The sequence below is a fragment of the Leucoraja erinacea genome, chromosome 11, assembly GCF_028641065.1.
Source record: "Leucoraja erinacea ecotype New England chromosome 11, Leri_hhj_1, whole genome shotgun sequence".
NCBI lineage: Eukaryota > Metazoa > Chordata > Chondrichthyes > Rajiformes > Rajidae > Leucoraja > Leucoraja erinaceus.
Genome location: NC_073387.1, coordinates 52,390,436 through 52,534,614, shown reverse-complemented (window position 1 = coordinate 52,534,614; position 144,179 = coordinate 52,390,436). Strand labels below are relative to the sequence as shown.

General features: G+C 45.7%; 2 protein-coding genes and 1 long non-coding RNA gene across 4 annotated transcripts in view; 2 read left to right on the top strand and 1 right to left on the bottom strand.

The window, feature by feature from the left end:
* The window catches only part of LOC129701818 (solute carrier family 22 member 4-like), a 49,131-nt gene extending 42,029 nt beyond the window's left edge, over positions 1-7,102 (top strand). The window contains exons 8-10 of the mRNA XM_055643282.1: positions 481-663; positions 3,718-3,853; positions 6,686-7,102. Coding sequence (XP_055499257.1) covers positions 481-663; positions 3,718-3,853; positions 6,686-6,761 — 395 coding nt within the window. The 3' untranslated portion in view covers positions 6,762-7,102. The remainder of the gene's footprint in view (positions 1-480; positions 664-3,717; positions 3,854-6,685) is intronic.
* A 12,598-nt stretch (positions 7,103-19,700) lies between these two features.
* On the bottom strand, positions 19,701-22,995 carry LOC129701816 (uncharacterized). The gene is made up of 3 exons (XR_008724271.1): positions 22,956-22,995; positions 22,473-22,622; positions 19,701-21,729 (listed from the first exon to the last, which is right to left on the bottom strand). It is a non-coding gene; the product is annotated as an uncharacterized LOC129701816 (long non-coding RNA).
* A 26,696-nt stretch (positions 22,996-49,691) lies between these two features.
* Positions 49,692-113,769, top strand: LOC129701814 (organic cation/carnitine transporter 2-like). 2 transcript variants are annotated; one of them, XM_055643279.1, is made up of 10 exons: positions 49,771-50,297; positions 68,873-68,976; positions 76,068-76,222; positions 76,804-76,975; positions 92,343-92,469; positions 94,658-94,758; positions 98,401-98,615; positions 99,746-99,925; positions 106,874-107,009; positions 113,472-113,769. In XM_055643279.1, exons 1-10 carry the CDS (start codon positions 49,911-49,913, stop codon positions 113,545-113,547), a joined length of 1,653 nt encoding a protein of 550 aa, XP_055499254.1. In that variant the 5' UTR covers positions 49,771-49,910; the 3' UTR covers positions 113,548-113,769. The 2 variants fall into 2 exon arrangements, with proteins under 2 accessions (XP_055499255.1, XP_055499254.1); XM_055643280.1 differs by lacking the exon at positions 99,746-99,925 and having other exon boundaries at positions 49,692-50,297.
* Positions 113,770-144,179: the final 30,410 nt, after the last annotated feature.

Below are 144,179 nucleotides of genomic sequence, written 5' to 3'. Positions count from 1 at the left end.
ACAAAGTGTCAAAAATCATATCATTTTAAACGCAGAGAAAAGACACAAAACTTTCCCATTGTTACTCTTTGGAGCTAACATGATTGGTGCTAAAATGTACATGTAACTGAAACAGACAAGATGGTGCCCATCCCAGGTGATTATTAGCGTGCTAGCCACAGAAACATCTACAATCACATATTATACTCGCTACTCTCACAAATCTCTACTCCTACAGCAACATTTCTTACATTAACTATGATCTCCTTAATCTCCTCTACATTATTCCCTTATCATGTAAAGGGAATTGTGTAAATGTAAAAAGGGAATAATACACGGTAAATGGCTCGATTGTAATCAAGTATTGTCTTTCCACTGACAGGCTAGCACACAACAAAATCTTTTCACTACACCTATTGCCAATAAACTGAACTGAACTGGGGAAAACTGAGCTCTGTGCAGACCGATCGCATTAATAGAACTCTTTCTGTTTTTTTCTAGATCTTTCAATACTTTCTACAGTGCTGGTGTTAATTGGAAAAATGGGAAACACATGGGCTTATTCTATGCTTTATGTCTACATCTCCGAACTGTATCCAACCCCATTGAGAAACACAGGTGTTGGAGTGTCTTCAATGGGTTCCAGAACTGGCAGCATTATTTCTCCTTACATTGTTTTACTTGGTAAGGCAACAATGACACTTCTTGATTTTTAATTTGTTTTAATATAGAGGTATTAGATATAATACATAAACAGGCCCTTCGTTCGATCGAGCCCGCACCGACCAGTGATCCCCATATGCTAACACGATCCTACACTCACTAAGGACAATTTACAATTTTACCTAAGCTAATTAATCCTCAAACTTTTACGTCTTTGAAGTGTGGGAGCAAATCAAAGATTTCAGAGAGCCCAAGCAGGTCACGGCGAGAATGTACCAACTCCATACAGATAGCACCCGTGGTCAGGATCAAACTTGGGTCTCTGGCCCTGTATGGCAGCAACTCTACCGCTGCACCACCATACTACCCTGTTCTTGTTGAATATGAGGATTTTTGACTCTCCTGACATAGGTCACAGGTAGATACAGTAGTAAAGAAAGCTGATTTCTGTAGCTTCAAGTAACCGTTGCTTTCCCTCTCTGTGTCCCTCCCCCACCCTAGATCTCTGACTAGTTTCACTGTCCTTCTCATTAATTTTATTGATTGTATGCCTCCTTGTCACCTTCCTCTCAGCTAGCAATGAACCATTCTACATTTCCTTATCATCGTTTGCTTTGATCTGTCGTTCTCACATTACCTTTCCTTATCTCTGTGTCTCCCTCTCCCCTGACTGTCTGAAGAAGGGTCTTGACCCGAAACATCACCCATTCCTTCTCTCCAGAGATACTGCCAATATTTTGTGTCTATCTTGGGTGTAAACCAGCATCTGCAGTTCCTTCCTACACATGAAGCTTTTGGTTCATTGGTCTTCTCATCAGTCACGGTACTGAGTATGGAAGCTGGGATGTTATGTTACAGTTGTAAAAACATTGCGAGGCTGTATTTGAAGTATTGTGTGCAGATTTGATCACCGTCTTATAGGAAGAATGTTAATAAGCTGGAAACAGTGCAGTGAAGATTTACGAACATGTTGTCAGAACATGAGGGCCTGAGCTATTAGAAAGGTTATGCAGGCTAGGACTTTATTCCTTGGAGCACAGGAGGCTGAAGGGTGATCTTATAGACATGTATAGTTATTTGTTTTGTATGCTATGCAATCAAATCAGATACATCATACATACATATTACATACAATCAGTTCAAACTCAAGTACAAGGACAAGGGGTCATCCAGGACAAGGGGTCACAGCTTAAGGATAAGGGGGAAATCCTTTAAAACCGAGATGAGGAGAACTTTTTTCACACAGAGAGTGGTGAATCTCTGGAACACTCTGCCACAGAGGGTAGTTGAGGCCAGTTCATTGGCTATATTTAAGAGGGAGTTAGATGTGGCCCTTGTGACCAAGGGGATCAGAGGGTATGGAGAGAAGGCAGGTACGGGATACTGAGTTGGATGATCAGCCATGATCATATTGAATGGCGGTGCAGGCTCGAAGGGCTGAATGGCCTACTCCTGCACCTAATTTCTATGTTTCTATCAATGTTTCTAAGTACAATAGATAGAGCAAAGGGAAAGATACAGTGTGCAAAATATAGTCCTCAGCCTTATAGCTTATCAGTTCCTAACACATAGTCCAATGTTTTAAATGGAAACAGGTGAATGGGACAGTACCCTAGCTTATGGAATATATAATTGTTAATGGCGATGTGAGCTGTTGAAACTATTTTAGAGTTGAAACATGCAAAGATATTTGGTCGTATCTCAGTACATCCTTATGTATTAAAGGAAAGGGTGACAGATTATGAATACATACTCCCACATTATTTGAAATTCAGAACAAGGTGGCATTTGATTAAGATAATAAAAACAAAACAACCCATATCAGTTTGTTAATCACACTGCAATAATAAAGTAAGAACGTTTTTGTTTTTAATTCCCAGTATAATTTTCCAGTTATTCAGTAACATTGGGTGGTGTTATATTGTGCTCATGGAAATTATTAAGTATCAAATAAATTCTAATAGTGTAGGAGCAAATGGAATGGCCAAGTGGAGTTGGTGTTCAAAGTAACAGGCGATTTATTAAAACTGGTGCGCACCAGGAGACGAGTCAAGGCTAAACTCCTGAGCACGACTTTGGAACAGCTTCTATATTCTCAGCTGACCAGCTTACACAGAAACTTGGTTAACAGCAAAACTAGGTCCTAATACAGAATGGAGGTTAAAGAAAGACAATGAGGTAACAAACTGGGTCTTGATTACAGAATAAAATGATTATCCGCAAGTCTAACTTGAGAGTAGATCCAATTGTCTGTTACAACGATGGGTGCATGCTATAACATTTAAGAATAAGGGCAAGCCATTTAGAACGAAGACGAGGAAACACTTTTTCTCACAGAGAGTTGTGAGTGTGTGGAATTCTCTGCCTCAGAGGGCAGTGGAGGTCGGTTCTCTGGATACATTCAAGAGAGAGCTAGATAGAGCTCTTAAAGATAGCGGAGTCAGGGGATATGGAGAGAAGGCTGGAACGGGGGTACTGATTGGGGATGATTAGCCATGATCACATTGAATGGCAGTGCTGGCCTATTCCTGCAACTATTGTCTATTGTATCAACAAAGTTCTGGAAACTTGGATTTCATCACTGCTGCATTCCATGTCTCTACTTTTAGGTTTTGTCTGCGGTTCCCTGTCACCACATTAGCACAATCCACATCCCTATTTACTAGTTATTAGCCCTCAATCTTTTCTCTGCAACATACAGTCTCAAGCAGGTGATCAATCGTATATTGTCTGAATCATTTATTGTCTTCATTATGTATTGTCTTAATCATGTATATAGTCTTTCCGCTGACGGGTTAGCACGCAACAAAAGCTTTTCACTTTACTTCGATACACATGACAGTAAACTAAACTCACTCAAAAAATGTTTCCCATCTCCTCGCCAAGAAGAGATATCACAGTAACCAGATCACGAACAGTGAAATTAACCCACACCTGAAATTGAAAATGACTTGAATGTACATTTTGTGAAATACATTTGATTTCACATTGGTGTCTGTTGGATGAAATATTTTGGCTTTTTATATCAATTTGTTGATTTTCACTTGTAGGTAAATGTATGCTTTCTTTTCGCAGGTAGTTATCAAGAGATCCTGCCGTTTATTGTGATGGGGGTCTTGATGGTGTTCGCAGGAATTGTGGTCTTGTTTCTGCCAGAAACGTTCAATATTCCTCTTCCAGATACAATTGACCAAATGCAAAAAGTTAAATGGTAAGTCACCGTAGTCTTTTTCATTCTCTCCCTTTCTTAAAAGAAAGTTCTGCCGTAAATGACAGTAGCTGCAGTGTAGCATATCAAGTTTGTTTATGGGAGGACTGAATTCCAAGTTGACACACTGGACTAGTTCCATTTGCCTGCATTTGCCTAATAGTCCTCAAACCCCTTCCTATCCCATCTGTAATGTATTTCAGTTTTCATCATGCTTTCATCAGTTTTAAATGTTACTAGACCAAGTGCGTTGGGTCTGTTTCTTCAACCGCGTGTGTGTGGGGGGGGGGGGGGCTGCGGCATCACACTCAAATTAACCACACCCCAAATTCACAGGTGGGGGGAGGGGGGGTGAGAAGAGGGGAGAGGAGGAGGAAACATGACAGATTTGGGGAGGGAAAGGAGAGCGGGGTAGGGGGTGAGAGAGTGGGATGGGGAGGGGAGATGTGGGGGGGGGGGGGATGGGGAGGAAGGGGGGAGGAGGAGAGGGGTGGGTGGAGAGAGGGGAAAGAGTGGGGAGGGAGAGTGGATGGGGAAGGGGGGGAGACGTGGAAGAGTGGGGAGGGAGGAGGAGAGGGGTAGGGGGAGTGATGGAAGAGGGAAAGAGGGGTAGGAGGAAGGGGGCGGGTGGAGAGAGGGAAGGGGGTGGGGCAGAGAGGGAAGGGGGTGAGGGCGAGAGGGAGGGGTGAGGAGAGGGAGAGGGGTGAGGAGAGGGAAACATAGAAATTAAGTGCAGTAGTAGGTCATTCGTCCCTTCGAGCCTGCACCACCATTCAATATGATCATGGCTGATCATCCAACTCAGTATCCTGTACCTGCCTTCTCTCCATACCCCCTGATCCCTTTAGCCACAAGGGCCACATCTAACTCCCTCTTAAATATAGCCAATGAACTGGCCTCAACTGCCTTCTGTGCCAGAGAATTCCAGAGATTCACCACTCTCTGTGTGAAAAATGGTTTTTCTCATCTCGGTCCTAAAGGATTTCCCCCTTATCTTTAAACTGTGACCCCTTGTTCTGGACTTCCCCAACATCTGGAACAATCTTCCTACATCTAGCCTGTCCAACCCCTTAAGAATTTTGTACGTTTCTATAAGATCTGCCCTCAATCTTCTAAATTCTAGCGAGTACAAGCCGAGTCTATCTAGTCTTTCTTCATATGAAAGTCCTGACATCCCAGGAATCAGTCTGGTGAACCTTCTCTGTACTCCCTCTATGGCAAGAATGTCTTTGAGCATTGGACATTGTGACATCACACGATGGAACGTTCACCAGGGGCTGGGGCTCCTGCAAAGGCATATGTAAATGAATCCATTCCGATTGGACATCTGTGAACATCGGGCATTGTGACATCACACGATGGAACGTTCACCAGGGGCTGGGGCTGATTCTATGGGTGAAATGCCAATTAGAAAAAAAAATTGGGGGGGGGGGGGGGGGGGAGGATTTGATTAAAAATGTGTACATAAACACGACAAAATGTAATCAGGAGTTTCTATAAGATCCTCCCTCAATCTTCTAAAATCTAGCGAGTACAAGCCGAGTATATCCAGTCTTTCTTCATATGAAAGTCCTGACATCCCAGGAATCAGTCTGGTGAACCTTCTCTGTACTCCCTCTATGGCAACAATGCCTTTGAGCATTGGACATTGTGACATCACACGATGGAACGTTCACCAAGTGCTTGTGCTCCTGCAAAGGCATATGTAAATGAATCCATTCCGATTGGACATCTGTGAGCATCAGGCATTGTGACATCACACGATGGAATGTTCATCAGGGGCTGGTGCCGGTGCTGCTTCTATGGGTGAGAAGCCAGTTCATTTTTGAAATATTGGGGGGGGGGGGGGGGGGGGAGAAGGATTTGATTAAAAACGTGTACTTAAACACGACGAAATGTAATGAGGAGCGGATACTTAGAAAGAAAAGTGAAATCTCTACCGAAATGGAAAAGATGTCGGCGATTCTGCGTCTGGTTTCGGTGTTGCAGGGAATCAAAGGAAGAAATGCGGCCAGAGGCCGTACATGTAAATGGATCCATTCCGATTGGACGTCTGTGAGCGTCGGGCATCGCGATTGGACGTCTGCGAGCATCGGGCATTGTGACATCGCATGGCGGGAACGAATCGAAAGGCAGGAAGGGCGCCGGACGGCAGTCGGTCGGATGGCACGAGAGTTTTATATATTAATAGATAGATAGATAACAGATGAGGCAGGTACTATCGCAATGTTTAAGAAACATTTGGACAGGTACATGGAAAGTGTGTAAACAGGCTCTACGGCTCAACTTGCCCACATTGACAAAAATGTCCTATCTACATGAGCCACATCAACCTGCATTTGGCCCATATCCCTCTAAATCTGTCCTATCCATGTTCCGAAGACACACAAAATCTGGAATAACTCAGTGGGTCAGGAAGCATCCCTGGAGAAAAGGAATAGGTGATGTTTCGGGTCAAACCTTTCTTCGGACTTCTTCAGACTGTATGACACAATGACTATCTATGATTAAAACTATACAACATAGAAAACATAGAAACCAGATTGTCTCAACATTTGCTTGTTTAACTTTTTTTAGCTTTTTGATTGTATAATTCTCTCAAGTAATGCACGGAATGGTTTGGCAAAAACCTGCGTGCAGGGACCCCACATGCTAGCAATCTGTGTCACAGCAATGCATTGTTGCAAACACACAGCCCATGATGATAAACTCTAGCACTGAACTTTGTTGAATTAAAAATAACTTGACTTGAAATAAATGATACATTTGTAGAGTGTTACAAGAAAATGATTCAGTATATGTCCATGGTTCATGACTTATTTTGTTCATATACAGGTGCAAATGTTCTCACTCTGATTCAACTCAAACCAGAGAAAACAATGTGGCGATTTTAAAAGAGGAAATGCTTTGAGCACAGATCTTCACCAGCAGCCAAGCGACTGAGGAATTCATTGCCGTTAGGTTCAGGCTCCAGCTCTTCAGGAGTGGCAACTCCAAAATTGGCAACTTCTTCTGTTGATACAGAAAGAAACTGATACCTGGAGATCACAGTGAAATGATCAGATCTCCTGCATGGAATAGGATTTGAAGTTTCTACCAAAGTTTCTCAAAACCAAATTACTGGACCTTTTCTCTAACATATTGTTTTAAAAAAAGACATGCACCTTTTTATGTCTTTCTTTCATCCAATTGCATTATATTCCTTGGATATTTTCCTCTTCGTAGAGCAATTTATTAAATGCTATTAACCAATCCTTGACCTACCCAGTGTGATTGTTTCCTAGTCAATGCTTTCTGCTTTCTTGTTTCTGTGCCATTCCTCCTGTTTTGGTTCAAACTCCTCTCCTGCTTTAAAGTTTGAAACTGGTCATTATATTAGGCGCCTTCTTTCAACTATCCTTTTATTGATTGTATTCAGCAGAAACACAATACATAGAAAATAGGTGCAGGAGTAGGCCATTCGGCCCTTCGAGCCTGTGAGCTGGCCTCAACTACCTTCTGTGACAGAGAATTCCACAGATTCACCACTCTCTGTGTGAAAAATGTTTTTCTCATCTCGGTCCTAAAAGATTTCCCCCTTATCCTTAAACTGTGACCTTGTTCTGGACTTTCCCAGCATCGGGATCAATCTTCCTGCATCTAGCCTGTCCAACCCCTTAAGAATTTTGTAAGTTTCTATAAGATCCCCCCCTCAATCTTCTAAATTCTAGTGAGTACAAGCCGAGTCTATCCAGTCTTTCTTCATATGAAAGTCCTGACATCCCAGGAATCAGTCTGGTGAACCTTCTCCGTACTCCCTCTATGGAAAGAATGTCTTTCCTCAGATTAGGAGACCAAAACTGTACGCAATACTCCAGGTGTGGTCTCACCAAAGACCCTATACAACTGCAGTAGAACCTCCCTGCTCCTATAACCATATAACAATTACAGCACGGAAACAGGCCATCTCGGCCCTACAAGTCCGTGCCGAACAACTTTTTTTCCCTTAGTCCCACCTGCCTGCACTCATACCATAACCCTCCATTCCCTTCTCATCCATATGCCTATCCAATTTATTTTTAAATGATACCAATGATACTCAAATCCTTTTGCTATGAATGTTAACGTACTATTCGCTTTCTCCACTGCCTGCTGCACCTGCATGCCTACTTTCAATGACTGGTGCACCATGACACCCAGGTGTCTTTGCATCTCCCCTTTTCCTAATCGGCCACCGGTAATCAGATAATGATTACAATCGAGCCATTTACAGGGTATAGGTACATGGTAAGGGAATAACGTTTCCTGCAAGGTAAAGCCAGCAAAGTCTGTTCAATGATAGTCCGAGGGTCTCCAAAGAGGTAGATAGTAGTTCAGCTCTTTGGTTGTGTTCAGACGATTCAGTTGCCTGATAACAGCTGGAATGAAACTGTCGCTGAATAAGAAAGCATGCGTTTTCCACACTTCTATCCCTTCTGTCTGATGGGAACGGAGAGAAGAAGGGCTGGGGGTATGACTAATCCTTGATTATGCTGCTGGCCTTGCCGTGGCAGTGTGAGGTATAGAGACAATGGAAGGGAGGTTGGTTTGGGTGATGGTCTGAGCTGCATCAGCAATTTGCTGCAATTTCTTGTGGTGTTGGATGGAGCTGTTTCCAGATCAAGTTGTGATGCATCCTGAGAAAGTGCTTTCCATGGTACATCTGTGGAACATTGTCAGAGTTGTCGAGCACATGCCAAACTTTCTAAGCTTTCTAAGGAAGTTGAGGCATTGGTATGCTTTCTTGGTCGTTACTTCAATATATGGGTGGACCAGGAGAAGTTTTGTTGGTGATATTGACTCCAAGGATACAGTTGCAGAGACGAGTGCTGACACCAAGTGCTGTGAGTCTGGTGATAAGCTTGGATGGTATAATGGTATTGAAGGCAGAGCTGTGGACTATGAATAGGAGTCCGACATAGGTGCCTTTCCTATCCAGGTGTTCTAGGGATGAGTGCAGGTCTAGGGCAATGGCATAATCCGTGGACCTGTTGTGGCAATAGGCGAACTGCAGTGGGTCAAGACCGCTGGGTAGACTGGATTTAATGTGTTCCATAGCCTCTCAAAACATTTCATGTTAGATGTCAAAGCCACTGGATGGTAGTCGTATAGGCATGAAGTTTTCTTCAGCACTGGAATGATGGTGGTCTTCTTGAAGCAGGTGGGTACCTCAGAATGTAATAGGAAGAGATTAACGATGTCAGCAAATACTCCCGCGAGCTGGCACGCAGCGACTAAGGACACGGCCAGGAACTCCATCTGGGCCAGTTGCTTTTTGTGGGTTTACCCTCAAAGAGGCCGATCTAACCTCTACTACTCACCCTAGGGAGACGCACACTGGAGTCTGAAGGGCCATGTGTCACCACACTGTTGGCCTTCTGCTTGAAGCGAGCATAGAAAGCATTCAGTTCAATGATGATGCCTGACCTTGCTTTGCAGCCAGTTATCTTATGCAGACCATGCCACATACTCTATGTGTCTGAGTGATAATACTGGGACTCAAGTTTGTCCTCATACGATACAATGTTACATTATTGTCAGAACAAAGTCTGAAATTTGTTTTGCATTGCAGCAGCTCCATTTACAGCATCACATAAAAGATAAGAGACTTGAAAAGTCATGCATTGAGACATCAAGACAGGACCCAAAAATACATACATTCAACACGACATTACAATAACAGAAGAAAACATTTGAGGCCCATCAGCATGCATTTGATCTGGGATTAAGTACAGTATTTTGTTTGAGGATTGACTCGTGCACAAAAGAGTCCTTATTAAATTTCGGTACCCAATATCTCCGGTTTGATGGTAACAAATTGTACTCTCTGTTCAGAACGTGGTTGGGTCAGAAGAAATATTGTTGACCATCCTTAGTATGTTTTTATGGTAGGATAAATCATTCAAATTCTGAAGTGGTTAACCTACAATCTTTGAGCAGATTTTTAATTGTTGGAGTTTTGATTTTGTAGTAGCAGACAAACTCTTGTACCATGTAACCTTACAGTATTGCAAAACATTCATTAATTATAACAGCAGAAAAAAATAACAAAAGGATTTGTCTTCTTGCTCCGAAAGATCTAAGTCGGCGGAGAAACCAGATTCTTTGCTTTGTCTTATTGCAAATCTTATCAATGTGGTCATTCCATAACTGATGATCTATCGTTACCCCCAAGTATTTAAATGGAATTACCTGCTTGATTTTTTCATAATGGATAACAAGAGACACTTTATGAGAGTCAGATGGTGAACCAAATACAATCTCTTCTGTTTTCTTTGTGTTAATCTCAAGAGCATTATTATCAGTCCACTCGACCAGTTTGTTCACGCCGAGTTGGTGCAGCCCAGGGTTGTCTGAGTTACTTAACAGAACTGTATTATCTGAGTACTTTGGAATATATTGATTTGGTGTATCTGTATGACAATCATCAATATAAAAGGTAAAAGACATAGCTGAACTCACACAACCCCGGCTGGGCCCCGACATTGGTTTTGATGGCAGATGAGTGTTTTATTCCCCTTTACAATCTGTACTCTGTTAGTGAGAAAGGAAGCATACCAATGATAGGGATTCAGTTGCTGCCGGACCATTTTTTACACCAAAATGTCTGCTTGTATTGTGTTGAAAGCTGACGCAAAATCTAGAAAGAGGGCTCTTGCAAAGGTGTTGAGTTTGTCTAAATGTTTGGAAATAATATGAACTAAGGAGGCAACAGCATCTTCTGTGCCACAGCCCTGCTCATATGCAAATTGATATGGATCGAGTTTATTGTTTGTTGTACTGATGAAATGTCAGAACAAAATTATTTCCAGAGATTCATAATCACCGAGGTAAGGGCTATGGGTCTGAAATCCTTGTTCTTTCAGACATGGAATCTTGGGAAAAGGTTTAATATGCAAGGTTTTCCATGACAGAGGGGCAGTGTGTGTGGCAACAGAGGCCTCAAAGATTTGTGCCACACTGGAGCCAGCTGTGTTGCAAAGTTCATCAAGAGAAAAGCGCTGTATCCATCCGGCCCAGCAGCATACTTTGAATTTGTACGCTGAAATGTTTTCCTGACATCTTCAACAGTGGTGACAATTCTGTCGGAGACAGCAGGTATAACAGGTTTAAGAATGTCGGTGCACCTGGTAGAATTATCTAGAGATTCAAATCTGGCAAAAAAAGGCTGTCATAATAGATTTAAATGGGGTTGACATTCCTGATACAGTAATGTATTCCACACCTTTTTAGAGTAATTGGTTCTAAAAGCATCTTCTAGATGCTGTCTGTGTGCCAATTTTGCTTCCCTCAATCTTATTTTCTGTTCTTTTTCTGTCTGTTTAAGTGCTCCAGAATCTTTGTTTTTGAAAGCCACTTTCCTTGTATTTATTACTTTTTTTTTATGTCCTTAGTTACATATGATTTATTGTTGGGACAGATTTTAATCTCCTCAGTGGGAACAACCACATGTACAAAAAAATCAATATATTCGTTTGTAGCTATAGTTATTTCATCTAGTGAACCCCCCTGAAACTTTTCCCAGTCTGTCAATTCAAGACAGGCTTTAGTTGCTCCCTATGTTCATTTGTCCATGTCCATATCACTTTTTCTGGTTTACTTCTCTTACGTTTGGCCCTATACACCGTTCAAACGACACTGATTCAAATTCCCAAGCACTATTGAGTTCCAAGATGGCGCCGGTGTGTGTGGCCTGCCGTCAGTTGCTCCCGGAATTGTGTGTGCTGTTTGTAATTGTTTCCATTCTTACCCTGGATGTCGACTCTCTGTTGGTCTATGATCGCCAAACTCTGCTTGATCTTTGTTCAGTGGACTTGCCTGGTGGTGGTCGCGGTACGTTACCCCCTCTTCTGGCAAGGGCCCCGACTCGCCTTTGCCTTGTCCTGGCTCCACTTCCTTGGCGTAAGCGTAAACGTCGCCGGGGTAAACGCGGCGGCCGGTTGGTGAGGCTGAAGGCTTGTCTGGTGAGTTTACCTGCGTCTTCCTGGACTGGGATTGGTCCCGTTCATTCACTTGTTCTTCCTCGACGCTCGTTGGACCCTGATGGCTGCTGCCTGCTGCCTGCTGCCTGCCGTTGGCCCGGAAGAACTGCTCCTCCCTTGTGGCCCCTCCTCTCCTCGACCCCGCAGGCGTGGTTTAAATCTCCTCAACTTGCGGCCCTTGTGCCGGGCTCCCCTGACATCGGATGCCGTGGACCAGCCTGTTCCTTTCAAGATTGCCCTGGTGAACGCTAGGTCGCTGGTGAACAAGACTTTTATTTTGAAAGATTTTTTTGAATCCAGAGGGTTAGATCTCCTCTGTGTGACTGAGACATGGCTGGTTGTTGGTGAGTCCAGCGCTTTCGCTGAGATGTTACCCCTTGATTGCTGCTATCTTAACTCCCCGGGGACGTCGGGCAGAGGTGGAGGACTAGCTACTGTCTTTAGGAGTCATTTTAAATGTAAACAGCTGTTGCTTTCATCCTCTTTAGCCAGTTTTGAATTAAGTTTGTTTGAGCTGGTTGGCTCTAACACAGTGTTGTGTGCTCTGGTCTATCGGCCTCCAAAGTATAATAAGGACTTTTTAAATGACTTTTCTATTTTCCTGGCTGAAATCATGCCTAGATATGACCGTGTACTTATTGTAGGGGATTTTAATGTTCACGTGTGTTGTCCTGAAAAGCCTATGGCAAAGGACTTTTTGAATCTCATTGATTCATTTAGTCTTGTACAATCTGTGTCAGGACCCACACAAGACCATGGTCACACGCTTGATCTTGTCCTATCATATGGTTTGCCCGTTTCTAATCTAGTGATTTGTGATGCCGTGTTTTCCGACCATATGCCTGTGTTATTTGAGGTTATTATTGCACCTACTGCAGTTCGACCTCGCGCTCCTGCTCGGCACTGTCGTGTTGTTAGCCCCTCCACTGCTGTTCAGTTCTCGGCTGCTTTCGCTCTGAACTCCATCGTTCCTGAGTCTGTGTGTGATACAGAGGAGCTTAGCTCATGGCTTCACTCCACCTGCCAGACTGTTTTGGACACTGTGGCTCCATTGAAGTTCAGGCAGCCTAAAACTAAATTTGAGCCCTGGATGAATGACACGACTCGTGCTGTCAGGCGCGAGTGTCGTAGAGCTGAGCGGAAGTGGAAGAAAGACAAACTGCAGGTGTCATTTCAAATGTTGAGGGAGAGTTGGTGCCATTATCAGAAAGTTGTGAAAGCTGCTAAGAGGAAACATTTCTCAGGTATTATCCTCTCTGACTGCCGCAGCCCTCGTGTTTTGTTTAACACCATTAACACAGTTCTTAATGCCCCCGCAGGCAGTCTGTATGGAGGCGTCCCCTGCTGTGTGTGAGAACTTCCTCCGCTTTTTCGTTGATAAGGTCGCTATGATTAGAGCTCTAATCCCACCATCTGCTTATGACCCCTCGGTATCTGTTCCATGCATGGCTGTATTTGATCATTTTAAGCCCGTGTCTCTCTCCTTTTTGCATGAGATTGTTGGTCGTTCAAAGCCCTCAGGTTCTCTGAATGATGCTGTTCCTCCTCGGCTGTTTAAAGGAGGTGTTGCCCACTGTAGGACCATTTGTTATCGCTGTCGTTAATAGCAGTTTTGTCCTCGGGTGTTGTTCCTGCGCTTTTTAAACATGCAGTAGTACAACCCCTGATTAAGAAACCTGCTCTTGACCCCTGCAGTTCTTGGGAATTTCAGGCCTATCTCCAAACTGCCTTTTTTATCAAAAGTCCTATAGAGGATCGTGCACAGGCAATTGTTGGCCTTTTTGGAGGAACATGACGTTTTGAAGGTTTTCCAGTCCGTTTTTAAGTCCCGGCACAGCACAGAATCGGCCCTTTTGAGGGTTTTTTAATGATATTTTTTTTGGCTACTGATCAAGGTGACTGTGTTGTCCTCGTGCTTTTAGATTTGTCAGCTGCCTTTGACACAGTGGATCATGAAATTTTGATCTCCCGTTTGGAGCAGTGGGTGGGTATCAGGGGCATAGCACTGGAGTGGTTCAGGTCGTACTTGGCTGATCGAACTTTTTGTGTCAGCCTTGGGGACTCTGTATCCTCCTCTGCTCCTCTCTCGTGTGGGGTCCCACAGGGCTCAGTTCTTGGCCCTCTCCTCTTTTCACTCTATTTGCTCCCACTCGGTTCCATCCTTAGGAAGCACGGGATTTCATTCCACTTTTATGCTGATGACAGTCAGCTTTATGTGCCTCTGGGAAAGGGGGGTGTACACTCTGTCGGGCTCTTGCTTGAGTGTCTTAGTGACATAAAGGCCTGGATGTCACTGAACTTTTTAAAATTTAATGATGACAAGACAGAGGTAATGATCTTTGGTGGCACCTCTGGGGCCCCCCCTGTTGATCTAGGCTCTTTGTCTGCATATCTCAAACCTAACATCACGAACCTGGGGATTAAAGTGGACCCTGAGCTTAGATTTGACTGTCAGGTGAGGGCTGTTGTTAAATCTGTTTTTTTCCATCTGAGGCAGCTGGCAAAAATAAAGCCAATTTTGTCAAGGCAGCACTTTGAGACGGTAATCCATGCCTTTGTTACCACCCGGCTGGATTACTGCAATGCACTGTATCTGGGGGTTAGTCGGTCCTCCATCGCCCGTCTCCAGATGGTACAGAATGCAGCTGTTCGTCTCTTGACTGGCACACGAAAGCATGATCATGTTTCACACCTTTTGGCCTCTCTTCACTGGCTGCCTATTCAGTATAGGATTAGTTTTAAAATTATTGTATTTACTTTTAAATCCCTAAGTGGTCTTGCCCCGTCCTACCTATCTGAGCTTCTTCACCCTTATTCGCCCTCCCGCTCTCTCAGGTCAGATGATTAACTGCTCCTGATTGAGCCAAAGACTAAGCGGAAGCTCAGAGGGGACCGTGCCTTTGCTGTGTCGGCTCCGAGATTGTGGAATGAATTGCCTCTGCACGTTAAACAGGCCCCTTCTCTAGCTGTTTTTAAGTCACTCCTGAAGACATATCTATTCTCCGTGGCCTTTGTAGACCAGTGAGGTGTTGAATTGTTTATTAACTTTATTTGCTTGGTTTTGCTGCGTTGTTCGTACTCGTGTTTTATGTTTTTTAATTTATTGTTTGGATTTTCGTATGTAATTTATGCGCCTCGTGTTAGTTGTATGTTCTGTTGTTCTGCCTGTTTTATGATGTCTTGCTTGTTTTCTTTTTTCTGTACAGCACTTTGGTCAGCTTTGGTTGTTTTTAAGGTGCTTAACAAATAAAGTTATTATTATTATTATTATTATTATTGCCAGTGCGTCGGGGTAGTTGAGTTGTAGTTCATGAACACAGTCCGCTATCGTCCGACCGCTAATGATGCTTTGCCACTGGGAGGCACGTATACAACAAACAGCAAAATGCACCCACATTCGAGGCAAATAGAAAGGTCTTAACATGCCGAGAATTTCTACATTGGGGTCACAGATCTTATATTTTACTGAGTGCGCACCAAAGATCGTTTGTTTACACAAATGCTGCCTGCGTCCCTGTCTGCATGCACTAAGGTGAATCCCAACACTTCAAAGAGAGAATTGGGCATCCTTGATGATTTTGCGGAGATCATAGCAGGCCTTGTTGCACCACTCGGGTTGTTTGACTTGTATGCAGTGGACCCGGGCTTAAGTTGTGAATGTACATCACGGTTCATCCATGGTTGGGGAACACTCGGATTGCCTTCGTCGGAAAAGTCTTTCACGCACTTGCTGATGAAATCAGTCATGGCAGTGGTGTACTCATTCAGGTTAGCTGCAGAATCGCTGAATATGGACCAGTCCCCGACTCAAAGCAGTCGCATAAGATGCCATCCATGTCCGTTGACCAGTATTTCACCAGATTCAATGGGCCAAATGTTCATCTTCTGAAAACACGAGAAACAGTGCCCAACATGTGCCGACACTTGGCTTAGTTTAGTTTAGTTTAGTGATATTTTATTTCTTTTACTTTGCGCATTCATACACAACTTTTTCTTCGGTATTCACATCCCCTCTCACACTGCTCACTATTGGCCCGGACCTTACTCTCTTATCCCTTCTCGAACTTTCCTTCCCATTAATTCGGGAAGGAACGTCTGCACCTTTTCATGTACTCACTTCCCCTTTAACTCCATCTTTATACTCCTAATTTGTCAATCCCTCCCCCTCCACTTCCGGGCGGGGGGGGGGGGGTAATTTGAAGAGCATGCTGGTGAGTTTGTCCGGGTTATATGGGACGCCAGACTTAGGGTTGCCAACTTTCTCACTCCCAAATCAGGGACAAAAGGTCAAAATAAGGGACAAATTCCGGACAGCAATTCATTGTCCGACTGAGCCGTGGCTGCGCGAATGAAGAGTTGGCCCGGGTGCTGGACTGCACACAAAGCCCAGTCCACGGGCCAGCTGAGGAGTTTTGGCCCGGGTGACGTAGCGCACAAAGTCCAGTCCCCCATCCAACTCATGAACCGATGATCGTCCATGAGAAGGAGGGGTGGTGGTATTGGTGGTAAGCGAAGGTCCGACAACTGGCCAGGATGCCGACCGACGGGGCCATGGACGAGGCACTGCTGCTGCACTTCAACGACATACAGGCTTATTGGTTAATTGTCTTCGGTAAAGATTGCAAATTGTCCCCAGTGAGTAGAATTGCGCCAGTGTACAGGGTGACCGCTGGTCGGCCTGGGCTCAGTGCGCTGAAGGGCCTGATTCCACACTGTATCTCTAAACTCAGAACACAAAAAATGCTATTGTCAACAGAGGTGAGGTTTATATTATCCACTGCTCTGTCTTCACATTATAGGATTAGAATTAGGCCATTCGGCCCATCGGGTCAACCCCGCCATTCAATCATGGCTGATCTCCGCCTCCTAATCCCATTTTCCTGCCTTCTCCCAATAACCCTTGACACCATTCTAATCAAGAATTTGTCTATCTCTGCCTTAAAAATATCCATTAGCTTGACCTCCAGAGCCCTCTGTGGTAATGAGTCACACAGATTCCTCTGATTAAACAAGTTTCTCCTCACCTTCTTCCTAACAGAGCGCACTTTAATTCTGAGGCTATGACCTCTAGTCCAAGACTCTCCCATCAATGGAAACATCCTTTGCAAATCCACTCAATCTATGCCTTTTGTTATTCTGTAAGTTTCAATGAGGAACAGATTGTGTTCATGATATTGAATGAAAATGTTTGTATTTTCACAGAAGTTCACCATGAGTTTTTACCTTTAACTCTAATTGGAATTCTGACAGCATTATCTGGAATTTCGGTTTTGTTTCTGAAACATTCAACACTCCTCTGGATCTCTCTGCCACAGAGGGTAGTTGAGGCCTGTTCATTTGGCTATATTTAAGAGGGAGTTAGATGTGGCCCTTGTGGCTAAAGGGATCAGGGGGTATGGAGAGAAGGCAGGTACGGGATACTGAGTTGGATGATCAGCCATGATCATATTGAACGGCGGTGCAGGCTCGAAGGGCCGAATGGCCTACTCCTGCACCTAATTTCTATGTTTCCTCCCCCAGACACAATTGATCAGATGCAAAAAATCAGGGGGCAAGTTGTAATGATGATCTCTACTTTTGCATCAGTTCTCAGCTTACATTAACACGGGAAACCCCCATTATAATGGACCTTAGGGAGGGGAACTGTATCCGTTATTGCCAATTGTCCACTATAACCGAGTAAGGGATTATTGTTATACAAGATGTAGACACAAACAACTGCAGTTGTTGGTTAGAGACGTAGAGTGTGAAATCAGGCCCTTTGGCGAGAACGGCCACCTCACCTGTACTAGACGCCACGTTTTGGGGGGGGGGGGGGGGGGGTGGGTCTTCTAGGGAGGATTGCAAATGCACTCTCATAATTTTGTTGTGCTGGACTGCTGCTGTTTCAACAGGACCACCATTTGCTGGAAAATCGGTGGTGGAATTGTATTGCAACAGAAGAGTTTTCTGTTAAGAGTTTCATTCTTAGCGTATCACCTGATATTCTTAGAATTAACACCAATGACAAATGTGACTGTACATGTCCGTGGAATGAGTTGTGGAGATGTCCACTAACATTTACTCTTGATAACATTCTTTATGGCCGGCATGGTGCCTTTTAGCATTAGAGACCCTAGTTCCCCCTGTGGAAACTGTAGTATCACAAAGGTTAAGATTGCTGTACAGCACAAGGTAAAGGTAGCTGTACAGCACAATGTGGAAGCTGCAGCGTGACAAAGGTTCAGATAGCTCTACAGCACAACAGCCTTTAGATATTCATTGACGCACATCGATGTTCCTGATAGGTATTCATTGAACTACCACACACAACTAGGTTCTTTATATCGAAAATTAAATAAAGGATTAAATAGCATGTAGTTTTAGGTGTATTTGTGTTGTTGCATTGGTATTAGTGTTTTGAAAACTTATTTTGTAATTAATGATAAGAAATTAGAAACAATACACAATCTCAAGGGTCAAAATCTGCATATAAATGTGACCGTTCCGTGTAGAATTTCATAGTATGGCAATTGGGCCTGTGCTGCTCTCATTGTGCACAAGTAAATAAAGCGTGTTTGGAAATCAAATGCAAGTTGTGAGAGTCCAGTTGATCGGCGCCGACGTGGCCTGTGTGGGTTTTGTCCGTGTACTCCGATTTCCCCCCACACTCTAAAGATGTACAGGTTTGTAAGTTGTCCCTGGTGTGTAGGAGTGTCAGTGTGCAGATCCGCGCACTCGGTGAGAAGTAGTGGATGATGTTTCGGGTCGAGACCCTTCTTCGTTGATGGGTCACCACCCGAAACAGAGTCTGAAGAAGGGACTCAACTCAACTCATCACCCATTCCTTCTCTCCAGAGATGCTTCCTGTCGCACTGAGTTACTCCCGTTTTTGGTGTCTATCTAGGGGTTGTGTGAAAGAGGATATGCAGGGGTTACTTGAAATTAGAGAAATATACGTTTATACTGCTGGGTTGTAAGCTGCCCAAGCGAAATACGAGGTATTGCCATCCTCATCAATGTCCTGATTGTCATCACACTGATTACCCACCAGGTCTGAGTCATTGGCTTCCTGATTATGCTTAGGCATAATCTCTTTCAAAATGTTCTGCTTCTCTCTCTTGCTCTCTCTCTCTCTCGTTCCTTGGTCATATGATAGAGCTCAAAATGCTTCAAGATTGTTGATCAAATGTGGCTTGTCTTTCCAAAATTGTGACCAAAGGCTTTCCACTTCCTCCTAATCTGTAAAGATATTCTTTCTTCTGTATGGATCAGCTTTACATGGCGCTGCTGGTAGCGATCACTCAGAAACACCTTTTAACTTCCTGGGTGGGGGCAAGGTCTTTCACGCACCTCTTCATGCTGCTCTTTTATGTGTTTCTTAAGTCAGTCAACTCAGCTGTAAACAGCACAGCAACCCTTATACCGACAACGATACACGGTGGGGAATTCTTCCCTTTCCAAGTTAGACTTTGGTTTCCGGCCACGTTTTTGTCCACATTGTTTCTCAACATCCTTAATAGTGCACTTCTTAACTGGTAACTTACTCTTCTTCTTCCAATATGGTTTAAAAGACTCATCTGGAGAGCCATTCTTAACTTTTGTTTCTCTTGTCATCTTCACTTGATAAATACCTTTCAGAAAGATCAGTGGACTCCAATCCACCCACAGCATCATTTCTTATAGACCAAAATGCTTCATTACTGTTAACTGTTTATTTTTTACATTAAATCGTTGAATTGCATCTTGTACCTGAACTTTTTCCCCAAGAGCATTCAGTATATTCAGGATCTGAGCACAAGAACATATCCTTCTTCAATTGGGATACCCAGTTGTCCACATCCACTGACCGCGAAGTGGCTCCACTGTATGTAGCAATGTTACAAAATTTTGAGATTTAAAAAATCAAGTCTGCAATTTATCCCATCAGATAAAGCATAACAATAAGTTTAATTTGACACCAAATTCACTTTCATATCTCAAGTATTAAAAAAGTTATGACCATTTTCATACTCGGAAATTAGCATCTTGTTCCCTATTGATTTTCAATGGACATTACAAAAAAGCTGTGATCTTGGATAATCAAAAGCCCATTTCTTAAGGAAAGATTAACATTTTAAATAGCCTAAGTGTCCAAAGATTATTCACAAATAATTCACAATATAACATGATTTTTATATCTAATTTACATTAATTTATAGGCCAAATGGAAGGAATTTAGTGTTCAATTGCTGTAAATAAATGCCCATTTAAATCGGCTTTCTAGTGGGTTCATGTGGAACGCGCTGGTTTAGAACGTTGACATAGCGCTGGATTAGTGCCCTCAAATGCCGAGAAAAATACTGCGGGATATAAAAAGCCCAAAATGAGCTACTCGCTATAGATAACTTGATATATAGGGTTATATATATGCCCCATTTCATGTAAAAATAAGGTACATACCTTTAATTGTTTGCTCTATAAAACCCTGGGGCTGCGAGAGGTTGCGGAATGAAACAGTAATTTAAAAACTATTAGAACTATATTATCGAGGCCTATAAAACTAATAATACCTTTTGCGACCGGGTCTTGCAGCGATTTTCCGTTAATGATTTACTAGGCTGAACATGTGCGATTAGTACAGCCTAGTAAAAATCGCGTTTTAAACCCGCCCCCTCCAAACAGCGCCAAAAGCGCGCCATGGCTGAGGGCAGATTCCCAATGACGATTCAGGTAGGTTTTGTAACATACCTACTGTATGTAAAAGACTGAAAGTCTGCCAACACTGAGACAGGTTGATGCTTCGCAACATTATCACCCTCACCATTTTCAGTCACTGTTCCATTCCAAGGTGAAAGGGTTATTGAACCATCCAGAACTTCCTCCATTGTGTCCTTATTTCTATTGGATGGGCACTGTACCTCATTCAAAAAAATGCTGCGATTGACTGCATGTCCAGGATGTAACTGTGGCCCTGTTATCAGAGTTCTGAACAGTCCTTCCAATTGCCAGGATTCTGCCTGATTCTCTACCCCATTGCAGACATTGGACTTTGTCTTTGGAACTGGTGTGCTATAATGCTCTGAACTATATTATCCACAATAACCTTTCCTTTGCTCTACCTATTTTAGGTGTGCCTGAATTGATTACATTTATTCATGTTAATCCTTTGCGTCTTGCTGACATTGAAAAAGGGTGCAAGATTCTTTAGACTAATCATTTAGCTGTTGAATAACTATTAACTGGGTTCCTGCTTAATTAATGTTTCTCTACTTAGCTGACTTGATTCAATTTTAATAGGTTTGTTTTTATCTGTATTCTGGGTCAAGGGATGAACCATGGACATATGAACATTCAAATTGTGAGCCTTCTCGAACCACTTCTCACATTGGTCACAAGCAAATTCTAGTTCAGCTTCTGTCTTGTGCTTGGTCAGTGTTATAAACGCAAGGACAGTTGTGAGCCTTATTCAGGTCGTCTTGTTGCAGGGGTGTTTCCCCCAGTCCAGCTCATCTTGGCCAGCCCAGGATAAAAAGTAGGGTCAATAGCCCCATTGTTCTTTCTTTGTTCTCCTCCATTTATAGTCAATCATATCAGATGTCTTCAATGGGAGTAATCTTCAAGGGAGTTGGTGTCGTCATAGTAGCACCTGGTGCAGTCCCCTCCAACATAGTCCCAATTTTGTCCGATCCCAGTAGTATGGACTGTGTCTGTGTTCAACTGGTAGTGGCTTCTGCATTTTCAACCCCTGTGAATGCAAGACTGACATGGCTGTGCTTAATTACTGTACATATGTAATTAATTAATTGCTGTGGACCTGTAGGTCATAACCAACCTCCACACTCTTTAGTGTCCTATACACCCGGAAGGGGCGCTACCTTCATCATGGTGACTGACAGGCGAGAAGACCAATCGGCTGACCTGGCGATTTAAAAAAAACATTCATAACTTTATTATTTCACCTATCAGAAAAAACCTTGGGGCGGTTGGAGAAGAGGAGCACGGTGAATAAAATGGCAAAGTATATCATAGCGATATAGGGCAGCATTTTTTCTAAAAATCTATTTACAACTTAGACAGGAAGTGGTCAAGATGAGACTTTTAGTAATAGATGACAATAACTTGAAAAGTATAAGATCAATGTGAACACATCCCACTCACCCTCTTCAGTCCCTTATTCCCCATCTCCATTATCCTCCCTCTCCCCACCCTCCACCAACCTTCCTCTGCCTCACCACCTCCCTCCCCTGTTACCTTTCCATCCCCATTCCTTCCACTATCCTCCTTCATTCCCCTGCATCCCCAGCACTACCTCCTTTTCACCCTCCATTTTCTATCCCCTCTTCACCCTCCCTGTCTTTCCCCTCTTCACCCTCCCTCGCCTTTTCCCCTCTTCACCCTCCCCTCCCCCCTACATTTTGAATTGGATCAAAATGGAGTTTTTATTTTTGAATAAAATTAATATCAATGAAAATCGCGATGTTTAAAAAAAAATGCAACTCTAAATGAAAATAGCATTTTTTCTTTAAGATAAGCTGAACACAATGTTCGTAGTTAATGAACACGGAAAATTTCGATTTTAAATTATTATTTTTTTTAATAATAAAAATATCAATAGCAATGAAAATCACGTTTTTTTTTAATGAAATAAATCTTATCTTTACCGATTTTGGCAGTTCGTCCCCTCAATCAATCAGCAGCAGCAATAGCTCGATGGAAAAAAAGACGTGGGGACAACCAGCGTGCTTTTATCCAAAACAGCGACCAATGGGGCGTCGAGCTGCGCTTCCCCACGTGGAACCGGACCAATCGGGCTTCAAGAAATTTGATTTTTTTTAAATAATAAAATTAAACTTTAAAATAACCTAAACACAATGTTAGTTTTCAAAGAACACGGAAGAATTGGATAAAAATGCATTTTTTTCTATTTGAATAAAATCAACCTCAATGAAAATCGAGATGTTTAAAAAAAAACAACTCTCAATGAAAATAGCGTTATAAAATGCTAAACACAATGTTAGCAGCTAAAGTACAGGGAAACATTTGATTAAAACTGATTTAAAATAAATGAATAAAATCAATCGCAATAAAATAGTGTATTTTTTTTAAATGAAATAAATCGCTTCAATGATTTGGCAGTTTATTACCTCAATCAATCAGCGGCAGCAACTCGACGGAAAGTAAGATGGGGGGGCCAACCAGCTTGCTTTTATCCTGAACAGCGACCAATGGGGCGTCGACCTGCGCTTCCCCCACGTGGGTCCTGGGCCAATCGGGCGTAAAGCGTGAGGTCGGAGCCAAGGGGGAGGGGAGGAAGAGCAAATCAAATGGACCCCACTTTGAGGGGCGGCGTCGGCTTGGAATCTGGACTAATCGGGCGTCAAACACCATGTCGGAGCCAAATAATCGGACCCACGTTGAGGGGGGTGCGCTCACCTCCCCAATACCCCCCACACTATGAAAGTCGCAATGTTTTGTTTTGTTAATGAAACCTCTCCCCTATCCCGCCCACCGCAAAGAAAATCGCAATGTTGCTTTGTAAATTAAACCTCCCCCCCAAGAATATGATTTTAAAGTTTTTTTGAAAATCCCGTTGTTTAATGTAAATTAGATTCGGGATCCTATGGTGACGTCGAACGCTGCTCTGCTATAGAAACGTATGAAAATGTTTTTGGTAAGTTTAAAATGTCATTAACGTGTAAAATATAACGTCATTCCGAACGGGGGGGGGGGGGTGGAAGAGGTGTGTGTGAGCGAGGGGTGTGTGTGTGGGGGAGGGGTGGTTGTGGGCAAGGGGGATGTGGGTAGGGGGGAGGGGTGCATGTGGTGGGGGGGAGGGTATGTGGGAAGGGGGGAGGTGCATGTGGTGGGGGGAGGGTGTGTGGTGGTGGAGGGTGCATGTGGTGGGGGGGGATGGGTGTGTGTGGTAGGGGGAGGGTGTGTGTGGTGGGGGAGGGGTGTGTGGGGGGTAGGGGGATGTGTGGGCTCAGTGGCTCCCGGCTCAAACAGCACTCGCCGGCACCAGGACCGGCTCCAGACGGAATATTGTGTTGGGGGAACAGTTTGCATTGGGGGAACGGGTGAGTGGTGGAATATTGCGTTAGGGAATATGTTGGGTTGGGTGACTAGTGTGACAAGGATCCAACGGGTCCCACTTAGTCCAGTTTAACTTTTAAATGTCTCTGTTTGATTATCACTCACTCCAGGTATGGATTATACAAACCTAGCTGACATAACCTGGCCTCATGGGTTTTTTCACTTTGTTATGGGTACTATGAATCAGTGCTACAGTTATTCTGAACAGAACAGCAGAGAGCAGATATTATTATTTTTACCTAATTATTTTTTTTACCTATATTATTTTACCTAATTGGTTCATTCTAGAATAACCTCTAAAATGGTCAAACAATCAATTCAGTTCAAGGGGGAAGTGAGGAGTGGTTTCAAAAACGAAATTTCGTTCAGACCAAATGGTCTGAATGACAATAAAGGCTACTTTACTTTAAGTTGTGGTGTTCAATAAGTACTAGTCTCACCACAGACAGTGAATATAAAAATAAAATAAATTAATAAAACAGTTAAAAAAACAAATTTGAATGCATATCATTATTCAAATATAATTCCATAACTTTATAATTTCCAAGCTGACAAATTCCACCATTGCTGCTACATTACTCACCCTCGTTAGTCTCCAAGAGTATGTTTACTAATTATGCTTTCAATAAAAAAAATAAAATGAAATTTATGTGTGTTGGTAAAATGTGCCATTTAACTGAACTGAACAAAATGAGTTCATTGCATTGATCACTTTCAATCAATGATTGCAACAAAAGCCACATCTTGTCCAAGAAGAGTTCAAATCAAAGTCAAATATTTCTTATAGCTGTATTCATTTCCACATTTGTCACCTTTATGAACTCTTACCATCAAAAGCTTTATACTTTACCATCTAAACACCAACTGATATCATCCACCCACCACCATTTGACAGCCAATCACCTACCTGCCCAATTTTATACCCACCAAACCGTGTGGCCACCACCCGTCCCAGAGTTTTCCTCTGGCTCCCCACACAACATATAGAACATTGTTGTGATATCTCTCTATGACTGCCACTGCATTTCCCCATTATAAATACACAAAGCTTTGTAAGTCCAAAAGCCCCATATCCTGCAGACCATGCATATCCTGAGTTTAGGAAACTGATCTTGAGTACAGTTTCTGATCATTGAAAGGCATCTAAGTGCTAGTTTGCAATTTACTCCATGTGTAAAATATCTCAATGCTTCTTCATCACCAAATATTTCTAGTCCAAACACTATTTCAATCAGAGGGTAACCACAAAATACTGGATGTCAGGCGGCATCTCTGGGGAAAATAAAGAGGTGGCGTTTCAGGTTGGAAATCTGAGAAGGGTTCCATCCCAAAACGTCACCAATTCCCTTTCTCCAGAGATGCTGCCTGACCTGCTGAGCTACTACAGTATTCTGTGTCTATCTTCTGAATAAACCAGCATCTGCAGTTCCTTCCTACATACTATTTCAATCAGGATTCCTTTACACTTTACTAACCATTACTCTTATTTTTTGGTAATGTGCTGCCATTTAAAGGATGTATCCTAATTTGCAATGCTTGTCTCGATATCTTTTCTCCATGTGTTTTGACCTAATTATCTATTTCCCATTTTAAGTCAGCAATAAAAATTGGGATGTCAGCATGCGCACGATCAATATCCATCATCATGTAGTAATTAATATCAATTGAAATTATTTGGTTCATTGCAACATTACTCTCATCGAAGAGTGACCAGAGAATATAATTTGAATGGGGCAATTTTCACTATTGCTGACAACCTTGCAACGGTAGATAGGTTCTCATATGGGGATTGTAAACCATACTGACCCATTAATATCGATGAAAAGCCTTGAAGGGTCAAATGGGCATACACTTAGGCCCTCACATCTCTCCCCAGTCTTCAACAAGTAGGTTGTTTTGGGAGCATAAGAATATGACTGCTTTTCTGGGTTGGAGTTGGTTAAACTAGATGTGGGACATTCACACGTGCGGTAAGAGCTGGGAGTTCCAGCCATGGCAACTTCCTCAGTGTTTTTCTGAGGGGGTCACAGCGGCATTTAAGGGTGTCAGGGGTTATGGGGTAAAGGCAGGAGAATGGGGTTGGGGGAAAGATAGATCAGCCATGATTGAAAGGTGGAGTAGACTTGATGGGCTGAATGGCTTTATTCTGCTCCTCGAACTTATGAACTTATGCCCCCACAGAATTAGTGAAAACGCTGATACCCTGGGACTCCAGACCTCAGTGGCCTTTTGTGCACCTACTTTACCGGTGATTGAGATCAACTGATGATTACTTTGTGTTTAGTTTAGAGATACAGTGTGGAAATTAGCCCTTTGGCCCATTGACTCCACGCCGACCAACATTCACCCGTACACTATTTTTTTGTCATCCTAGTTAGGCATCCTGCACACTAGGAGCAATTTACAGAAGCCAATTAACCTGCAAACCTGCACATTCTTGTAATATAGGAGGAAACCCGAGCACCCGGAGAAAACCCACGTATGTCATGGGGAGAGTGTACAAACTCCGTACAGACAGCACTTTTAGTCAAAGTCAGAACCCGTAGTAGAATGTCCCACATCTAGCTTAACCATCTCCAACTCGTGGTCAGGATCGAACCCAGGTCCTCTGGTGCTGCAAGGTAGCAACTCTACCGCTGTGCTACCATTCCGCCCGAATTTGGAAGCTTCATCCTATTAAGTCCTATGCCCCTGGGACCCTAAAGTGTGGCAGTTACCATCAAAATGTCCACCCTGTAAACTGTATGGTTGCTGAGCAGCTGGTATGCCCCATCGATTAGTTGTCTAAATATCAAAGCATACCTGACAAAGCCCTAAATCTGATCAAGTTTTCTTTTGTAAATCTGTGCAAATGTAAATGATGTCATATACTGTTAATCTGCGCAGTTCACAATGGTCCCCAAGTATTTTGGTTACACATTGTTACCGATATTTCAATAGATGATCATTTCATATTAAACCAGGAAATATAATAATAGTCCACTTCTGTATCGCTGGAATCAGTACTGAGCAGGTTAAATCTCTTCCACATTTTGAGCACGATGTGAAAGTTTTCCTTTCTTATTAAAATGGAAGTGATTTTTGTGCGTAGGCCTACATTTGAATTTGCAAACAAATCAAAAAACATTGTTCACTTTAGGTTAGTTTAGAGATAGAGTGTGGAAACAGTCCCTTCGACGCACCGAGCCCTGCTGGCCAGCGATCCCCGTACGCTAGCACAATCCTACACACACTAGGAACAATTTACATTGATACCAAGCTAATTAACCTATACATCTTTGGACTGTGGGAGGAAACCAGAGCACCCGGAGACAATCCATGCAGGTCACAGCGAGAAAGTATAAACTCCGTACAGACAGAACCCGTAGTCAGGATCGAACCCGGGTCTCTCGCGTTAAAAGTAGCAAGTCTACCGCTGCGCCACCGTGCCACCCATAAAGAATGTCATTAAGAATGAAGGTAGGCAAAAATGCTGGATAAACTCAGCGGGTGAGGCAGCATCTATGGAGCGAAGGAATAGGTGACGTTTCGGATCAAGACCCTTTTTCAGACTCATGTGGAGGTGGGAGAGGGCGGGAAGAAGAAAGGAAGAGGTGGAGACAGTAGGCAGTGTGAGAGCTGGGAGGGGAAGGAGGGAGAAAGCAAGGATTGCCTGAAATTGGAGGCGTCAATGTTCATACATTGCCCAAGCGAAATATGAGGTGCTGCTTCTCCAATTAGCGGTGGGACTCACTCTGGCCATGTGGGAGGCCCAGGACAGAAAGGTCGGATTCGGAATGGGAGGGGGAGTTGAAGTGCTGGGCCACAGGGAGATCAGGTTAGTTAGTGCGAACCGAGCGATTCAAGAATGATTGTTGGTGGCCATCTCAACCCATTCCACAGACGTGTACAGACACATTTGTCATTCTGTAATGGTGTTATTTCATAAGAATAGTGTCAGGTGATATGTTAACAATGAAACTCATTGCAGTTCCACCACAGATTTTCCAGCAAATGGTGGCCCAGTATCTGCTGTAATTCAAATAAAATTACGGGAGCGCATTTGTAATCCTCCCTGGAAGTCCCCCCGAAAATATGGCGCCTAGGCCTGGTGAGGCGGCCGATCTTGACCTCATCAAGGCTTCCGCGCCGATCAGTGAGTCTAATTCACCACCCGTGGCCGAGGCTCTGGAACGAGCTGCATTATCGAGGGTGCCAGGAATGATCCGCTGGAAGAGGTACTTGAGGCAGGTACTATCGTAATGTTTAAGGAACACTTAGACAGGTACATGGACAGGACAGGTTTTGAGGGATATGAGCCAAATGCAGGCAGGCGGGACTAGTATAGATGGAACATGTTGGCCGGTATGGGTAAGTTAGGCCAAAGAGCCTGTTTCCATGCTATAAGACTCTAACCAACAACCGCTGTATTTTGTGTCTACTACTTATACAACGATAATCCCTTACTCGGTTATAACGTACAATCGGCAATAACGGATACCGCTCCGCTCCCTACGGTCAATTATAACAAGGATTTGCTGTAAATGTAAACTGAGAACTGAGGCAAAAGTAGAGATCATTGCTACAACTTACCCCTCGATTTCTTGATCAACAGTGTCTGGGAGAGGAGCGTTGAATGTTTCAGGCAGAAACAAAACCAAAATTCCAGATAATGCTGACAGAATTCCAATTAGAGTAAAAGGTAAAAACTCCTGGTGAACTCCTGTGAAAATACAGACATTTTAATTTAAAATGAACACAGATCGACACAATGCAGTTGATAATCTAAACCTCACCTCCGTTGTCAATAACATTCTTATTGTTTAGAGTTTAGAGATACAGTGCGGAAACAGACTCTTTGGCCCACTGAGTCCATGCCGACCAGCGATCACCCCATACACAGACACTATCCTACACACTGCGAACAGTTTACAATCGTTACTGAGGCCAATTAACCTAAAAGCCTGGACGTCTTTAGAGTTTGCTGGAGGAAACCGGTGCACCAGGGGAAAACCCATGCAGGTCACGGGAAGAACGTACAAACTCTGTACAGACAGCACCTAAAGTCAAAATCATACCTGGGTCCCTGGCGCTGAAAGGCAGCAATGCTATCACTGCACCACTGTGCCAATCCACTCTGCAATGATATAGAATTCGACTGGTCCCAGTTTCCTGTTCCACTGTGGCAGTCTAATTAGACTGTTGAGATAACATGAACCCAGCATGAATAGAAAATAGGTGCAGTAGGATGCCATTCGGCCCTTCGAGTCAGCACCGCCATTCGTTGTGATCATGGCTGATCGTCCCCTATCAATAACCCGTGCCTGCCTTCTCCCCATATCCCTTGACTCCACTAGCCCCTAGAGCTCTATCTAACTCTCTTAAAGACATTCAGTGACTTGGCCTCCACTGCCCTCTGTGGCAGGGAATTCCATAAATTCACAACTCTCTGGATGAAAATGTTTTTTCTCACCTCAGTCTTAAATTACCTCCTCTTTATTCTAAGACTGTGGCCCCTGGTTCTGGACTCGCCCAACATTGGGAACATTTTTCCTGCATCTAGCTTGTCCAGACTTTTATAAGTCTCTATAAGATCCCCCTCATCCTTCTAAACTCCAGTGAATACTAGCCTAGTCTTTCCTCATATGACAGTCCCGCCATCCCAGTGATCAATCTCGTGAACCTATGCTGCACTGCCTCAATCGCAAGGATGCCTTTCCTCAAATTAGGAGACCAAAACTGTACACAATACTCCAGATGTGGTCTCACCAGAGCCCTATACAACTGCAGAAGGACCTCTTTACTCCTATACTGAAATCCTCTTGTTATAAAGGCCAACATTCCATTAGCTTTCTTCACTGCCTGCTGTACCTGTAAGCCAACTTTCATTGACTGGTATACAAGGACGCCCAGTTCTCGCTGCACCTCCCCCTTACCTAACCTAACCCCATTGAGATAATAATCTGCCCCTTGATTTTACCGCCAAAGTGGATAACCTCACATTTATCTATATTATACTTCATCTGCCACATATCTGCCCACTCACTCAACCTGTCCAGGTCACCCTGCAACCTCCTAACATCCTCTTCACAGCTCACACTGCCACCCAGCTTTGTGTCATCCACAAACTTGCTAGTGTTGCGCCTAATTCCCTCTTCCAAATTATCAATATGTATGGTAAAGCCCCAACACCAAGCCTTGCGGCACTCCACTCGCCACTGCCTGCAATTCTGAAAAGGACCCGTTCACTCCTACTCTTTGCTTCTGGTCTCCCACCCAATTTTCTATCTATGACAACACCTTACCCCCAATACCATGTGCTCTAATTTAAGTCACCAGTCTCCCGTGCGGGACCTTATCAAAGGCTTCTGAAAGCCTAGATACACTACATCCACTGGCACCCCTTCATCCACTTTACTTGTCACATCCTCAAAAAATTCCTGAAGATTAGTCAAGCATGATTTCCCTTTCATAAATCCACGTTGACTTGGACTAATCCTTTTACTGCTATCCAAATGCCCTATTTTTACCTCTTTAATAATTTACTCCAGCATCTTTTCCACCACCGAAGTCAGGCTAACTAGTCTGTAATTCCCCGTTTTCTCTCCAGAAACCAGTCCATTCGGCCCACAACTGTACTAGCCCAAGAAATGACTCTTCGGCTCACAACCTCTGTACTAGCCATCTGGAATCCAGTCCCTTTGGCCCATAACACCTGTACTAGTCCTCCAGAAAGCCCCCTTCCCAATCGGCCACCGCCCGAATCCCTCCACCTCCCCACTACAGGATGCTACCCCACCCCTGCCCCCCCAACGCAGTTTCCGTCCCCAGCTTCAAGACGCTCCCGCCGGACCTCGCCTGAAGTCGTCCCCCTCCCTCTCCCCCGGCTACAGGATGCTTCCCCCCCATCCCCCACATTGCTGAGTGTGACAGGCTCCGCGGACGGGAGTCACTACCACTCATCCATAGCCCTCAACTGTGCATGCACCCCCCCCATCCCCAGCACTCCCTCCCCCTCCTCTTCACCCACCCTCTTCTTTCCCCTCTCCTCCTCCCCTCCACAATCCCTCCCTCACTACTCCCTCCCTCTCCTTTCCCCTACCCTCAGTCACTCCCTTTCCCCTCCATAACTCCTCTTCCCTCCCTACCCCTCTCCTATCCCTCTATCCCCCACTCCTCACCTCCCTCTATCCCCCCCCACTATCCCTCCTCACCTCCCCCACTGACCTCTCCATCTAGTGTAGTTGGGGATGGCATCAAACAGGAAATTAGAAATGCGTGCAACAAAGGTAAAACAGTTATAATGGGTGACTTTAATCTACATATAGATTGGGTGAATCAAATTGGCAGGGGTGCTGAGGAAGAGGATTTCTTGGAATGTATGCGGGAAGTTTTCTAAACCAACATGTAGAGGAACCAACGAGAGAGCAGGCTATTTTAGACTGGGTATTGAGTAATGAGGCAGTCTTGTTGTGCGTGGCCCCTTGGGCAAGAGTGACCGTAATATGGTTGAGTTCATCATTAGGATGGAGAGTGACATAGTTACTGAACAAGGGTTCTGAACTTAAAGAAAGGTACCTTTGAGGGTATGAGAAGTGAATTGGCCAAGATAGACTGGCAATTAATTCTTAATGGGTTGACGGTGGATATGCAATGGAAGGCATTTAAAGACTGCATGGATGAACTACAACAATTGTTCATCCCAATTTGGCAAAAGAATAAATCAGGGAAGGTAATGCATCCGTGGATAAAAAGGGAAATCAGGGATAGTATCAAAACAAAAGATGAAGCATACAAATTAGCCAGAAAAAGCAGCCTACCAGACGACTGGGAGAAATTCAGTCCAGCAGAGGAGGACAAAGGGCTTAATTAGGAAAGGGAAAATAGATTATGAAAGAAAACTGTCAGGGAACATAAAAACTGACTGCAAAGGTTTTTATTGATATGTGAAGAGAAAAAGATTAGTTAAAACAAATGTAGGTCCCTTGCAGTCAGAAACAGGTGAATTGATCATAAAGAACAAGGACATGGCAGACCAATTGAATATCTACTTTGGTTCTGTCTTCACTAAGGAAGACATAAATAATCTGCTGGAAATAGCAGGGGACCGGGGGTCAAATGAGATGGAGAAACTGAGTGAAATCCAGGTTAGTTGGGAAGTGGTGTTAGGTAAATTGAATGGATTAAAGGCCGATAAATCCCCAGGGCCGGATAAGCTGCACCCCAGAGTATTAAGGATGTAGCCCCAGAAATAGTGGATGCATTAGTGATAATGTTTCAAAACTCTTTTGATTCTGGAGTAGTTCCCGAGGATTGGAGGGTAGCTAATGTAACCCCACTTTTTAAAAAAGGGAGGGAGAGAGAAAACGGGGAATTACAGACAAGTTAGTCTAACATCGGTAGTGGGAAAAATGCTAGTCACTTATTAAAGATGGGATAGCAGCACATTTGGAAAGTGGTGAAATCATTGGACAAAGTCAGCATGGATTTATGAAAGGTAAATCATGTCTGGCGAATCTTATAGAAATTTTTGAGGATGTAACTAGTAGAGTGGATAAGGGAGAACCAGTGGATGTGTTATATCTGGACTTTCAGAAGGCTTTCAACAAGGTCCCACATTAGAGATTAGTATGCAAAGTTAAAGCACACCGTATTGGTGGTTCAGTATTGATGTGGATAGAGAACTGGCTGGCAGACAGGTAGCAAAGAGTAGGAGTAATTGGGTCCTTTTCAGAATGGCAGGCAGTGACTAGTGGGGTACCGCAAGGCTCAGTGCTGGGACCCCAGTTATTTACAATATATCCTAGACCAAGTGCAGACCCGTTGGGTATGTTCCCCCAACGTGCGGTTGTGGGGGGGGGGGGGGGGAGGCGGCATGCAGCGTCACACACACTAACTTTCCCCCCCCCCCCCCCCCGCACTGACGCTAATTACTCCCCTTGATATTAATTTGCTCCTTTTACCCCATAACCACCCTATCTACTGACGCATAGCCCCCAACTTGCAGTCACATCTAGAGGGGGGGGGGGGGGTAGAGAGTTAGGGCAGAGAGAGAAGGGGCAGAGACAGAGACATAGACACGGAGAGAGGGGCAAGAGGGAGAGGGGGTGGGGGGGGGGGGAAGAGGGAGGGTGGGTGAGGGGGGAAAGGTGGGGGTCGAGGGGAGGAGAGAGAAGAGAGGTTGAGAGTGTGGGGGGAGAGAGGGGAGGGGGGAGAGAGGAGAGGGGGGGAGAGAGAGGAGAGGGGGGAGGAGAGGAGAGGGGGGAGAGGATAGGGGGGAGAGGAATTGAGGTGGGGAGGGTAGAGGAGAGGGGATGGTAAGCAGAGGGGGGTGTGCTGAGAGGGTGAGGGGAGGGGGGAAGGGGGAAGTGGGTAGGGGGTATGGAGGGGGGAGAGGAATTGAGAGGAGTGTGGGGGTGTGCTGAGAGGGAGGGTAGGGGTGAGGGGAGGGGGAGAGGGGGGAGGAAGGGGGTAGGGTGGTGGGAGGGGGAGAGGTGGGAGGGAGTGAGGGGTGTGCTGAGATGGGGGGGGAGGGGTGGGAGAGAGGGGGGGAGAGGAGAGGAGGGGGAGAGGGGAGGGGGAGGGGGGGGAGGGGAGGAGACAGGGAGGGGGGGGAGGGAGGGGGGGGGAGAGGAGGGGGGGGGGAGAGGAGGGGGGGGAGAGGAGGGAGGGGCCTTTTTAGAGAGTGCCTTTTTATTTCAACCCAAACCCCCCAAACAACCATTTGCAGGCAGTGCTTTTTGACTTTAACCATATTTTCATTTTCAAACCACATTAAGGGTGGACAAACCTCACAGTAGTGTGAACATGTGTTCAGTGTTATTCACAGCTCAGAGAAACGTGACCCTCTGCCTTCCTCGATCTTGAAGAGACTGAATGAGGCACACCACTTCCTGGTTTTATAGTCCCTTTCCCCTGCCGCCAGCTGGGGCAGCAGAGAGAATGGGGAATTTTGTAAAATCATTAATATCTCTCATTTTTCATCGACTGGAAAAATCCTCGTCACACTTGCGGCGGAGGGGGGCTCTGAGCGACGTGGCCAAAAATGACGGCTGAAGGTGGCGTCGTTCTCTCGGAAATCGCAGCACCGATCGCCAAAACCGGTCAAGAACAGACTTTTAGTAATATAGATTAATGATTTGGACGAGGGAATTGAATGCAACATCTCCAAGTTTGCGGATGACACAAAGCTGGGGGACAGTGTTAGCTGTGAGAAGGATGCTAGGAGGCTGCAAGATGACTTGGATAGGTTGGATGAGTGGGCAAATGCATGGCAGCTGCAGTATAATGTGGTGGATACATGTGGCAAGGACAGGAAAGTAGATTATTATCTGAATGGTGGCCGATTAGGTAAAGGGAAGATGGCAACGAGAGCTGGGTGTCATGGTACACCAGTCATTGAAAGTAGGTATGCAGGTGCAGCAAGTCAAGTCAAGTCAAGTTTATTTGTCACATACACATACGAGATGTGCAGTGAAATGAAAGTGGCAATGCTCGCGGACTTTTGTGCAAAAGACAAACAACAAAACAACCAAACAAATTATAAACACAATCATAACACACATATTCTTTTACATAATAAATAATGGAAGGAAAAAACGTTCAGTAGAGTTAGGCCCTGGTGAGATAGGCGTTTACAGTCCGAATTGCCTCTGGGAAGAAACTCCTTCTCAACCTCTCCGTTCTCACCGCATGGCAACGGAAGCGTTTGCCTGACCGTAGCAGCTGGAACAGTCCGTTGCAGGGGTGGAAGGGGTCTCCCATGATTTTATTTGCTCTGGAGTTGCACCTCCTGTTGTATAGTTCCTGCAGGGGGGTGAGTGAAGTTCCCATAGTGCGTTCGGCCGAACGCACTACTTTCTGCAGAGCCTTCTTGTCCTTGGCAGAGCAATTCCCAAACCAGATGGTAATGTTCCCGGACAAGATGCTTTTCACCGCCGCTGCGTAGAAGCACTGGAGGATCCTCGGAGATACACTGAATTTCCTCAATTGCCTGAGGTGGTAAAGGCGCTGCCTTGCCTTACTCATGAGTGCTGAGGCGTGTGATGCCCATGTCATATCCTCGGAGATGTGGACTCCCAGATATTTAAAACAGTTCACCCTATCCACAGGATCCTCATTTATCCTCAATGGAGTGTACGTCCTCGGATGATGTGCCCTCCTAAAGTCCATGATCAGCTCCTTCGTTTTTTTGATGTTCAAGAGGAGGCTGTTATCCTGGCACCAGAGTGCTAGATCAGCCACCTCCTCCCGGTAGGCCTTCTCATCGTTGTCTGAGATCAGGCCCACCACCACAGTGTCATCAGCAAACTTAATTATTGAATTGGAGCTGAGCCACACAGTCATGTGTGTACAGGGAGTACAATTGGGGGCTGAGGACCCAACCCTGGGGCGATCCTGTGCTCAGGGTGAGGGACTTCGATGTATTCCCTCCCATCTTGACTACCTGGGGCCTGGCGGTGAGTAAGTCCAGGACCCAGGCACACAGGGAGGTGTTGAGCCCCAATTCCAGTAGCTTCCCGGCCAGTCTGGTGGGGACTATCGTGTTGAAGGCTGAACTGTAATCTATGAACAGCATCCTCACGTAGCCCCCCTTCTGGCTGTCCAGATGGGAGAGAGTGGTGTGCAAGACCTGGGAGACCGCATCGTCCGTGGACCTGTTCGGACGATATGCGAACTGCAATGGGTCCATGTTCCGAGGGAGGAAGGCGCAGATGTGATTCTTCACCAGCCTCTCAAAGCATTTCATGACTACCGAGGTAAGGGCCACCGGACGGTAGTCATTCAGACAGGCTGGGGAGGCATTTTTTTGGTACCGGTACAATGATGGATTTTTTGAAGCAGGCAGGGACCACGAACTTGTCCAGGGAGAGGTTGAATAATGTAGTGAGCACTGGAGCTAGCTGCGTTGCACAGGACTTGAGTACTCGCCCCGAGATGCCATCAGGGCCTGCAGCTTTCCTCGTGTTCACCCGTGTCAGAGCCCTCCTCACGTCGTGCTCGGACAGCGAGAATGTGTGCACATTCCTCCCTTCAGCTTCGGTAGCCAGCCCGCTGGCGGTATTGTCGATAGTCGGCAGACCTGGAGTGGTGCTGCCCCTCTCGAAACGAGCGTAAAAGGAGTTCAGGTCGTCGGCTAGGGAGGTGCCGGCACATGCGGATGAGGAAGGGGTGCTCCGGTAGTTGGTTACAATCTGTAACCCCTGCCACAGGCTTCTGGTGTCCTGCTGCTCCATCTGTAACTCCATCTTGTCTCTGTACCTTCTCTTTGCGTCCTTCACCGCCCTTCGCAGTCGGTAGGACTCTGCCTTGTAGACGTCCATGTTTCCTGATGCCAGGCCCGAGTTGTAGGCAGCGGTGCGAGCATTCAGGGCCACACGAACAGACCTGTCTACCCAGGGTTTTTGGTTCGGAAAGGTGCTTACCCTTACCGTGGGGACGATGTTGTCGGTTACTGTTGCGATGAAGTCCGTGAAGAAAGCAAATGGTATGTTAGCATTCATAGCAAAAGGATTTGAGTGTAGGAACGGGGAGGTTCTGCAGTTATACAGGGCCTTGGTGAGACCACACCTGGAGTATTGTGTACAGTTTTGGTCTCCTAATCTGAGGAACGACATTCTTGCCATAGAGGGAGTACAGAGAAGGTTCACCAGACTGATTCCTGGGATGGCAGGGCTTTCATATGAAGAAAGACTAGATAGACTCGGCTTGTACTCGCTAGAATTTAGAAGATTGAGACTTCTTATAGAAACTTACAAAATTCTTAAGGGGTTGGACAGGCTAGATGTAGGAAGATTGTTCACGATGTTGGGGAAGTCCAGAACAAGGGGTCACAGTTTAAGGATAAGGGGGAAGTCTTTTAGGACCGAGATGAGAAAAACATTTTTCACACAGAGTGGTGAATCTGGAATTCTCTGCCACAGAAGGTAGTTGAGGCCAGTTCATTGGTTATATTTAAGAGGGAGTTAGATGTGGCCCTTGTGGCTAAAGGGATCAGGAGGTATGGTAAGAAGGCAGGTACAGGATACTGAGTTGGATGATCAGCCATGATCATATTGAATGGCGGTGCAGGCTCGAAGGGCCGAATGGCCTCCTCCTGCACCTATTTTTTATGTTTCTATGAAGCGACTTCAATATAGTTTCTTTCATTTATTTATTTATATTTAAATTTTATTTATTTTAATTAAATTTAGTTTATTGTCAAGTGTGCCAAGGTATAGTGAATAGCTTTTGTCACGTGCTAACCAGTCTGCAAAAAGACAATACATGATTGCAATCGAGTCATCCCCAGTGTACAGGCACATGATCGAAGGAATGAAATGAATAAGGTTAAGCGCAGTGAATTCTGATTAAAGATAGTCCTCGTCAGCCAATGCCAGGAAGAAACCTGTACCATCAGTGCCACCACTTGGGGCAAGGGTGACCTGCAGGAAAAAGCCAGAAATTATCATGACTCCGCCTTTGAAAACCAGGACTGAGCTACCAGGACAAGCTTGGAATTGCCAGAGACATTGCACATGCGCACTCATGTCGAGGGGCAGCGCCCCCATATGGACCTGGACTTTCATACCACTGTAAATGGAATAAATAGGCAGCTTGATGGCTCAGCATATAGAGCTGCTGCATTACAGCAATCACAGTGCCAGAGACGCGGGTTTGATCCCGACTACGGATGCTGCCTGTACGGAGGTTGCACGTTCATGTGACCGCGTATATTTCCGCCGGGATCTTCGTTCCTCCCACACTCCAAAGACGTACAGGTTTGTAGGTTCATTGGTTTGGTATAAATGTTAAATTATCCCTAACGTGTATAATATAGGATAGTGTTAGTGTGCGGGGATCGCTGGTCGGTGTGGACTTGATGGGACGATGGGCCTGTTTCCGCACTGTATCCTGAAACTAAACTAAAAATAAAATAATGTGTTCACCCTACCGCGAATGTTGGTGTAGTCACTACTGACCCTGGCATTGTCCCCGATGCCACAGTCCCAATATTCACTTCCATAATCGCCATATATTCAAGATCATTTGGTTATATTTGACTTGACGGAGGAATCAATAGTTTAGTGCACGATTTTTCAGCACACTCATCCATTTAATTTACAGATAACAGGCCCTTCGGCCCCTCGAGTCCATGCCAAACAGCGGTCACCCCATACACTTAACACTATCCTATACACGAGGGACAATTTACAATCTTTACAAAAGCCAATTAAACCCACACATCTTTGGAGTGTGGGAGGAAACCGTGCTCCTGGGGAAAACCCACATGGTCACGGGGATAATGTACAAACTCCGTGCAGACAGCACCCATAGTCAGGATTAAACCCGGCTCTCTGGCACTGTACGGCAGCAACTCTTTAATGCTGTACCGCCATGCCCGAGTCATTAACTCTGGATCATTTCAGCACTTGCACAAGCTGTCCAATGGACCTTGGTCCTCTCTTTATTCCAGCAATTAAGGGCCTGCCCCACTTGGTGTTTTTTTCAGCGACTGCTGGCGTCATATCTGTGTCGCCAAAAGATTTTGAACATTACAAAATCCATCGGTGACAAAAAAAATGTTGCGACACTTGAAAAAACACCGCACGTCATACATCATCACGTCATACATTATCACCAGCAATTTTCTCAGGACCAGCCATATCAAATCAATGGTCAAGAAAGCATGCAACACAAAGTTCTTCCCTGCACGTGACCATACAGGTCTACCACCGATTTTCTGGCAACGTGCATGTGCGTGTGTGTCACCTTTAATCCGGATAACCTCCTCCTTCTGAAAATGTGGCACCTAGGTGGTCGATCTCGACCACACCTGAATTTCCGCAGCCAATCAGCAGGTCGGATTTTTCGCCTGCGGCTGAGTTTTTGAAACTCCACAGCCGTTCCTATACCGGACTTCGGCGGCCGACTTTGCGGGCCAGTGTCTCAGCCCCCCTAAGACCATGACCTCTGCTGGTCCAGCAAAACAGAAAGGTTCTGGAACCAAGGGTGTAGGAAAAACAGTGGCAGACCTGTAATAAACTAACTCAAATATATTGGGCCAGGAATCTGGCATGAACCTACTTCTTCTCCATTGCTAGACTGCTCAGCCGGGAACCTGATGCCAGTATGCCAGATGATAAAACTGATGGCTTTATGGCCACTTTTGCAGATGATACGAAGATAGGTTGGAGGGGCAGGTAGTGCAGAGGCAGAAAGACCTGGATGGGTTGGAAGAGTGGGCAAAGAAGTGACAGATGGAATACAGCGTTACAGAATGAACCTCCTTATTCATTTCATGGGCAATGATTGCTGCTCTGACCCATGTTGCCAAATCTAATAAAATAAATTAACATAATGTTAAAAAATACAAGGGCAGATCCTGGTAAAGCTTTCATGTACCCATTACATGATGTGGACATACTTGCAAATGAATGATACTGGAACTAGACTGAAGTTGAAGTTTAACCAGTGATTTGTCAAGGCTCAGCATGTTTGTTTTTAATTTGGTAATTAATAATCCTATTTACAACGCAAATATGCTTTTGTTCCCAATACAACCGTTTACCTTGAAATTTTTAGTACCTTCAGCTCCCCTGTACTGGCCCCTGAGAGGGTCCACATCCAGGGCCAGCACAGAGGTTTACAAGAATGATCCCAGGAATGAGTGGGTTAACTTATGATGAGCGTTTGACGGCACAGGGCCTGGATTCACTGGAGTTTATATGAATGAAGAGGGACCTCATTGAAACTTACAGAATAGTGAAAAGCTTGGATAAAGTGGATGTGCAGAGGACGTTTCCACTGATGGGAGAGTCTGGGACTAGAGATCATAGCCTCAGAATTAAAGGACGTTCCTTTAGGAAGGAGATGAAAATAAATTTGTTTAGTCAGAGGGTGGTGAATCTGCGGAATTATTTGCCACAGAGGCTGTGGAGGCCAAGTTAATGGATATTTTTAAAGCAGAGATAGATAGATTATTCATTAGTACACATGTCAGGGGATATGCAGATAAGGCAGAAGAATGTGGTTAAGAGGGAGAGATAGATCAGCCATGATTGAATGGTGGAGTAGACTTAATGGGCCAAATTGCCTAATTCTGCTCCTATTAGTTATGACCTTATGAACTTACAGTGACCTTAAATATTGTGTTTCCTTCACATTTTATGTCTACCAGTATATCACTTCATGTAACCAAGATAAATTAAAGCAATTATTTGGTAGACACAAAATGCTGGAGTAACTCAGTGGGGCATGCAGCATCTCTGGAGAGAAAAAATGGGTGACGTTTGGGGTCGAGACATTTCTTCAGACTCAACCCGAAACGTCACTCATTCCTTCTCTACAGAGAGGCTGCCTGTCCCGATGAGTTACTCCAGCTTTTTGTGCCTACCTTTGATTTAAACCAGCATCAGCAGTCCTTTCCTAAAGCAATTATTTACTTTGTTGCTACATCCATTTCACAGGTTAGGCAGCATCTGTGGAGGGAATGGACAGGCAACATTCAGGTTGGGACCTTTCTCAGACTGACTGGAGTAGGGTGATGAAAGATGGAAAAGAGGGGTGGGATAAAGCCTGGCAAGTGATAGGTGGATAGAGGTGAGGGGGTTTGTTTGACAGGTGGGTGGAGTAAGTGACAAAGGCTGGAGATGGAGGAGAGAAGAGATTGGCAGATAAGGAGATGTTTCCCCAGCAACAGTTCTCTGGGTCTTCATCCTACTGTGAACAGCATTTGGTTTAATTGAGATATTCTGCCATTCTGATCTTTCTTCTTTCACTAGGAGGAGGAATTTCTTTAGTGAGAGGGTGGTGAATCTGTGGAATTCATTGCCACAGAAGGCTGTGAAGGCCAAGTCGATGGATATTTTTGAGGCAGAGAAAGATAGATTGATTTGTGATTGGTACAGGTGTTTGGGGTCATGGGGAGAAGGCAGGAGAATGTGGTTAGGAGGGAGAGATGGATCGACCATGATTGAATGGCAGAGTAGGCTTGAGGGCCTCATTCTGCTCCTATCACATATTTTCTGAAAACCCTTGGTAATGAGGTTACGTTTCTATCTGTGGATTCTGTTACGAACAGACTACATTTTGCCACCAATTTTAAGTCTGCTGCGCAAATGCAGAAGTAGTCACAAGGAACTGCAGATGTTGCAATCTTAAGCAAAGAACACAAGGTGCTGGTGTAACTCATTGGGTCAGGCAGCATCTCTGGAGAACACGGATAAGTGACATTTCCATTCAAGGCCCTTCTTCAGACTGAGTGTAGGGGGAGGGAGGAGGGGGAGGGTGAAAACTGGAGATTTTATATAAAAGGACAAAGTGCTGGAGTAACTCAGTAAGTCAGGCAGATGGGTAGGGAAGAACATTTAGTGATGCTTCCATCGCCACTTGGTCTGCAACACCCATTAGTAACTAATTGACACAGTCCAACAATCCTTGTTATTACAGTATACTCAAAATATCCTCATACCTGCACATACATTTATATATTTTTAAAAAATGGTTAAAAAAAAAAATTTGCATTATATAAATTTTCAAATGTCTCTGACTGTCATAAACCCTTTCACAAGCGAGTCAACGCAATTGAGTTATAAAACTCTTGTGAGATTCAAAAATCACAAATGCTCTTGAGACAAATTCAGACAAAGAAGTGTTTTTATTAATTTCATATTCTGCAGAATAGGTGTCTCTCCTCTGATGTCCCCTGGAGGCACAAAGAAAATGGAGATGCTTTCTATCTTTATACCCTTCTTCACTGTGGTCACTACCTCAGGTCTCCCCATCGAGTTTCGTCCAATCATAACATAAAGCCCACGTTCCCACGAGAAAGTCCAGGAATGTCTCGGACCATTTCCTGACGTCAAGACTCCCAAGGCCTTCTGCTGAAGTTGTTATCTGTTTGCTACTTTTTATCTAGAATTTCTCTCTGTTCTGTATATTGTTACTTTACCAGCAGTCTGGCTTCTGCGGATAAGCTCATTTCTTTCTAAGTTATATTTTTCAGAGTTCTAGTATAATTCAATCATCCCTATTAACCCTTCTCTCACAATCTTACGTGAATTGTCCATGCCAGGTTTGAGTGTGAGGGATATTTAGTTTCCTCTCCAACCCTTCCATTGACTCCATTTACACCTCACGCTGCCTCGGCAGAGCTACCCGCATAATTAAGGATGTTGCACCCTGGCCACTCCCTCTTCTCCCCTCTACCATCGGGCAAGAGGTATAAAAGTGTGAAAACGCACACATCAAGATTCAGGGACAGTTTCTTCCAAGCTGTTATCACGCAACTGAACCATCCCACCAACAACTGGAGAGCAGGCCTGAACTACTATCTAACTCATTGGAGAACCTCAGACTATCTTTGATCGGACTTTACTGGCTTTATCTTGCACGAAACATTATTCATGTTATTCCCTATATCATGTAATTGTACATTTTGGATGGCTCGATTTTAATCATGTATTGTCTTTTGGCTGACTGGTTAGCACGCAACAAAAGCATTTCACTGTACCTCGGTACACATGACAATAAACTAAACTCAAACTCAAAATTCCTGGATTTTTCAGTCGCTGAAGCTACATTTTGAGACAGAGAAATCTGCATTTCATTTTTGTTTGTCGGCAAGCGAACAGAGAACGAGGCTTTTCATAAATGCAACCAAAAAATGTTGCAAGGCAGTCTTCAGTCGGTATGCAGGTCCAGAGGGTTAACACGATGTTTTGAATGAAATGTTGTTGATACATGTAAAGCAGCTGCAGCAGTCTCTTTTAGACAAGGTGGAATGTATCACGCATGTTTAACAAAGTTTCTAAGACAGTATGTGGAGGCCCGACAAGGGAGAGGGCAAAGCTTGATCTACTCTTGGGAAATTGGGAAGGGCAAGTTACTGGTATTCATGGATGAGCCTCTTGGGACCAGTGAATGCTGTTCTATTAGCTTTAAAATAGTTATGGATAAAGACAGGGCAGGCACACCAGTTAAAATTCAGAATTGGGACAAGGCCAACTTTGATGGTATTAGATTGGAACCTGCTAAACCTGATTAGAGTAGGATGTTTACAGGCAAAGGAACTTTTGAAAAGTGTAAAGCTTTCAATGTGTTAGGACAAGATTTCAGGGCATGCTTGCTCCTGTTAGATTGAAGGGCAAGGCAGGTGGGCGGACGGAGGTTTTGATGACAAGATAAATTGAGGCTCTGGTAAGGAAAAAGGAGGCATGGGACAGGTATACTGGTATTAAATGTAACTTTAGAAGAGTTAGGGAACTGAGGAGCATATTTAAGAACGGAATGATACCATTTGGCGCCGCTCCAAAACGGAGGCGCCGATCTTTTGCCATTTTAATATATTTACTCCAAAAAGAACCGCATATTGCTCGAAACATGAAGCAAGGTAAACAGGTGTGTCTAAAAGCGATAGAAAGCTGTAACTCCCATTCTACAAACAAGCCTCCAGGCTCTAGCTCTGGGAAACCTGCAGAGACCGACAACTTTTACCAAACTGCAGGCTTCCCTCAAAACTCTTCGAAACTGACAGACCTCGCTCACCGCACCAAGCAAATGTCAGAAATGCAACAGTCGTTTTGGCACCGCTGTTTCGGTGATAAGCATTAACTATGTGCGGCGCCCAAACGGAGGCATCGGAACAGCGGTGCCGAAAAGTACCCGACCCATTTAAGAAAGAAATCAGGAGGGCATTACGAGACCAAGAGATAGCTCTGGCAGATAATATTAAGGAAAATTTGAAGAAATTTTATAGACATTAGCATAAGCATAAGAGAGTAACTTAAGAAAGAAAAGGGTCCCTCATAAATCAAAAGCAGTCATCTCTATGTGGAGCAAGGAACTGCAGATAGAAACATAGAAATTAGGTGCAGGAGTAGGCCATTCGGCCCTTCGAGCCTGCACCGCCATTCAATATGATCATGGCTGATCATCCAACTCAGTATCCCGTACCTGCCTTCTCTCCATACCCTCTGATCCCCTTAGCTACAAGGGCCACATCTAACTGCCTCTTAAATATAGCCAATGAACTGGCCTCGACTACCCTCTGCGGCAGAGAGTTCCAGAGATTCACCACTCTCTGTGTGAAAAAAGTTCTTCTCATCTCGGTTTTAAACGATTTCCCCCTTATCCTTAAGCTGTGACCCCTTGTCCTGGACTTCCCCAACACCGGGAGCAATCTTCCTGCATCTAGCCTGTCCAACTCCTTAAGAATTTTGTAAGTTTCTATAAGATGCTGGTTTACACTGATGAACGACACAAAATGCTGGAGTAACTCAACAGAACAGGCAGCATCTCTGGAGAGAAGGAATGGGTGATGTTTCAGATCAAGACCCCTCTTCAAACTTCTTCACCCTGTCCCGCTGAGTTACTCCAGTATTTTTGTTCAACTCTGTGTGGAGAGTTGCAGGAGATGGGCAAGGTCATCAATGAGTATTACTCCTCTGTATAAACTGTGGAGAAAGACATGAAGACTGAGGAACTTGGAACGGTGAGTGGAGATCCCTTGAGGACAGTCAGTATTACTGTCAAAGAGACGCTGAATGTTGTGAGGCATATGAAGATAGACAAATCTCCTGGGCTTGACCGAATATATCCAACCAAACTGTGGGAAGCTAGAGAAGAAATTGCAGGTGCCCGGGCTGAGATATGTAAACCATCATTAAATATAAGTGAGGTGCCGGAAGACTGGAGGGTGGCAAATGTTGTACTTCAGCTTAGCAAGGGCTGCAAGGAAAAGCATCGGAACTATAGACCAAAGAGCCTTACATCTGTGGTGGAAAAATCACTGGAGAGTTATCTGAGGGACAAAATATATCTGCATTTAGTTTAGTTCAGTTCAATTCAGTTTAATTTATTGTCACGTGTCCCGAAGTACTGCGAAAAGCTTTTATCGCGTGCTGACGAGTGAGCGGAAAGAAATACATGATTACAATCGAGCCATTCACATTGTACAGATACATGATGATGAAGTTGATGAAGTTGTTGTTGAGTCTAGCAGTACAGTCATGTGTAAGCAGACTAAACAGCAAGGGGCTTAGGACACAGCCTTGGGGCGAGCCAGTGCTCACAGCTATGGTTTTTGATGTCCTACTGCCCACCCCTGTCTGCTGCCATTGCGATAGAAAGTTCAGGACCCAGTTACATGTGCCAGCATCAACCCCCAATAGCTCCAACTTCTCCACCAGCTGTTGCGGAATGATTGTGTTAAAAGCAGAGCTGAAGTCTATTAACCTACATACCATTAGGTCTTTGGTGTGTGGGAGGAAACCGGAGCATCTGGAGAATACCCACGCGGTCACAGGAAGAATGTACAAACTCCATACAGACAGCACCCATAGTCAGGATCAAACCCGGGCCTCTGGTGCTGTAAGGCGGCATATCTACCGCTGTGCCACCGTGCCAGTTGCTGCAACGGGTCAGGTAGAAATAGGAACAGGTGGTGATTGGGGTCATCTGATGAAGGGACTCGACCCAAAACATCACCTTTTTCTGCTGAGATGCTGCCTGAGCTGCTGAGTTAATCCAGCACTTTGTGTCTATCTTGTTGGTAACCGTAGTAGGGTATCAAAGTATTACAATAAACAATAGACAATAGGTGCAGTAGTAGGCCATTTGGCCCTTCGAGCCAGCACCGCCATTCAATGTGATCATGGCTGATCATCCCCAATCAGTACCCCATTCATGCCTTCTCCCCATATCCCCTGACTCCGCTATTTTTAAGAGCCCTATCTAGCTCTCTCTTGAAAGCGTCCAGAGATGCTTTCCCGATCCCCCATTCGCTGTGATGGTATTTCAGTCTCAGTCACAGAGGCCGACGTCAGGAAATCCTTCAGAGGGGTGAACCCCCGAAAAGCACCTGGACCTGATGGTATACCCGGTCGTATTCTAAAAACCTGTGCGGACCAACTGGCTGGAGTTTTTACGGACATTTTCAACCTCTCACTTCTGAGGTCTGAGGTCCCCACCTGCTTTAAAAGGGCATCAATTATACCAGTGCCCAAGAAGAGTAAGGTGACGTGCCTCAATGACTATCGACCAGTGGCACTAACGCCGGTGGTGATGAAGTGCTTTGAGAGGTTCATCGTGGAGCAAATCAACTCCTACCTCGACAAAAACCTGGACCCACTGCAGTTCGCTTACCGCCACAACAGATCAACGGTGGATGCGATCTCGCTGGCCCTCCACTCCGCTCTGGACCACTTGGACAACAAAAACTCATATGTCAGGCTGTTATTCATCGATTACAGCTCGGCATTTAACACAATCATCCCCTCCAAGCTGGTTACAAAACTCGCAGAACTGGGTCTGCGCATCCCTCTGCAATTGGATCCTCGACTTCTTCATTCACAGACCCCAGTCTGTTCGTATTGGTGGAAATGTGTCAGCCTCGATAACAATCAGCACGGGAGCACCACAAGGCTGCGTGCTCAGCCCCTTGCTGTACACTATACTCATGACTGCGTAGCCAGTCACAGTGCGAACTCCATCATCAAGTTCGCTGACGACACCACTGTTGTGGGGCGTATCACTGATGGGGATGAGTCAGAGTATAGAAGAGAGTTCGAGCAACTGTCCATATGGTGCCAGCGCAATAACCTGGCCCTCAACACCAGCAAAACCAAGGAACTGATTGTGGACTTTGGAAGGAGTAGGAGGGTGACCCACAGCCCCATTTACTGTATATCAACGGGTCGATGGTTGAAAGGGTCAAGAGCTTCAAATTCCTGGGCGTGCACATCTCTGAAGATCTTTCCTGGTCCGAGAACACTAATCGAATTATCAAGAAAGCTCATCAGCGCCTCTACTTCCTGAGAAGATTATGGAGAGTCGGTTTGTCAAGGGAGACTCTCTCTAACTTCTACAGGTGCACAGTAGAGAGCATGCTGACCAGTTGCATCATGGCTTGGTTCGGCAATTTGAGCGCCCTGGAGAGGAAAAGACTATAAAAAGTAGTAAACACTGCCCAGTCCATCATTGGCTCTGACCTTCCTTCCATCGAGGGGATTTATCGAAGTCGCTGCCTCAAAAAGGCTGGTAGTATCATCAAAGACCCACACCATCCTGGCCACACACTCATCTCCCTGCTACCTTCAGGTAGAAGGTACAGGAGCCTGAAGACTGCAACAACCAGGTTCAGGAATAGCTACTTCCCCACAGCCATCAGGCTATTAAACCTGGCTCGGACAAAACTCTGATTATTAATAACCCATAAAAAGACAAAGGAGATCATCACTGATTTCAGGCGACATAGAGCGGAGCTCAGGCCACTGGAGATAGGGGGCGAGGAGGTGGAGAGGGTGCCTAGTTTTAAATTTCTGGGGATCAACATCAGTGAGGATCTTAAATGGTCTGTGAACACTGCTGTAGTTGTAAAAAAAGGCGCAACAGAGACTTTACTTCCTCAGAACACAGATCCATCTGTCTGCTAAACTGCTGGAATCTTTCTACCGCTGTTCGGTAGAAAGCATACTGACTTACTGCATAACTGCCTGGTTTGGGAACTGTTCAGCAGCTGACAGAGCAGCTCTCCAGAGGGTGATAAAAACTGCCCAGGGTATCATTGGACTCCCCCTGCCCCCTCTGGAGGACATTTACCACTCCAGATGCCGCAGCAGGACCTGTAATATCGTGAAAGACATCACACATCCTTGTCACCACCTTTTCACACTGCTGCCCTCAGGAAACAGGTACAGGTCGCTAAAGTCACGCACTGCCAGACGCAAGAACAGCTTTTACCCATCAGCAATCTTGGAACTGAACTCTGTCTCGGGAGCGGGTTATGGGGAAGGAGGGGGGGTGGGAGACAGTGTTAATTTATGTAAATGTGAATCCATGGGTGGGTTTGGGGAGGGAGGGAGTGTAAAAAGTATGTGTATGTGAATGTTTGAAATTCTTTTAAATGGAGAGACACAGTAATCTCGTTGTATGTGACAATAAAGCATTCTGATTCTGATTCTGATTTTCTGTTATTTGCACTTTATCAGTTTATTTATTCATGTGTGTATATATTTATATCATGGTATATGGACACACTTATCTGTTTTATAGTAAATGCCTACTATGTTCTGTGTGCTGAAGCAAAGCAAGAATTCACAACAGATCCGGTGGGCGGCGCGACTCTCGTCAGCAGCGGCCTCTGCAGTCTGTCTGTGTTTTAATGTAGTTTTTTTGTTTTTTTTGTTGGGGTGTGTGTGTGTGTGGGGGGGGGGGGTGGGGGGGGGGTGGGGTGGGAGGGAGGGGGGAAACTTTTAAAATCTCTCCCTGCACTGGAGACCCGACCTTTTTTCGTCGGGACTCCGTTGTCGTTGGGGCCGCAACGAGGAGCGGCCTCCAACAGGAAGAAGCCGGGGACTCTGGTGCTACGACTCGCCGTCGCGGGGCTGGCCGAGTCCGGAGCGGGTGGAGCGGTGGAGGAGCGCTGCTGCTGCTGCTGCTGCTACCGGAGAGTCGGAGGCTCCAACGGCAGGTCTGTGGACGGTGGCACCGGGAGCCCGCGGCTCCCTGGAGGGAGACCGCTTTTCAGGGCTCTCGCAACGGCGACTTCCCCCGTCCGAGTTGCGGGGTCGAAGAGCTCCTGGAGCGGGGCCTACAGCACCACCCCGCGAGGCTTGGAATGGCCTCGGGACTCTGCGAGCGCACGCCAGGGGCTCTAACACCAAGACCCGGTGTGCGACCTTGCACCACCCGGCGTGGCTTTAATGGCCGCGGGACAATCGCCATCGCCAGCCGGGGGCTTTGACTTTGACTCTGACATCGTGGGGGGGGGGGGGGAGAGTGCAGTGGAGAGATAAGTGTTTTTGGCCTTCCATCACAATGATGTGATGGATGTTTATGTAAATTATGTTGTGTTGTTGTGTCTTGGGTCTATTTGTTTGTAATGTATGGCTGCAGAAACGGCATTTCGTTTGGACCTCAAGGGGTCCAAATGACAATTAAATGTATCTTGTATCTTGTATCTTGTATCTTGAATTTCATTGTCCATACAGGGACACATGACAATAAACGCACTTGATCTTGATCTTGAACTTGAACCTGCCTCCACAGCCATTTGAGGCAGGGAATTCCACAGACTCACCACTTTCTATGAGAAAAAGTGTTTCCTCATCTCCATTCTAAATGGCTTACTCCTTATTCTTAAACTGTGGCCCCTGGTTCTGGACTCCCCCAACATCGGGAACATATTTCCTGCCTCTAGCGTGTCCAAGCCCTTAACAATCTTATATGTTTCAATGAGATGCCCTCTCATCCTTCTAAACTCCAGAGTGTACAAGCCCAGCTGCTCCATTCTCTCAGCATATGGCAGTCCCGCCATCCCGGGAATTAACCTTGTGTAAACCTACGCTGCACTCCCTCAATATCAAGAATGTCCTTCCTCAAATTAGGGGACCAAAACTGCACACAATACTCCAGGTGTGGTCTCACTAGGGTTCAGTACAACTGCAGAAGGACCTCTTTGTTCCTATATTCGATTCCTCTTGTTATGACTTGTTCAACTGGCAGATATTATAGGAGAAATTAAACATAGCAATCTTGTTTCAGAGATACATGGTTATTAAGATGTCACATGGTTAACCACAAACCCTGACCCAAATCATACATCTTAATTATTTCTTCATTTAATTTACTTCAGACTTTAGAGAAACAGGTTGATAACAGGTTTGTTGTCAGTAATAATTAAAAGGGATTTGGCCCGATGCCATTTAATCCACCCCATTTCTACTAGTCTGAAGAACTAGTCCACAGTCTGAAGAAGGGCCTCGACCTGAAACTCCGGAGATGCTGCCCGTCCCGCTGAGTTACTCCAGCATTTAGTGTCTATCTTCGGTGTAAACCAGCATCTGTAGTTCCTTCCCAGTTACTACCACCAGAAAGTGTTGCTGTTTAACACGGACGGTGTTTCCAGAACCTGTTGGATTATTCGTGCAATGCGAATACATTTTTTTTGGAACAAACCTGCTCAACAACTTCAGGTTCACCCACAAGATTGAAGCGTTCCAGGTTTCCGGAACCAAGGCGCAGTCGGCGCCGCGTCTGCAACTAACATGCGGGATTACGATGAAATTACAGCTTTCTTGGGGAAATGGGGACCGGCTCAGAAACTCATCTTCCTGCTCTTGACTGTCAGCGTTATTCCCAACGGTTTCTCCCCGTTTAGCATCATCTTCGTCGGGGATACCCCAGAGCATCGCTGCTCGATTCCCGGGAATCTCAACCTCAGCCAAGCCTGGATGAACAGAACCATCCCACTGGTGCCAGGAACCCAAGTCCAGTACAGTCAATGCAGTCGCTACCGCTTGGATGTGATCAGGAGCCTCTCGGAGGTGTTTCCAGACCCAGATCTCCTCAACGTGTCCGGGATCGAAGAGGAGCCGTGTTTGGATGGATGGGATTACAGTCAGGACCAGTACACCTCCACCATCATCTCCGAGGTTTGATTCAGACTTCCGACCTGAAACGTCCCCTGTCCGTTTTCTCCCGGGGAAGCTGCCTGTCCCCGAGTTACTCCAGCACTTTGTGTGCACTTTGTTTACTGAGTTACTCCTGCACTTGCTATTCTAGAAGATCTCAGCAGGCCGGGCAGCATCTGGGGAGGGGAATGGACAGGCGGCGTTTGGTGTGGGGACCTTGGCCAGAGAGAGCTGGCGGAAGGAGTTGAGGGGAAGGAGTGGGACAAGAATGGAGAGCACAAAGTGCAGGATTCAGGTGCGGAGACCGGTGAGGTCAAATGAACAGACTGGGATTAGTTGGGCGTTAGGGTTTATGGGGAGAAGGCTGGAGAATGGGGTTAAGAGAAGAAAATAGATCAGCCATTATTGAATGGTGGGGTGAACTTGATGGGCCGAATGGCCTAATTCTGCTCCAATCACTTCTGAACTTTTAACCAGGGGAACACCATCCTCGTTTGGTCTGGGGAGGGAAGGGTCGAGGGCTGAATTGCAGGAAATGGAGGAGACACAGGTAAGGGCATCTTCCACGCCTGCCGGGTAAGTGGGCGAGGGGGAAAGGGGAGAACTTTTCCTGAAGAAAGGGGACATCTCAGATGTCTTGGAATGTCGAGTCCCATCTCATGAGTAGATGCAGCAGAGATGGAGGAACCTCAGGATTCCTAGTAAGAGGCAGGTTGGGAAGAAGTGTAGATAAAAGGTAGATGTGGGTGGCAGTGGATGTGTAGCAGATGTGTTTGGATATTCTGTCACCTGAGATGGAGACAGAGATTAAAAAATGAGAGAGGTGTCACAGATAATGATTTCGAGGGCAGGGGGACATTGATGGTGATGTTGATGAAATGAACATCATGTCATTTGATGCATGGTCCTGCATGGATTCAGGAGACAAACCTAATGCACTTCTGCTACAGATCCACTGCCAGCCACATCTACCTAGACTGAACTTCTTCCCAACCTGTGTCTTACTAGGAATCCAGAGGGAAATGAGTTGGAGAATAATGCAAGTGTAGGAATATGTGTCTGAAGTAGTGTTTCTACCTGAAATGTCACCTATTCCTTTTCTCCAGAGATGCTCCCTGACCCGCTGAGTTACTCCTGCTTTTTGTGTCTTTCTGGGCAATAATCCAAGCCCAACACCGATTTTTCTGAGCGGACCTCCTCTCTATCTTTCTCTCTCTCGGTCTGTCATTCTCCGTGTCTCGGGTCTCTGCCCGCTCCTCGTCCGCCGGCACGGCCGTCTGCCTTACACATGCGCACAACTACAACCAGCACCAAAGATCCTATAGCGAGGATCTTTGGCCAGCACATCAAGAGTACTATGTTTACATATTCTGTTGTGCTGCTGCAAGTAAGGATTTCATTGATTTGGCCCTTCGAGCCTGCACCGCCATTCAATGTGATCATGGCTGATCATCCAACTCAGTATCCTGTGCCTGCCTTCTCTCCATACCCCCTGATCCCTTTAGCCATAAGGGCCACATCTAACTCCCTCTTAAATATAGCCAATGAACTGGCCTCAACTACCTTCTGTGGCAGAGAGTTCCTGAGATTCTCCACTCTCTTTGTGAAAAATGTTTTTCTCATCTCGGTCCTAAAGGATTTCCCCTTTATCCTTAACCTGTGACCCCCTTGTCCTGGACTTCCCCAACATTGGGAACAATCTTTCTGCATCTAACCTGTCCAACCCCTTAAGAATTTTGTAAGTTTCTATAAGATTCCCCCTCAATCTTCTAAATTCTAGCGAGTACAAGCCGAGTCTATCCAGTCTTTCTTCATATGAAAGTCCTGACATCCCAGGAATCAGTCTGGTGAACCTGCTCTGTACTCCCTCTATGGCAAGAATGTCCTTCCTCAGATTTGGAGTCCAAAACTGTACGCAATACTCCAGGTGTGGTCTCACCAATACCCTGTACAACTGCAGTAGAACCTCCCTGCTCCTATACTCAATTCCTTTTGCTATGAATGCTAACATACCATTCGCTTTCTTCACTGCCTGCTGCACCTGCATGCCTACTTTCAATGACTGGTGTACCATGACACCCAGGTCATATATAACTATACACACACATACACACAATTTCCCTCCTTGGATTAATAAAGTTCTATCGTATAGTATCGTGTGTGTAGGAAAGAACTGCAGATGCTGGTTCAAACTGAAGATAGACACAAAAACCCTGAGTAACTCAACAGGTTAGACAGAATCTCTGGACAAAAAGAAAATATTACGTTTTGGGTTGGGTCTGAAAAGGGTTCCTGCACACCTTTGGAATGTGGAAGGAAATAAGAGCGCCCGGAGAAAACTCATGCAATCAAAGGGAAAAGGAGCAAACTCCATACAGACAGCACCCATATTCAGGATCAATTCCGGGTCTCTTGCAATTTTATGCAGCATCTTTATGGCCAATGTAATGCCCCATAGTCTTGAACTGAATTAAAACCTATAGTAGCTGTAAAGTGGGACATAGCATCACTTATAGATTTAAGACTGAAAATGGATAGTTTCTTTTTTTAGTAACCAAAGTTATCAACGTATAATTTTTTGTGTGTTGTAGAATAAAATATAGTGGCACAGCTGGTGGATTTGCTGCCTCACATGCCAGAGATCTGTGTTCGATCCTGTCCTCGGGCACTGTCTGTTTGAATTTACACATTCTCCCTGCAAGCATGTAGGTTTCCTCCCACATCCCAAAGATGCATTGGCTTTGTAGGTTAACTTGTCTCTGCAAAATTGCCCCTAATGTGTAGGGAGTGGATGAGGAAAGTGGGATAACAGAACTTGTGTTAATGGGGAGACAAAAATGCTGGAGAAACTCAGCGGGTAAGGCAGCATCGACGGAGCGAAGGAAATAGGTGACGTTTTGGGTCGAGACTCTTCTTCAAACTGGTGTGAGGGTGCAGGGGGTGGGAAGAAGAAAGGAAGAGGCGGAGACAGTGGGCTGAGGGAGAGCTGGGAAGCGGAGGAGAAAGCAGGGACTACCTGAAATTGGAGGTCAATTTTCATACCGCAGGGGTGTAAACTGCCCAAGCAAAATATGAGGTGCTGCTCCTCCAATTTACGGTGGGCCTCACTTTGGCCATGGAGGAGGCCCAGGACAGAAAAGTCTGATTCGGAATGGGAGGAGGAGTTGAGGTGCTGAGCCACTGGGAGATCTGGTTGGTTAATTCGAATGAGTGAAGGTGTTGTGCGAAGCGATCGCCAAGCCTGCACTTGGTCTCACTGAGGTTGATCATACGCTGAATCATCCAACCAGAATTATGTTTGGAAGTGGAAAGAAATAGAAATTGCATTCTTTGCAACGTGTAAAAGGAGATGAGATACTGTATTGTAATTTTGCTGCATGTCATTGTGGTATATATCATGTCTTGAATATGTTTAGTTTGTGACTTTATTTGAAGCAGAAATAATATGTGAATGCTTCAATAACCATAATTCTGACTGGTAACTACGCACTTCGTCCGAGCACATTATCGCACGTGTCATGCAAGCCGTCTTAAATGACCACCTAAACTGTCATTTAGCAACCTAAAAAGCTGCCTAGGTTGCCCGGCTGGCAAAAGGGAAAAAAGTTTAGCGAGAGCCCTGGTCATGATAATGATATGCAAATATCTTGACCTTCGTATCAGCTGACTTGCAGGTCAGATCGCATGTGTGCTTGATGAAGCCGAATTTTAGTTAAAAATATGAAGATATTAAATTGGCTTCTGGGCTAGCTTACAGCTTATATTTAGTGTTAAATTAGGCTTGCCTCAGGTTGCAGTGTATTTTAAGGAAACAGTATCTTTGTGACAGGGCATTGTTATGTTGCAAATGCGGTGCCACACAAGAGAAGCATGAACCAGTTACACCAGCACATGGGGAATTCCAAATGAAACCGAATAAAGGCTGAGCAATTTTTATGATCCTTTTCCTGTCCTATGGTAGTATCTTAGTGTCACGTCCGGGGGAGGTTGGTGGCCATTTAAAATGTTTGGAGGGACTTGTGGAACGATTGTCCACTATGAATTGATTGTGTTACTAGTGTACTATTAATTTGTCTGATGAGATGCTTATGGTCTTTCGTATGTACTCAGCAAGGACTGTAGTTGTTATCAAAATTTTGATAAAAGGATGGAATGATGAAGCCGAATTTTAGTTAAAAATATAAGAAGATATTAAATTGGCTTCTGGGCTAGCTTACAGCTTATATTTAGTGTCAAATTAGGCTTGCCTCAGGTTGCAGTGTGTGGGATAATAAATACCATAACATTGCCTCCCAAGTGACAAGCAGAGAGGAGAAGCTAGAGAGATCTCTTTGATGTAAGATGTCATAAACCAAATGGCCAATGTTTATGAGGGGCGAAGTGATGAGACAGGAACCAGGGAAGTGGAAAGATAAGATGCCATAAACCAAATGGCCTATGTTTATGAGGGACCAAGTGACAGAGAGGAAGCAGCGGAAAGAGCTAGGGTGATCTCTTTGGAGATAAAATGACCTAAAACAAATGGCCAATGTTTTTAGTATATCTTGTACCATGTAAACAAAAGGCCTTTGATGTGATGCATTCTGTGGAAACCTTTTCCTGTACCTCTGACCATGACTAATGTCTGTGGAATGTGATAAGGGGACAAAAAACCCTATTTAAGGCAATGTAATTCTGTTGTTCAGAGAGGGGGACCGAGGACAGTCGAGTGTCTACATTGGTCACTTAGCTGGAATTCTCGCTCCCTTCCATCGGCCGATGTTAAGTAAAGTTTTGAACTGGTCTACCAAACAGTTTGTGTGGTGTCTGTTTATTAAGAAGCGAACCTGGTTTTGTTGTTAAGAAAAGTAGCTTTTTCATTGGCGTCGTTATGCAGGCCTCGCTGGGACCACATCAACGGCTGAATGTGCAAGAGGTTGCGGAGGTTTCCGGGATTGGAAGGGAGATAACTATCGGCCCCCTTGTAAGACCGACTCCCTAGAAACTCCCGAGAACGTCTGTGATCCTTCATCAGACATTGAATTGGTTCCCTGCCGAGGTTCTTAGAAACAGACAAAGGTAAGACCAGTTGGGCTTTATATGTTTTTTTTAAGAAGGGATTGTGTATGTATTTTTAAGACAGAATTGTGCATGTATCTTTAAGAAGGGCTTATGTATATTGTTAAGAAGGACGTGAGTAGATTCTCTTTCTCTCTCTTTCTGTCTATCTCTCTCTGTTTTCTTTTTTTTAATCTCTCTCTAATAAGGGCTCATCGGCCTCATTGAGACATCCGTTATTAAATGTACTACACACACTGGGGCTGGGGACCCTATAGCAAAAGGCAATAGGTTGCTGATAGTGTATCTAAACAGTACAGCCTGTACATCCAAATGCGTAGTGTCAGCAGCTAAACAGATGCTAGCAAATAGAACAGTTCTGCCAAACATGAGGGAGGTATGTACATTACAGAGGAACGCCTCTTGTATTTAAAAATAACTATGGAAACAAGAGGGCTGTGCCATTGATACAGCACATCCCGCTTGGACACGTTGGTGTATACAATACATTTTTACCCGTCTTACCCATGCTGGTAAACATAGAAACATAGAAACATAGAAATTAGGTGCAGGAGTAGGCCATTCGGCCCTTCGAGCCTGCACCGCCATTCAATATGACCATGGCTGATCATCCAACTCAGTATCCCGTACCTGCCTTCTCTCCATACCCTCTGATCCCCTTCACGGGCCACATCTAACTCCCTCTTAAATATAGCCAATGAACTGGCCTCGACCACCCTCTGTGGCAGAGAGTTCCAGAGATTCACCACTCTCTGTGTGAAAAAAGTTCTTCTCATTTCGGTTTCAAAGGATCTCCCCCTTATCCCTAAGCTGTGACCCCTTGTCCTGGACCTCCCAAACATCGGGAACAATCTTCCTGCATCTAGCCTGTCCAACCCCTTAAGAATTTTGTAAGTTTCTATAAGATCCCCTCTCAATCTCCTAAATTCTAGAGAGTATAAACCAAGTCTATCCAGTCTTTCTTCATAAGACAGTCCTGACATCCCAGGAATCAGTTTTCAATGAGATAATTATATGTTTATATAATATAATATAATATAATATAAAGACCAGTTGGGCTTTATATGTTTTTTTTAAGAAGGGATTGTGTATGTATTTTTAAGACAGAATTGTGCATGTATTTTTAAGAAGGGCTTATGTATATTGTTAAGAAGGACGTGAGTAGATTCTCTTTCTCTCTCTTTCTGTCTATCTCTCTTTGTTTTCTTTTTTTTTATTTCTCTCTACTAAGGGCTCATCGGCCTCATTGAGACATCCGTGATTTGTCGGGTTGAGATACGGGGGGTGAGGTGTGCGTCCGGCTTATTGAGACATCAGAAGAGATGTCGGATTGAGAAATAAGTGTTGTTGTATATTAAGTTTAAAACGTCTGCCAGGTTGAGAAACTGGGGTCTCGAGTAGCGAGTCGGCCTGGTTGATATATTTGGAACGATTCGGAATTAAGAAGTCTGCTTTCTCTTTTTCTCTCTCCCTCTTTTTCTCTATCTATCTATGGGGAATGTTTTGGATAACAGTGAGGGGGGAACCCCCGTCCAACATATGTGTTATTTGAATCCTAAGTTTAATAAGAAATTTAGAATGTTAAGTTACAAGTTGACCAAACGGTTAGGGGATGAAGCCTGGTCAGTAGGGGGCACATGGAATGTAGAGACAATTATATGGGAAAGGAAGGCAGGAAAGAAATGGAAGAAAGGAATTAAAACATGGGAAGCAGAAGCAGTGAAGAAGCATGAGGAGAGTAGAGTTCGAAGTTGGATGGATACTGCATGTAAGAAGGGGATAGAGTTAAGAAACAAGGATAGCACTCGGAAAGGATGGAAAGTGTTGCAACTAGAATGCCAGTGGGCAGAGGAACAAGAGAAAAGAATTAGAAGACAGACTGGAGGTGAGAAACAGGTGATGATTAGTAAAAAATAAAGCCAGTACTGGTAAATCCTCTGGAGGAGACTTCATGTCTGGCACGACAACCATATTTGGTAATGAAGATGAGGAGTTCGATAATCTTGTGAGATGTCCACCTCCCTATGTTCTACCAGTAGCAATGGCATCCTTACCTGTGACAGTTCCGTCAGTAATATCCATATACCTCGAAGTTCTGACCTTACAAAGCTCCTCGGGATTAGGAGCACAGGAATCCCTTTCTGTGCGTAATTTTTTCAAGGCATTGATGCTACCAGAACAGCTGACCATTATTAAATGTACTACACACACTGGGGCTGGGGACCCTATAGCAAAAGGCAATAGGTTGCTGATAGTGTATCCAAACAGTGCAGCCTGTACATCCAAATGCGTAGTGTCAGCAGCTAAACAGATGCTAGCAAATAGAACAGTTCTGCCAAACATGAGGGAGGTATGTACATTACAGAGGAACGCCTCTTGTATTTAAAAAATAACTATGGAAACAAGAGGGCTGTGCCATTGATACAGCACATCCCACTTGGACACGTTGGTGTATACAATACATTTTTACCCGTCTTACCCATGCTGGTAAACATAGAAACATAGAAACATAGAAATTAGGTGCAGGAGTAGGCCATTCGGCCCTTCGAGCCTGCACCGCCATTCAATATGACCATGGCTGATCATCCAACTCAGTATCCCGTACCTGCCTTCTCTCCATACCCTCTGATCCCCTTCACGGGCCACATCTAACTCCCTCTTAAATATAGCCAATGAACTGGCCTCGACCACCCTCTGTGGCAGAGAGTTCCAGAGATTCACCACTCTTTGTGTGAAAAAAGTTCTTCTCATTTCGGTTTCAAAGGATCTCCCCCTTATCCCTAAGCTGTGACCCCTTGTCCTGGACCTCCCAAACATCGGGAACAATCTTCCTGCATCTAGCCTGTCCAACCCCTTAAGAATTTTGTAAGTTTCTATAAGATCCCCTCTCAATCTCCTAAATTCTAGAGAGTATAAACCAAGTCTATCCAGTCTTTCTTCATAAGACAGTCCTGACATCCCAGGAATCAGTTTTCAATGAGATAATTATATGTTTATATAATTATGTTTCATCCTTCTAAATTCCAGAGTATACATGCCCAGTCGTTCCATTCTATCAACATATGACAGTCCTGCCATCCCGGGAATCAACCTCGTGAACCTGCGCTGCACTCCCTCACTAGCAAGAATGGCCTTCCTCAAATTTGGAGACCAATAAAGGAGGGAATGATAGGATAACAAAAGAAACGTGGTGGCAGGCCTCTGAATGTAAAATTTGCCAACGAAATAATCCTGGCAAACCAATTAAGATACACTCAGGGGTGACGCCAATGCCATCACGATCATTTGAATGCATACATATTGATTTTATTGAAATGCCAAGGGCCCAGTGTTATAAATATTGCTTAGTGATTTTAGATTTATTTAGTAGGTGGAGTGAAGCTCTACCAACCACTAATAATACTGCTGAAACTACAGTAACATTGTTGTTAATCCCAGGTTTGGCCTACCTACTGTCATAAGCTCAGACAATGGTCCTCACTTTATTGCCACTATTAATAAGGAAAAATGTGCACATTGTAATATCCAACAGCAATTTCACTGTATACACCACCCACAGGCATCTGGGATGGTGGAAAGAGTCAATGGGGATTGCAAAACAAAATTACCTCTGAGGTAAATCCTTTTTCTGACAAGTAACTATATTATAAAAAATTGGGGATGAAGGAAAATTCAATGGAAAAATGAGGATAGGGTAGGGAGACTGAAAAGTCAAGGGGAGTCTGACTAATCATGATCTGGATCAATGTCCAATTATGGTTAGGTAACCAGGATTTTGGTAAAAAGAAGTCTTGCCAGAAAAAGGGAAAGTAAATTACAAAGAGACGTCTTTGAAGATGAAATATTATATACTGCTGGTAAAACAATGTTTTTTTGTATATGTACTGCTTGTAAAACAATGTTTTTTATGTGGAATGTGTAAAATTAGAAGCAATGAGCAAAAGTGTGTCGCTTTAAGAACAGTTTGTCCTTTAAAATGCAAATGCACAGACAGGTTATGGTGTGTTAAGAAACAGGCATGAATGGGGGCGGAGCTATACTCGAATGATAAAATGTGTTGGTTGATTATAAATCTTTTGAACCAAGATTAAAAAAAAGACTCATCCCGATTAAAGTGTTAAATGAGATTGGAAATGTCAAAATTACAGAGAAAAAGAAAATGTATTATTGATTACTGATTCTGAGAGTTCTTTTGGGAAAGATTGTTTTGATATGATAACAGAGGTTGTCTTTTAAAATGCAAATGAAGCAAGATTACTGTTTTCAAGCAAACAAAAAGATGTTGAAGCATGTGCTGTGTGAGAGAAGTGAAGGTAGATGAAAAATTGTCTTATGACTTACAAAAGGGGGTTTGAGGATACTCACAATGAGGGATGAAAGGTGAGAAGATAAAGTAGATTGGGGAAGAGAACATATTTGGAGAATTGAATATTCAGGTGGAGAGAGCCTCTTCGGAGGTAATCGGATTAAAAAATAAGTTCACGGGGAAGTGTTAAGAAGGAATTGGAGATGCTGGAGGATCAAAGGTAGACAAAAGTGCTGGAGAAACTCAGCTGGTGAACAAGATTTACAACGTTTTATTGACACAGGAAAAGCTACTGTGTCCACCCCCTGGAGAGTGGGGGGAAGCCACCTACAGGCCCTGGGCAATTAACTAATTATGTATGGTCGGCAATTAACCCATGTCTTGCCAGATCTACATTCCCAGGTTGGAGGAGCTTTGCTGGAAGCCATAAAAGCTATACGATGACGGGGGTGCTGGGACAAGAAGAAATTGAGACTGTTGAAAGAAACAACCAAGTGTTGCTAAGAACCTGAACTGCTGTAAAGATTGAAGATCATCGTCGCTGGATACATTTGATTGACTGTGAACAGTTTGTGGAAACAAGGACGATGGGCTATTGATGCTCCCTTTATTCTGGGGTGGCCCAGCCCACATGGACTGAACCTTCTTCAGAATGGCAAACTTGCGGACCAACCCACATTTAAAGGATGGTACACACCTCCTTTTAAACAAGATTGAAGTCAAACATGACAAGCGCAGCAAAGATACCCTGACTACAGACAGTAAGAGGTCTGCAAAGGCCAGTTAAATCTACCTGTTTTTGCCACAACCAAGGCACTGGTGTATTTTAAGGAAACAGTATCTTTGTGACAGGGCATTGTTATGTTGCAAATGCAGTGCCACACAAGAGAAGCATGAACCAGTTACACCAGCACACGGGGAATTCCAAATGAAACCGAATAAAGGCTGAGCAATTTTTATGATCCTTTTCCTGTCCTATGGTAGTATCTTAGTGTCACGTCCGGGGGAGGTTGGTGGCCATTTAAAATGTTTGGAGGGACTTGTGGAACGATTGTCCACTATGAATTGATTGTGTTACTAGTGTACTATTAATTTGTCTGATGAGATGCTTATGGTCTTTCGTATGTACTCAGCAAGGACTGTAGTTGTTATCAAAATTTTGATAAAAGGATGGAATGATGAAGCCGAATTTTAGTTAAAAATATAAGAAGATATTAAATTGGCTTCTGGGCTAGCTTACAGCTTATATTTAGTGTCAAATTAGGCTTGCCTCAGGTTGCAGTGTGTGGGATAATAAATACCATAACATTGTCTCCCAAGTGACAAACAGAGAGGAGAAGCTAGAGAGATCTCTTTGATGTAAGATGTCATAAACCAAATGGCCAATGTTTATGAGGGGCGAAGTGATGAGAGAGGAACCATGGAAGTGGAATGATAAGATGCCATAAACCAAATGGCCTATGTTTATGAGGGACCAAGTGACAGAGAGGAAGCAGCGGAAAGAGCTAGGGTGATCTCTTTGGAGATAAAATGACCTAAAACAAATGGCCAATGTTTTTAGTATATCTTGTACCATGTAAACAAAAGGCCTTTGATGTGATGCATTCTGTGGAAACCTTTTCCTGTACCTCTGACCATGACTAATGTCTGTGGAATGTGATAAGGGGACAAAAAAACCCTATTTAAGGCAATGTAATTCTGTTGTTCAGAGAGGGGGACCGAGGACAGTCGAGTGTCTACATTGGTCACTTAGCTGGAATTCTCGCTCCCTTCCATCGGCCGATGTTAAGTAATGTTTTGGACTGGTCTACCAAACAGTTTGTGTGGTGTCTGTTTATTAAGAAGCGAACCTGGTTTTGTTGTTAAGAAAAGTAGCTTTTTCACGCTGTTTAAGCCACAGCAGGAGGCCATGACCTGGTGAGATAATAAACATGGAGACCAAGGAATGTAACCTGTAAATACTGTGTCAGTATCATTATTATTCCACATCTGAGATGATGTGACATTGGCGACGAGGATATTTTGGATTCTGAAACCGTGGCTATGAGCTGGAAAAAGATAAGAAAAGGTTTCATAACGGTAGTCACTGGATCTGATTTGTTAGCACCGCGGAGTTCCACACTTTGATCCGACGGGTGATGCAAGTACCATCAGCGTGAGGTGGATTGGTTGGCTGGAGGAATTCGAGGCTTTAATGATGCTTTGTCGATTGCAGCGGCACTGGAAGCTGTTGAGGGACAATTTCACAGATTGAAATTGAAAGACTGGGCAAGTTAACTGGCTGTCCTACGGTAGACCAAGAAGTAAGCCTGAACGTGAGATTGAGTGTTACAGGTGTGGCAACAAGGGTCACATAGGGAAAGATGCATGTTGTCCAGCAAAAGGTAGAACATGTAGGAAATGTGGAGATAGAGATCATTTTGCAAAGACATGTAAAAGTAAGTGCCAGGGGCAAGACAAGTGATTACAACAAGAAAGGGAAATCTAGTGAAAAAAAAGACAGACCATGGCAAAAAAAGAAGGGTCACATCCATCAGGTGATTTCGGAAGTAATGAAGATAGTGATGATGCTGCTGAGCATGCTGCTAAAAGGAATTATCAGTTTTCATTGAATGAGAGCCATCACGAGAAAGTTGCAGTGACCATCGGAGGTGTTACAGTGCCAGTGATTGTAGATTCTGGTAGTGACAGAAACGCAATTGACAGATCACAGTAGAAAATCAAGTGCACGTCAAGGAGGTGTAGTAGGAAGTTATATCCACACACCGCAATTCAACCATTGCAGACCATTGGATGTTTCACGGCTAAAGTAGAAGTCGGAGATAGAGAAACTGAAGCAGAATTTGTGGTGATAGAGGAGAAGGGAGAATCTCTGCTGAGTACAAATGCAGCTCGAGAGCTGGGAGTACTTCACATTGGAGTGCATGTCAATTCAGTGCAGTCAGATGATGACATGAGGCAGGAATTTCATTCAGTATTCCAAGGGGTTGGAAAATTGAAAGGCTGGCAAGTGAAGTTAGCCATTGATGAAAACGTCAAGTTGGGAAAAGGGGAAGTACAACGGGATCTGGGGGTCCTTGTACATCAGTCTACGAAAGTAAGCATGCATATACAGCAGGCAGTGAAGAAAGCGAATGGCATGTTGGCCTTTATAACAAGAGGAGTCCAGAACCAGGGGCCACAGTTTAAGAATAACGACTAAGCCATTTAGAACAGAGACGAGGAAACACTTATTCTCACAGAGAGTGGTTAGTCTGTGGAATTCTCTGCCTCAGAAGGCGGTGGAGGCAGGTTCTCTGGATGCTTTCAAGAGGGAGCTATATAGGGCTGTTAACAATAGCAGAGTAAGGGGATATGGGGAGAAGGCAGGAACGGGGTACTGATTGGGGATGGTCAGCCATGATCACATTGAATGGCGGTGCTGGCTCGAAGGGCCAAATTGCCTACTCCTGCACCTATTGTCTATTGTCTATTGTCAAGCCGATAGCTCAACCGATGCGGAGAGCGCCATTTGGAATTTGTGCAAAAGTAGAAGCTAAAATTAAGGAGATGATTGATCAGGGCATTATTGAGCCAGTCGAACGTTCGACACCATGGGTGAGTCCAGTAGTGATTGTGCCGAAACCCAAAGATTACATTAGACTGTGCGTTGACATGAGGAGGGCCAATGAGGCAATAATCAGAGAAAGACACCCAATTCCTACGGTCGATGAGGTGGTACAGGGGTTATCAACCAGTAAAGTGTTCTCCAAAATTGATCTCAAGTGGGGATATCATCAATTGGAAATATATCCAGAGTCAAGAAAGGTGACAACATTTGTCACTCACTGTGGATTGTACCAATACAAAAGACTGATGTTTAGAATCAATGCTGCCCCCGAGATCTATCAGTACGAAATCCACAGAGTGATTCAAGGTGTACCAGGAGTAACAAACATATCAGATGATATCATCGTCCATGCATCAATTCGGGAAGAGCATGGCAGGAGGTTGAAGCTAGTGTTGACTAAACTTCAAGAAGCAGGACTCACCATGAATGAAGACAAGTGCAAGTTTGGCGTCTTTGAGATGGATTTCATGGGACACAGACTCACAAGTGAAGGGCTAAACCCAGCCAAGGCTAAAGTGAAAGCTGTTGCAGATGCACGTGAACCTCAGAATGCAACCGAGATGAAGTTTTATAGAGCTCGTCAATTACTGTGGAAAATGTATTCCAAATTTTGCTACACTGGCATATCCGCTGAGAAAGTTGACCAGGAAAGAGGTACCATTCCAGTTTTGTAATGAACAGAGACAGGCATTCTAATCACTGAAACAGAGTCTGATCAGTGCAGAAACCCTTGGATATTATGATCCAGCTGCACCAACAAAAGTCATAGCAGATGCTAGTCTGGTCGGCTTAGGAAGAAATACAGTGAAACTCTAGACCAGAGTATTGTTACCATCCCACTCCACACCATCACTGTAGATGAAGCATACAACCGTTTCTGCTTCTACCGTCCCCTCTACGTCCCATGCCTGGATGGAGAAAGCGCTGCCCTCCTACAAACCTGTCACACCCAACCAGGTTGCATCCCACCTACTGAATATTGCAAAAGCATCCCAAGACAAGTCCACCAGAAGAGCTGTCGCAACAGAGTTAAGGACACTTCGACGAACATCTGGAAAGGAAAGAAACCCTGAGCCCTTCGAGGTGGCTGAACTGAAGAAGGTCCTGCATGGCCTGAAATGTGGAAAGGCAGCAGGTTATGATAACATCTCTCCAGAGTTCATGAAACACCTGGGCCCCCGAGCTCTAACCTGGCTGACCCAACTCTACACTAGGGCCATGCAGACTAACTCCATCCCAAAGATATGGCGGACAGCAAAAGTCATTGCTATACCAAAACCTGGCAAAGACGAAAAACTACCAGCAAGCTACCGCCCAACCTCTCTACTCTGCGTCCCACTCAAAATCTTAGAACGCCTTATACTACAACGTATATCTTCAGGAGTAGAAGAGATCCTTAGTGTGGATCAGGCAGGTTTCCGCAAGGACCGCAGCACAGGAGAACAAGTTCTGGCCCTAACCACCTGCATTGAAAACGGCTTTGAGAACAAACTGAAGACCGGGACAGTGTTCCTTGATCTCACCGCAGCCTATGACACTGTGTGGCACAAAGGCCTCCTCCTAAAACTCACCAAAGCACTCCCTGCCTGGGCATCAGAAACCATCAAATCTCTGCTCTCCAATCGCAGGTTCAGAGTTCACCTTGGTCAGAACAAGAGTGGATGGAGAACGCAGAAGAATGAGCTCCCGCAAGGGTCAGTCTTAGCCCCAACCCTGTTCAACCTTTACACAAATGATCTACCCACCACCAAATCCCGCAAATTCATCTATGCAGATGACATCTGTTTGGCCTTCCAAGCACCAGATTTTGGTACATTGGAACAGGTGCTCAATGAAGACCTTGCTAAACTGGACAAGTACTGCAAAACCTGGCGCCTAAAACCAAGCCCAGAAAAAACGGTCTCCAGTGTGTTCCACCTCCATAATGCAGAAGCCACGAGAGAACCAAACATCTATCTGAGCAGGACCAAACTGAAGTATGCCCCCACTCCAACCTACCTCGGAGTGACCCTTGACACGACCCTATCCTTCAAGGAACATCTCAAAAGAACAGCAGCTAAGGTGAAGTCCAGAAACAATCTCCTCAGTAAGCTTGCTGGCTCAAAGTGGGGAGCAGCAGCCCCCTCACTGCGCATTTCAGCACTAGCCCTTGCATTTTCTTCAGCCGAATATTGTGCCCCTGTTTGGTCCAGGTCATCCCACACACACCATGTGGACACCCAATTGAACTCAACAATGGGGATCATCAAAGGAACAACACCACCCCCCTGGCTCCCTGTCCTATCCAACACAGCCCCTCCACACATCCGGCGAGTAGTCCTCACTCAAAGGATGCTCCAAAAGACCAAAAACTCCCCTCACCTGCCAATTCATATGCACATCTTCAACCCACCCACTGCTCGACTTCCATCTAGACGACCAATTTGGAAGAACCCACCACCAGCTGATTTCACCATCCAATCAGCTTGGAAAAAGGAATGGGAGTCCAAGGACATCCCAAATAAACATCTGGTGTCAGACCCCACCCTACGAGGTGGACGACACTGAATAGATTCAGGACTGGACATGGCCCCTGCTTGGCCAGCCTTCACAAATGGGGCAGCAGTCCAACCCCACGGTGTGCCTGTGGAGAGCAGCAAACAATGCAACACATCATTGAAGCATGCCCCCAACAAAGACTCAAAGGAGGACTTGTCACCCTTCATACAGCAAATCAAGACGCAACTGCTTGGCTAAAGGACTTTGCATTCGCTAAATAAAAATAAGGAGCAGTGCTTGTACAGGCACGTACAAATGGACCCAGAATCATAGCATATGCCTGTCGATCTTGAACCAGCATGGAGAGAAGGTATTCTCAAACAGAGAAAGAAGCACTGGGACTACTGTGGGCCTGTGAAAGCTTCTGTGCATACTTATACGGCATTGAATTCAAACTCTTTGCAGATCACAAGCCGCTGGAAGTGATCTATTTGACAAGGTATAAGCCATGTGCCAGAATAGAACGTTGGGTGCTTGAATGAAGTCGAGGGTCCTTGGGTGAAGTCGAGGGGGGTGATAAAGCGACAAATGTAACATTTCCTGAGGTTGCAAGCAAGAGCGGAACTCGCTATCAAAACATGGAGGGGACGGGGGACACAATTTTTTGGCGGCCACGCGTGCATGCGCACACTCACACAGACACGCGCACGCGAGGCTTCGGAGGCTCAATCCAGCGCTAAATGCAGCTCAACTCTGCCTGTCTCACCGGGTTAACTACAGCCTTGTCTGGACTGACGGGACACCAGCGCGCTTCTCCACGCTGGCCATATTTCCTGCAAGTCGAGGAAGGGTTGTAAGCTCACCTGGCGGGACAGGCAGAGTTATCTGGGTTTAGCGGTTTCTCTATGCTGGCCCGTCTGACTGCCGACCAAAGATCCTATAGCGGAGGATCTTTGCTGCCGACCTCTCTGGGGGGTTCCATGGGTACTCGGGGGGGCACTCGGGACAGCGCCGGAGACCCAGCCGGGATCGATCCTGGCTGCGGATGATCAGGTCTGTGCCACGTCTCCCTCCTCCAATCACCGCACTCTATCCGCAGTCCCCCCCCCCCCCCCCCCACTCCTCCCTCCTCCAATCATCGTGCTGAATCATGTCCCGCCACCATTTCCTGCCGATCGACGTCTCTCTCCTCCAATCGGTGCCCATGATCACCGGATTTTAACATCCGGATTACAAAAACTAGGGGGGGATGTCCCCCACCTCTCAAAACATGGAGGGGACGTGTCCCCTCTGGCCCCCCTGTGTTTTCCGCCCCTGCTTGCAAGGGAAAGTACCAGGGGAGAGGGTGGTTTGGGTGGGAAGGGACAAATTGACTAGGGTCTCTTCTATATCCCGCGGCTCCGCTCTCACTCCCCATCCCCTACTCGTAACAAGGGCAGTCCTCTTGTCCTCACCTTCCATCCTACCAGCCGTCGCATACAACTTATAATCCTCCGACATTTTCCCCACCTCCACCGGGATCCTACCACTCGCCACATCTTCCCATCTCCTCCCCTTTCTGCTTTCCACAGAGACTGTTCCCTCCATAACTCCCTGGTCAACTCGTCCCTTCCCACCCTTCCAACCCCCTCCCCCGGTACTTTTCCTTGCAACCGCAGGAAATGCCACACTTGTCGTTTTACCTCCCTGCTCGACTCCATCCAAGGACCCAAGCAGTCTTTCCAGGTGCGACAGAGGATCACCTGCACCTCCTCCAACCTCATCTACTGCATCCACTGTTCCAGGTGTCAACTGCTCTATATAGGTGAAACCAAGTGAAGGCTTGTACCCAATAGGTTCAATAATTGCGGTAAAAAGATTATTTTTATAGCATTATAGCATCAGTAAAGCATTTGACAACGTTCCTCGTGGTAGGCTGCTCTGGAACGTTAGATCATATGGGATCCAAGGAGAGATCACTGAATGGATGGAAAATTGGCTTCATGGGAGGAACCAAAGGATGATGGTGTAAGGTTGCTTCTTGGAATGGAGGCCTGTGACTAGTGGTATGCCTCAGGATTTGGTGCTGGGTCCATTACTGTTTGTCATCTACATCAATGTTTTGGATGAGTACATACACGGCAAGATTAGCAAGTTTGCAGATGATCCAAGATACTGAAGATGGTTTTGAAAAATTGCAGCAGGATCTTGATCAATTGGCATAGTAGGCTGAGGAATGGTAGATGGAATTTAATGTAGAAAAATGTGAGGTGTTGCATTTTGGGAAGCAGAACATGGGCAGGACCTACACAGTGAATGGTAGGGCTCTGGGAAGTGTTGTAGATCAGAGGGATCTAGGAGTGCAGGTGCATAACTCCTCTATTCTTTGGCGCGCAGGAAGATGAGGGGTGATTGAATCGAGGTGTATAAGATCATGAGAGGAATAGATCAGGTAGAGGCACAGAGTCTCTTGCCCGGTGTAGGTGAATCGAGGATCAGAGGACAGGTTTAAGGTGAAGGGGAACATTTTTAATAGGTATCTGAGGGGTAACCTTTTCACACAAAGGGTGGTGGATGTATGGAACAAGCTGCCAGAGGAGGTAGTTGAGGCAGGGACTATCCCAACATTTAAGAAGCAGTTCGACAGGTACATGTAAAGAAATGTTTGGAAGGATATGGACCAAATGCTGGCAGGTGGGACTAGAGTAGCTGGGACATGTTGGGGCGAAGGGCTTGTTTCCACACTGTATCACTCTATGACTCCAAGATGTAAAGAGACAGATGTCCATGGTAAAGATTGTAAAAATTATTGTTTAAGTAGTCAAATGTTGCTCGCAACTTTGCATAATAAGAGCACATATTTGAATGTGTAAGAAATAACTTACAGGTTCTTCAGGTTTAAATTGAAGATAAACACAGAATGCTGGAGTAACTCAGCTGGACAGGCAGCATCTCCGGAGAGAAGGCATGGGTGATGTTTCTGGTCAAGACCTTTCCTCAAACAGACTTTATCAGTCTGAGGACGGGTCACGACCCGAAATATCACCTATTCCTTCTCCCCGGAGATGCTGCCGGTTTAGCTGAGTTACTCCAGTTTTCGTTTGTTTAATTTTTGAATAAATGTTTGCATACGTTTGAATAATTTGTTTTTTTTTTCCATTTCAGTGGGACCTGGTGTGTGATGATACATGGAAAGAGCCATTTGCTACATCACTGTACTTCTTTGGAATGATGATAGGTTCGGGTGGTTCTGGAATAATATCAGACAGGTCAGCTTTCTCCTTTCTTCACAGAGAGAGATACAGTGCCCTCCATATTGTTTGCGACAAAGACCCATGATTTATTTATTTCTCTCTATACTCCATAATATGAGATTTGTAACAGAAAATAATCACATGTGGAAGTACACATTGTCAGATTTTATTAAAGGGTATTTTTTTACATTTTGGTTTCACCATGTAGAAATTACAGCTGCGCTTATACATTGTCCCCCCATTTCAGGGCACCATAATGTTTGGGGCACATGGCTTCACAGGTGTTTGTAATTGCTCAGGTGCCTCCTTAATGCAGGCATAAGAGAGCTCTCAGCACCTATTCTTTTCTCCAGGCTTTCCATCACATTTGGAAACTTTTATTGCTGTTTATCAACAAGAGGACCCAAGTTGTGCCAATGAAAGTAAAATAAGCCATTATGAGACTGAGAAACAAGGATAAAACTGTTGGAGACATCAGCCAAACCTCATGCTTACCAAATTCAACTGTTTGGAACATCATTAATGCTTGGACTAATGCACGTAAGGCTGTTGGCCCTGACGGCATCCCCGGGCGAATCCTCAGGGCCTGTGCTGCGCAGCTGACAGACGTCTGGACTGACATCTTCAACCTGTCACTTGCCCAAGCAGTTGTCCCACCTGTCTTAAAACCACCTCATTGTGCCGGTGCCAAAACACTCCACTGCGGCAAGCCTCAACGACTTCCGCCCAGTTGCACTTAGTCCCATCATCACCAAGTGCTTCGAGAGGCTGGGCCTGGCACACCTCAAAGGCTGCCTACCCCCCACATTGGATCCCTATCAGTTTGCCTACCGCAAGAACAGGAGTACGGAGGATCCCATCTCAATGGCACTTCACTCCGCCCTCTCCCACCTCGACAACAGAGCCACTTACGTAAGAATGCTGTTCATCGATTACAGCTCAGCATTCAACACCATTATACCCTCTAAACTGATCACCAAACTCGGTGACCTGGGCATCGACCCCTCCCTCTGCAACTGGATACTGGACTTTCTAACCAACAGACCCCAGTCTGTTAGGTTAGACAAGCACACCTCTTCAACCCTCACCCTGAACACTGGCGTTCCACAGGGCTGTGTGCTGAGCCCCCTCCTCTACTCCCTCTTCGCCTACGACTGCACACCTGTACATGGTACTAACACCATCATCAAGTATGCAGATGATACAATGGTGATTGGCCTCATCAGCAACAACGATGAGTTGGCCTATAGGGAGGAGGTCCATCTCCTAGCAGCATGGTGCGCTGACAACAACCTGGCCCTTAACTCCTAGAAGGAGCTCATTGTTAACTTCAGGAAGTCTAGGGGTGGCACGGCCACCCCCATCCACATTAACGGGACGGAGGTGGAACGTGTTTCCAGCTTCAGGTTCCTGGGGGTTAACATCTCCGATGACCTCTCTTGGACCCACAATACCTTAACTCTGGTCAAGAAGGCTCACCAGCGTCGCTTCTTCCTGAGGAGACTGAAGAAGGTCCATCTGTCTCCCCAGATTTTGGTGAACTTCTACCGCTGCACCATCGAGAGCATCCTTACCAACTGTATCACAGTATGGTATGGCAACTGCTCTGTCTCCGACCGGAAAGCACTGCAGAGGGTGGTGAAAATTGCCCAACGCATCACCGGTTCCTCACTCCCCTCCATTGAGTCTGTCCAAAGCAAGCGTTGTCTGTGAAGGGCGCTCAGCATCGCCAAGGACTGCTCTCACCCCAACCATAGACTGTTTACCCTCCTACCATCCGGGAGGAGTTACAGGTCTCTCCGTTGCCGGACCAGCAGGTCGAGGAACAGCTTCTTCCCTGCAGCTGTCACACTGCTCAACAATGTACCTCGGTGACTGCCAATCACCTCCCCCCCCCATTTTGTTGTCTCTGTACTGTACACTGCACAATGACAATTAAAGTTGAATCTGAATCTGAATCTGAATCATTAGGTAGAAAGAGAGCACTGTTGAGCTTACTAATAGCAAAGGAGTCCAACAGGGGGGCGCCGCACGATTGGCAGCTCTGCCAACAGTCTTTGTTTTTTCGTCTTTTTTTTATTTTTAGTGCATGTTAAAAGTCTGTGTAAATGTTCTCCGATTTGTTTTATGTGGGGGGGGGGGGGATGGGGGGGGGGGAAGGGGAGGGGAAACTTTTTTTTCATTTTCTTACCTTGCCGGAGATGCGATTAATTTTCGGATCACATTCTCTGGTCGCTCTGAGGCCTAACTTCGATGGACCTGCAGGTCTCCTTGGCCTAACCTTGGGCCCCACCGCAGAGGCGTGGACTTAACATCGGTGTCGGTCCCTTGTCTGGGATCGCTCCAACCGCGGCCTGCGGTCTTTACATCGTGAGCTCGCAGTCTCGTGAGAGGCCGTGGGGGTCGGGAGCTCCAATGTCGCGGAAGGTTCGACCAGCCCCAATATGGGGTCCGATTGCCGGCGCGGGGAGCTAACATGCCCCCGAATGCAGGAGCTGATCGCCTCGACGTGGAGGGCCAAAATGTCGCTGGCTACGGAAGTCAAGATCGTCCCATAAACAGAGGGCTCGAGACCCCCGACCGCGGGAGAGCAAAGGGAAGAGAACTTTTTTTTGGCTTCCATCACAGTGAGGAATGTGGAGGAGTCACTGTGATGGATGTTTATGTTAAGTTTAAGAAGGAAGTACAGATGCAGGAAAAATCGAAGGTAGACAGAAATGCTGGAGAAACTCAGTGGGTGAGGCAGCATCTATGGAGCGAAGGAATGGATGACGTTTCGGGTCGAGACCCTTCTTCAGAGTGATGTGTGGGGGGGGAAGAAGAAAGGAAGAGGCAGAGAGGATTGGGCTGAGGCTATGGGCGTGCTGGGAACCGGAGGGATAAGAGGGAGAAAACAAGGACTACCTGAAATTGGAGAAGCCAATGTTCATACCGCTGGGGTGTAAACTACCCAAGCGAAATAAGAGGTGCTGCCCCTCCAATTTACGGTGAGACTCACTCTGGCCATGGAGGAGGCCCAGGACAGAAAGGTCAGATTCAGAATGGGAGGGGGAGTTGAAGTGCTGAGCCACTGGGAGATCGGGTTGGTTAGTGCGAACTGAGCGGAGGTGTTGGGCAAAGAGATCGCCAAGCCTACACTTGGTTTCACCGATGTAGAGCAGCTGAGACCAAGATCAGTGGATGCAATCAATGAGGTTGGAGGAGGTCCAGGTGAATCTCTGCCTCACCTGGAAAGACTGTTTAGGTCCTTGGATGGAGTCAAGGGGGGAGGTAAAGCGACAAGTGTAGTATTTCCTGCGGTTGTAAGGGAAAGTACCAGGGGAGGGGGTGGTTTGGGTGGGAAGGGACAAATTGACCAGGGAGTTAAGGAGGGAGCGGTCTCTGTGGAAGGCCGACAGGGGAGGAGATGGGACGATGTGGCCACCGGTGGGATCCCGTTGGAGGTGGCGAAAATGTTGGAGGATTATCTGTTGTATGTGATGGCTGGTAGGGTGGAAGGTGAGGACAAGGAGGACTCTGTCCTAGTTACGAGTGGGGGGATGGGGAGTGAGAGCAGAGTTACGGGGTATAGAAGAGACCCTGGTGAGAGCCTCATCTATAGTCGAAGATGGGAACGCCTGTTCCCTGGAGAATGAGGACATCTCCGATGCCATGGTTTGGAACTGGGTGCAGATGCGGCGTAGACGGAGGAATTGGTAGTAGGGTATAGAGTCCTTACAGGAGGCAGGGTAGGAAGAAGTGTAGTCCAGATAGCCATGGGAGTCAGGGGGTTTGTAGTAGTTTATAGTAGATGTTTATGTTAAAATGTGTTTTGTGTGTTCCATTGCTTTTTATTTGTATGACTGACTTGGCAAATGCAATTCCTCGTATGTTGCAAAACATACTTGGCTAATAAAGTATTATTGTGATTGTGATTGTGATTGAAGGGACGGGCAGGCCAAGGAAGACCTCCACAGCTGATGACAGAAAAATTCTCTCTATAATAAAGAAAAATCCCCAAACACCTGTCCGACAGGTCAGAAACACTATTCAGGAGCCTGATGTGGATTTGTCAATGACCACTGTCCACAGAAGATTTCATGAACAGAAATACAGAGGCTACACTGCAAGATGCAAACCACTGGTTAGCTGCAAAAATAGCATGGCCAGGTTACAGTTTGCCAATAAATACTTAAAAAAGCAACCACAGTTCTGGAAAAAGGTCTTGTGGACATATGAGACGAAGATTAACTTATATCAGAGTGATGGGAGCAAAGTATGGAGGAGAGAGAAGGAACTGCCCAAGATCCAAAGCATACCACTTCATCTGTGAATCTGTGGTGGGGATTTTATGGCCTGGGCATGTATGGCTGCTGAAGGTACTGGCTCACTTATCTTAATTGATGATACAACTGCTGATGGTAGTAGCATAATGAATTCTGAAGTGTTTAAGACACATCATATCTGCTCAAGTTCAAACAAATGCCTCAAAACTCATTGGCTGGCAGTTCATTCTACAACAAGACAATGATCCCAAACATACTGCTAAAGCAACAAATAAGTTTTTCAAAGCTAAAAAATGGTCTATTATTGAGTGGCCAAGTCAATCACCCGATCTGAACCCAATTGAGCATGCCTTTTATTTGCTGAATGGGCCTAGCCCCCAAAACAAGCATAAGCTAAAGACAGCTGCAAAACAGGCCTGGCAGAGCATCACCAGAGAAGACGCCCAGCAACTGGTGATGTCCATGAATCGCAGGCTTCAAGCAGTCATTGCATGAAAGGATATGCAAAAAAACACTAAACATGACTACTTTCATTTACACAACATTGCTGTGTCCCAAACATTATGGTGTCCTGAAATGGAGGGAACTATGTGTAAACACTGCCATAATTTCTACATGGTGAAACTAAATGGTATAAAAATGGCCTTTATTAAAATCTGACAATGTGCACTTTAACCACATAATTTTTTTCTATTACAAATTTCAAATTTGTAATAGAAAAAATTACAAATACGGAGGCAGATAAATAAATGATGGGTCTTTGTCTCAAACATTATGGAGAGCACTGTATATCTCTATAATACTAAAGGACTTAATCTTGTTTGTGGCTGTCTGTGTGTGCGTGTCAATCTGGTTAATTTTCCTATTTTCTTCCAAACGCTAGGCCACAGCCTTCCCATTTTCACACATCCTACTCACATTTTTCCCATCAAGCCAATAAACATCTTCCCGTCGAATTCCCAGCTATATTTCCGAAGTTTTTAATTGTCAAAGTTTTAGAAACAACCCAAAAACTCACCGATTTCGGAAAAAAATCCCGAGTGGCGCCACAGTGCACTCGCAAGGCAGGACTGGACACTCCGGGAGGGAGGGGCACTCCAGTGCTCACGGTGAACAAGGAGTGGCAGCGGGTGCCAGGGAGGATGGTGCTGGAGTGAGGGCCGAGCTCGGGGCTTGGGATGGGGCCGTGACCGGGGCCGAGAAAGACGCCGCGGCTGGAACCAAGGACGAGCCGGAATCAGGGACGAGCCCAGAGATGAAGTCAGGTCCTCCACTGGAGCCCAGGCACCAGCCGAGCTGACAGCTGGAGTCTGGAGATAACGTTGGGGTTTGTACCGGAGCCCAGGCAGCGGCTGAGCAGGCGGCCAGAGTCTATAGCCAGGGCCGGGCCGAATATGAGAACCAGGCCGAGTTCCATGCCCTGGCACTGCTCTACGACCAGGGGCAGGGAATTAGAAACATAGAAATTTGCAGGAGTAGGCCATTCGGCCCTTCGAGCCTGCACCGCCATTCAATATGATCATGGCTGATCATCCAACTCAGTATCCCGTACCTGCCTTCTCTCCATACCCCCTGATCCCCTTAGCCACAAGGGCCACATCTAACTCCCTCTTAAATATAGCCCAGGCCTCAACCACCCTCCTGGCAGAGAGTTCCAGAGACTCACCACTCTCTGTGTGAATGGGTGAGGGGAGGAGGATGAGGGAAATGAGGAGGACAGGGGTGGGGTGGTAGAGGGAGATGGGGTGCGGGGGGTGTGGAGGAGGGAGATGGGGAGGGGTCGCCCTCTCTCTACACCCCTCCCTCTCTGCCCTCTCTCCCTCTCTATCCCCTCTCCCTCTCTACCCACCTCCTCCTCACTCTCTACCCCCCTCCGTCTCTGCCCCCCTCCCAGGAGGGAGTGCTGGGGGATAAGGAGAAATGAACCGCGCCTGCGCAGTTGGGGGCTATGCGTGAGTGGTGAAATATTGCGTTGGGGGAACGGCTTATGTTGGGGGAACAGGTGAGTAGTGGAATCTTGCATTGGAGGAGCAGACCCAACGGGTCTGCATTTGGTCTAGTTCATCATAAATATTCTCCATCACTTTTGTACCCCAAGGCAAGACATAAGCTTGCAGCTTTTAGATGCTTTTGTGTCATAGAGTTTAGGAGCCATGCAGCGTGGAAACAGGCCCTTGCATCCAGCTTGCCCACTCCGACCAACATGTCCCTTCTTGCCTGTCTGTGTGTGGCCCATATACCTCTAAACCTGTCCTTTCAATTTAAATCTGATTGGACATCTATTGCATCTATTTTTTACGGCTGATTACATCAAACATGGCACAGTGGCACAGCGTTAGAATTGCTGCTTTACAGCATCAGAGACCTAGGTTCGATCCTGACTACGGGTGCTGTCTGTATGGAGTTTGTATGTTCTCCCCATGCCTGCGTGTGTGTGTGCCGAGTGCTCTGGTTTCCTACCACACTCCAGGTTTGTCAGTCTTCTTCTTGCGTATGGCGTGCACAGCCGAGTTGTAGTCAACTTGTTCTATTTGATCTTTTGTTTGTGCACATCGGGTTGATTGCATTAGTCAAACAGGGTGGACCACGTGAAGTTTGCAATCTCCCACCACAGTTTGTAAGTTAATTGTCTTCTGTAAATTGTCCCTAGATATATGGGGATTGCTGGTCAGCAGGAACTCAGTGGACCGAATGGCCTGTTTCCATGCTGTATCTTTAAACTAAACTAAACTAAATGTGTGATTTAGATTGCGTTTAAATACATGAATATGTTTACGTGGATACTTTTGTCAGTAAGCGTGCAGTGCTGTATATAATTGGAAGTTTTATTCTGTTTTCCAGGTTTGGGAGGAAGATTGTTTTGTTTGGAACTATGGCGGTACAGATTTTATTTAATCTTCTTCTCACATTGTCACCCAGCTGGGAAATCTTCTGCCTGATTAATTTCTGCAGAGGCATCGGTGAAATGTCAAACTATGTGACTGCTTTTGTGCTTGGTAAGTTTAATTCATGGAAGTTACATTTATGCTATTTCTTCGGCCTTTTTCTACATTTAATTATTCAGTTATGATTGCGATCAGATCTCGGAGAAAACCACGCGGTCACGGGGAGAACATACAGACAGCACCCGTAGTCGGGGTCGAACCCTGGTCTCCGATGCTGCAAGCACTGTAAGGCAGCAACTCTACCGCTGCGCCACCGTGCCGCCCTATTATGTATGGCAATATCTTACTGATCAGTATTGAGAAAATGAATTCCACTGTCATTTGGTACACATGATAAATGAAGTGCCATTGAACCATTATCAAAGAGGCTAGATGTTGTCAGAGATATTCAAATGCGCTGACACATGATTAAAAATGAACCTGTTCTCTATTATGAGCTGCTTTTTAGTACATCTCGGTGCTGTTTAATAATAGGCCTTATTAAGGTGGAATTATTCATGGTTCACGTGGCTTGGTTTATGGTTAAGCAGATAATTTAATGTTGCCAATTTTTAGTTGATTATAACAGTACCAGAGTAACTGAATGACAATGAATTCACGAATCACTGAACCTTGTCATACATTTCTTGCAGGATCTGAAATTCTACAGAAATCCATTCGGGTTGCATTCTCTACATTTGGAATTGGCTGTTTATATGCCGTGGGATACATGATGCTGTCTTTTGTTGCCTATTTCGTGAGAGGATGGAGAATGTTGATATTGACCCTGAGCCTGATCAGTTTGCTGTACATTCCTTTGTGGTGGTATGTAGAACCTTCAACCTTCAACCCACTCAATCAGTAGGTAATGACCTCACAATGCTGGTGTCAAGATTGTTCAGGGCTTGGACACGCTAGCGGCAGGAAACATGTTCCCGATGTTGGGGGAGTCCAGAACCAGGGGCCACAGTTTAAGAATAAGGAGTAAGCCATATAGAACGGAGATGAGGAAATACTTTTTCTCACAGAGAGTGGTGAGTCTGTGGAATTCTCTGCCTCAGATGGCGGTGGAGGCAGGTTCTCTGGATGCTTTCAAGAGAGAGCTAGATAGGGCTCTTAAAAATAGCGGAGTCAGGGGATATGGGGAGAAGGCAGGAACAGGGTACTGATTGGGGATTCATTCTGAACAAGATAACCAAAATATGTCCACCATTTGCCCATCGAAACCCCCCCCCCCCCTCACCTGTATCTGTCTGAAGAAGGGACTCGACCCTAAACCTCATCCATTCCTTCACTCTAGAAATGCTGTCTGCCCCGCTGAGTTACTTGAGCATTATGTGTCTATCTTTGGTGTAAACCAGCATCTACACTTCCTTCCTAAACATTTCAACCTATCACCTGCCAGTCGTAAGTCTGTCCGCTGTGTTGGAGATGGAAAATCAAGAAAGGGGAGAGAGGTGTCAGAGATGGTGCTTTGGTGCTGTAACATAGAAACATAGAAAATAGGTGCAGGAGTAGGCCATTCGCCCCTTTGAGCCTGCACCGCCATTCAATATGATCATGGCTGATCATCCAACTCAGTATCCCATCCCTGGCTTCTCTCCATACCCCCTGATCCCTTTAGCCACAAGGGCCACATCTAACTCCCTCTTAAATATAGCCGATGAACTGGCCTCAACTACCTTCTGTGGCAGAGAATTCCACAGATTCACCACTCTCTGTGTAAAAAATGATTTTCTCATCTCGGTCCTCTTATCCTTAAACTGTGGCCCCTAGACCCCTGTGACTTCCCCAACATTGGGAATAATCTTCCTGCATCTAGCCTGTACAACCCCTTAAGAATTGTGTAAGTTTCTATACGATCCCCCTCAATCTTCTACATTCTAGCGTGTACAAGCCGAGTCTATCCAGTCTTTCTTCATATGAAAGTCCTGCCATCCCAGGAATCAGTTTGGTGAACCTTCTCTGTACTCCCTCTATGGCAAGAATGTCTTTCCACAGATTAGGACACCAAAACTGTACGCAATACTCCAGGTGTGGTCTCAATACAATACAAATAAAATACAGTTTTATTCTTCACATTGCACATAAAGTGCAAGTGAAATGAATTTGTCAGCAGCGGTACAATGAGAAAGAACACACAATAAACAATAAAAATTTAACACAAACATCCACCACAGCATTCATCACTGTGGTGGAAGGCACAAAATTTGGCCAGTCCTCCTCCATTTCCCCCCGTGGTCGGGACCAGTGTCCAGAGTCAGTCCAGACTCGGCTCTTCCCCACCGGAGACTTTAGGTTGGTGTAGGCCGCAGGCCGGCGGACGAAGATTTAAAGTCCCCGCCGCAGCCAGAAGCTCCGCAGACCGCAGGGCCGGCGGTCGAAGCTCCCCTCCAGGGGTGATGGTAAGTCCACGCCAGGTCTGCGGTAGACCCTGTACAACTGCAGTAGAACCTCCCTGCTCTTATACTCAAATCCTTTTGCTATGAATGCTAACATACCATTTGCCTTCTTAAGGCGACATTAGTTCCTCCCCTGTCCTCCGGGACCTCGCCTGCGGCTAGATAAGATGAAAAGATCTTTGTTAAGACTCCTGCAATCTCCTCTTTCAATAACCTGGGATATGTCCCATCAGGGCGGCACGGTGGTGCAGCGGTAGAGTTGTTGCCTTACAGAGCCAGAGCCTGGATTGATCCTGACTAGTTGGGCTGTCTGTCTGTCTGTACATAATTTGTACGTTCTCCCAGTGATGCTTGGGTTTCCTCTGGGTTCTCCAGTATCCTCCCACACTACAAAGACGTACAGGATTCATGCACTCTAAACGCAGACAGCACCCGATATCAGGACCATACCTGGGTCTCTGGCACTGTGAGACAGCAACTCTACCAGCTGCGCCCCTGTGCCACTCTTATTGCCTCGGACAATAAGACATTCCGAGTGCCGCTAGAGTGTCCCGGGGAGCCGCGCAGGCCCGATTCACCTGCGCTGCTGACCGATTCACACTCCATTAGGATCAACTCGCCCCACAGGCTTCCCGGGGACAGGCGAGGCCTATCTGGGCCAAAGATCATAGAGCGGAGCAAGATGCTCCACTCCGACGTAAACCAACGCACTGAGGTGTAGTACGTAACGGAACGTCACGGCCGCCATTTGTCAATGCAAAACGCGACTTCTGGTATGCCTTCCGCTGTGCACTCCGCTTTATCATCCTTGGTGTAATCAGTGTTGTGGGGAACAGTGTTTGATATAGCTCATCTATCACCTCACATATTTTAGTTAATTTTATTGTAAATGTGTTCCCCCTATTCCCCCATTTCCCTCCCATCTTTCCTCCCCAGCCCCCTCCTTTGCGTAGTTTCCCTTGCATTGTACTGTGCAGTTTCCCTTCTATTGCTTTAACGCACACTATGCACAAAATTAAATTTAACTTATATCTATCTATCTATCTATCTATCTATCTATCTATCTATCTATCTATCTATCTATCTATCTATCTATCTATCTATCTATCTATCTATCTATCTATTAATACATAAAAGTCTGTGGCTGCCGCCTGCCGTCCGGCTGCCTTTCTGCCTCTTGATTCGTTCCATCGTGTGATGTCACAATGCCCAATACTCGCAGATGTCCAATCGGGCCCATCTACCTCCCTAGAGAGTTTACTGTTGTCATGATAACTGCTGTGTACATACCACCAGATGCCAATGCTAACTCGGCTATCGGTCATTTGTATGGTAGCATTAGCAGCCAACAGAGCACATATCCTGACGGTGTTCACATCATAGCAGGGGACTTTAACCATGCGGACTTGAAGAAAATGCTGCCCAAATTCTACCAGCATGTTAAATGTGCTACAAGAGGAGCAAACACCCTGGACAAGGTCTACTCCAACATCAAGCTGGGCTATAGGGCTAGACCACTACCACACCTGGGTCAGTCGGACCATATGTCCCTGCTCTTAATTCCTGCATATGCCCCCCTCAGGAAAACCGCTCCTACCATTACAAAGACCATCACAACCTGGCCTGATGGTGCTTCTCAGCAGCTGCAGGACTGTTTCGACAGGACCAACTGGGAGGTGTTTGAACACCGGGACCTGGAGGTGTTCACAGACAGTGTACTGTGCTACATAAAAAAACTGCATGGACACGGTCACAGTGGACAAACAGATCCGGGTCTACCCCAACCAGAAGCCCTGGATGACTCGGGAGGTCCAGCGGCTGTTGAAAGAGAGGAACACCGCTTTTAGGTCTGGCGATAGGGCTTTATACAGCACGGCCCGAGCTAACCTGAAGAGAGGCATCAGAGAGGCCAAATCAAATTACAGGAGGAAGATAGAGGACCACCTGGACAGTAAAAACAGCAGGCAGGTGTGGCAGGGGATCCAGTATCTCACCAACTATAAGACCCCCTTGGAGCTGTTGAAGGTGACGCCTCGCTGGCAGAGGAGCCCCACTTCTTTGCTCGCTTTGAAGTGGAGCCACCCGAGACAGCCACATCACAGCACATGGTCTACAGCAGCCTACCCCTCAAGATAGAGGAGCATGAGGTGAGGCGCACTCTGCGGGCCATCAATCCAAGGAAGGCTACTGGTCCGGACGGCGTCTCTGGACGCGTGTTGAAGGACTGCGCAGACCAGCTGGCTGGAGTCTGGACGAGGATTTTTAACCAGTCTCTGGCCCAGTCCACTGTTCCACCCTGTCTGAAATCCTCCACCATAGTCCCCTTGCCCAAAAAAAACAACATCTCCAGCCTCAAACGACTACCGGCCAGTCGCACTCACACCAGTGGTGATGAAGTGTTTTGAAAAACTGGTCCGGGGTTCACATCACATCACTTCTGCCCCGAAGCTTTGACCCCCACCAGTTTGCGTACAGAGCGAATAGATCCACAGAGGACGCTGTAGCCACAGCTCTCCATGCTGCACTGTCTCACCTGGAGCAGCGGGGGAGCTACGTGCGGATGCTCTTTGTGGACTACAGCTCTGCTTTTAATACTATCCTTCCCCACAAACTGGTGGACAAACTGGGGGACTTGGGACTTCCACACTCCACCTGTACGTGGATAAATAGCTTCCTGTCGGGTCGAAGCCAGAGAGTCAGAGTGGGCCATCACACATCCACGGCCCTCAGCCTCAGTACCGGCTCTCCACAGGGCTGTGTACTGAGCCCCCTGCTCTACACCATCTACACGCATGACTGCACTCCAGTCCACCACAGCAACACCATTGTCAAATTTGCGGATGACACTACAGTGGTGGGACTCATCTCCGCGGGGGACGAGTACGCCTACCGGGATGAGGTGGAGCAGCTGACAGGGTGGTGGGAAGAAAATAACCTGCTCCTCAACACCTCAAAGACGAAGGAGGTAATAATAGACTTCAGGAAAAACAAAACGGACATGGTACCACTGACCATCAGAGGGGACTGTGTAGAGAGGGTGGCGGATTTCCGCTTCCTGGGAATCCACATTGAGGAGGACCTGACGTGGAGCGTGAACACCACTGCGCTGCTGAAAAAGGTCCAGCAGAGACTGCACTTCCTGCGGGTGCTCAGGAAGAACAACATCACTCAGAGGCTGCTGCTGTCCTTTTATCGGTGCTCCATTGAGAGCATACTAACATACTGTGTATGCGTGTGGTACACCAGCTGCACAGTGGCTCAGAGGAAAGCGCTCCAGAGGGCCATTGACAACGCCCAGAGGATTGTCGGCTGCCCTCTCCTTACCTGGGAGGACCTACACAGTTCCCGCTGCACCAAAAAAAACCCAGAATATAATAAAGGACATCTCCCACCCCGGACACTCCCTGTTTGAACTGTTGCCGTCAGGCAGACGGTACAGATCCACAAGGACAAGGACAAATAGACTACAAAACAGTTTTTACCCCACTGCTATAAAAGCACTAAATGTGGCCGCCAAGGAACGCAGGGGCGATACAGACTAAGGGACTGTGGTAACGGTGAAATCGACAGAAGGATGGAGGGTTGGGTGTGTATGCGTGCTTTGTCTGTGTTTTTTATTTATTGCTTATCTTTATTATTTTACCGTGGATGTTTCGTTAGCTTTAGAAATGTTTGAATGCTGCACTGACTGGCTGACATTTTAAATTTCGTTGTACATGGCCCATGTTACAATGACAATAAAGAAACTATTCTATTCTATTCTGGAATGGATCCATTTACATGGACGGCTGCCGGCCGCCTTTCTTCCTTTGATTCCCTGCAACTCTGAAACCAGACGCAGAATCTCCGACATCTTTTCCATTTCGGTAGAGATTTCACTTTTCTTTCTAAGTATCCGCTCCTCATTACATTTCGTCGTGTTTAAGTACATGTTTTTAATTAAATTCTTCCCCACCCCCCAACCCCAATATTTCAAAAATAAACTGGCTTCTAACCCATAGAAGCAACACCAGCTCCAGCCCCTGGTGAACGTTCCATCGTGTGATGTCACAATGCCTGATGCTCACAGATGTCCAATCGGAATGGATTCATTTACATATGCCTTTGCAGGAGCACAAGCACTTGGTGAACGTTCCATCGTGTGATGTCACAATGCCCAATGCTCCAAGGCATTGTTGCCATAGAGATAGTACAGAGAAGGTTCACCAGACTGATTCCTGGGATGTCAGGACTTTCATATGAAGAAAGACTGGATAGACTCGGCTTGCACTCGCTAGATTTTAGAAGATTGAGGAATTATCTTTTATGACCGAGATGAGAAAAACATTTTTCACACAGAGAGTGGTGAATCTCTGGAATTCACTGGCACAGAAGGTAGTTGAGGCCACAGTTCATTGGCTATATTTAAGAGGGAGTTAGATGTGGCCCTTGTGGCTAAAGGGATCAGGGGGCATGGAGAGAAGGCAGGTACAGGATACTGAGTTGAATGATCAGCCATGATCATATTGAATGGTTGTGTAGTCTCAAAGGGCCGAATGGCCTACTCCTGCACTTAATTTCTATGTTTCCCTCTCCTCACCCCTCTCCCACCCATCCCTCTCTCCCCACCCATCCCTCTCTACCCCACCCCCTTCCCTCTCTCCACCCCCCCCCTTCCTCCTACCCCTCTGCCCCTCTTCCATCACTCCCCTACCCCTCTCCTCCTCCCTCCCCACTCTTCCACCTCTCCCCCTTTCCCCTCCACTCTCCCTCCCCACTCTTTCCCCTCTCTCCCCCCCCCCCTTCCCCACCCCTCCCTCCCCCCCCTCCCCCCATCCCCCCCTCCCTCACATCTCTCTCCCCATCCCCCTCTCGCACCCCCTACTCCGCTCTCCTTTCCCTCCCAAATCTGTCCCGTTTCCTCCTCCTCCTCCTCCTCTCCGCTCCCTCCCTCTTCTCACCCCCCTCCCCCCACCTGTGTGTTTGGGGGGTGGTTAATGTGAGTGTGATGCCGCAGCCCCCTCTCCCCACCCCGCATACGCCGTTGGGGATACAGACCCAACGGGTCTGCACTTGGTCTAGTCTATATTTAAAACTGTGTGGCTGCCGCCTGCCGTCCGCCGTCCGTTCGGCTGCCTTTCTGCCTTTTTGGATCGTGTGATGTCACAATGCCCAATGCTCGCAGATATCCAATCGGAATGGATTCATTTACATATGCCTTTGCAGGAGCCCCAGCCCCTGGTGAACGTTCCATCGTGCAATGTCACAATGCCCAATGCCCAAAGACATTCTTGCCATAGAATGAGTACAGAGAAGGTTAACCAGACTGATTCCTGGGATGTCAGGACTTTCATATGAAGAAAGACTGGATAGACGCGGTTTGTACTCGCTAGAATTTAGAAGATTGAGCGGGGATCTGATAGAATCTTATGTTTCTATGTTTCCCTCTCCTCAACCCTCTCCCTATCCCATCCATCCATCTCTCCCCCACCCCCTTCACTCTCTACCCCCCCTCCCCCTTCCCTCTCTCCAACCGCCCCCTTCCACTCTAACCCTCTTCCATCACTCCCCCTCCCCCTCCCTCCCCACTCTTCCACTTCTCTCCCCCCTTCCCTCTCCCCCTCCACCCATCTCCCCCTCCCTCCCTCCCCATTCCCCCCCCCTCCCCCACATCTATCTCCCCATCCCCTTCTCTCACCCCCTACCCCGCTCTCCTTTCCCTCCCAAATCTGTCCCGTTTCCTCCTCCTCCAATCCCCTCTTCTCATCCCCCCCTCCCCCCACCTGTGTGTTTGAGGGGTGGTTAATGTGATTGAGTGATGCCGCGCACCCCCCCCCCCCCGCAAACGCCTTTGGGGAAACAGACCCAACGGGTCTGCACTTGGTCTAGTATATTTATATGAATGTGTGTTTGTGTGTGGATCAGAAGCAACTTTGATTTAAAGCATCACTATTACTCTCTATCTTATTTGTCAGATGATGTACATAAACCATAAAGGCAATTCTATATATAATTATACACATATAAATATATGTATATATATAAATATATATAAATATATGCATATACACATGTATATATACAAAGCTGCACACAAAAATATGACATATGGGCTCAGATTTCAAATGCCTTGACAAGCACTTTATTGGGTTCATGACTAACATAGTATCAACAACAAATATAAGAAAATATAGCACATTGATGACAAGTTTCTGAAAATGGCATCAGAATACACAAATACATTTTGTGTAACGGTTGTCGCGTTGTGTCTACCAGTGACTTGGTTGGCACAATAAGTGCACGTATTTATTGTTCCTTTCTATGTTGATGAATACCACATGGAACAATAAAATTACAAACACCATTTCTACTTCATTCACCTGATCATGTCATAGAATACTGCATCCATCTCAGTGGACATCGCATGTGATCTAAACAGTACATTACCTTGTGGATCTGAGTGACATAGATGGCCGATGAGACAATGTGTTGCGAAATTGAAGATTGGAAGTTTTAGTTTTGATGACCAATTAATGTAAAAAATGTGTGATATAGATGTACACACACACACACAAACACATGTATATTTGTCTAGCGTCTCTCTTGTGATTTCCACTAATTTGTTTATCATCCTTTTTCTGTCTGTCTGTCTGTCTGTCTGTCTGTCTGTCTGTCTGTCTGTCTGTCTGTCTGTCTATCTATCTCTATATATTACTAAAAGTAAGATCTTGACCGCTTTTTACTCACTCCGATGTGATTTCCGAGAGAACACCGCCACTTACGGCCATCATATTTGGCCACCTCTCAGAGCCCCCCTCCACCGGACTGTACCAGAGGATTTTTCCCATCGTTGAAAAATCAGAGAGATATTAATGGTTTAAAAAATGTCACCATTCTCTCTGCTGCCCTGCTGGTGGGAGGGGGGAGGGACTATAAAACCCGGATGTGCTGTGCCTCACTCAGTCTCTGCAAGATGGAGGAAGCGGGAGGGTCACAGCTCTCTCAGCGCTGAATAACACTGAACACATGTCTGCTCAACTGTGAGTGCCCTTACTGTGGTTTGAAAATGAAAATATGGTTGGTCTGAAGTAAAAAGGCACTGCAAATGGTTATTTGGGGGTTTTGGGTTGAAGTAAAAAGGCACTGCAAATGGTTGTTTGGGTGGTTTGGGTTGAAGTAAAAAAGCACTGCAAAGGGTTGTTTGGTGGTTTTGGGTTGAAGTAAAAAGGCACTGCAAAGTGTTGTTTGGGGGTTTTGGGTTGGTGAAAAGGCACTGTAAATGATAGTTTGGGGGTTTTGGGTTGAAGTAAAAGGCACTGCAAATTATTGTTTGTCTGAACTTAACAACTTCCTGTTTGCACCATATTGATTTTAGATAAAACGCTACCACTTACGGCTGTGATTTTTGGCCATCTTACTCAGTCCACCTCCGCTCATCAGCTGCAGAGGATTCTTCCCATCAATGAAATATAAAAGTGTTATTAGTGTTTAAAAAATGTTGAGTATCTCGCTCCTGTCAATCACGCCATGAAGGCCACACCTTTTCCAGTGGGAGGGGGCGGGATTATAAAACACACTGAATGTCTACAGAACTGTAAGTGTGGTGGTTTTATGGTGGCCTTGCACCCTGCATGAAATGGTATGGAACTGCACTTGAATTTGGTGGCCTTGCACTGTGCTTGAAGTGGTATGAAACTGCAGCCAACAACACCCATACCTGTGCTCCAGAACCTCCCCCCCCCACTGGCCATCAATATTGGAATTGGTGGAGAGGTGGAATATTGCGTCGGGGGACCAGCCCTCCCATGTAAACATGGGACCCAATGGTCCTACTTAGTCTAGTATATAATTATAATTATAACTATAACTATATATATATATATATATATTTATTTATATATACAATTTATATATCACTATATATATATATATATAATTACAATATATATATATTACAATTTATATTACAATATATGTATATTACAGTATATATATATATATATTACTATTTATATACTACAATATATATGTGTGTATATGTATGTACATACATATTTGTATGTATATACATATATACACACGCATATATATATCACACACATATCTATATCTGATCTTGACCGCTTTTGGCCCACTGTGCTGCGATTTCTGAGAGAACACCACCACCTATGGCCATCATTTTTGGCCACCTCGCTCAGAGCCCCCCTCCGCCTTCCGGGTCCGGAGGATGTTTCCCATCAATGAAAAATCAGAGAGATATGAATGTTTTTTTTAAAATCACCATTCTCTCTGCTGCCCCCGCTGGTGGTAGGGGGTGGGACTATAAAACCCGAACGTGTAGTCCCTCACTCAGTCCCTGCCAGACCCAGTAAGTGAGAGGGTCACGGCTCTCTGAGCTGCGAATAACACTGAACGCACCTCTACTCCACGGTGAGTCCCCTCGATGCGGCTATAAAGTGGCTGCTGCCCAATTGTTTGCCAGGCAATATTGGAATTGGTGGAGAGGTGGAATATTGCGTTGGTGACCAGCCCCCCTATGTGATGCTGGGACCCATCGGGTCCCACTTAGTCTAGTATATACATATATATACATACACACACACACACACACACACATATATTACTAGACCAAGTGCAGACCCGTTGGGTCGGTTCCCCCAACGTGTGGTTGCGGGGGAGGGGTGGGGCATGCGGCATCACACATACTAAAATGTCCAACATATATAATAATAAATATATCGTCATTTGCACAATATTGTGTGGGTAACGGGAGGTTCTCTTTCTTCCTCTTGAGTAACCTGCGTTGGGAAAACAGACGTTTCAGCGTGTTCGGGATGTCAAATAGCGTTGGAACTGCATTGCAATTTAGCCTGTTATAGGTCTGCTTGTTGGGAAACTGGTCAAGTTCAGTGTTCAGAACAAAGACGGCAGGTCGTTGACAAGTACACCGGAGTTTGGTGTAGGAGATCTTGTCGGCGAGTATTCTAGACCCGCTGTCGATCTGAAATTACAGAAAACCTCATATAGGATTAACTAAGAATAATGACACTAAGACACTAGCAGGGCTGCCAACTCTCAGGCAGAGAGAGAGAGAGGGGAGTATGAGAGAGAAAGGCAAATGGGGCAGAGACAGACAGAGCGAGAGAGAGAGAGAAAGCAGATAGGGCAGAGGGAGAGGAGAGAGAGAGAGAGAGAGAGAGAGAGAGAGAGAGAGAGAGAGAGAGAGAGAGGAGAGAGAGAGAGAGAGAGAGAGAGAGAGAGAGAGAGAGAGAGAGAGAGAGAGAGAGAGAGAGAGAGAGAGAGAGAGAGAGAGAGAGAGAGAGAGAGAGAGAGAGAGAGAGAGAGAGAGAGAGAGAGAGAGAGAGAGAGAGAGAGAGAGAGAGAGAGAGAGAGAGAGAGAGAGAGAGAGAGAGAGAGAGAGAGAGAGAGAGAGAGAGAGAGAGAGAGAGAGGAGAGGAGGAGAGAGAGAGAGTAGAGAGAGAGAGAGAAGAGAGAAAGGCAGAGATCGGGTAGAAACATAGAAAATAGGTGCAGGAGTAGGCCATTCGGCCCTTCGAGCCTGCACCGCCATTCAATATGATCATGGCTGATCATCCAACTCAGTATCCTGTACCTGCCTTCTCTCCATACCCCCTGGTCCCTTTAGCCACAAGGGCCACGTCTAACTCCCTCTTAAATATAGCCAGCAAATTGCCTCTACTACCTTCTGTGACAGAGAATTCCAGAGATTCACCACTCTCTGTGTCAAGAATGTTTTCCTCATCTCGGTCCTAAAAGATTTCCCCCCTTATCCTTAAACTGTGACCCCTTGTTCTGGACTTCCCCTACATTGAGAACAATCTTCCTGCATCTAGCCTGTCCAACCCCTTAAGAATTTTGTAAGTTTCTATAAGATCCCCCCTCAATCTTCTAAATTCTAGCGAGTACAAGCCGAGTCTCTCCAGTCTTTCTTCATATGAAAGTCCTGACATCCCAGGAATCAGTCTGGTGAACCTTCTCTGTACTCCCCCTATGGCAAGAATGTCTTTCCTCAGATTAGGAGACCAAAATTGTACGCAATACTCCGGGTGTGGTCTCACCAAGACCCTGTACAACTGCAGTAGAACCTCCCTGCTCCTATACTCAAATCTTTTTGCTATGAATGCTAACATACCATTCACTTTCTTCACTGCCTGCTGCACCTGCATGCCTACTTTTAATGACTGGTGTACCATGACACCCAGGTCTCGTTGCATCTCCCCTATTCCTAATCGGCCACCATTCAGATAATAGTCTACTTTCCTATTTTTGCCACCAAAGTGGATAACCTCACATTTATCCACATTATACTGCATCTGCCATGCATTTGCCCACTCACCCAGACTATCCAAGTCACCTTGCAGCCTCCTAGCATCCTTCTCACAGCTAACACTGCCCCCCAGCTTCGTGTCATCCGCAAACTTGGAGATGTTGCATTCAATTCCCTCGTCCAAATCATTAGTATATATTGTAAATAGATGGGGTCCCAGCACTGAGCCTTGCGGTACCCCACTAGTCACTGCCTGCCATTGTGAAAAGGACTCATTTACTCCTACTCTTTGCTTCCTGTCTGCCAGCCAGTTCCTATCCACATCAATACTGAACCCCCAATACCGTGTGCTTTAAGTTTGTATACTAATCTCTTATGTGGGACCTTGTCGAAAGCCTTCTGAAAGTCCAGATATAACACATCCACTGGTTCTCCCTTATCCACTCTATTAGTTACATCCTCGAAAAATTCCCTAAGATTCGTCAGACATGATTTACCTGGGATGCATTCAATTTACCTAAATTGGATTTCACTCAGTTCCTCCATCTCATTTGACCCCCGGTCCCATGCTATTTTCGGCATCTTATTTATGTCTTCCTTAGTGAAGACAGAACCAAAGTAGTTATTTAATTGGTCTGCCATGTCCTTGTTCCCCATGATCAATTCACCTGTTTCTGACTGCAAGGGACCTACATTTGTTTTAACTAATTTTTTTCTCTTCACATATCTATAAAAACATTTGCAGTCAGTTTTTATGTTCCCTGCCAGTTTTATTTCATAATCTATTTTCCCTATCCTAACTAAGCCCTTTGTCCTCCTCTGCTGGACTCTGAATTTCTCCCAATCCTCTGGTAGGCTGCTTTTTCTGGCTAATTTGTATGCTTCATCTTTTGTTTTGATACTATCCCTGATTTCCCTTGTTACCCACGGATGCACTACCTTCCCTGATTTATTCTTTTGCCAAACTGGGATGAACAATTGTTGTAGTTCATCCATGCAGTCTTTAAATGCCTTCCATTGCATATCCACCGTCAACCCTTTAATAATCAATTGCCAGTCTATCTTGGCCAATTCACTTCTCATACCCTCAAAGGTACCTTTCTTTAATTTCAGGAACCTTGTTCCTGAATTAATAATGTCACTCTCCATCCTAATGAAGAACTCAACCATATTATGGTCTCTCTTGCCCAAGGGGCCACGCACAACAAGACTGCTAACTAACCCTTCCTCATTACTCAATACCCAGTCTAGAATAGCCTGCTCTCTCATTGGTTCCTCTACGTTGGTTTAGAAAACTATCCCGCATACATTCCAAGAAATCCTCTTCCTCACCACCCTTGCCAATTTGATTCACCCAATCTATATGTAGATTGAAGTCACCCATTATAACTGTTTTACCTTTGTTGCACGCATTTCTAATTTCCTGTTTGATGCCATACCCAACTCCACTACTACTGTTAGGTGGCCTGTACACAACTCCCACTAGAGTTTTCTGCCCCTTAGTGTTTCGCAGCTCTACCCGTATCGATTACACATCCTCCAAGCTAATGTCCTTCCTTTCTATTGCGTTAATGTCCTCTCTAACCAGCAACGCTACCCCACCTCCTTTTCCTTTCTGTCTATCCCTCCTGAATATTGAATATCCCTGGATGTTCAGCTCCCAGCCTTGGTCACCATGGAGCCATGTCTCCGTGATCCCAACTATATCATAGTCATTAATAGCTATCTGCACATTCACCTCATCCACCTTATTACAAATGCTCCTTGCATGGAGACACAAAGCCTTCAGGCTTGTTTTTACAACACTCTTACCCCTTATACAATTATGTTGAAAAGTGGCCGTTTTTGATTTTTGCCCTGGATTTGTCTGTCTGCCACTTTTACTTTTCACCTTGCTACCTATTGCTTCTACCCTCATTTTACACCCCTCTGTCTTTGCTCACACATTTAAGAAACCCTTTCCCTTTAACTCCACCCTCGACCATCCCATTTGACATCCCACCTCCTTTATTCAGGGTAGAGAGAGAGAGGCAGACAGGGCAGAGACGGAGACAGCGAGAGACAGGGAGAGAGGGAGAGAGAGAGAGAGAAGGGGCAGAGAGAGAGATGGGGAGAGAGATGGGGGAGAGAGAGGAATTATGGCACGTTATAACACACAGCCGTCCCATTCTGACCACTGCCGATCCCCACACCGCACCATTTAACCCTTCTTCACAGCGGCCCAGTGATGTCTCGGCTCTAAGAATTCGAGGGATCTAACTGGTAACAACACTAAGAGCAGCCCCGGGCCGCTGCACTCCCCGACTCGAATCTGATCTTATAATCTCGTGATGGGCCTGATGTGTCCTATGGACCATATTTTGGAGACTCCTGCCTTACAAGAACAAAAACAAAAATGTACAGAAGAACAAAAATTGATGACTTTAATATTGTGGTAAGTGTAGATCTATTAAAAAAATCTAGTAACTTTCTAATGTACCGACAATCCTAGTTTCCCAACGAGTGGTGATAGGGGAACAGGAAATAACATTTTCAGGACAGAATAATATCGACAGAAAACAATAATAGTTCCTCTAGTTCCTCACCTTTCTTTGTTGTTGGGGAACTGAAGAAAAACAAGTTGAGTTGTCCACATTGGCGATTAGAGCAATTTATACCGAACAGTGAGCTGTAGATGTGGACGCCATGACAGTGTGGGGGCAGCCCGGTGAAATGGCATCGACAATCACACATGTCATACTACGCTTTTTTCGCTGAGTGGGTCATCTTGCTCCGCTCTATAATCTTTGACCTGGGCTGCAGTAGCTTCATTGGCGGCAGCGATGGGAACCTTGGCGGTGGCAGCAGGAGCCTCGGTGGCATCGTGTGCCAAAGCGTGGGCGGCGATGGGGCCTGGGTGGTGGTAGGGCCTCAGCGGCATCGTGAGCCTCAACATGTGCGGCGGTGGGGGCCTTGGGTGGTGGTAGGACCTTGGTGGCGGTGGGAGCCTTGGCAGCAGCGAGAGCCTCGGCGATCAACCCGCGATGAGCGTGTGGGGGGGAAATCAATGGGGACCCGGTGTGGGCGGACCGCTGTGAGCAACGGTGGGAGAACAAAGGGGGACCCGGTGTGGAGCAAAGATTATAGTGTTCCGCTCTAAGATCTTTGGTGTGTAGTAGGGAGACTATTTTTAGAATTGCCTGCCCATGGGATGAGCCTGCATCTGTTTGTTTGTTTGTTCGCTTGTCCCGGTTAAGGCGCTGTGCACATGGCAGCCAGCCTGCCAAAGATACTAGAGCAAGCTTCGATCTTTGCAGCCAACATTCGCTAGTCTTTTTATTTTTTTCTCACTTTTAATGTAATGTTAATTTCAAGTGTTCTTGCACCTTGTGTGTTGTGACTGTGTTGGTAGACCAATTTCCCTCCGGGGGATGAATACATTTTTATCGTATCATATTCTATTGTTAAAAATATAGTGGCAGTAATTTCACAAGCCCTTTGATGCTTCAATAATTCTGTTACAGAATACCTTGTTTCATTCTAGGTTTATTCCTGAATCTCCACGCTGGCTACTGTCCAAGGGAAGGGTAAAGGAAGCTGAATCAATAATTCGATTAATGGCAAAGAAAAATGGCATCACACCACCAGCAGCACTTTTCACTGACGATGAGGTATTGGGGCAAGACCCAGTCTGAAGAAGGGCTTCTGCCCGAAACGTTGCCTATTTCCTTCGCTCCATAGATGCTGCCGCACCCGCTGAGTTTCTCCAGCACTTTTGTCTACCTACCATTTATTTCATTCCTATGTGGTTGTTCAGTTCTTCAATACAGAGCAACACTTTTCTCATTGAGTGGAATTGTCATCTTTTCAATTTCTGCAGAGATGCTGTCTGACCTGCTGAGTTACTCCAGTGCTTTGTTTCTCTTTGGTATAAACCTGCATCTGCAGTTCCACCCGACCAGATTTCACTGCAAAAAAAATTGGCATGAATATCATGACAAAAATGCAGCTTTACCATAACAACTGCACAAATAGAGCAGCACAGTGGTGCAGCAGTAGAGTTGCTGCTTTTCATAGATAGATACATAGGTACATAGAAAATAGGTGCAGGAGTAGGCTATTCGGCCCTTCGAGCCTGCACCGCCATTCAATATGATAATGGCTGATCATCCAACTCAGTATCCTGTACCTGCCTTCTCTTCATACCCCCTGATCCCATTAGCCACAAGGGCCACATCTAACTCCTTCTTAAATATAGCCAATAAACTGGCCTCAACTACCTTCTGTGGCAGAGAATTCAAGAGATTCACCACTCTCTGTGTGAAAAATGTTTTTCTCATCTCGGGCCTAAAAGATTTCCCCCTTATCCTTAAAATGTGACCACTTGTTCTGGACTTCCCCAACATCGGGAACAATCTTCCTGCATCTAGCCTGTCCAACCCCTTAAGAATTTTGTAAGTTTCTATAAGATCCCCCCTCAATCTTCTAAATTCTAGCGAAAACAGCTCTATTGCTTGTGATACTGAGAAAAGAAAAATATTGAGCTTTTGAGTTAGACTTTACTTTATCTTTTAGAGACACATTGTGGAAGCAGGCCCTTCGGCTCATCGAGTCCATGCCGACTACCGATCACCTCGTACACTACATCTTACACATTAGGGACAATTTACAGATGAAAATTAACCTACATACCTTTTTGTCTTTGGAGTTTGGGATGAAACTGGAGAACCCAGAAACAACCAATGCGATCACAGTGAGAACGTACAAAATCTGTACAAACAGCGCTTGTAATCGGGTTTGAACCCGGGTCCCTTGCACGGTAAGGCAGCAACTCTACTACCACCCGCCCCTTGTGTGATACACACGTCACAATCTAGAAATTATTAGATGCAAGAAGTTATCTCCACAAAGGTTAACCAATACTGGAGAGTAGTTCCTCTACTAAAATTGTTAAAAATTCTCCAGAGATCCATGCACTCCAGAGATGCTGCCTAACCCTCTGAATTACTCCAGCACTTTGTGTCTTATTTGTAATCCTGCATCTGCAGTTCCTTGTATCCACATGTGTTTAAAAATTGCACATTTTTATAAAAATTCTAGTTAGATTTCAGAGCACTGTTATGGAGTTTGCACCGTTAATCAAGATTCAGTTTTGGATCTGTACAGTGTCTAATTTGAATGTAAATGTGGGAGAATATTTAGCATATTTTTATAAAGCCAGAAATTTAATTGGGTTTAAATTCAATTTCCACTAGGTGGCATTTGCTAGCAGTTTGGGGAAGACGAACGATGCTGAGATTTAGGAGGTGGTGCCAAGATTTTTATATCATCCTTGCAATGTTTATGCAACCTCGCTCAATCCTCTGTATACAAGCTGTATACAGAGCTGTATGCAGAGCTGTATGCAGAGCTGTGTATAAGCTGTATACAAGAACAAAGGAGGACTCGGTATGGGGACACAGCCATGAGGCGGGGGGGGTGGGGGGGGGGGGGGGGGGGGGGGGGGGGGTTGACAAAGGAGGACTCGGTATGGGGACACAGCCATGAGGTGGGGGAGGGGGGGGGGGGGGGACAGAGGAGAGGGACCTGGCGTTGGATACTTTGTAACTTTAGTGCCCTTCATGTGTCTTCTATTTACCTTGGGTGTGCAAAACAAAGAATATCACAATTACTTGGCACATGTGACAATAAAGTTTCATCATGCATTCATTCATTCATTCATTCACAAGCTCACAGACAAACTGTGAATAATCATTTTCTGGACCATCCCATGCCCAATATGAATCAGGAGATGTGGATAACAATACTGACACTTTCTGCAGAGCCGATGCAATGTTGAATCTTCTGTTTTTCTTCCAGCTTGAACATATGCAGAATAAACAAGCAAAATCTGTTCCAGTTATTCAATTGATAAAATCTCGCAATATCCTAGTCATCACGGTCATTAGCATGCTCATATGGTAAGTATGAGATTCAAGAATAATATTCAGACGTGTTTATTAAAAAATATCTGTGAGCAATATGTTCTTTTATCGGACAAGTGGCGTTGCGATAGAGTCGGGTTCGATCCTGATCACAGATGCTGTTTGTACGGTGTTTGTACGTTCTTTCTGTAACCGCGTGGGTTTCCTCCAGGTGCTCCTGTTTCCTCCCACATTCCAAAGACGTGCCGGTTTGTTGGTTAATTGGCTTCTGTAAAATTGTAAATTGTCCCTAATGTGTAGGATGCAAAGCTGGCATAACAGAATTTGTGTATGGGTGATCCTTGGTCGACAAGGACATGGTGGGCTGAAGGGCATGTTTCCATACTGTATCTCTAAACCAAACTAAACTAAACTAGTCTCTAAATATTTTCAACTGACCGGGTTTTAATTATTTAGTTTAGTTTAGAAATACACCATGAAAACAGGCCCTTCCGCCCAACAAATCCATGCTGACCATCAATCACCTGTTCACACCAGTTCTATATTATCTAATTTCTCATCCACTCCGTACATACTAGGGGAAATTTACAGAGGCCAATTAACCTACAAACCATAATATGCGCGGGACATCTGATGTTTGTGACATGGATAGACTGGATAGACTCGGTTTGTACTCGCTAGAATTCAGAAGATTGAGGGGGGATCGTATAGAAACTTACAAAATTCTTAAGGGGTTGGACAGGCTAGATGCAGGAAGATTGTTCCCGATGTTGGGGAAGTCCAGAACAAGGGGTCACAGTTTAAGGATAAGGGGGAAATCTTTTAGGTCCGAGATGAGGAAAACATTTTTCACACAGAGAGTGGTGAATCTCTGGAATTCTCTGCCACAGAAGGTAGTTGAGGCCAGTTCATTGGCTATATTTAAGAGGGAGTTAGATGTGGCCCTTGTGGCTAAAGGGATCAGGAGGTATGGAGAGAAGGCAGGTACAGGATACTGAGTTGGATGATCAGCCATGATTATATTGAATGGCAGTGCAGGCTCGAAGGGCAGAATGGCCTACTCCTGCACCTATTTTCTATGTTTCTATGACATCTGGATGTAAATAACCTCGAAATAAATGTAGATCAAATCAAATCAAATCAAATCAAATCAAATACCTTTATTGTCATTCAGACCTTTCGGTCTGAACGAAATTTCGTTGCCTTGCATTCATACATATAATAAAAATACCAAATACACACAATAAACACAAATTTAACATCCACCACAGTGAGTTCGCCAGGCACCTCCTCACTGTGATTGGAGAAATTGCAGACTGTGAGGAAGGATGTCAGAGATATAATGGATATAGATCAATTGCAGAAATTGGAAGGGAAATGGCAGTTGGAGTTTAGCCTGAGAGACTGCAAGGTGTTGCATTTGTGAGGTTATGGTAACAGTATACAGTTAATAACAAACCCCTAACAACATTAATGTACAGAGGGATCCTGTAGTCCAAGTTGATAGCTCAGTGAAGATGGCAGCACAAGTAGATAGGGTGGTAAAGGTGGCCTATGGCTTGCCTTCATTGTGAGGGACTTTAAGAGTCAGGAAGTCATGATACAGTTCTATAGGACTTTGGTTAGCTCACATTTGGAGTATTGCGTACAGTTCTGGTCAATAGACAATAGATAATAGGTGCAGGAGTAGGCCATTCGACTCATTCAAGCTGATCATGGCTGATCATCCCCAATCAGTACCCCGTTCCTGCCTTCTCCCCATATCCCCTGACTCCGCTATCTTTAAGAGCCCTATCTAGCTCTCTTGTTTGATCGCCCCAATGCAGGAAACGTGGAGGCTTTGGGAATGGTGCAGAGGAGGTTTACCTGAATGCTGCTTAGATTTGAGCGTTTCAGCTAGAGGGAGAGATTTGGTTTGTTTTGTGGTGTTTAAGAGGCTTTTAGATAGGCACATGGAAGTGCTGAGAATTAAAGGATATGGATCAAGTCAAGAGAGTTTTATTGTCCTGTGTACCAGATAGGACCATAAAATTCTTGCTGGGACAGTAGAGGAGATCCGTTTAACTTGGCATCACTTTCAACACAACCCCGTTCCTGCCTTCTCCCTGTATCCCCCTGACTCCGCTATCTTTCAGAGCCCTATCTAGCTCTCTCTTGAAAGCATCACAAGAACCTGCCTCCAACCTGAGGCAGAGAATTCCACAGACTCACCACTCTCTGTGAGAAAAAGTGTTTCCCCCTCTCCGTTCTAAATGGCTTGCTCCTTATTCTTAAACTGTGGCCCCTGGTTCTGGACTCCCCCAACATCGGGAACATGTTCCCTGCCTCTAGCATGTCCAAGCCCTTAACAATCTTATATGTTTCAATGAGATCCACTCTCATCCTTCTAAACTCCAGAGTGTACAAGCCCAGCTGCTCCATTCTTTCCGGTAGGCGGCGCGGCTCTGGCCAGCAGCGGCCTCTGCAGTCTGTCCGCGTTTTTATTATTTTATGTCTGTGTTTTAATGTAGTTTTTGTTATTTTTTGTTGGGGTGTGTGTGTGGGGGGGGTGGGGTGGGGTGGGAGGGGGGGGAAAACTTTTAAATCTCTCCCTGCACTGGAGACCCGACTTTTTCTCGTCGGGTTCCGTTGTCGTTACAAGACCGGGGACTCAGGTGCCGACTCACCGTTGCCGTCGCGGAGCTGGCCGAGACTGGAGCGGTGGAGGAACGCTGCTGCTGCTGCTGCTGCTGCCGATGCCGCTGCTGAGTCGGGGGCTGCTGCTGCGGGTCTGCGGACAGCGGCGCCAGGAGCCCGCGGATCCCTGGAGAGAGACCGCTTTTCGGGGCTCCTGCAACGGAGAATTCTCCCGCCCGAGTTGCGGGGTCGAAGAGCTCCTGGAGCGGGGCCTCACTACACCGCCCCGCGCGGCTGGAATGGCCGCGGGTACTTGCGAGCGCACACCGGGGGCTCCAACAACAAGACCCGGTGTGCGACCTCGCACCACCCGGCGTGGCTTCAATGGCCGCGGGACAATCGCCATCGCCAGCCGGGGGCTTTGACTTTGACTCTGACATCGGGGGGAGGGGAAATGTGCAGTGGAGAGATAATTTTTTTTATCTATGTGATGGATGTTTATGTAAAATTGTAATTATGTGTGTCTGGGTCTATTTGTGTGTAATGTATGGCTGCAGAAACGGCATTTCGTTTGGACCTCTAGGGGTCCAAATGACAATTAAATTGACTCTCTCTTGACTCTCTCTCTTCTCTCAGCATATGACAGTCCCGCCATCCCGGGATTTAACCTTGTAAACCTACGCTGCACTCGCTCAATAGCCAGAATGTCCTTCCTCAAATTAGGGGACCAAAACTGCACACAATACTCCAGTTGTGGTCTCTCTAGGGCTCTGTACAACTACAGAAGGACCTCTTTGCTCCTATATTCGATTCCTCTTGTTATAAAGGCCAACATTCCATTCCCTTTCTTCACTGCCTGCTGTACTTGCATGCTTACTTTCATATCGATCGAATGAATGAAAAAGATGCAAAAAAGTAACAATGATGACGGAAACATTGTTGGCTGTGGGCTAAGTGCAAACGAGTTACAGCCAATGAGATTCAGCAAGACAACAAAAACAGATTGGGAGAACATTAAAAAAAAAGTGTTTGACAAGAAGTATTTTGCCTTATATTTCACAGGATGATTGTAGCAATTGGATACTTTGGTCTGTCTCTGAACGTCCCCAAACTCCATGGCAACGACTATCTGAATTGTTTCCTCTTTGGTGCCATTGAGATTCCGGGTTATATCGCATCCTGGCTTATCCTCCAGAAATGTCCACGCAGGCTCAGCCATGTAGGCATTCTTGCTCTAAGTGGAGGTGTTCTGCTCATCATGAACCTCATACCATCAAGTAAGTTTCACACTACTTCTACAGTGCACTAACACTATCTTGCACACTAGGGACAATTTAGAATTTTATAAAAGCCTCTAAATCTGTATGCCTTTGGAGTGTGGGAGGAAACCAGAGCACCCGGAGAAAACGCACGTGGTCACAAGGAGGACTGCCACATTATATCTTTCCTGTATAGATTTATGGACTTAATACCACCTCCACTGCACCAACATGATGCAGTGTCTGAAGGAGGGTCCTGACCTGAAACCTCACCTATCCTTATTCTCCAAAAATCCTGCCTGACCTGCTGAGTTACTCCAGCACAATGTGTCTTTTTATGGTACAGTATTTGTTGGCTTTTTAACATTAAAGATAGACACAGATTGCACGAGTAACTCAGTGGGTCAGGCAGCATGTCTGGAGAACATCATATTTCAGTTTTGTTTAGGTTAGTTTAGTTTAGTTTTTGACAAACTGCAGAAATAGGCTCTTCGGCCCATCGAGTCCATGCCGACCAGTAACCCTCGCACTATCCTACACAAATTAGGGACAAATATACAATTTTACCAAGTTAATTAACCTACAAACCTATACATTGTTGGAGAAAACCCACGCAGGCCACAGGGAGAACGTACAAACTCCACACAGCACCCATGGCCAGGATTGAACCCGGGTCTCTGGCGCTGTAAGGCAGCAACTCTACCGCTGCGCCACAGTGCCGCAGTGCCATTTATCAAAGCAATTAACAGTCTGGGCTACCAAATGAATAAGCTTCATTGAATGGCAACCATCTCTTCCAACTATGTGTCGAAAATCACATCATAAAGCCCAGTCAGTTCGTAAAGATGAAATACACTGTATTGCTTCCTTTATTTCAAAAATAAATCCACACAAACCAATTTTAAAGGCAGAGAAAAGACACAAAAGTTTTCCAATGTTTACTCTTTGGAGCTAAGATGATTGGAGCGAACATGTCTTTCCACTGACTGGCTAGCACGTAACAAAAGCTTTTCACTGCACCTAGTGACGATAAACTAAACTGAGCTGAACTGGGGAAAGCTACTGTTTCTGTTACGTTTGTGACAAATCCACACAACTTGCCGCTTGCAGACCGATAGCATTAATACAGCTATTTCTGCTTTTTCTAGATCATCCAATTTCTACAGTGCTGGTGTTAATTGGAAAACTGGGAAGCACATGCGCTTTTTCCATGATATTTGCCTATGTCTCCGAACTGTATCCAACCCCATTGAGAAACACAGGTTTTGGAGTGAGTTCAATGGCTTCCAGAGCTGGCAGCATTATTGCACCTTACATTGTTTTACTAGGTAAGGCAACAATGACACCTCTTGATATTTCGTTTTTTAAATATAGAGATATAATACGGAAACAGGCCCTTCAGCCCACCGAGTCCGCACCAACCAGCGATTCCCATGTACTAACACTATCCTACACACATAATTTACAATTTAACAAAGCCAATTAACCTACAAACCTTTACGTCTTTGGAGTATGGGAACAAATAAGGCGGGACTGTCATATGAGGAAAGATTGAAAAGACTAGGCTTGTATTCACTAGAGTTTAGAAGGACAAGGGGGAGCCTTATAGAAAAATATAAAATTATAAAAGGACTGGACAAGCTAGATGCAGGAAAAATGTTCCCAATGTTGGGCAAGTCCAGAACCAGGGGGCCACACTTAGAATAAAGGGGAGGCCATTTAAGACTGAGGTGAAAAAAAACTTTTACACCCAGAAAGTTGTGAATTTCGAAGGTATTTTTTATTGGTCACATTCACATACACCGAGGTGTAGTGAAGTGAAATGCTTTTTGCCATTTTGCAGCACACAAAAAAACAGAATACAGACATAACACCAATGAGAGTCTTAAACACGAAGAACATCCCCCCACAATGGCTCCCACCATGAGGGAAGGCACAAAGTCCAGTCCCCAACCCCAGTTCACCCATAGTCGGGCCTATTGAGGCCTCCACAGTTGCCTCTACGGAGGCCCGATGTTCCTGGCCGTTCTCACCGGGTGATGTTGCTCCGGCGTCGGGAGAGTCCTCACAGCGGCCTGGGAACCCTGGAACGGTCGCCTCCTTAATGGAGGCCGCAGCTTCCGAAGCCGACAAGGCCGCGCCGGTTGGAGCTCCACTACTGGTGATCTCGCCGCGAGATCCCAGGCTCCCGGTGTAAAGTTCGGCGCCGCCACCCGCAGCTGGTCGCTCCACAGTCCCGCAGCTCCGCGATGTTGTTCCCGGCGGTCCCAGCTCACCGGAACTCCAGCGCGGCGACCCGGGCAAGGCATCGCCCGCTCCACGATAGCGCTCCAGCACTGTGCCTCCGCCGAAGCCGAGGTTCTGGGCGGTCCCCAACAGGAAACGCCGCTCCAGGCCTGCTGGTAGGCTGCGAGGACGGGTCGAAGCTGCAGCCCGGAGAAAAGCTGCCTCTCCGACCAGGTAGGGACCCTGAAAGGTAGTTTCCCCCTTCCCCCCCAGCCCTGACATAAAAAAGTCTAGACCTCCAAACAAAACACTTTAACTAACTAAAAATAAAAATAAAATGATGAAAAGAGCTACTGGTTGGGCAGCCGTGCACAGGACAGCGCCCCCTTACACACTTTTGTGAAATTCCCTGAAGTGGAGGCCCAGTCACTGGATGGATTTAAGAGAGAGTTAGATAGTGCTCTAGGGGCTAGTGGAATCAAGGGATATGGGGAGAAGGCAGGCACGGGTTATTGATTGGGGACGATCAGCCATGATCACAATGAATGGCGGTGCTTGCTCGAAGGGCTGAATGGCCTCCTCCTGCACTTATTATCTATGTTTCTAAATCAAATATCTCTGAGAGAACCCATGCAGGTCACGGCGAGAATGTACAAACTCCATAGTGATAGCATCAATAGTCAGGATCTAACCCGTGTCTCTGGCGCTGTGATTTGATTTGAATTTTGAATAACCTTTAATAATCCTTTACAGGAAATTACAGTGCCACAACAGCTTCAAGACAGACATAACACCACACATTTCCACAGATAGCTTCAATACTTAATAAGTTAAAATACAATGAATGAATACTAAAAAAAATCCAAAATTATTTTTGTGCATTATAAAACCTTATAGCAGCTGGTATACAAGACTTCCTATATCTCTCCGTTTTGCACATTGGTGCAATCAGTCTCTGACTGAAGATGCTGCTCTTGATCACCTTCAGGGCGTGGAGTGGGTGAGTGGGGTTGGTCATTATTGAACCTAGTTTTTTCAGAGTTCTGGCCTCTGCCACCTGCTGGACCGTTAGTTGCTCAGCCCCAACCACTGAGCCGGCCTTCCTGATCAGCTTGTCCAGTCTGTTTTTGTCCGCTATGCGGGCGCCTTCTCCCCAACAGGCCACAGCAAAAAACAGAGCACTGGCCACCACTGAATGGTAGACACTGCACAGTAGGGTTGGCAGATATTAAATGACCTTAGCCTCCTTAAAAAATACAGTCGACTTTGTCCCTTCCTGTACACCGCCTCCATATGACTCTTCCAGTCCAGCTCACTGTCAAGCTGCACACCAAGGTACCTGTGGTTGGCGACCACCTCCACCTCAGTGCCCCTGATGGTGATTGGTGTTGGTTGAGTCCTCCTCCTCCCCCTCCTGAAATCCACAACTATCCCCTTCGTTTTTGTGGTGTTGAGATGGAGGTTATTGTGTGCACTCCACTCCACAAAGTTGTTAATTGTGTCTCTATACTCCTCCTCATTGCCCCCTTTGATGAGGCCGACAACAGCTGTGTCATCTGAAAATTTCTGCAAAAAGCAGCTGTTGGTGTTATATTGACAATCCGCTGTGTAGATGGTAAACAGGAATGGAGCCAGCACAGTTCCTTGTGGAGTCCCTGTGCTGCTCAGGATGGTGCTTGAGACACTGTTCTGTAGGCGCACATACTGTGGTCTGAGGAAAAGGTAATCCAAACACCACAGTACCAGTAATGGATCCACCTTCATCTTCTCCATCTTCTCCCCTAGCAGTCGGGGCTGAATTGTGTTAAAGGCGCTAGAGAAGTCAAAGAATGTAATTCTTACAGATGCATCAGGGATGGCCAGATGTGTGTACGCCCTCTGCAGCATGTAACTAAGGGCATCATCGACACTGATGTTGGGCTGATATGCAAACTGTAAAGGATCCATTTGAGTTGACACACTAGTCCTGATGTAGGAGAGGACAAGTCTCTCAAATGTCTTCATAATATGTGAGGTGAGCGCTACTGGTCTGTAGTCATTGTGGTGAGTGGGATGGGTCTTCTTTGGGACAGGTACCAGGCAAGATGTTTTCCACAGCCTTGGGACCTTCTGTAGACGCAAGCTCAGGTTGAACAGGTGTGTTAGAATACCACACAGCTCTGAAGAGCAAGTCTTCAGTAGCCTTGGGCTGGTGTCATCGGGCCCCACTGCTTTCCCTGGCTTCAGTCTGTCCAGCATCATCTTGACCTGAGCAGTATGAAGAGTCATAGGTGGGGCTGGTGGTGGAGTAGGAGGTGGGAAGAGGGGACCCCGTGCAGATGACATCTCAGGAGTGTTGGAGAGAGGGAGGGGAGGTGGTGAGGAAGCAGCAATGGTCAGCAGACCAGGTGGGTGGGGCTGGGATGGTGTGGGGCAGTCAAATCTGTTGAAAAATCTGTTCAGATCATCAGCCAGACTCTGTTCGCCATCAGGCAGTGTACCGCCCTTCTGCTTCATACCCGTGATCTTTTTCATTCCAGCCCATACCTGCTTCACCCCATCTTGCTGCAGCTGTCATTCCAGTTTGAGCCTATATGCTTCTTTCCCCTCCTTAATCTTCACCTTCAGTTCCTTTTGAAGTTCTTTGATTTTATTCCTGTCGCCCTCCCTGAAAGCCTTTTTCTTATCATTTAGTAAGGCCTTCAGGCTGCTGGTAATCCATGGTTTGTTATTAGGGTAGCAACGCATTACGCTGGATGGCATGATGTCATCATAACAGAAATTGATGTAATGGGTAATGCATTCTGTTAGGCCGTCAATGTCTTCCCCATACTCCTCACAGAACACATCCCAATCTGTTGTCTCAAAACAGCACCTTAGGGCTTCATCAGCCTCAGGATATCAGTCTCTTAATGTTCTGGTGGTGACAGGCAGCCTCTTGGCAGCTGGGGTGTAGGAGGGAGAGAGATGTAGCATGTTGTGGTCTGATCGACCAAGAGGGGGCAGTGCAGTACATTTGTATGCATTTTTCACATTTGCATACAAGAGATCCAACGTTTTATCACCTCTAGTTGTACAGTCAATAAACTGTTTAAAAGTGGGCAAAATCTTAGAGAGACAGACATAGTTGTAATCTCCAGACACAACAATGAACGCCTCTGGGTACTTGGACTAAAGTCTCGCGATAGTGGTGTGCAGCACGTCACACGCGACTTCCGCCTTGGCAGATGGAGGAATGTAAACAACAATGGCTACCACCACAGTGAACTCCCTGGGTAGGTAATATGGTCTTAAACTAACCGCTAAAAGTTCAATGTCCTTGTTACATATCTGTTCTTTGATAGTAGCATGATTAGGGTTACACCACTTGTTGTTGACGAGCAGTAAAAGCCCCCCACCTTTCTGCTTACCGCTAGCTCCGGTGTCCCTGTCTGCTCGTATCGTCCTGAAGCCGGTGAAACTGACCAGAGAATCGGGCGTGTTTTCCGTCAACCACGTCTCTGTCAGGCTAACGATGCTGCTCTCCCGGTACAATTTCTGGTACCTGATCAGGGTTTCTAATTCGTCTAATTTGTTCGTTAGGCAGCAAACATTTCCCATGGTGATAGATGGTAGGGCTGGTTTAAAAGTCTCTCTCCATGTTCTCGCCAACCTCCTCTTGTTTCTCTTCACCCCTGCACGCGTTCCCCGATGTCTCCTCTGTAAGAGTTCCTTCGGTATGTCATGTTGAATCACGAATATTGAGCCATGTACCAGGCTTAGCAGTCCCTGACGGGTGTATACCACGGCAGTTTGCTCCGAGGCAGCAACTCTACTGATGCGCCACCTTGCTGTCCTATTCTTGTCGAATATGAGGATTTTTGACACTATCCCAACATAGGTCACAGGTAGATAAGGTAGTAAAGAAAACTGATTTCTCTAACTTCAAGTAACACTTGCTTGCCCCTCTCTCTCTGTTCCTCCCCCAACCTGGTTTTCTGACTGGCTTCACTGTCTTTCTGATTCATGTTATCGATTGTATGCCTCCTTGTTACCTTTCCCTCAGCTAGCAATGAACCATTTCCTTATCATCGTCTGCTTTGATCTCATATTCACATGTTACCCATTCATATCTTTATGTCTCCCTCTCCTATGACCCTCAAACGTCACCCATTCTTTCACAGCAAAGATGCTGCCTGTCCCACTGAGTTACTCCAGCATTTTGTGTCCATCTTTAGTGTAAACCAGCATCTGCTGTTCCTTCCTCCGCTCTAAGCTTTTGGTTCATTGGTCTTCATCAGTCACTGTACTGAATGTAGAAGTAGAGATGTTATGTAACAGTTGTACAAGACATTGGAGTATTTTGTGCAACAGTAAAACTAGATTGTTAAAACAGAAGGGAGGTACAGAATTAGGTAACAAACTAGGTCTTGATTACAGAATAAAATGATTATCCACAAGTCTAATGCCCCTGTGCCACTTAGGAAACCTGAACAGAAACCTCTAGAGACTTTGCGCCCCACCCAAGGTTTCCGTGCGGTTCCCGGAGGTTTTTGTCAGTCTCCCTACCTACTGCCACTACCTGCAACCTCCAGCAACCACCTGCAACCTCCGGGAACCGCGCGGAAACCTTGGGTGCGGCGCAAAGTCTCCAGAGGTTTCCGTTCAGGTTTCCTAGGTGGGACAGGGGCATAAAGGGCCTGTCCCACTTGCATGTAATTGCGTGCGTTTGGCACGACCAACCGGAAGCGGAGTTCGCGCTAAGTTCGCGAGTGACATCATTTAAGCATATAAATCAAATCAGCTGGGCAGGAGGCGGGCCGACTGAATTTGGGCATCGCACTGCGTCGGGCGGTGACATCATCACGCAATGCCATGCGGTAGGCGTACGCCGTCAAGACGCTGTGTACACCGTCAAGACGCTGCGTATGACGTCAAGACGTTGCTTACGACAACAATGCGCCGGCGTGCATATGCGGGTCGACAAGCCGTTGGCGCGTGAAGACTACTGCTTACCCTTTTTCCAAATGAGCCAATGAAATTCAGTCAGCCCACGAGAATCTTCGACCTCCTGGCAACCCATTAGGACCTCCTGGCAACCCACCTACGGCTCGAGAATTCTCGCTACTCTCCATGGCGGCTTCATTCTAGTCACCGCTAATTTTTCAGCTTGTTGAAATATTCACGGGGGCCATAATGAGGCCGCGACTCCCCGGCAAACACCCGTGAACATGTGGCGACTGCATAGTCTCCTGCAGTCACCTAAAAAGTCTCCTAAGTGGGACAGGCACATTAGGCTTTGTCTGCGTTTCCCTATCACCACATTAGCAAAATCCAGATCCTATTTACTAGTATCAGCGCTCACTATTCTTTCCCCTGCAACATGCAGTCTCAAGCAGATGATTATTCTTGTATTGTCTCAATCATGTATTGTGTCAATCATATGTTGGCTTAATCATGTATTGTCTTTCCGCTGACTGGTTAGCACGCGATAAAAACTTTTCACTGTACCTCGATACACGTGACAATAACCTAAACTCAAACATAAAATGTTTCTCATCTCTCCACCAAGAAAATATATCAGAGTAATCAGATCAGGAACAGTGAAAATAACCCAGACCTGAAATTGGAAATGACTTATGTACGGAATGAATATCAACTTCTCTAAACCACAAGAAACCCTTGCTTACCCGCTTTCTTCATCCCTCCACCTTCACAATTCTCCGGCCAGTCTGACTGTCCCCAGATTACATTTTAATCTCACCTTCTCCCAACTGACAATGATCTATTCTACGTGTTCCTTGATTTTCTTCTCTTTTGATTTTCACATCTTAACCTTCCTTACCTCTCCCTCTCCCGTGACTATCAGTATGAAGAAGGACCTCGACCTGAATTTCCACCCACTCATTCTATCCAAAGATGCTGCCTGTCCCACTGAGCTATTCCAGCATTTTGTGTCTATCTTGGAAATGTCTTAAATATACATTATTGAAGTACATTTGATTTCACATTGATCTCGGTTGCATGAAATACTTTTTCTATTATTTTGTTAATTTTTCACTTGTAGGTAAATGTATGCTTTCTTTTCACAGGTATTTATCAAGAGAACCTACCGTTTATTGTGATGGGGGTGTTGATGGTGTTCTCAGCAATTGTGGTCTTGTTTCTGCCAGAAACGTTCAAAATTCCTCTTCCAGATACAATTGACCAAATGCAAAATATTAAATGGTAAGTCAATGTGGTCGTTTTCATTTTCTCCCTTTCTTAAGAATAAGATGCCCGAAATGACAGCACCTTTACTGTAGATCATGAGATCATGTGATCGGAGTAGAATTAGGCCATAACTCTCCTAACCCCATTCTCCTGCCTTCTTCCCATAACCTCTGATACCCTAAAGGGACTGTCCGACTTTCATGACCTAATTCATGACCTTTTTTACTCGTGGACATTTTTCATCATGCTAGAAAAACGCCCCGACCTACTTGATGCCACGAGTACCTACGACTAGCATCACGCCTACCTACGACCTACCTATGACCTCCTACGACCTCATGACGACCATGCTGCGAGTATGAGTTAAGGGCAAAGTCGGCAGAGGTCGTGAATTAGGTCGTGAAAGTGGAACAGGCCCTTTACTAATCAAGAATCTATCTCTGCCTTAAATATATCCATTGACATGGCCTCCACAGTTGTCTGTGGCAAAGAATTCCACAGATTCACCACCCTCTGACTAAAGAAATTCCTCCTCATCTCTTTCCTAAAAGAACGTCCTTTAATTCTGAAGCTATAACCTTTACACCTAGACTCTCCCACTAGTGGAAACATCCTCTCCACGTCCTCTCCATCCAAGCCTTTCATTATTCTGTACGTTTCAAAGAGATCCGAGATCCAAGATTCAAGATTCAAGATTCAAGATTCAATTTATTTGTCATTTGGACCCCTTGAGGTCCAAACGAAATGACGTTTCTGATATGCAGCCATACATTACAAACAAATAGACCCAAGACACAACACATAATTTACATAAACATCCATCACATCGCTGTGATGGAAGGCCAAAAAAACTTATCTCTCTCCACTGCTTTCTTCCCCCCCCCCCCGATGTCAGAGTCAAAGTCAAAGCCCCCGGCTGACGATGGCGATTGTCCCGCAGCCATTAAAGCCACGCCGGGTGGTGCAAGGTCGCACACCGGGTCTTGATGTTGGAGCCCCCGGCGGGCGCTCGCAGAGTCTCCCACGGCCATTCCAAGCCGCGCGGGGCGGTGCTGTGAGGCCCCGCTCCAGGAGCTCTTCGACCCCGCAACTCAGGCGGGAGAAGTCGCGTTGCGGGAGCCCTGAAAAGCGGTCTTCCTCCAGTGACCCGCGGGCTCCCAGTGCCGCCGTCCGCCAGACCCGCAGTTGCAGCCTCCGAATCTCCGGAGCGCTCCACCACCGCTCCACCCGCTCCGGACTCGGCCAGCTCCGCGACGGTGACGGTGAGTCGTCGGCACCAGAGCCCCCGGTCTTCTCCTGTTAGAGGCCGCTCCTCGTTGCAGCCCCAACGACAACGGAGACCCGACAAAGAAAAGGTCGGGTCTCCCGTGCAGGGAGAGATTAAAAGATCCAGACTCATTCTTCTGAACTCCAGCAAGTACAGGCCCAGTGCTGTCAAACCCTTATCATATGTCAACCTACTCATTCCTGGGATCTTTCTTGTAAACTTCCTCTGGACCCTCTCCTCAGATATGGTGCCCAAAATTGCTCACAATATTCTAAACGCGGCCTGATCACCACTTTACAGAGCATCAGCATTACATTCCTATGTTTGTATATAAGCCCCCACGAAATAAATGCTAACATTGCGTTTGCTTTCTTCACCACTGATTCTACTTGTAGATTAACTTTTTGGGAATCTTGCACCAGCACTTCTAATTCCATTTGCACCTACGATTTCTGGATTCTCTCCCCATTCAGAAAATAATCTATGCCTTTATTCCTTTTACCAAAATGCATGACTCCACACTTTGCTATATGCTCTGCCACTTCTCTACCCACGCTCCCAACCTGTCCAATTCCTTCTGCAGAGTCCCTGCTTTCGCTACACTACCTTCCCCTCCACCTATTTTCGTGTCATCCGCAAACTTGGCCACAAAGCCTACAATCCCCTCATTCAAATCATTAATATAAAATATGGAGCAGTGGCCACAGCACTGAGCCCTGCGGAACTCCACAAGTCACTGGCAGCCATCCAGAAAAATCCCCCTTTATTGCCACTCTTTGCCTTCTGTCATCCAGCCAACCTGATATCCATGCCAGTATCTGCTCTATGATATCATGGGCTCACATCTTCCTTAGCAACCTCCCATGTTGCAACTTATTAAAGGTTTTCTGAAAATCTAGGTATACAGCATCTACTGACTCTCCTTTGTCTGTCCTGCTATTCACTTCTTCAAAGAATTCCAGCAAATTTGTCAGGTAAGACCTCCCCTTCATAAAGTACTCCATAACCCCATCCTTTATAATGGGCTCTAAAATCTTACTAACCACTGAAGTCAGACAAACTGGCCAATATTTACCCCTAAACCGTAATAACTTTTAATATATACCGTCGATCTGAACAAAACTTGCTTCAATTGCAGCACAGGACAATGGTGAGTACGGGGAGTAAATTCGTAGCCCTATCGTGTACCATTTTTGGGCATTATTCCACCACTCACCCATAGCCCCCAAATGTGCAGGGGCGTATCCCCAGCACTGCCTCCTCCCCTCTTGCTTTGAGGACTTTAAAAAAGAATGCAATCGCCCCCATTCACCTCCTAATCAGGTAAAAACCTGCTAGGACTGAATGTTCCTCGATTGCAACTTTGTATGCAACTTTGTTGCAAGCTGGGCCAGCAAAGATTTAGCTGTTAAATTATTCTTGAATTTTTAAAGTAAAAAATCACAAATAACGTGAAATATATCAATCTGAACAAAACCTTATAGGAACGACCACGGGACAAAGGTGAGTAAAGTGGTGCAAAAATATTTGTGCTACTGTGTACCATTTTGGCGTAGGTCTCAGATCACATACAGATAGATAGATAGATAGATAGATAGATAGATAGATAGATAGATAGATAGATAGATAGATAGATAGATAGATAGATAGATAGATAGATAGATAGATAGATAGATAGATAGATAGATAGATACAAGATGAGACTTTTAATAATATACTAGACCAAGTGCAGACCCATTGGGTCTGCTCTCCCAACGCAGCCGTTCCCTACCCGTAGCCCCCACGGGAGACGTGGTCCTCCAACTCAAGCCGTTCAGGACTCAGCAGTGCGGCTGTTTTTAAATGGCGTCTCTGAGGCGAGAGGCGGGCGCCAGCAGCCGTTATGGTCGCTGGCCAGCAGGAGGCGACAAAATGTGTGAGTGGGGGGGGGGGGGGAGAAGGGTTTTTATTAGAATTGTATACATAAACACGACGTAATTTAATGAGGAGTGGATACTTGGAATGAAAAATGAAATCTGTAACGAAATGGAAAAAATGTCAGCGTTTCTGGGTCTGTCGTTGGCGTAGCAACAAATCAAAGGCTGGCAACCACAGGTCAGGCAGAAACACAGCCAGCCAGCCAGCAGCCACAGAGTTTTAATATTATACTAGACCAAGTGCAGACCCGTTGGGGCTGCTCCCCCAATGGTGTGATCCCCCAACCCAATATTCCACCATGCACCCGTCTCCTCCAATGGAACTGAAGCCGTTCTCAAAAGTAAGATTCCAGCACTGCCCTGCCTCCCTCAGCAGTGGATTTAAAAAAAAATCCAATGGCACCTCCCCTGCCTGCTGCAGCAGTGAAAGGTTCAGAGTGTTCCTGTCTTGCAACTTTGTTTCGAAGTGTGTTGGAAGCTGACATGTAAATGGAGAAGCCAGTTAATTTTGAAATACTTGGGTGTGGGGGGGGGGGGGAAGAAGGATTTGATTAAAAACGTGCACTTCAACACGACAAAATGTAATGAGGAGCGGATACTTAGAAAGAAAAGCGAAATCTCTACCGAAATGGAAAAGATCTCAGAGATTGAGCGTCTGGATTGGGCGTGGCAATGAATCGAAGGAAGAAATGCAGCCGGCAGCCGTACATGCAAATGAATCCATTCCGATTGGACATCTGCGAGCATCGGCCATTCCAATTGGACATCTGCGAGTATCGGGCACGAATTGAAAGGCAGGAAGGGCGCCGGACGGCAGTCGGTCGGATGGCCCCAGAGTTTTATAGATATACTAGACCAAGTGCAGACCCGTTGGGTCTGCTCCCCCAATGGTGTGATTCCCCCAACCCAATATTCCACCATGCACCCGTCTCCTCCAATGGAACTGAAGCCGTTGCCAAATGTAAGTTTCCAGCACTCCCCTGCCTCCCTCAATTGCACCTCCCCTGCCTGCTGCAGCAGTGAAAAGTTCAGTGTTCCTGTCTTGCAACATTGTTTCGAAGTGTGTTGGAAGCTGATAGGAAGGAGCAGCCGTCAACGAATCAAAAGGCAGGAAGGGATCCGTACTGCAGGCGGACGTCGGATGGATTTGAGTTTTAGATAGATAGATAGATAGATAGATAGATAGATAGATAGATAGATAGATAGATAGATAGATAGATAGATAGATAGATAGAGATAGATAGATAGATAGATAGATAGATAGATAGATAGAGATAGATAGATAGATAGATAGATAGATAGATAGATAGATAGATAGATAGATAGATAGATAGATAGATAGATAGATAGATAGATAGATAGATAGATAGATATAGATAGATAAAGATAGATAGATAGATATAGATAGATAAAGATAGATAGATGGAGCAGGTCCTATCACAAAGTTAAAGAAAACAAATGACAGGTAAATGGATAGTCTGAAGAAGGGTCTCAACCCGAAATGTCATCTATCCCTTTTCTCCGGAGGTGCTGTCTGACCTGCTGAGTCACTCCAGATTTTTGTGTCAATCTTCGGAACATAGATAGGGCGGACTTAGAGGGATATGGGCCAAATGCAGGCAGGTGGGACTCGTGTAGATGGGACATGTTGATTGATGTGGGCAAGTTGAGCTGAAAGACATGTTTCCACGCTGTATGACACTATGACTATCTATCACTATAACTATACAACATAGAAAACATAGAAACATAGAAAACATAGAAACAAGAACATCTAATCATTGTCACAACAATGCATTGTTGCAGCCCATGATGATAAACTCTGAAACTGAACTTTAACCATATATAACCATATAACAATTACAGCACAGAAACAGGCCATCTCGGCCCTACAAGTCCGTGCCGAACAAAATTTTTTTCCCCTTAGTCCCACCTGCCTGCACTCATACCATAACCCTCATTTCCCTTCTCATCCATATGCCTATCCAATTTATTTTTAAATGATACCAATGAAACTGCCTCCACCACTTCCACTGGAAGCTCATTCCACACCGCTACCACTCTCTGAGTAAAGAAGTTCCCCCTCATATTACCCCTAAACTTATGTCCCTTTATTCTGAAGTCATGTCCTCTTGTTTGAATCTTCCCTATTCTCAAAGGGAAAAGCTTGTACACATCAACTCTGTCTATCCCTCTCATCATTTTAAAGACCTCTATCAGGTCCCCCTTAACCTTCTGCGCTCCAGAGAATAAAGACCTAACTTATTCAACCTATCTCTGTAACTTAGTTGTTGAAACCCAGGCAACATTCTAGTAAATCTCCTCTGTACTCTCTCTATTTTGTTGACATCCTTCCTATAATTGGGCGACCAAAATTGTACACCATACTCCAGATTTGGTCTCACCAATGCCTTGTAAAATTTTAACATTACATCCCAGCTTCTATACTCAATGCTCTGATTTATAAAGGCTAGCATACCAAAAGCTTTCTTTACCACCCTATCTATATGAGATTCCACCTTCAAGGAACTATGCACGGTTATACCCAGATCCCTCTGTTCAACTGTATTCTTCAATTCCCTACCATTTACCATGTACGTCCTATTTTGATTTGTCCTGCCAAGGTGTAGCACCTCACATTTATCAGCATTAAACTCCATCTGCCATCTTTCAGCCCATTTTTCCAAATGGCCTAAATCACTCTGTAGACTTTGGAAATCCTCTTCATTATCCACAACACCCCCTATCTTGGTATCATCTGCATACTTACTAATCCAATTTACCACACCTTCATCCAGATCATTGATGTACATGACAAACAATAAAGGACCCAACACAGATCCCTGAGGCACCCCACTAGTCACCTGCCTCCAACCCGATAAACAGCCATCCACCTGGCTTCTCCCATTCAGCCACTGTTGAATCCATCTTGCTATTCCTGCATTTATACCCAACAGTTGAACCTACTTAACCAACCTTCCATGAGGAACCTTGTCAAAGGCCTTACTAAAGTCCATATAGACAACATCCACTGCTTTACCCTCGTCAATTTCCCTAGTAACCTCTTCAAACAATTCAAGAAGATTAGTCAAACATGACCTTCCAGGCACAAATCCATGTTGACTGTTCCTAATCAGACCCTGTTTATCTAGATGCTTATATATATTATCTCTAACTTTGTTGAATTAAAACTAACCTGACTTGAAATAAATGATACATTTGGACAGTGTTACTAGAAAAGTTTTCTGTATACTTGTATGTCCATGGTTCATGACTTATTTTGTTCAAATACAGGTGTCCAGGTTCTCAGTCCGATTCAACTCAAACCAGAATAAACAGAGTGGAGATGTCCAAAGAGGAAATGCTTTGAGCACAGATCTTCACCAGCAGCCAAGCGACTGAGGACTTCATTGCCGTTTGGGTCGGACACCACCTCTTCAGGAGTGGCAACACCAGAAGTGGCAACTTCTTCTGTTAAGATACAGAATGAAACCGAGAAACCTGGTGATTACAATGAAATGATCAGATTTGGATATTTTCCTCTTTGTAGAGCAATTTATCTATATAATTAAAACTCAAATCTTGACCACTTCCTGTTTGCACTGCATATTGATTTTAGAAACAACGCTACCACTTACGGCTGTGATTTTTGGCCAGCTTACTCAGAATCCCCCTCTGCTGCACAGGACAAGATACAAGATACAAGATACATTTATTTGTCACAGGTGCCAGATGGCACAGTGAAATGTGATTACTATACAGCCATACAATAAAAATAAAGAACAGAACACACGATAGAGTCCAACATAAAACATCCCCGCGCAGCAGAGTCAAAGTTTCCCACTGAGAGGGAAGGCACCAAAGTCAGTCTCTTCCTCTAATATTCCCCAATGTTTACCCGTGGTCGGGGCCCCCCCGAGCCCTCCGCAGTCGCCGCTACGGGCGGCCCGATGTTCAGGCCCGCTCACCGGGGTGATGTAAGTCCAACGTCGGGGTTGGGGCACATCCTCGGCGGCCTGGACATCAGAGTCGGCCGCAGGCCGCGCTGGGCGGAAATGCAATGCTGGTTAACCTCGGCAAAGGGCCCCAGGACACCGCGATGACAGTCAGCACCGGCCACGCTGGAAGCTCTCCCAAACCACAGCTCCACGATGTTGGAGCAGCGGCCCAATGCTCCGGAGCTCCAAACGGTGATCCAGGTAGGCATCGCCCCACTCCACGGTGAATCCAGCGCTGCGCAGCTCTGGTCCGGTTCCCGGTCTCCAGCAGGAAAGGCTGCTCCGATCCAGGTGGTAGGCCGCGAGGAGGGGGGCGAGGACGCGACTCAGAGAAATAGTCGCGTCCCGCCAGGAAGCAGCTGGGAAACAATTTTCCCCTTACACTGCCCCCCTCCCCCACATAGAAAAGTTAGTTTCCCCCAAAAACAGACTTTAAACTAACTAAAAATGTAAAAAAAGATTGAAAAGATAAACAGGTTGTAGGCAGAGGCTGCCGCCAATGCGGCGCCCCAAAAAGATTTTTCTCATCGATTAAAAATAAAAGACTTATTAACGTTTGAAAAATGTTGAGATTCTCTCTCCTGTCAATCACACCATGAAGGTCACGCCCCTTCCGGTGGGGGAGAGACTATAAAACCCGGAAGTGTGGACTGCCTCTCTGCAAGATGGGGGAGCGAGAGGTCACAACTCTCAGTGTGAGCTGTGAATAACACTGAACACATGTCTACTAAACTGTTAGTGGTTTTACAGACCTGTGAGTGCCCTTAACGTAGTTTGAAAAAGTAGTTTGAAAATGTAGTTTGAAAACGTGGTTTGAAAATGCAAAAGTAGTTTAGTTTGAAAATGCAGAAGTGGTGTTGCCTTTGCCTCGTTGAAAAGTGGTGGTGCTTTTGCCTCATTGAAAAGTGGTTGTGCCTTGTATATAATCTTGACCACTTCCTGTTTGCGCTCTATATTGATTTTAGAAAAAACGCTAAAACGTACGGCTGTGATTTTTGGCCTCCTTACTCAGAGTCTCCGTCCGCTCATCAGGTGCCGAGGGTTTTTACCATCGATGAAATAGAAAAGAGTTATTAGTGTTTAAAAAATGTTGAGATTCTCTCTCCTGTCAATCACGCCATGAAGGCCCTGCCCCTTCCTGTGGGAGGGGGAGAGGGACTATAAAACCCGGAAGTGTGGGCGTGGCATTCTGGGCACCCACCGGACTCTGTGTAAAATAAAACGTGCCCCGTACATTTTGTTTAAAGTTTGCCTCTCTCATCTTAAGGCTACGCCCTCTAGTCTATGGAATTGTCAAACATTAGGGGACATTACCCTTAGTTTAGTTTAGAGATACAGGACGGAAACAGGCCTTTCGGCCCACCAAGTCTGCGCTGACCAGCGATCACCCTGTACACGAACACAATCATACACATTAGGGGTATTTTACCATTTTTACCTAAGCTAAATAACCTGTCTTGGAAGGGGGGAGGGGACTAGAGCACCCTGAGAAAACCCATGGGATCATGGGGAGAACGTACAGACAGTACCCATACTCAGGATCGAACCCGGGTCTCCGGCGCTGTAAGGCAGCAACTCTACCACTGCGCCATTGTGCTGCCACATTAAAGACAGGAGAGGCAGGCAGAGGGCGCAGGGGTCTCCTGTGACTATCTCCCCCTCAAACGAGTCTACTGTTTTGGATACTGTCAGGGGTGATGACCTCTCAGGGCAAATAGCAGCAGATAGAACACTGGCCCTACCACTGCCTCCATTGAGCAGCAGAGGAGGCCTAAGTCGAGTCGAGTGATAGTGAAAGGAAACTCTATGGTCAGGTTTACGGAAATGAGGTTCTGTGGCTGCAAGCAAGGCTCCAGGATGGTGTGTTGCGTCCCTGGTGCCAGAGTCAATGATGTCCCCGAGTGGCAAAGGACATTCTGAGAGGAGAGGATGAGCAGTCAGAGGTCATCATCCATATTGATGATCCATATTAATCCACATTGATCCAGCGATGTAGGTAGGAAAAGAGATGAGGTCCTACAAAGAACATTTGCAGCCATTTGAACCGCATTTGAAACTAGAGCAGGATAGATTAGAGGGCTCGTCTAGGGAGGCTATTTGGGTGGAACTGAGAAATGACAAAAGGGGTAGCAACACTTATAGGGGTGTATTATAGACCGCCAAATGGGGAGCGAGAATTGGAAGATTCACATTCAACTGAATGGCTCTACCTCAGCTGCTATTGTTATTTATCTGTAATTTCTTAATTTTTTTATATGTATGTATTTTTACCTTTTCTTATATATTTAAAATTGCTCTTGTGAATCGCACCGTGGGATTCACTTTTAAATTTCGTTGTACCATGTGCAATGACAATAAAGAGATTCATACATTCATCCATTCATTCGAACATTCATTCATTCATTCATTCATTCAAGAGCAAATATGTAAGGAGATTGCAGATATTAGTAGTAAGCACAAGGTAATGATTGTGGGAGATTGCAATTTTCCACACATAGACTGGGAAACACATTCTGTAAATGGGCTGGATGGGTTGGAGTTTGTAAAATGTGTGCAGGATATTTTTTTGCAGCAATACATAGAAGTACCTACTAGAGAAGGGGCGGTGCTGGACCTCCTGTTAGGAAATGAGACGGGTCAGGTGGCAGAGGTATGCGTTGGGGAACAGTTCGTGACCAGTGATCACAATACCATTAGTTTCAATATAATTATGGAGAGGGTCAGAACTGGACCTAGGGTTGAGATTTTTGATTGGAGAAAGGCTAACTTTGAGGAGATGCGAAAGGATTTAAAAGGAGTAAATTGGGACAGTTTGTTTTATGGGAAAGATGTGGAAGAGAAATGGAGGACATTTAAAGGTGAAATTTTAAGAGTACAGAATCTTTATGTCCCTATTCGGTTGAAAGGACATAGTAAAAATTGGAAAGAGCCATGGTTTTCAAGGGAAATTGAACACTTGGTTCGGAAAAAGAGGGAGATCTGCAATAATTATAGGCAGCATGGAGTAAATGAGGTGCTTGAGGAGTATAAAGAATGTAAAAAGAATCTTAAGAAAGAAATTAGAAAAGCTAAAAGAAGATATGAGGTTGCTTCAAGGTGAAAGTAAATCCAAAGGTTTTCTACAGCTATATTAATAGCAAAAGGATAACAAGGGATAAAATTGGTCCATTAGAGAGTCAGAGTGGACAGCTATCTGCAGAGCCAAAAGAGATGGGGAAGATATTGAACAATTTCTTTTCTTCGGTATTCACCAAGGAGAAGGATATTGAATTATGTGACGTAAGGGAAACAAGTAGAGTAGCTATGGAAACTATGAGATTCAAAGAAGAGGAAGTACTGACACTTTTGAGAAATATAAAAGTGGATAGGTCTCCAGGTCCGGACAGGATATTCCCTAGGACATTGAGGGAAGTTAGTGTAGAAATAGCAGGGGCTATGATAGAAATATTTCAAATTTCATTAGAAACGGGAATAGTGCCGGAAGATTGGCGTACTGCACATGTTGTTCCATTGTTTAAAAAGGGGTCTAAGAGTAAACCTAACAATTATAGACCTGTTAGTTTGACGTCAGTGGTGGGCAAATTAATGGAAAGGATACTTACAGATAATATATATAAGCATCTGGATAAACAGGGTCTGATTAGGAACAGTCAACATGGATTTGTGCCAGGAAGGTCATGTTTGACTAATCTTCTTGAATTTTTTGAAGGGGTTACTCGGGAAATTGATGAGGGTAAAGCAGTGGATGTTGTATATATGGACTTCAGTAAGGCCTTTGACAAGGTTCCTCATGGAAGGTTGGTTAAGAAGGTTCAATGGTTGGGTATTAATGGTGGAGTAGCAAGATGGATTCAACAGTGGATGAATGGGAGATGCCAGAGAGTAATGGTGGATGGTTGTTTGTCAGGTTGGAGGCCAGTGACTAGTGGGGTGCCACAGGGATCTGTGTTGGGTCCACTGTTGTTTGTCATGTACATCAATGATCTGGATGATGGTGTGGTAAATTGGATTGGTAAGTATGCAGATGATACTAAGATAGGTGGGGTTGTGGATAAAGTAGATTTTCAAAGTCTACAGAGAGATTTATGCCAGTTGGAAGAGTGGGCTGAAAGATGGCAGATGGGGTTTAATGCTGATAAGTGTGAGGTGCTACATCTTGGCAGGACAAATCAAAATAGGACGTACATGGTAAATGGTAGGGAATTGAAGAATGCAGGTGAACAGAGGGATCTGGGAATAACTGTGCACAGTTCCCTGCAAGTGGAATCTCATGTAGATAGGGTGGTAAAGAAGGCTTTTGGTGTGCTGGCCTTTATAAATCAGAGCGTGGAGTATAGAAGTTGGGATGTAATGTTAAAATTGTACAAGGCATTGGTGAGGCCAATTCTGGAGTATGGTGTACAATTTTGGTTGCCTAATTATAGGAAGGATGTCAACAAAATAGAGAGAGTACAGAGGAGATACTGAGAGTAGGGAAGATTCAAACAAGGGGACATGACTTGAGAATTAAGGGACTGAAGTTTAGGGTTAACATGTTCCCCCTCATGTTACCCCTAAACTTCAGTCCGCAGAATTCTCAAGTCATGTCCCCTTGTTTGAGATCTTCCCTAAACTAATATGATGAGAGGGATAGACAGAGTTGACTTGGATGAGCTTTTCCCACTGGGAGTAGGGAAGATTCAAACAAGGGGACCATTAAGGGCCCGAAGTTTTAGGGTAAACGAATGAGCTTCCAGTGAAAGTGGTGGAGGCAGGTTCGTTTTTATCATTTAAAAATAAATTGGATAGTTATATGGACGGGGAAGGAATGGAGGGTTATGGTCTGAATGCAGGTATATGGGACTAGGGGAGAATACGTGTTCGGCACGGACTAGAAGGGTCGAGATGGCCTGTTTCCGTGCTGTGTTTGTTATAAGGTTATAAGGTTATATGGTTAGGGGCTTCAGTCAGGAGTGGGTCGCAGCCCCCCAGTTGACGGGACCTGTTCTCGCTCTCTTTGAAGCAGGCATCTCCCGCCGCAGCGAGTGGGCAAACGCGGAGCCAACCCATAATATGAGTGGGAGCATTTTCTTAGTCAGACTGTCGACAGTTGGGGTGGGGGATCTGGGAGAGAGAGAGAGAGCTGGCGATGCCGCACAGATGGAACAGTTTAATAATGACCCATTAAAATGTGCCCTTCGACCACTTGGCAACCTGGGCTGATCTGATCTGACAGTCCTCTCGCTTGCTCGCTCGTGCCCGATCCTAACGCAGAACCTCCATAAAACCTTTGGGCTTCGGATAACACCTGCACAAAGAGCCTCTGCCAACAAGGGCTGGCGAACAATGCTGGTCAACGTGCACTGGGCGAGATGGCTGGGGGAAACGCACCCCAACCACCGCAAACTTGGAACAGCACAGATCCTCCACTCAATCTATCCAAAACTAAACGGCAGGCATTTCGCAGTTAAATGTCTTTTATCAGATTGGCAGCTCCTTCACAGGGCCAACCCTGTTCTCCGTTTTCCTCAGAGATGAATCGTTGCCTTAACGGTACATTCACACCGCCTGTAGGTAAAGCATCAGCCCACATCACACTGATACAGTCGCTGCCTGACTCAGATTAAATATATTTTTACACATAATTATGAATAAAGATAAGGAAATGTTTCAAACACATTTAATATTTTTTTATTCCAGTAGCAAAATGAAAATAATAAATGAATTAAATGAAAATAATAAATTCTTTAACTTTTTGAATATCTCATAATTGCATATTAATGAACTGAACTAGAACTGGGACTGTGTGAGTAGTGTGTGAACAGCAGAACAAGAAAGGAAGCTATTGAGTTGACAGAATTCTAGATTTATTCCTTGATAGAATAGTTAACAATTTAGACATAGCTTATACAGTGGTGCGTTCAGTTTTTTTTAATCCCAAATGACCTTTGACAAATCCCATGATTCCTTGCATTTATCGAGATACCGAACTTGCTTATTCATCCACCTTATTACGAATGCTCCTCACATTTGGCACAAAGCTTTCAGGTTTGTTTTTCTCATCTCCTTTCAACCTTTTGCTTCTGTCCTCCTTTTATGGCCCTGTCTCCTTGCATTGGTTCCCATCCCCCCAGTCAGGTGATCATTTATTTATTGCACCTATTCATTGTATCTATTCACCTGTCACTCACTTTGTGCTGCCCCTCCTCTCTTCCAGATTTCTTCTCCTTCCCACCACAATCAGCCTGAAGAAGGTCCCTAGCCCGAATTGTCACCTATCCAAGTTCTCCATGGATGCCGCCGGGACCCGTTGAGTTACTCCAGCACTTTGTGTCTGTTTTTATGAACCAGCATCTGCAGTTCCTTGTATTTGCCAGTCCATTTCAATGTTCCCTCTCAGCTCATCTCCACCTAGACACATAATAATTAATCTTGTTCTGCAACATAGCCCAAAGTGCAAAACTGAAATTATTGTGCTTGAGATCTTAACCTGTAACTTTATTCAACCTTAATTTTTCTGTTTAACATCCATCCTGGCAGTTCTAACAATGTCATCGATGATGAGACTCGAATCCACGAATAGTTTATCTTTTTCGGAATTGTTCAAAGTTTTGCTTGATCGGATATCATCCATCCATCGTATTAACTCTGGTTTGCTCATAGGAGATGAGGAAGAATGTCTTTAGTCAGAGGGTGGTGAATCTGTGGAATTCATTGCCATATTGAAATTGACAGGTTCTTGATTAAACATAATCATAATCAAAATCATAATCATAATAATACGTTAATGGACGTATGTTTCGCAACATACGAGGAATTTCATTTGCCATACAGCCATATCAATAAAAAGCAACAGAACACATAAAATACATTTTAACATAAACATCCACCACAGTGACTCCTCCACATTCCTCACTGTGATGGAAGGCGAAAAAAAGTTTAATTTCTTCCCTTCTTTGTTCTCCTGTGGTCGGGGGCCTCGAGCCTTCTGTTGACGGGGTGATCTTGCCTCCCGTAGCCGGCGGTCGGGCCCTCCTCATCAGGGCGATCAAGCTCCTGCATCGGGGGGATGTCAGCTCCACTGCGTCAAGCGATCGGACCCTGGGTTAGGGCTGGTCCAAATCTGATGCGTCGTTTGGACCTGACATTGGTCTCTATCCAAGACAGCGAGCACCTCGATGGTGAAATCGCAGGCCGCAGTTAGAGTGTCGATCCCAGGCAAGGGATCGGCTCTGATGGTAAGTCCAAGTCCCCGCGGTGGGGCTGAAAGCTCGAGCAAGGCCTCCAGCTCCATGATGTTAGGCTGCAGAGCGACCAGAGATACGATCCAGAAAACAATCGCATCTCCAGCAACGTAAGAGATTGAAAAAGTTTCCCGACCCCTTCCCCACCCCCCACATAAAACAAACCAGAGACCATTAACTTTTAAAACACACTAAAAATAACAAAAAAAGACAAAAATACAGACAGACTGTTGGCGAAGCTGCCATGGTGCGGTGCCCCCTGGTGGATTAGTCAGCGTGTCAGCTGTTATGGCGAGAAGGCAGGAGAATGGGATTGAGAGGGAAAGAAAGATCAGCCATGATTGAATGGCGGAGTAGACGATGGGCCGAATGGCCTAATATGACATGAACTTGCTTCCTCTTTCTACTCTGCCTAATCTGCTAAATGTTTCCTGCATGCCTCTTTGTTTCCTCTCTCGCTAACTACCCTCATTCAGGTAGAACGGTGGCGCAGCATAGCGTTGCTGCCTTACAGTGCCCGAGACCCAGGTTCCTGACTATGAGTGCTGTCTGTACGGAGTATGCATGCTCTCGCCGTGACCCATGTGGGATTTCTCTGGGTGCTCTGGTTTCCTCCCACACTCCAAAAACGTGCAGGTTTGTGGGATAATTGGTTTCAGTAAAATTGTAAATTGTCCCGAAGGACTGTTCTTGCGCTGTACAGTTCTATGTTGCAGTTGTTAGAACATAGTGTAACATAGCGCAGGGACAGGCCATTCGGCCCACAATATCTATGCTGGAATGTCCTTACATAATGTCAGTGATACGTCTTCCTGTGTTGATAATTAGAAGCATAATTTCTCTCGGTCTGTGCCTGCCGCACAACTGAGACCTTTCAGCATGTTGTTATTTTGATCATATTTCCAGCGTGTTTATTATGATTTTCATACACCATTGGATTATGAAGTTGAACTAAATTCCATTAGAGGGTGCCATAGTCCATTCAATTCAAAAATTGTTTGCAATTTGTTGCCACACTTCTAACAATAATAATAAATACTTTATTGATCCCCTCAGGGAAATTCAGATGTCCAGGAGCCAACAACCAACAAACCCACACATTCAGAACAAAAGCAATCAAAAAATACATAAAACGCAATATGGACAATATATGAAAGCAATAAATACTTAAAAAGACCCAATAATTAACTATTCAAAATGCAAAGCATCCCCATACAGCCTAGCGGTCAGTATTATAAAATCTAATGGCTGCAGGGGTGAAGGATCTCCTGAACCGCTCCGTTCTACAGCGCAGGGAGAAGAGCCGGTAGTTGTTCCGTGTGTTCTTTTGACCCTCCAGAATTTCATGGAGGGGTTGCCCGGAGTTGTCGAGGATGACCTGCACCTTGCTCCTCATACTCCTCTCAAGCATATCTACCTAAGAGTCCGCACCCCCCCCCCCCCCCCCCCCCCCCCCCCCCCCCCCCCCAGCACGGAGCTAGCTCGTTTTACCAGCTTGTCCAACTTCTTGCTGTTTTTAGCACTGATGTTGTTACCCCAGCAGTTCAATAATCACAGGAAGGATATAGATTATATGCAGGCTGATACAAGATGGTCTTGGTATCCGGTGGCACGGTGGCGCAGCGGTAGAGTTGCTGCCTTACAGCACCAGAGACCGGAGTTCAATCCTGATTAACGGTGCTGTCTGTACGGAGTTAGTACTTTCTCCCTCTGACCACGTGGACTTTCTCCGGGTTTCCTCCCACACTCCAAAGACGTACAGGTTTATAGGTTAATTGCCTCTAGTACATGGGATAGTGCGAGTGTACGGGGTGATTGCTGGTCGGCACAGACTCGATGGGACGAAGGGCCTGTTTCCACGCTGTATGACTCTAAGTGGCAAAAGAGTGTAAACTTTTCTGCATTTTAATTGTAAACTTCCCCTTTAAATGCAGCCATGACGGGACCTATTCCTGCTCTAGAGGGGGAAGTACACGTGTCCACCCACTCATCATTCTGGGCACGATTTATGGGGAAAGGAAGAGGGAGGAGTGACACTAAGATGTCCTTCACCATGCTTATGACCCAGTTGACCTTAACGTCACATCACCCTCATGTTGCGGAATTGCGTCGAGCCAAGCAGTCTGTCCAGTGGTGGCTACAGAGATATCACACACTCGTCAATTAACACGAGCAATAACTTCACGACTCAAAAAGTTGTAAATGCAGCCAGCCTGCTCAGTAGTACAATGTTAACCTCTGTGGGTTCAGCTACTAGTGCAGAGTTCTCACTTGCAACAGAAATTTGCAAAGGTTATCATGTGTTGTGCCATTGCCTGGAGACGTGCAGATCACAGGCTGCTGGTGAAAAAAAAATACTTGGTCGGTGTCCAAAAAGCAAGTTGTCTGAAAGACATGTGACTTACAGGAATTGGATAAACCCTGGACTGTGACCAGTATCGCTTGTTCTTGTTTAATACAAAACTTTAACACTGCAGATAGACACAAAATGCTGGAGTAACTCAGAGGGTCAGGCAGATCTCTGGAAATCACAGATAGGTGACGGTTCGGCTCGGGACCCTTCTTCAGACTCAGATTAAGAAGGGTCACGACACAAAACATCGCCTATTTCTTTTCTCCAGAGATGCTGCCAGACCCGTTAAGTTACTCCAGCATTTTGTGCTTATCTTCGGTTTAAACCAGCATCTGCAGTTCCTTCCTACACACTCTGGAGATGCTGCCTGCCTGAGTTACTCCAGCACTTTGTGTCTTTTTTTGTTGTTGCAATTCTGCGAATCTGCAGTTCCTTATGTCTCGCTTTTCAAGGGCAACTTTTTTAGACAGGGGGTGGCGGGTTTATGGAACGAGCTGCCAGAGGAAGTATTTGAGGCAGCTAGTTATAACAGCATTTGGGAGATACTTGGGCAGGTACATGGATTGGAAAGGTTTAGAGGGATATGGGCCAAATGCAGGCAAAAGGGATTGTCTTAGATGGGATACCAGGGTAAACATGAACGAGTTGGGCTGAAGAGCCGGTTTCCATGGCGTATGACTATATGACATTTCCAATTATTTATTTTTTAATTATTGATTGATTGTTAATATTAAAATTTATTTTCTAATAATTTTGAAATGATAAATACAAGTGCAGAGAAGAATTACGAGGATGTTGCCGGGTCTCAAGGGCTTGAGCCACAGGGAGAGGTGGAGCCAGGCTAGGATTCTATTCCTTGGAGTGCAGGAGGATGAGGGGTGATCTTATAAAGGTGTACAAAATCATGAGAGGAATAGTTTGGGTAGACACACAGAGTCTCTTGTCCAGAGTAGGGGAATCGAAAACCAGAGGACATAGGTTTAAGGTGAGGTGGTAAAGATTTAATAGGAACCTGAGGGGTAACTTTTTCACACGAGGGGTGGTGGGTGTACGGAACGAGCTGCCGGAGTAGGTAGTTGGGGGCAGGTACTATCGCAGTGTTTCAGAAGCATTTGGTAGGTACATGGATAGGACAGGTTTGGTGGGAGATGGGCTTAATTCAGGCAGGTGGGACTAGTGTAGATAGGGCATGTTTGTCGGTGTGAGCAAGTTGGGCCGATGGGCCTGTTTCATAGAAACATAGAAACATAGAAATTAGGTGCAGGAGTAGGCCATTCGGCCCTTCGAGCCTGCACCGCCATTTAATATGATCATGGCTGATCATCCAACTCAGTATCCCGTACCTGCCTTCTCTCCATACCCTCTGATCCCCTTGGCCACAAGGGCCACATCTAACTCCCTCTTAAATATAGCCAATGAACTGGCCTCAACTACCCTCTGTGGCAGAGAGTTCCAGAGATTCACCACTCTGTGTGAAAAAAGTTCTCCTCATTCCACGTTTCCACGCTGTATCACTCTATGACTAAGTGGTAAAGGAGCATAAAGTTTGCTGTGTATTGATTGTAAACTTTCCTTTTATGCCTCTTATTCCAGCTTTAGTACCCATGGTGGCGCAGATGCATTGACAGGTTAACATTAACTTAATCATATTCTTCTGTTGGTAAAACAATTCTCATATAGTTTTCCGGATAAAGGATTGGTACCGTGCAGGTGTTTATTCTTTAAAAATTTGTGGAATGTGCCCAATCCAGTTTACCTTTAATTGTCTTACTGGAAAAGGCATGCCCAGGTATGATGGTAATATCGCAAAAATAACAAATGCATTTAGTTTTGTTTAAAGATTCAGCGCGGAAAACAGGCCAATGATTTTAATCATTGTGATTGTGAAAAGCTGTAGTCCAAGCACAAATTAGTCCAAGGATAGGTCTTGACACCAAGGATGGGTCTTGACACCCAAATGTCATCAGTCCATCCCCTCCACAGATGGTACCTGACCCATTATGTTCCTCCAGCACTTTTTTACTATCTATATTTAACCATTCCTGAAGCCCCTTGGTTCATTTCATATCTCATATTCTCTTTTTAAATTTGCAAACTTTGTGAACATGGTTTGCGTTATAATAATTATACCTCGAATAAAAAAACCCCATAGAAATATTGAAAATAGGTGCAGGAGTAGGCCATTCAGCGCTTCGAGCCTGCACCGCCATTCAATATGATCATGGCTGTTGTCCAAGATATCAATGGGACAGTCTAGGACCAGAGGTCATAACCTCAGGATTAAAGAACGTTCCTTTAGAAAGGGATATAGGGAGAAGGCAGGAACGGGGTACTGATTGGGGATGATCAGCCATGATCACATTGAATGGCGGTGCTAGCTTGAAGGGCCGAATGGCCTACTTCTGCACCCTATTGTCTATTGAGATGAGGAGTAATTTCTATAGTCAGAGGGTGGTGAGTTTGGAGAATTCACTTATGAACTTATACTCCTCATAGTCAATTAAACTTAGAGCAACAGAAGACTTTGCAACCTACAGGAATGGTGGCTCCAGGGGTGGGAAACTGAAAGAATCAAGAAAAGGCTTTAGGTTTCCAAGTATGTTCTTATTCCTTAAGAGGTGACTGTCAAGAAAGCCAACAATATTTACCAAGTTTTCAACGTAAACAAGAATGGTGGACAGATATTGAAAGAACACTTGTGAGTTCCTAAATTAAACATTTCTTATGAAATTCATATCAAATTCTTATTCTTAAAATATGTTTTCCTAATGGGCGGCCTATCCATGTTCTCCAGAGATGCAGCCTGACCCGTCGATTTATTCTGGCACTTTGTGTGTTTTGTTTTGTAAACTGGCATGTGCAGTTTCTTGTTTCTTCTTCTTGATTAATTTCTGGACATGAATTATATGTGGGGGTGGGTAGCGAGGGCACAGTAGCGGTGGGACACATACCCTCAACATTGACTTGGCCCCAATACATACGCTCAGCCAGTCCAACCACATTTCAACATGCCCACAGTTATCTGTCACCTACTAGATTGTTTTTTTACCAGTTACAGTGCATTGAGAGTGCATGCCAGGCTAGGTTCATGAAACGCACTGAAGGTCAAATACAGGCATATCTAAAATGTTGTTCTATCCCTGACTTACTAAGTAAGTCTAACTTAATCAGAGGGTGGTGATTTAGTGGAATTCATTTCCACAGACGGCTGTGGAGGCCAGGTCAATGGATATTTTTAAGGTGGCGATTGACAGAGTCAAGAGTTTTATTGTCATGTGTCCCAGATAGAACAATTAAATTCTTGATTAGTGCGGGTCTCGGGGTTATGGGGGGAAGGCAGGAAAATGGGGTTGAGAGGGAAAATTAGATCAGCAATGATTGAAAGGCAGAGTAGACCTGATGGGCTGAATGGCCTAATTATGCTCCTAGAACTAGCCCTTAAGTTGTGCTAAATCTGACTGCTCCAATATAGTCCCTATGCTATGAATAGAATCATCAACATTCTTGAAAAAACAACCTTAGAAAATTATGAGCGCCTTAGATAGGGTAGACAGTCAGAACCTAGAGGGCACAGCTTTGAGGTGAGAGAGGCAAGGTTTAAAGAAGAGGTACAATGCCCTTCTTGGACATTCGAGCTGCCAAACATTGCCGTTTCCTTGACCAAACTTTAGGAGTTAATGCTTTTTAAATGGTACGTTTTAGCAAGAGCGTTCTTTAAAAGTGCTTAATTGGCCGCAAAGCAAATTGATTATTACACGTATGCAAGTCTTTCTATATTGACAAAAAGCAGAAATAGTGGCATATTTCACTTCCATAATTTGTTTGCTGCCTTGATTTTGGCAATCCATCACACGCTGAACAAAATTAATATGCTTTTTAGGGTAAGCTTCTTCTTTTCCACAGATACTAGTATGCCCCTTAAACCATAAAACTAGTTTGCACTGAAAGCATTAATGAAGAGGTAGTGGGAATATGGAACGAGCTGCCAGAGGACGTAGTTGAGGCAGATGCTATAACAGCATTTAAAAGACACTTGGAGAGGTACAAAGGTTTACAGAGTTATGGAACAAATATGGGCAGATGGGACTAGCTTAGATGGGACATCGTGGTCAGCATGGATGGGTTGGGTCAAGGAGCCTGTTTACGTGCTGTATGACTCTATGATTATATGACTAGCAACAGCAATGTGGATTTAAAGGCCCTGTTTCTATGCGACTTGACTCTATGACCAAACACAAAACATTTTCTCCTATAACCAGTTTACATGATTCAGTCATATAATTAAACCTTAGGCAGATAAACAATGTTAAAAGGGCAATGCTTGTCTGAGCACAATGAAAGCAGAAATGATGAGAGGTCAATATTTCCAATATTGGAAATGAATTGTAGTGAAGAATTTGAGTTCAGTTTAGAGATACAGCATGGAAACAGGTCCATCGGCCCACCAAGTCCCCGTACATTTGCACTATCCTACACACTTGGGACAATTTACAATATTTACCAAAGCCAATTAACCTACAAACCTGGACGTCTTTGGAATGTGGGAGGAAACCGGAGCACCCAGAGAAAACCCATGCAGTCACAGGGAGAACGTACAAACTCCGTACAGACTGCTTCCGTAGTCAGGATCGAACCCAGGTCTCTGGCGCTGTGAGACAGCAACTCTATCTCTGCGCCACCGTGCCGCCCTAGAATTGTAATTGAGTGAAGTACTGGAATTGTGATTCCATCAATCCCATCACTGTTTGACTTGCATGACGTCTGCAGTGCAAGCATATTTGTCCAGCATTAGTCTTTGTCTATTTTTACTGTCAGACACAATCATTAATTACCTGTTATTTCCAAAGAGTAAAATAAAAGCAAGATAAGGTCAATGTGACCTGGTGAAAAATCTCTTTCAACATACCAAGCAAGTTTGATCACATTTTTTAATCAGCTGAAAACAACGTTCTCCTGACATCAGATGTCGCTGGATGACATACAGTATAACACAATGCACCTCCGCCCCTCAGACACACTGCCTTTGACTAGAGATCATTACTCAGAAAGGATGGATTTCTTGAAAGTTCAAATGCAATCTTCCTATCTACATGAAAAATGTAACTTAGTTTAGAGAAACAGAGCGGAAACAGGCCCTTCGGCCCAACGAGTCCGTGTCGACCAGTGATCCCTGCACAATAACACTATCCTACACAATGGGCACAACTTACAATTTAATCAAAGCCAATTAACCTACAAACCTGTATGTCTTTGGAGTGTGAGAGGAAACCAAAGCACCCGGGGAAAACCCATGCGGTCACAGAGAGATCGTGCAAACTCTGTACAGACAGCACCCGTGTCAGGATTGAACCTGGGTCTCTGGCGCTGCAAGGCAGCAACTCTACTGCTGCTCCAATGTGCCTACTTGGTGTAACTCTTCCCACAACCCAGCACCCAAGTATACCTGCTGCAGATGACAACCAATATTGTTAGGATTCCTTTTATCACAACAGGCAACATGATTCACTGCCACATGTCTATGTATAGGTTGAAATATGTGACTGCTGGAGGAATTGAATGTATAGAGGACATGCTTGAATCTTGGAAGGGGCAAAGATTGAGGGCGGTACAGTGGTGGCAACCTCTCAATATCCTTTAATGTCAGTTCAATTTAGTTTATTGTCACGTGAACCAAAGTGCAGTGAAAAGCTTCTGTTGCGTGCGATCCAGAAGCAGAAAGGCAATACATGATTACAACCGAGCCATTTACAGTGTATACATACATGATAAGGGAATAACATTTTGTGCAGGTTAAAGCCAGTAAATTCTGATCACAGATAGCCCTGTTAATATTGGCCAAATTAATGACACCATAAAATGGAGGATCCCAGCACTTGTTGGAATCGCTTAACCCTTGCCAGCTGAAATTTACAGGCTTTGGATGGCGCCAGCCAGTCTAGGCTCAGACTGGTATGCAGGATGGCGAGGGGTCCAGGTGATCTCCTTGCTTCTCCTAAATAGATAAAATGTATAGCAGTTTTGCAAACAAACCTTAATGCATCACTTTGATTGGATCGCTGCAAAAAGCATTGTAAAAGTATAAATAATGTTGCGAGACAGTCATCCTGTTGGTTGATGATTGGTCGAACTGTTGAGCCTTGGAGTAACCGTTTGAATCTCAGGGCACACGTTTCAATGTTTATTCTTGTTTACTTCCTTCTAGAACTTTCTTTCAAATACGTTGTATTAGTCACTGTATTATTGGGTTAGGGAAATGTCTATGATATATTGTTATTATTAATATGTTTAATTAGTTTATAAAGAGACCACCCCCATATGGTTCGGCCCCTCAAGGTTCGGGGACCTATAAAAGACCGCTCCCACGGGGTCCTGTGTCGATCTTCTGGGAGAACGCTTAGGACTGCGTGACCTTTTGGAGTGTCTCTGCTTGCACGAGGCTAGAAGGGCTTTGCCAACCAGATACAAGGATCGAACCCTGGTGGTTAGGTATGGTAATGCCCCTGTCCCACTTTGGAAACCTGAACGGAAACCTCTGGAGACTTTGCGCCCCCACCCAAGGTGTCCGTGCGGTTCCCAGAGGTTCCCGGAGGTTTTTGTCAGTCTCCCTAATGGTCGAAAGTGGTTTCCGCTTCTTCTATGTTCCAGCGTTTATTTCAAAAAATTCAAAACCGGCCGCGACTAAAAATAGGTTGCCGTTTTAAAAATCGTTAATTTTTTAGTTGAAGCCGGTTGCGATGCTAGTTGAAGGTGGTTGCCGGAGGTTGCAGGTAGTGGAAGGTAAGACCTTTTTCTCACCCAGTTTTATTCTACCAGGGAGTTGGAATCTTCCAGCCCCAGAGGCTTGGCTTCGATCCTGACTGTGGGTGCTGTCTGTACGGAATTTGTACGTTCTCCCTGTGACCTCCGGGTGCTCCAGTTTCCTCTCACATTCTAAACATGTACAGATTTGTAGGTTAATTGGCTTCTGTAAATTGCATCTCCTTTGTAGGATGTGAAACTGGGATGACTTAGAACTAGTGAACCGGTGATTGCTGGTTGGCGCGGACTCGATGGGCTGAAGGGCCTGTTTCCATGCTGTATCTCCAAACTAAACATAAGTTCTGGATTTGGAATCAACTGCCTGGCATTCTGATGCTATACTACTGAGAGTCGTAGAGTCTTACAGGGTAGAAACAGGCCCTTCGGCCCAACTTTCTCACTGACTGACATGTCCCATCTACTCTAGTCTCACATGCTTGCATTTGGGCCATATCCCTCTAAACCACTTATCCATGCACCTGTCTAAGTGTTTGTTCAACATTGTATTAGTCCCTGCCTCAACTACCTCATCTGGCAGCTCGTTCTATACACCTACCACTCTTTGCGTGAAAAGGTTATCCCTCATGTTCCCCTCTAACCCTAGACTATGGTTCTCAATTTCCCAACTCTGTGTACACTTGGGAAATTGTCACAACTATATGCTTGACGTTTCCTTAGGTAGCCAAAGGCATTCAAAACAAAATAGCCAGATCAGTCCTCATAGTCAGTTTCAAGAAGCTATCAAATGCCAGTACTTTAAAAAAAAAATTAATGGTGTAGTATTCATCATATTTTGATTCAAATCTGGTGGGTATTAAGTTATTTAGCCAGACAGAGATGAAAGTTCAAAAGCTGCACAAGGACTTTCCATATTAACAGCATAGACTGGCATACTAAATCAGTTCATTCTCATTCCAGGGGTGATCTGTACTCATTCTTGTAGGATTAATGTCTTGGCAAAGAATCTTGAATTCAAACGTTGCCAATCTCCAGTAGGTTATTGCTTGCCAAAGAATAGCTCTTGGAAACCATAAGGGAGCAGTGTTGCAAGAACTATGTTATTGTAGGCCACGCACCACTTCAGAAACAAGTTCCACAAAGACAATAGAAGCTGCTATGGCAAAGAAATCATTAAACTCCAGATTTTCTTGTCCCTGAATCTAGAATAAATTCAAAGTAAAAATGCAATGTAATGCGACAATGGTTTATCTGAAGTTTGTAAAAATTGGGCAAAATACAAAATGGCGGCACAGTGGCGCAGGGACAGAGACCAGGGTCTGATCCCGACTACAGGATCTGTACAGAGTTTGTACGTCCTCCCCGTGACCTGTCTGGGGTTTCTCTGGGTGCTCCGGTTTCCTCCCACACTCCAAAGATGTACAGGTTTGTAGGGGTTAATTGGCTTGGTAAAATTGTAAATTGTCCCTGATGTGCGTGGGATGATGTTATTGTGCGGGGATCGCTGGTCAGCGTGGACTCAGTGGTGTGAAGGGCCTGTTTCCACGCTGTATCTCTAAACAAAATTAAACTCTTGCTGCACCCTTACTTCAAGAGTCAAGATTGTTTTATTGTCATATCTATTGAAAACGGAACAATTGTAGTCAGTGTAATTTTGCTGGTATTTGTTAGGAGCTTGCAAAAGTTGACTGGAGTAGATTGATTGCGGGCAATAGAACGTCTCGCAGGTGGGAGGCTTTTAAAATCATTGAAGTGTGAGTTCAAGGACTGCATGTTCCTGTTAGGGTGAAGGGAACGGCACGTAGGAGTAAGGAGCCATAGATGATAAGAGATATTGTAGCCCTAGTCTGAAAACAGAAGGAAGCATGGGTCAGACACAAGATCGAACCCACGTCTCTAATGCCCCTGTCCCACTTAGGAAACCTGAACGGAAACCTCTGGAGACTCTGGGCCCCACCCAAGGTTTCCATGTGGTTCCCGGAGGTTTTTGTCAGTCTCCGTACCTGCTTCCACTACCTGCAACCTCCGGCAACCACCTGCAACCGCACGGAAACCTTGGGTGGGGCGCAAAGTCTCCAGAGGTCTCCGTTCAGGTTTCCTAAGTGGGACAGGGGCATAAGGCAGCAACTCTAACGCTGCGCCAAAAAGATGCCAGCAATTGCAGGCTGTCACTGACAATAATAGATTACCAACCTGTAACAACTTCTCCTTTGACTCCTCCCACTTCCTCCAAGTCCAAGGCGTAGCTATGGGCACCGGCGTGGGCCACAGCTGTGCCTGCCTCTTTGTAGTGTACGTTGAACAGGCGTAAACTGGCCATATTCCCGATCTCTATCTCCGCTACATTGATGACTGCATCGGTGCTACCTCCTGCACCCATGCAGAACTCCTGGACATCATCAACTTCACCACCAATTTTCATCCTGCACATAAATGTACTTAGACCATCTCCAACACCTCCCTCCCCTTTCTTGATCTCACAGTCACCATCGCAGGAAATAGACTATTGACTGAGGTCTATTACAGACCCACCGACTCGCACAACTACCTCAGATTCAGATTCAGATTCAGATTCAGATTCAATTTTAATTGTCATTGTCAGTGTACAGTACAGAGACAACGAAATGCATTTAGCATCTCCCTTGAGGAGCGACATAGCAAACGATTTGAATAAAAAATAAATAATAAGTGTCCGGGGGGGGGGGGGGGGGGGGGGGGGTGATTGGCAGTCACCGAGGTACGTTGTTTAGTAGAGTGACAGCCGCCGGAAAGAAGCTGTTCCTCGACCTGCTGGTTCGGCAACGGAGAGACCTGTAGCGCCTCCCGGATGGTAGGAGGGTAAACAGTCCATGGTTGGGGTGAGAGCAGTCCTTGGCGATGCTGAGCGCCCTCCGCAGACAGCGCTTGCTTTGGACAGACTCAATGGAGGGGAGCGTGGGAACCGGTGATGCGTTGGGCAATTTTCACCACCCTCTGCAGTGCCTTCCGGTCGGAGACAGAGCAGTTGCCATACCATACTGTGATGCAGTTGGTAAGGATGCTCTCGATGGTGCAGCGGTAGAAGTTCACCAGGATCTGAGGAGACAGATGGACCTTCTTCAGTCTCCTCAGGAAGAAGAGACGCTGATGAGCCTTCTTGATCAGAGTAGAGGTATTGTGGGTCCAAGAGAGGTCATCGGAGATGTTGACTCCCAGGAACCTGAAGCTAGAAACACGTTCCACCTCCGTCCCGTTAATGTGGATGGGGGTGTGCGTGCCACCTCTGGACATCCTGAAGTCTACAATGAGCTCCTTGGTCTTCTGGGCGTGAAGGGCCAGGTTGTTGTCAGCGCACCATGCTGCTAAGTGCTGGACCCCCTCCCTGTAGGCCAGCTCATCGTGGTTGCTGATGAGGCCAATCACCGTTGTATCATCTGCATACTTGATGATGGTGTTAGTACCATGTACAGGTGTGCAGTCATAGGTGAAGACTTCTTCCCACCCTGCTTCCTGCAAAGACTCTATCCCCTACTCTCAATTCCTCCGTCTACGCCGTATCTGCGCCAAAGATGAGGTGTTCCATTCCAGGACATCCGAGATGTCCTCATTCTTTAGGGAACATGGGTTCCCCTCCCCCATCATAGATGAGGCCTTCACTCGTGTCCCCTCGGTACCCCGCAGCTCCGCCCTTGATCCCCCTCCTGCTAGTCGCAACAGAGACAGGGTCCTTAACTTCCACCCAATCAGCCATCGCATACAACACATAATCCTCCGAAATTTCCGCCACGTACAACGGGACCCCACCACTAGCCACATTTTCCCATCGCCACCCCTTCCCACCTTCTGCAGAGACCGTTCCCTCTGCAACTCCCTGGTTAACATCCCTTCCCACCCAAACCACCTTCTCCAGGTACCTTCCCCGACAACTGCAGAAGACGCAACACCTGTCTCTTTACCTCCTCCCTCGACTCTGTCCAGTGACCCCAACAGTCCTTTTAGGTTAGGCAGAGGTTCACTTGCACCTCCTCCAACCTCATCTACTGTATCCGTTGTTCAAGATGTGGACTCTTATACATCGGCGAGACCCAACGTAGACTGGGCGATCGTTTCGCTGAACACCTTCGCTCAGCCAGCATGAACCAACCTGATCTCCCGGTTGCTGAACACTTTAATTCTCCTTCCCATTCCAACACAGACGTATCTGTCCTAGGTTTCCTCCATTGTCAGAGTGGGGCTAAATGCAAATTGGAGGAACAGCATCATATTTCGCTTGGGCAGCTTCCAGCCCAGTGGCATGAATATTAATTTATTTCACTTCAGGTAGCCCCGGCATTCCCTCTCTCTCTCTCTATCCCTCTCCTTGTGCTGAAGCAAAGCAAGAATTTCAATGTCCGATCTGGGACCCATGACAATAAACTCTCTTGAATCTTGAAACCCACCCAAGTTGCACTAGCTTCTCATTTTCACCCTACAAACAGTTTACAATGGCCTGTTTCCTTTGGCATTGTTACTTGTTTGCATATCTTTTATTCATTGTTCTTTATCTCTCCACATCACAGTCTATATCTCTCGTTTCCCTTATCCTTATGAAGAAGGGTCTCGACCTGAAACATCACACATTCCTTCGCTCCAGAGATGCTGCCTGTCCCGTTGAGATACTCCAGCTTTATGTGTCTATCTTTGACAACAATAGATTGTCTGTTGCCAGATTCTGTAAAATACTAGACCAAGTGCAGACCCGTTGGGTCTGTTCCCCCAACGTGCGGTTGTGGGGGGGGGGGGGGGGGAGGGGGCATGCAGCGTCACACACACTAACTATCCCCCCCCCCCCCATACTCACGCTAATTACCCCCCTTGATATTATATTAATATTATTAATTTGCTCCTTTTACCCCATAAACACCCTATCTGCTGATGCATAGACAGAGACACAGAGAGAGGGGCAAGAGGGAGGGTGGGTGAGGGTGGAAAGGTGGGGGAGGAGAGAGAGAGGGTGAGAGTGAGGGAGAGAGAGAGGGGGTGCTGAGAGGGGGGTGAGGGGGGGGAGAGGTGGGGAGCAGGGAGGGGGAGGTGGGGGGAGGGTGGAGGGGAAGAGGGTAGGGGGTGTGGAGGGGAGGTGTTTAGGAGAGGGAGGGAGGGGGGGGGAGGGGATGGAGGGGAGGAGGGGAGAGGAGAAAGGGGGGAGGAGAGAGAGAGGGGGGAGGAGAGAGGGGGGAGGAGGGGAGGGGGGAGGAGAGGGGGGGGGGAGGAGAGGGGGGGGAGGAGAGAGGGGGGAGGAGAGAGGGGGGAGGAGAGAGGGGGAGGAGAGAGGGGGGGAGGAGAGAGGGGGGGGAGGAGAGAGGGGGAGGAGAGAGGGAGGGAGGGGGGAGGAGAGAGAGAGGGGGAGGGGGAAGAGAGGGGGGGAGGGGGGGAGGGGAGAGAGAGGGAGGAGGGGGGAGGGAGGGGGAGAGGGGGGGAGGGCGGGGATCCACTGGCCCAAGTGAAGAGGGAGGGGGAGAGAGGGGAGGGAGAGGGGGGAGAGAGGGAGGGGGGAGAGAGAGAGGGAGAGGGGGAGAGAGGGGAGAGAGGGGAAAGAGGGGGGGAGAGAGAGGGTGTGCTGAGAGAGGGGAGGGGGAGGTGGGGAGCAGGGAGGGGAGGGAGGGTGGAGGGAAGGGGGTTGGGGTATGTGGAGGGGAGGGGGGGTTTAGGGGGTGGAATGGTGGGGGCGGGGGAAAAGAGGGGGAGGAGAGAGAGGGGGGGCGAGGGGAGGGGAGGAGGGGTGGAGAGGAGGGGGAGGAGAGGAGAGGAGAGGGGGGGAGAGGAGAGGGGGGGAGAGGAGAGGGGGGGAGAGGAGAGGGGGGGGAGAGGAGAGGGGGGGAGAGGAGAGGGGGGGGAGAGGAGAGGGGGGGGAGAGGAGAGGGGGGGGAGAGGAGAGGGGGGGAGAGGAGAGGGGGGGAGAGGAGAGGGGGGGAGAGGAGAGAGGGAGGAGAGGAGAGGAGTGGAGAGGAAAGGGGTGGATAAAGGGGGCTATAGGTGTATTGTGAGTTGATGTACAGGGACATATCTATCCGTGCACTGTAGACTTGTATATATATATTGATGCATTTTAAATTGAGGGAGGGGGGGAGGAGGGGGGGGGGGGGGGGGGGAGGGGGGGGGAGAGGGGAGGGGGGGGGGGGGGGAGGAGAGGGGGGGAGAACTAAAAAAACATTTTAGAACCAAAAAAGACACATTCTGCAAGCATTGTAGAACCAAAAGAGACACTTTTTGCAAACATTTTAGAACCAATAGACACATTCTGGAAGCATTTTAGAACCACTAAGGACACTTAGATTTGAGTAGACATGTGTTCAGTGTTATTCACAGCTCAGAGAAACGTGACCCTCTGCCTTCCTCCATCTTGAAGAGACTGTGAGGCACACCACTTCCTGGTTTTATAGTCCCTCCCCCCTGCCGCCAGCAGGGGCAGCAGAGAGAATGGGGAATTTTGTAAAAACATTAATATCTCTGTCATTTTTCATCGACGGGAAAAATCTTCGGCACACATACGGCGGAGGGGGGGGCTCTGAGCAAGCTGGCCGTAGGTGGCGGCGTTCTCTCAGAAATCGCAGCACAGATGGCCAAAACCGTTCAAGAACAGACTTTTAGTATATAGATCTTTACTAACTTTACATGGTCACATGCCTTAATAGGTTGGATTGGTTTCATACAATGAGCTTCAGCATCCTATCATTTAAAAAAATCCCATTAATGAAATCATGGGATAGATAAGTATTTCACAAGAATGGAAGATGATAATTTTGCAGGTTCTTGGTTCTTGGTTTCTATGTCATGGATGTAATGGGATAATTTAATCCATTTACACCGGCATTCATAAGCATACAATCACACCAATGCAGTGCTTATGGAACAGAGGAATTCAAAGAACCTAAATATGCTCACTCAAAATACTCAGTACTCCAAAGACATACATACACGTTTGTAGGTTAATTGGCTTGGTGTAATTGCAAAGTGTTCTTAGTGTATGTGGGATAGTGTAAGTGTGCAGGGACCTCTGGTCATTACGGACTCGGTGGGCCAAAGGACCTGTTTCAGCGCTGTATCTAATAACAATAATAACAATAATATCTTTTATTGTCATTGCACATAAGTGCAACGAGATTTAGTATGCAGCTTCCATCGATGTCATAACTTAAATAACTAATAACATTTAGATTTAGATACCACAAGAACATGGTTTGTAAAAAGAACATTACAACAGTAAAATAGTCAAAACAGTTCAAACAGACTAAAGTGCAGATGTGTCTGTGCGACGTGACCATCCAAGGGAGACAGTCCGTGGGGATGGGGGGTACCCAGCAGGGCCGGTTCAGAGCAGCTATAGCTCTGGGAATGAAGCTGTTCTATACTAAACTATACTTCAGCGTAAAAAGACACAAAGTGGGTAACTCAGCGGGTGAGGCAGCATCTCTGGAGAACATGGATAGATGACGTTTCAGGTTGGGACCCCTCTTCAGACTGATTGCAGGTGGAGCAGGGGAGAAAGAAAGCTGGAAGATAGGAGGGGCAGGACAAAGCTAGGCAGATAATGGTGAACACAGGTAAGTGGTAAGGGGGGTTGATAGGCAGATGGTTGTACAATGGCCAAAGAAGGTGGTGAATCTGTGGAATTCTTTGCCACAGAAGGCTGTCAGTGGATATTTTTAAGGCAGCGATAGATAGATTCTTGATTAGTACAGCTGTCAGAGGTTATGGGGAAAAGGCAGGAGAAACGGGTTAGGAGAGAGATAGATCAGCCATGCTTGAATGGCGGAGTAGACTCGATGGGACGAGTGGCCTAATTCTACTCCTATTCCTTATGATAAAACAGGGCTTGAGATGAAAGGACACAAAGTGCTGGAGTAACTCAGCGGGTCAGGCAGTATCTCTGGAGAACACAGAGAGGTGATGTTTTGAGTCGGGACCCTTCTTCAGTCTGAGACAAAAGGATTGAAGAGTAGCGAATTGTAAATCCAGAGGAAGGAATGTAGGGGGAGGGGAAGAATAGGTACGAGGCCAGGTGGGGCACAGGGATGGGGGGGAAGGGAAGGGGGGGGGGGGGATTTTGTGGGAAATGGGGGAGGGGGAGGGTTACTGTCCTGGGCCCGCCTCCAATGCTAGAGTATTGCCCCGCACAAACTAGAGGAACGGGACCTCATATTCCACTTGGGTAGCTTACAACCCAATGATACGAACATTGAATTGTCCAATTTTAGTTAACCTCTAACAAACCTCCCCCTACCCTTTCTGTTCGAATGGATTTACTTACCACGTTCTGTACAAGTAAAATGCAAGAGATTTCATCTAACATAAAATAATGAAAATGAAACATAGTGTATCATTTAATTTTTATTTACCGTGGTACAGAGAAAAGCTTTTTTGTTGCCTGCTATCCAGTCAGCAGGAGGACTATACATGATTACAATCAAGTCTACCACAGTGTACAGATACAGGATAAAGGGTATAACATTTATTGCAAGATAAATTAACTAAATTTATCATGCACTAAATGTAATATTCAGTGGAATGGAGTAATGTTTAGTGCAAGATAAATTCCAGTAAAGTCCAATTAAAGATAGTCCGAGGGACTCCATTGAGGTTGATGGTAGGTCAGGACCACTTTCTAGTTGGTGATAAGATGGTACAGTTCCTATGTGGCTGCTGTCTCATCTACTGCAAGATTGTTTTGCTGCTGAACTGAGATGCCCTCTTAGGATTCTCCAGACCATCATAAGATTTGCAAGATTCAACGATGAGACCGAGCTGAAAGCATTCCCTGGCCACTTTGCCCAAGACCGCAAGAAAGTGCAGAGATTTGTAGATATAGCCGGGTCCATCACACAGACCAGACTCCCCACGATCGATCCATCTACACTTCACACTGCCTCAGGAAAGTCAAGAGTCAAGTCAAGAGTCAAGAGTCAATTTAATTGTCATTTGGACCCCTGGAGGTCCAAACGAATAGCCGTTTCTGCAGCCATACATTACACATAAATAGTCCCCAGACACAACATAATTACATTTAACATAAACATCCATCACATAGCTGTGATGGAAGGCCAAATAAACTTCTCTCTCCACTGCACTCTCCCCCCTCCCGATGTCAGAGTCAAAGTCATAGCCCCCGGCTGGCGATGGCGATTGTCCCGCGGCCATCAAAGCCACGCCGGGTGGTGCGAGGTCGCACACCGGGTCTTGGTGTTGGAGCCCCCGGTGTGCGCTCGCAGAGTCCGCGGCCATTCCAGCCGCGCGGGGCAGTGGTGTCAGACCCCGCTCCAGGAGCTCTTCGACCCCGCAACTCGGGCAGGAGAAGTCGCCGCCGCAGAAGCCCCGAAAAGCGGTCTCCCCCCAGGGAGCCGTGGGCTCCCGGCACCGTCGTCCACAGACCTGTAGAGAGCCTCCGACTCTCCGGTAGCAGCAGCAGCAGCAGCAGCAGCAGCAACAGCATCAGCAGCAGCAGCGCTCCTCCACCGCTCCGGACTCGGCCAGCTCCGCGACGGCAACGGTGAGTCGACACCTGAGTCCCCGGTCTCTTCCTGTTGGAGGCCGCTCCTCGTTGCGGCCTCAACGACGACTGAGACCCGACGAGAAAAGGTCGGGTCTCCAGTGCAGGGAGAGATTCAAAAAGTTTTCCCCCCCTCCCAGTCCCCCCCACCCCCACCCCACCCCCCCACCCCCACACACCACCCCAACACAAAATAACAAAACACTACATAAAAAACACAGACTCAAAAATAATAAAAACGCGGACAGGCTGCAGAGGCCGCTGCTGGCCAGAGCCGCGCCACCTACCGGAGCTCTGAAACAGCTTGTCAAACCAAGGTGTGTATCGGTGAAACCAAGGTGTGTATCGGTGAAAGCAGTTAATCAAAGCAACTTGCCCCACCCCGGCCATTTCATCTTCTACCTGCTCCCATCGGTAGAAAGCACAGAAGGTTGATAGCACACCACCAGACTCACGAACAGCTTCTTCCCCTCTGTTATCAGGCTTCTGATCGGCCCTTCCATAAGTTAGGATTCTGTCCAGTTCATCTCTACACCATTGTGGACAATGAATTTTGTCTGTGGAACTGATGCCCTACAATGCTAAAGAACTATAGTCTGGATCTCATCTGCCTTTTTGCTCAACCTATTGTATTTGGGGGAATTTGTAACTTTGTAAGCACCCTTTATGGCTGATTATTTGCATACCTCACTAATGCAAAGAATTTCACTGTGACCATCACATATGACAATAAAGTATTCAATTCAATTTAATTGAGTTTGACTTGATTGTATATATGTACAGTATATTTGATCTGGTTGGATCACATGTTAAACAAAGCTTTTCACTGTACGCCACTACACATAACAATAGTAAGCCGAAACCTAAACCATTTGCAGAAATGCTGCCTGGGTTAGAGGGTTTCAGCTATAGGGAAAGGTTGGTCAAATTTGGATTGGTTCTCTGAAACACTGGAGGTTGGAGGAAGACCTGGGAGGCATCGACATGGATGTCTGTGGTTATGGGGGGAAAGACAGGAGAATGGGGTTGAGAGGAAAAGATAGATAGATCAACCATGATTGAATGGCGGAGTAGACTTGATGGGCCGAATGGCCTAATTCTGCTCGTAGAATTTATGAACTTAATTATATTGACAGAATACAAAATTACCGTGTATTGAGCATTTTAACGGCGCAAAACAACCCAGATGTTTCGTAAATATATTCTAATAAAATATATCCCATTCCTCAAATTTCATTGGAGTCAATGCCTTTACTCTTAAGCTCTGTGCCAAACAGCTGGCACCGGTCTGTACATACATTTTTAACCAGTCCCTGCAAACATGTACTGTCCCTGCCTGCTTCAAATTCTCCACAATTGTCCCTGTACCCAAAAAGGCAAGGATTACTTGTCTTAATGACTACAGGCCTATCGCACTGACCTCTGTCGTCATGAAGATACTCGAAAGGCTTGTGCTGGCCAAGCTAAAAAATATCAAACTCTCTGCTGGACCCTCTGCAGTTTGCATATCGGGTCAATAGATCTGTGGATGATGCAGTCAACCTGGGCCTGCACTTCATCCTGCAACACCTAGGCCGCCAGGGGACCTGTGCGAGGATCCTGTTTGTTGATTTTAGCTCTGCATTCAACACCATTGTGCCAGAGCTACTATACTCCAAACTTTCCGAGTTGACTGTGCCTGAACCCCTCTGTTGGTGGATCACCAGGTTCCTGACAGACAGGAAGCAACGTGTGAGGCTGGGAAAGCACATCTCGGACCCGCAAACGCTCAGCATAGGAGCACCGCAAGGCTGCGTAATAATAATAATAATAATACATTTTATTTATGGGCGCCTTTCAAGAGTCTCAAGGACACCTTACAAAATTTAGCAAATAGGGTAAAAACATGTAAGCGGAATAAAATAAATAGTAAAGACATCACCAGTACACAAATTAAAGACAGAATTCATTCCAAAGACAAAAATCAAAAACACAATAACTCTAACAAAAACACTCTCTCCTCTCCTCTACTCTCTCTACTCCAACAACTGCACCTCCACAGACTCCTGTCAAGCTTCTCAAGTTTGCAGACAACACAACCCTGATTGGACTGATCCAGGATGGGGAGGAATCTGCCAACAGACAGGAAGTGTCACAGCTGGCATCCTGGTGCTGTCGCAACAACATGGAGCTCAATGCTCTTAAGACAGTGGAATTGATTGTAGACTATAGGAGAGCTCCCCCTCCCCTCATCCCACTCACCATCAACAACACCAGTTACATCTGTGGAGTCTTTTAAGTTCCTGGAAGCCATCATCTCCAAGGACCTTAAGTGGGGGGGCTACCATCGACTCCACAGTCAAAAAGGCACAACAGAGGATGCACTTCCTGCAGCAGCTGAGGAAGCACAATCTGCCACAGGCAATGATGGTCCAATTCTACACGGCCTTCGTAGAGTCTGTTCTCACCTTCTCCATCATGGTTTGGTTTGGCTCAGCCACCAAGCGCGACACCTGGAGGCTGCAGCGAATCGTCTGATCAGCAGAGAAGATTATTGGCTGCAACCTTCCTTCCATTGATGAACTGTACACTGCAAGGGCCAGGAAGCGAGCGGGCAAGACATCTCTGACCCCTCTCACCCTGGCCACAAACTCTTTGAATCACTTCCCTCTGGAAGGCGACTCCGGATTGTCAAAGCTGCCACAGCCAGACATAAAAACTGTTTTTATCCACGAGTAGTTGCTCAACAGCCAAAAATCTGTAGCCTCCCTTTGATCTGGTATTTTGTTGGTTCACATGCTTGATCAATGGTGTTTTATCATAAATGTTTTATTATTATTAATGTTTAGTGTTTTCTGAGTCATTCGTAACTGTCACTGTATGTCATGTTGTTACTTGTGGGCGGAGCACCAAGGCAAATTCCTTGTATGTGAATACTTGGCCAATAAACGTACTTACTTACTTACTTCCTTTTCTAAAAATCTAGTCGTTCAGAACATAGAACAGTATAGCATAGGAACAGGCCCTTCAGCCCACAATGTCCATGCAGAACATGATGGCATTAACAGATCTCAGTCTGTATGTGATCCATATCCCTCCATTCCCTGCGTATCCATGTGTCTCTCTGAAATGTCACTATCTTACCTGTCTACCACCTCTTCAGACAGCATCTTCCAGGCACCCACCTTTCTCCATGTAAGACAACTTTCCCCACTCATCTCCTTTAAACCCTGTTGCTCTCAACCTGAAGCTTTGTCCTCCAATCATTGACATTCACTCCCTGGCTGACCATCTACCCTATCATAAGCACATAAGTTATAGAAGCAAGCATTAGGCCATTCGGTCCATCAAGTTCTACTCTGCCATTCAATCATGGTTGATCTATCTATCTTTTCCTCTCAACCCCATTCTCCCCAGAACCCCTGACACCCATATCTATACCTCATAATTTTACACCCTTCTATCAGGTCTTCCCTCAACCTCAAGGGCTAACGGAATGAAGGGATATGAGGGGAAAACAGGTATTTGGTACTGAATTGGGATGATCAACCTTGATCATATTGAATGGCGGTGCTGGCTCAAGGGCCGAATGGCCTACGTCTGCACCTAGTTTCTATGTTTCTAAGTGTTCTAGAGAAAACAATCCAAATTTGACCAACCTCTCCTTATAGCTAATACCCTCGAATCCAGGCAGCAATCTGATAAACCTCTTCTGCACTCTCAACGGAAGTGGGACCCCAGGTGCTCCCAGCAAGAGCTGATGTCTCTCAATGCAAATGTGGGCGAACTTAGCTTTGCATTATGAGTGTGGGGACAGTCCCGCCTGTTTCATGTGCACAAAGGGGCCCGGGGGGAAGCCAAAAGTGAAACTGAAATAGACTGCAGAGTGGAAGTGAAAGTAAAAGTCTGCCTTAGAACTGAGGCATTGTACAAAGCAGCGGTCCGACCTCGCACCGTGCCACTCAGTAAATAACGCAGGATATATACAACTGGTTTAGGACGGCTGTATGGCGAGGTGGGAATATAACCTAGTGCACATTAATGGTGGTTCGCATGAAGACTTGTTCGGTGGAGTAAGATTTGAGCTCGGACGCCTACGGAAAGGTAAATGGCATTGCTTGTTGTCACTCTGTGAAAATGGTGTGAATGTATATATGAAACGTTTGGTAGTTTGGATGATCATCTAGCGTT

Excerpts from the sequence above, each read along its gene's own strand:
- LOC129701814 (XM_055643279.1), top strand. The coding sequence starts at position 49,911 with ATGCGGGATTACGATGAAATTACAGCTTTCTTGGGGAAATGGGGACCG. Across the intron at positions 68,977-76,067 it reads TCTGGAATAATATCAGACAG|GTTTGGGAGGAAGATTGTTT; the intron begins GTCAGCTTTCTC and ends TCTGTTTTCCAG. Across the intron at positions 76,976-92,342 it reads CTGTACATTCCTTTGTGGTG|GTTTATTCCTGAATCTCCAC; the intron begins GTATGTAGAACC and ends GTTTCATTCTAG.